A 144,179-nucleotide genomic window follows, 5' to 3' on the forward strand; every position below is an offset into this window, starting at 1 on the left:
GTGTCAATAAGACTTTTGACTAATGGATGTTGTCGCTTTGAGTTCTGGCTTCAAAATTATGTGAAAATAGTCTTGCTTTATCGTTCACATAAAACCATACATTGATTTAAATTGATGTAAAACAGGTTTTGCTTGGAAAGCCAATATGCGAGGGGGCGTGAAGGAGGAGTGGTTTACACCTGAGATTACAATGCCCCCCCATTATGCGTAATGACTCTGCATAATTAGCCATTCATTCAGGTGTGATACTGACTGAGCCACAATGCAAGGACAAAAGATATATTTAGAAGAAGACTTATATTGACCATTTAAGATTTTGCTTACATCGATCATGTAAATATGTTTTGCTATTTTATTAAAAAGGTTACAATTACAACAATTACAATTTCAACAATATTTCAAGTGAACTCTTTCTTTGTAAAAAAAAAAAAAGATTATAGGCCTACATTTTATCTATGTATTCATTAGTTTGAATATAGCCAACATTGGAACAGCTAACATCTTAGTTGATGACTTTATTTTTGACAAAAATGGTATTTTATATATATATAGAAATTGCTAAACAAAAGCTTATTTGATGTGGCAGTATATTCTACATTAAAAACTGTACCCAAATCTAGTCAACAAAATGTTGTCTTTCATATTTCGCCTGACTGTAACGTTGTTTTCATGAAATATTAGGGCATATAAATGTTAATTTGCAGTTTAATACGTTGCTTATACAAATAGCCTACATTTTATTTCAACATATTTCAGTCGATTTTTACTCATCTCAGTATAGCAATACAGTTTGCTAAAACAATTCATTCACACAAGCGATTTAAATTTAAACTGTCTTTTTGCCAGCTGTGGTAAACAGCGCGCATCTCTGCCGTTCATTCATTCACAAACAGAAACCCGATTCACATGAGAAGGAAAAAAAAACATACTACTGTATTCCTCAGCTCGCTCCTCGATATACCCGCACTTCTGAGGTACATTTTCCATTATTATTATTCCTCACAGCGCTGCGAGATGGTGTAAACAAGTAATGATCTGAATAAACGGTAACACTTTATATTACGACCCGCAAACAACTGCGTAAGTAAACCGAAACTACGGTGTACGTTTCTGTAATTATAGTGTACTTCCGTGTAGGTATAAGGGAACAATATGTTAAGTTTTGGGTAATAAAGGGGTACAACCAGATATACAAGCAAATTATTTATAATGTAATTATTTTAAAACTAACAGGTACCTATTCTGTATATATATTCCAGGCAAAAATTGTACGTCTGTTGTATATAAAAGTTTTTATCACATTTCTGGAAAAATATGTTCTTGTGCAATGTAGTTACAGGGTAATTTTGACATCTGTGGGTTGTAAATTAAATATATATATATATATATATATATGGCTGTATGTAAGCACAGTATGATAAACATTTAATCTGAAACAATTTTATAAACAGCTGATTTCGAAAAACATTGGCAATGCTATTTATTGGCTTTTCTTACTAAACTACTTAACGTTTAGCCCCAATTTTTTTTTTTTCTGCTATGACTTTAATTTAGAACGTACCATGTAGTACTTAGTACTTACCTTATCACATTGTATTGCAATGACACTTAAATGTCAGGGCAAATATACTGTGTAATTAAATTCTTTTTTATTTTTTTTATAAGAATAGCCTACCTTTCTCTGTTATTACTGTGCAAATAGTGTTGTTTCGTATTGTTACATAGTAAGTAGTGTTTGTTACCCGTTTCAACTGTGAATTTACAGGGTAAGTGTAACTCCTGCGGGCTGTAAATTAAAGTGGCGCTTGTTACCCCCTTGTTCTGTGTAGTTACAGGGTAAGTGTAACTCCTGCGGGCTGTAAATTAAAGTAGTGCTTGTTACCCCCTTGTTCTGTGTAGTTACAGGGTAAGTGCAGTAAATATACAATAAAGGATCCCATTTAATTTCTGACTTTTATTTTACAAAAACATTTCAAAACACTTTTTCATCTTAATAAAACATTGTCTTTTCTACAGTATACTCAAACAACAAAGTAACACATTATACCCCCCCCCCCCCCCTTTATTTGCTTCTCTTGCTTTTCTTCTTCTTTCTTTTCTTGCTCTTCTTTTTCTTAACTTCCACTGGGGACTCTGAAGTTGAGGAGTTGATGGAGTCCCATTGGTCTTGCTGCACTGCAAAAATATGAATATATATACATGCTCTTAGCAAGCTACACCTTCAATTTTAAGTTGTCGAACAATCCTCCACTCTAAAACATTTTGTGCCACCTGATGTAGTAACTGTAATTTTGAAGAAAACACATTTTGGTGAAGTTTGAGGCAGATCATGGGGGGGTTGTGATATTTTATAGTGATAATGACTGTAGTGCAGCAGAAAATGTTTTTAAAAAAGGCATAGTTGTTCTGACAGCAACAAAAAAAACAAAAAAGCATGAAACACAAACCTGAGGGCTGTGGCACTATAGGAAACAGCATATCTTTGTGTCATTGCAGATGGGACAGCAGACTTCATCTTTTCAGTTTCCTTTTTCCTTTTTCCTTTCAAAAAAAATCACACTCATCTTTGAGCAAGGTGATCTCTGCTTTAAGAGTGATAATCTTATCTTTGAAAGAAAGAAAGAAAGAAAGAAAGAAAGAAAGGTTAGACGTTTAAATTTTACTCCTGCCCTACTCCAGGGCTTATACTTGTGACCACTTTCCTATTTTTTAAAACATCAAATTGAAGAACTAAACATCACTGGTACTGTACATTATAAATGCACTTGTTAAAGGATTAGTTCACCCCAAAATGAAAATTTACAACGGACTTTATTGGTCCACCATCGTTAAGTCCAAATCAATGCAGTTTCAAAAGTCTTTTAAGTGTTTAAACGGGCTGTACGCGATCACAGCTGAAGAATAGGTTGTTATCTAGCGAAACGATAGGTCATTAAAAAAAAAGAATTATATAATTTATAGACTTTTTACCTTCAATAGTTTGGATTGAGCTGATCAACAAACGGACAGGGAACTACGTCATCACGTTGAAAGGTCACGCCTGCGCCGGCAATACTATTTGAACTACTATTCATATTCATCAGAATGTTATTCATATACTATTCATATTCATATTCACTGAATACTATTTCTATTCATATTCACTGAATACTATTTCTATATATATAATCGCAAACAATACTATTTGAATTATCCTCCTACGTACGGTCGCATTGTAAACAGTGGGGCGGTACTTCGGCCGGCGCCGGCGTGACCTTTCAACGTGATGACGTAGTTCCCTGTCCGTTTGTTGATCAGCTCAATCCAAACTATTGAACTATTGCCACAGCCCTCAGGTTTGTGTTTCATGCTTTTTTGTTTTTTTGTTGCTGTCAGAACAACTATGCCTTTTTAAAAAACATTTTCTGCTGCACTACAGTCATTATCACTATAAAATATCACAACCCCCCCATTATCTGCCTCAAACTTCACCAAAATGTGTTTTCTTCAAAATTACAGTTACTACAGTAATATCAGGTGGCACAAAATGTTTAGAGTGGAGGATTGTTCGACAACTTAAAATTGAAGGTGTAGCTTGCTAAGAGCATGTATATACTGTATATTCATATTTTTGCAGTGCAGCAAGACCAATGGGACTCCATCAACTCCTCAACTTCAGAGTCCCCAGTGGAAGTTAAGAAAAAGAAGAGTAAGAAAAGAAAGAAGAAGAAAAGCAAGGGACGCAAATAAGGGGGGGGGGGGGGGGTATAATGTGTTACTTTGTTGTCTGAGTATATTGTAGAAAAGATAATGTTTTATTAAGATGAAAAAGTGTTTTGACATTTTTTTTGTAAAATAAAAGTCAGAAATTAAATGGGATCCTTTATTGTATATTTACTGCACTTACCCTGTAACTACACAGAACAAGGGGGTAACAAGCGCCACTTTAATTTACAGCCCGCAGGAGTTACACTTACCCTGTAACTACACAGAACAAGGGGGTAACAAGCGCCACTTTAATTTACAGCCCGCAGGAGTTACACTTACCCTGTAACTACTCAGAACAAGGGGGTAACAAGCGCCACTTTAATTTACAGCCCGCAAGAGTTACACTTACCCTGTAACTACACAGAACAAGGGGGTAACAAGCGCCACTTTAATTTACAGCCCGCAGGAGTTACACTTACCCTGTAACTACTCAGAACAAGGGGGTAACAAGCACTACTTTAATTTACAGCCCGCAGGAGTTACACTTACCCTGTAACTACACAGAACAAGGGGGTAACAAGCGCCACTTTAATTTACAGCCCGCAGGAGTTACACTTACCCTGTAACTACACAGAACAATGGGGTAACAAGCGCCACTTTATTTTACAGCCCGCAGGAGTTACACTTACCCTGTAAATACACAGTTGAAATGGGTAACAAACACTATGTAACAATACGAAACAACACTATTTGCACAGTAATTACAGAGAAAGGTACTCTTATTAAAAAAACAAAACAAAAAAACTTTTAATTACACAGTATATTTGCCCTGACATTTAAGCGTCATTGCAATACAATGTGATAAGGTAAGTACTAAGTACTACATGGTACGTTTTAAATTAAAATCATAGCAAAAACTATTTTTTTTTGCTTAACGTTAAGTAGTTTAGTAAGAAAAGCCAAAAAATAGCATTGCCAAAAAGTTTAATTTACAACCCACAGATGTCAAAATTACCCTGTAACTACATTGCACAAGAACATATTTTGCAAGAAATGTGATAAAAACTTTTATATACAACAGACGTACAATTTTTGCCTGGAATATATATACAGAATAGGTACCTGTTAGTTTTTAAATAATTACATTATAAATAATTTGCTTGTATATCTGGTTGTACACCTTTATTACCCAAAACTTAACATATTGTTCCCTTATACCTACACGGAGGTACACTATAATTACATAAATGTACACCTTAATTTCGGTTTACTTACGAAGTTCTTTGCAGGTTGTATATCTGCTTGTTACCCCTTTATTACCCAAAACTTAACATATTGTTCCCTTATACCTACACGGAAGTACACTATAATTACAGAAACGTACACCGTAATTTTGGTTTACTTACGCAGTTGTTTGCAGGTCGTAATATAAAGTGTTACCGAATAAACTTGTGTTTTCTCGAGCTGATATGGGGGCGTTCACAGGTTTGCGTGGATTGCCTCAGTCATTTGCGTTTGAATAGCGCACGCTCTCCGTGGGCGTGTCACATTACATTTGAATTAGCTGTAATGAGCTCGACTGGAATCGCTCTCTTTTAATACAGATTTCACAAGATGAGAATATTTGTTTTTTATATAAATTACTTCATTTAAAAGAAGAGAATTCAAGCTTCATGCCTGTGTGTCTGTATGCCTGTTTGACTGAGTATTCGCTGAGTTATTGTTCATTTTCGGACGCGTTTCAGAATGGACTACACTGGCAGAGAGAAGGCAGAACTCGCTTCGTGTTTATTTTTCTTTATTTGGCAAAAAGCACAACACTTTGTTTTTATTGTGAGTATACACAAAAATAATACACATTTAACAGAATCGATTGATGTATGAAACTCCTATGGAAAATCAAAGTCAACAGAGTATTTATGAGTTTCTTTTACACTGATAAAAAAAAAAAGCGAGCTGGTATCGCCGGCGCCGACCTCAGGGGGTTAAAGCCAATTCAAACTCGAAATGTTCAGCTACTTTAAATAATTGTTCTTTTGAAAGACGCTCTAATTTACCCATCGTAGGAGCAACAAAAAAGTCCTGTAACAAATCCATTTTTACCTGACTTTTTTGCTACATTTGAACAACAAAATATTAATACTCACCAAAGCCAACAGTTCACACTTCAACTGCCAGAAAAATTTGTTAAAGCCACCCCGTATCTAAATAATATACATACACAACTAATTATACTCAACCCTGGTCTTCGGCACGCCCACATGCAGCTCAACTGCTAACCAGTCTACCCGCGTCCGACGCAGCAAAAACAACAAACTAAAATAAACTAAAATAAATAAAAAAGCGTTAAGCGCTCTTCAGCCTAACACAGGGTTATTTTTGGCTTATGCAGTCTAAACCGCAACATCTGAGCAATTTAGTGCAACTATTGGACAATCCTAACACTCTCTCTCCAGTCCAAAAACCACTAATCAAAACAAAAATACTTTCATATGGCACTCCCCAAAACTTATTTTACCCAACCAATAATTTTACTGTATGTAATTCTAATTACCCAAATCACAATTCTAATTAAAGAATCATCCGAATCATAATTCTAATTAAAGAATCATCCAAATCATAATTCTAATTAAAGAATCATCCAAATCATAATTCTAATTAAAGAATCATCCAAATTCTTATTCTAATTAAAGAATCATCCAAATCATAATTATAATTAAAGAATCATCCAAATCATAATTATAATTAAAGAATTATCCAAATTATACCAAAACCCTAAGCCAATTTAGTTAATCCGGGACAAGCCCCCATATGTTACAACCCCTTGGCTTAAGGAGTAGCAACATGAATGGAGAGTCCATACAACATAATCAAATTTGAAACATTTAATATTTAATCAAGAAAACAGACATAACTACATTTAAAGTAAAATAAAAAAATCTACAAACACAAAAACAACCACATCAAACTTTGGACTGGAGAGAGTGAAAAGTCAGCATGCCCAAGCCCAATTGTTTCCCCCCCGAGGGTGAGAAAGCCAGCATCTTATAAGCAGCATGGTTAATCAACAAATTCTCCACACCTGCGACACACCAATTAACCTGGAGACACAAAAAGTGTTACCCAGAGACACCTGCTGGACAAAATAAAGTACAACAGCCCCTGGGAACATCACAATTGTACTTAAACTTATTATTATTATTAAGTTGGCTTGAGAGAGCCAACTTACTAATATTGTACTTAAACTTATTATTATTATTAAGTTGGCTTGAGAGAGCCAACTAATGCTTTCTGTACACCTAAAGACTTTGAAAAGATTTAGAAAAGACTTTATAAGATTATCAGCTCACATCTAAAGACTTGGGTTCACAGTTTTTAGTCTCAGACTAAAGATTTTACAAACACTGAATCTTGTAGTGACACTATTTACAAGACTACAACTAGATTATTTTAGCTTTTTATTCCCACCAAATTCCTCCTATCATGCTCAGCAGTGATTTAACAAAAATGGAGGAGAAGCAGCTACAGTTAGATATCAACATGTATCACATTATGTTGCATGATCCAAAATATTTCTGAAGGTAGGTCTACAGTTGTGGTATATAAGATAAGATAAGATAAGATAGACCTTACATTCCCACAATGGGGAAATTCTCAGTGTTGCAGCAGCACAGTGGATAGTTAAAAAAAGAATAAATAATTATAATAATAATAATATAAACAATATATACAATAAATAAACAATATATGAACAATATTAAACTGAGTTCTTGGTGTGTGAGTGGTCTACAAGGAGCAGTGCTAGTGTGAAACAGTCTGACTGCAGCAGGAAGGAAGGACCTGCGATATCTCTCCTTCACACAGTTGGGGTGAAGGAGTCTATCGCTAAAGGAGCTGCTCAGTGCAGTGATGGTGTTCTGCAGGGGGTGGGAGTCACTGTCCAAATTATGTTATTATCATCATTAAATAATAATTAAAATAATAATAATAATAAATTATCATTATTATTAAATTATATAAAGGCAACCATACAGTCATGTGAAAAAAATAGGACACCATGAAAGCCTGTCTATTTTTCAACATATGGACATGCAATAACAATTTGAACAATACTGAAGGACCCAGTGATTTAACTAAACTATTTAAAAATAAGGAAGGCCTTTTTAAGACTCTCTGTGAAATGTAATTTTAAAAGAATGCAATTTTTGAGGAGGAATAAATTAGGACACCCCCATATATTTCCCCCACACTGCTTATGAGTGTGGAAAAGGATTTAAAAAGATATCAAAGGACTTTGACATCAGCCATTCCACCATTTTACCTCACTGAAGTAATTTCAACAAAGGGGGGTATCACTAGTTATTAGGGGTCCTAATTTTTTCCTCCATTAAAATGGGCATTTTTATGCATATTTTTTTGTTTGATGAGTAAAAATATATGTTAATTTATATTGTTTAATTACAATAAATCACTTTCTTTTCCAGGAATGAAAAAAATCAAATTAGACATTGTTATGTGAACATTTCTTAATAAAGAGTTGACTATTTAATGGGATGACCTAACTTTTTCACATGACTGTATATGGGGGTTATTAATCTATATCATTATATGATGAGAACAATAGTTTGAACTAAATGTCTTGAGAGGGTATAATTTTAAATGCTGTGTTGAAATTATGAACAAGTGTTTCACAGTGAATATTCGAGGGTACATAATACAAGAAAAGATACATATCTACTATAGAATACAGAGAACGGACAATACTCACAGCAAGGGTAGTAACTGTTACGGAAGCAGACGGACAACAAGGTAAGTAGTGATGTAATGTTTATTTAAACAGCTGAGTGTCAAGAAGATTCAACGTGCTGAATTTAGGTGAGTATCAGAGTTCAGAAGTGCAGAGTTCTTGAATGTAATTCGTGAATGAATGATCGCTGTATCTTTTGCAGGAACGGCAGGATGAGACTTCAGAGTGGGGATGATCTTCGTATGAAGAGGATGACAGGTGACAGCACACACTCACGCACCACTTGATGGAATAGACAGGCTTACGGCTCGGACACCACTCGAGATGAGATCTGAACAGACTGGAACAGACTGGAATCGTCGTAGAGAACTGGTAAGTAAACACAGGTAAGTTTAGTAGTGAAACTCGCAGAGAGACGCACTATGAGTCCGCTTCGGATAAACGAGCCCGGACAATGAGAGGTGCGTGAGGTGTGCTTATGAAGCGGTGGTGATTGATGGGGTGCAGGTGTGACTTATTAAAACTCAGGTGACTGTGATCGCTGGGTGATTGTGGTGGATGAACCTGGCCAATCCGTGACAGTCTCAGCATTGCGGGGGTCACAAATGGCTTTAGAAAGTCCTGTTTCCGGTTTTCTGAGAACGTATTTATTGGTTGTTGATTGTTTTACGTCACTATGACTACGCTACGACTTGCGATAATATCAAACATGTTTGATATGAAAGACTAGAGAAAGATGGGCATAAATCGGGTCGCCGACTGCAGATTATCACCTCACATTTAACGATCGAGACGACGGGAGCGCGCCGAGACTCCAGTAAGATTCCTAAAAAATCCCGGTCTTTAGTCTGGGACTGTGAAAATCCTTTGGTGTACGCCCGGCATTACTGATATTGTACTTAAACTTAATTAGTGGTTCTTGCCAAAGGCAAAGCATCACTTTTGTTATTGCTCATACTTATTAGTGGTGCTTGCCAAAGGCAAGGCATCATTAGTGTTCTCTTGCATACTTATTATTAATGGTGCTTGCCAAAGGCAAGGCATCTTTAGTGTTCTCTTGCATACTTATTATTAGTGGTGCTTTTCAAAAGCAACACTATTGTTATTGCTCATACTTATTATTATTAAGTTGGCTTGAGAAAGCCAACTTACTGAAATCCTATTTAAACTTATTATTAAGTTGGCTTGAGAAAGCCAACTTACTGAAATCCTATTTAAACTTATTATTAAGCTGGCTTGAGAAAGCCAATTTACTGAAATCCTATTTAAACTTATTATTAAGTTGGCTTGAGAAAGCCAACTTACTGAAATCCTATTTAAATTTATTAGTGGTGCTTGCTGAAAGCAAGGCATCACTATTGTTATTGCTCATACTTATTATTATTATTTTCTTTATTCCGCCGAAAGTTTCCTTCGGATGAGACGTTAAACCGAGGTCATTCATTCAAGTTTGGCGCGTAACTCGTCCCGCAGCTTTTGTCACAGACCCACGAATGAGGCGTCAAATCGTGCGGATTATTCGGGAATGGTGTGCTATGACTTTTATAAGTGATCGGGGGTACGGTGTTCGCCCCAGGGGCGAAAAAGCGGCCAAAAAATCCCATAGACTTAACATTGCGACAAACTTTGACCAACTCGTAGCTCTGAGCGAGTAAATAGAGTACCCTAGCAACCGTTTAGCAAAACGTATATCTCTGCATCAGAACATCGTATAGAGATGGGAGTTGGTTTATATCATTCATACTGACAAGAAGCCTTTGCAGTTTCATCATTAGCAGCTGACAAGCATCTCCATAGCAACCAAACAGAGTACCCTAGCAACCATTTTACAAGACCTACATCTCTACACCTACATCAAACCTACAAGTTTGGCGTGTAACTTGCCCCGCACCGTTTGTCTCAGACCCCTGAGTGAGGTGTCAAATCGACCGTCTCATTGAGGAGAGGTGTGCTATGACTTTTCTAAGCGATCGGGTGAACGATGTTCGCATTGACTTTACATTGGGAGTTCTAAAAACATTTGAATCCCAACCGACATTTTCACACACACAGACTCCAAAGGGCCTGACACCCCTGTGTCTCTCCCTCTCTCTCTCCCTCAGAGGATTTATATTATCAAGCAACCAATAAGTAATGGCCTAAAATCTTCATAGCCACACCCTAGCAACCAGTTACAGCACCCTAGCAACCACTAAGAGCTCCCTAGCAACCACCCTAAACCAATAAAAAAAAAAATATATATTTTTAAAGCAATATCACACTCGTAGCCTTGCCAATCATGTACAACACCGTAGCAACCGAGTGGCGAATTTTGCCACTGCAAGCACCACTTCACATTTTCTTCAGGAAATGTACATTCTAGTTTTATATATTGTATTTAAAGGTTTTTCACACACAATTCAATCCAGTTGTTTCAACTGGTTTTATAGAGTGTTTGAGCAGTGTGTGTGCGTGTCACAGTTCTGTCACCCTTGTCTGGGTTTTCTCTTGGTTTAGTGACAGAGCTGTGACACTTCCGGTTTGTCATGTGTTTGTGTTAGTCTGGTCTGTTGTGAGCACATAGCTGTCATGTTATTTCCTTGTGCCATGTGCTCTCCTGTCAATTGTCAAACCCCGCCCATCTTGTTATCTCGTTATTGTTTAATGTCCCTCACCTGCCTGCCTCGTTACCTTCCTTGTTTGTTCCCTATTTAGTCCCCCTGTGTTTGCAGTCCTGTGCTGGTTCGTTGTCTATGTTCCCTCGTGTTCCTTTTGATGCCTGCCTGAGTTCTCTCCTGTTTTTTCCCCCCCCACGGGGTTATTTTGATTGTAAGTTTGTTTTGTTTAATAAACTCCTTTACGCACATGAATCCTCGCTTCCTGTTTTACCCACTCCGTGACAGAACGAACCAGCCGTAATGAGGATTCAGCGGAAGGATTCACGCCAGCCACCAGCCTCTCCTATTTCCTGCCCGCGTTATGAACGCATTGTTAAGTTCACCGCCTTGAGTTCCCTTCGACAGAAGGGGACGAATGTGAGAGACTTTGCCCTGGAGTTCAGCTCCGCTGCAGAGGGGCTGGGGCTGGGTGAGATGGCCCTTAAGGACCTATTTAACTACGCCCTTGAGGAGCCCGTTGATGTTTGGACAATGACAGGGCTGTTACGTTCTGTCACGACTGGGTTCAAAAACAAAACTGAGGACTCAATTGCAGAAAACCAAAATGGGATTTTAATAAAATAAAAATACAATGATAAACAAAACTCCCACGCGGGGGGGAAAACACTAGAATAATATAAACAAACCAAAACACTGGGAAACAAACACAAGAACATTAGACAACGAACCAGCACAGGACTGCAAACACAGGGGGACTAAATAGGGAACAAACAAGGAAGGTAACGAGGCAGGCAGGTGAGGGACATTAAACAATAACGAGATAACAAGATGGGCGGGGTTTGACAATTGACAGGAGAGCACATGGCACAAGGAAATAACATGACAGCTATGTGCTCACAACAGACCAGACTAACACAAACACATGACAAACCGGAAGTGTCACAGCTCTGTCACTAAACCAAGAGAAAACCCAGACAAGGGTGACAGAACTGTGACAGTGCGATTGTCAACAATCTGGCCTTATCTAAACATGAACTGTTGACTAAACTCGTTCATGCCAACTAAACGAATGGGAGTGAGCAGCAGACACAGAGCGCTTTCATTCGCGATCAACCTCGTTTTGTTGTAGGTCGAATTCAACTTGGCATTCTGTTTCTTTGAAGCAACAAAGACTAAATAATTTGTTACAGTTGTTTTTTTGTGTGATTTGTGTGGATGAAACGCAGCAAAAAATACAGTATTATCAGCTGTATGATATGAGTTTCTATCCTGAAACATTTAATATCAAGAGCGTTGACAACATAGATATCGCCTGAACGCTGTCCAGAGAATGAGCTTAACTAAGCCTTATGCTCATGCAAAGCATCATTGATCTAGCCTAATATTTCTCTATTGCAATGTTTTATGTTGAAGTGTTTTCATTATTTATTAAAGAAAATTATGCTAATCATAACAACCTACTATAAGCCTATTTAACGTCAAACGAATAACAAGAGTTTTTAAATCGTCATGCATTTCCCCGATATTCATTTCCAGGCTTCAGTTAAAAAAGCCACAAGATCAGTTGCTTAAGCAGAATAATTTGAGGATAACAGCCCTACGACTAACACTTCAAATTCAAATTCATTCTATCTTGCTCAATTCAGGCCTGTTGTTTTGTCTCTGAAGGCACAGCCGACTACAAACAACACGTTCTCAGTTTTCGAGTCCTGTCTCTATCCGGTCAGGTCGTGGTGTACAGACTATAGTCAAGGATTGTCACACAATTTATGGCGCACCTATATAACTCTAGACGTCTCTAGAGAGATCTAAATTGGGCAGAAGAGCTCTAGCTCGATTTTGGTCATCTGGACCCTCTGGGTCGCTTCCCCATTATGTTCTGTTGTCCTAGACTACTGTGGATTAACTGAACCCACTCAACTAGTTTTTCCCGTACTAGTCATCACAGAGTTCCATCAACCATCATGAGTAACTCCCTCTCAGGTACCTTTTCATATTTAAAATTTGTGTCTCCTACCAGTGAGTGCCTCTTCAGTTCTTTTTATGATTCCAGTTGTGTCTCTCCTGGACCCTGGCGGTCGGCCCCTCATCTCTCAAGTTTACGAGGTAGGGCTGGAACTACTCAGTACAGGTGGCCAAACACCGTCCGCTCTCGGGTACAAGAGGCACATCCAAGAAATCCTGCCGACTACGCCAAATTGTGGTGGAAAAAATTGTGGCAAACAAAATTATATCACTGAATAGGAGACAAACATTTCCAATTGTCTTTGACGTTTATTGTCTTGCAAGAAAAGGCCAGCAGTCATACAGTCACACAGAGTGGCTGCAGTGTGTGTGTGAAGGGAGGACATCCTTCCTCCATTTTTGTTTTGACTTCCAGAATGTTATCTTTCTAGACCAATGATGGTATTTTCAACCATATGTGGAACATTCTTGGACTTGTTTATCATATTTTACCCTTGAGTGGAGGCCCTGCTGTCACGTTGTGACACTGCCACAGTAAAGCCCTGCACAATGCTCACTTAAGTAAAAAAAATGTATATGTGCCATACCAAAATGTTTATCGTTTATTTTATTTTTATCTGCATGTATGTTGAATTCCTTATTCACATCCTTATCAACCTCCCCCTTGTGTTTCATATAGAGAACCATTAAGTTCCATGATGAGTGATATGTATATTGATAGCCAGGCTGGAAGAAGCGAAGAGGATGAACCCCCACTGTTGAAACCAGGGGAGGAATGTGTGAACAACTTAAAATTCAAATAATCAAACTCTATTCAACCCTTCAGGCTCTGAAGACAGAGATGCAAACACACAAAAGTGTTTCGATCTATATCGATATACCATCTATAACAACTTCAACAATGATAGCATTGTTAACCGGGAGGCCTGTTTCAGGGATGTTATTGATTCAAGGCCCTAAGTATCCAGGATTTTGCCTACGACTATAGAGCTCTGTGCCTGAGATGGAGGGATGACTTTGCCAGAAGAGGAGGTGGTAAGATGAATTCTAAATAGTTGTAACCCTTCCCTGGCGAGCAGTCTCAGAGGTGCAGTGCATACAGTGGAGCAGCTAGTTAAAGTGGGATCTTTGGTGGAGAAAGACTTGAGTAGGACTACTGGGCTCAAGTCAGCCAGCTCAAGGTAAATAATGAAGTAAAAAAGGGTTCCTCATTCCGACGTGACCAACAATCCAAACCACAACAATTCAAACAACTACGCCACCTCTGCTGAAAGTGGCCATAGATGTGAGGAATTATAGAGTGTCTCCCTTGAAGAAAGAGGTAATGGAAAGGGAGATCGATAAGATGATGCAAGAAGGTATCATTGAGCTGTCTCAATCCCCTTGGGCATCTCCGGTAGTATTGGTTTCAAAGACAGACGGCAGTCTAAGGTTCTGCGTGGATTTTTGCCGGCTTGACAACAAAACTCCCCAAGATGCCTACCCGATGCCTCTCATTCACGAAATACTGGAGTCTTTGCAAGGTGCCCATTAGGGATGTCACGGTACCAAAATTCCAGTAGTCGGTACCAATACCATTACAATTTTATGGTTCTCGGAACCAATTTCGGTACCACAGCAAAATCTGTTGGAACTATTTTTCTATTTTATTTAACTATTTGAAAAAATAAAAAATCAAAAAATCAATTCAATGACTTTATTTATGATGGTAATCATAAGTAAATAATACATATATACATTAAAGGCTACATGCTGTTTAAACGTAAATATTGCTTATAAAAAAATCCCATGGAGCCAAATTATTTATGTCAATTTCTTCAAGTTAAACCGAACTTTTATTTTGAGACCTTTGAGTTTCTGTGTGTATGATATGACGATAGTTTTTTCTCAAATTAAACGGTAAAATGCTCATGAAGTGACTCTCAGAGTGGCTCTGGAGATGAATTTCATCATGTCATCATATCGTGAGGCTGTCAGTGTGTGTGTGTGTGTGAGAGAGTGTGTGAGGTAAATGAAACCGCGCATCTGCGCCATTCACACAGAGACAAGCAGAACATGCAGGGTTAATACTTAAATAGTCTTTTTGCAGTTTAATATACACAAACACTATATATATCGTGGTATATATCGGCTACAGACAGTGCTCCAAGTAGAAAAGTTAGTCTGGAGCCCCGCGCTTGGATAAAAACACGGAAGCGACTTAAAGCAGCTGCCTATTAGTGGGTAGTACCGAATATACCCGCTACTACAGAAATGCTGGTATCATCACATTTTCAGTACCGACTTGGTACCGAAGTACCGGTACTTTGACAACACTAGTGCCCATTATTTCAGTACCCTCGACTTAAAATCTAGATACTGGCAGGTCGAAATGGAAGAAAGCAACAGAGAAAAGACAGCCTTTATAACCCATTTTGGATTATTTAATTTCTTGACCTTGCCCTTCGGGCTGAAAAATGCTGGGGCCACATTCCAGAGGTTGATGGAGAGAGTGTTGGGTAAGCTAAGAGGAAATGTGTGCTTCGTTTACATAGATGACATAATTGTCTACTCCCCAAGCCAACAACAACACTTAAAAGATCTCAAAGCTGTCTTTCAGAAACTGAAGGAGGCTAATCTTACCCTAAACCTAAAGAAATGCCACTTCATGAAAGCAGAGCGCAAGTTTTTGGGACATGTTGTGTCCAAAGAGGGAGTAAAAGTAGACTCGGACAAGATCACCGCCATCAGTGGGTACCCAACCCCAAAAAACTTGCTGGAACTTCAGAGATTCTTGGGGTTGTTTGGATGGTACCATAAGTTTATCCCACACTTTGCTGAACTGGCTGCCCCCTTGGACCACCTTAAAAGGAAAGGCATGAAATGGACATGGACCAACGAAACCCAGTTAAACTTTGAGAGTCTCAAACATGCTCTGCAACATGCCCCTGTACTAGCTCAACTTGATGTGTCGCAACCCTTCCAGGTTCAGATGGATGCCTAGGAGTGGTTCTAACCCAGAACATCGGTGGAGAAGAGAAGGTGATTGCGCATCCCTCGGGAGGATTGAGGGGAGCAGAGGTGAATTATTCAACTTCAGAAAAAGAGTGCCTTGTGGTGGTTTGGGCAGTCGAAAAGTGGCACCACTATCTGGAAGGAGTACCATTTGGTGTATACGGACCATGCTGCCTTGACCTGGGCCTTTAATCCTCTGGGGTCTAAGGTGTTTTTGGGGTCCTTGAGATGTTCTGACATGCCCTGACATTTGTGCTTTTTTCAGTTGCTTATAAACATATTAATGGAAAAGGTGTAATTACACTCTATTTAGCACAAACAGGGCTACCATAATATGTGAGCAACATGAATGTACATGTTTGCATTTTTGAGAGAATAATGTTTATGCATGGTTATTGAAAAAAATTAAAAATAAAGTTTCTGAAATAAGGCCACAAAACACATACTAAATACGTGTCAATAAGACTTTTGACTAATGGATGTTGTCGCCTAGAGTTTTTTCTTCAAAATGATGTGAAAATCATCCTGCCTAATCATTCACATAACACAATACATTGATTTAAATTTTGCAAAACACTTTCTGTTTGGAAAGGCAATATGCGGAGTGGGCGTCAACGATCCAACACTATCATGCATATTTAGTGGTTCACACCTGAGGAGACAATGGGGCCCGCATACTTAATGAGCCATTCATTCAGGTGTGCCACAAGAAAGAATGCAAGAGCAACAGTTGGAAGCATCTCAATTTTCTTTTTTCTTTTTTTTCACAAATTGTGCTTGCAAATTGGACTATAATATCCAAGGAAAACATGTCTAGTAATTGTGCAGTTAATTCTCATACTGTATTTTCAGTTTGGGAATATTTATCCTCTTCCCAAATTTGTCACTAATAAAACACAATAAAAAATATTTAAAGAAAAGGCTTATATTTACCTTTTAATAGTTATCTACCTTGTAAATATATATTTTTTATTAAAAAGGTTACAATTACAACAACAATTCAAGTGTAATCTTTCTTTGTAAAAACTAAAGTATACATTTTATCTTACATATTTCAAAGTTAAGGATTCATTACTTGAATATAGCCTAGGCTACATTGGAATAAACACTATAACATATTATTTGATTACTTTATTTTTGACAAAACATACTATATTTAACATATGAACAAAAATTGGCAAACAAAAGTTTATTTGAGGTGGCAGATATTTTACAGTAAAAATTTATAATCTATCCAAAACTAATCAACGAAATGTTGTCTTTCATATGTCTGTAACATAGGTCTTTCGTTTTTATTATAAGAAACATAAATGTTAATTTGCAGTTTAATACGTTGCTTATACAAATACATTTTATTTCAACATATTTCAGTCAATTTTTACTCAGTATAGCAATATAGTTTGCTAAAAGCGAAACATTCATTCACACACAGAAACGCGATTCAAATTTAAACAGTCTTTTTGCCAGTTGTGGTAAACAGCGCTCATCTCTGCCGTTCATTCATTCACACACACACAGAAACGCGATTCACTTGAGAATGAAAAAAAACCTTACTACAGTATTCCTCAGCTCAGGATCCGTTGCTCCTCGAAATACCAGCAATTCTGAGGTAAATTTTCCATTATTATTATTACGATAGTATTATTCCTCACAGCGCTGCGAGACGGTGTAAACAAGTACAATGATCTGAATAAGCTTGATGTGTTTTCTCGAGCTGATATGGGGGCGTTCACAGGTTTGCGTGGATTGCCTCAGTAATTTGCGTTTGAATAGCGCGCGCTCTCCGTGGGCGGAATCACATTAAAACTTAATGAGCTGAGATGAGAACGACTGACATCTCTCTCTTTTCCATAAACTGAGAATATTTGTTTTTTATAAAAATTACTTCATTTAACCCCCTGGGGTCGGAGGTATCGCCGGCGATACCAGCTCGCTTTTTTTCTTATCAGTTCAAAAGAAATTAATTTTGCTCTGTTGACTTTGATATTACAAACAAGTTTCATACATCAATCGATTCTGTTAAATGTGTATTATTTTTGTGTATACTCACAATAAAAACAAAGTGTTGTGCTTTTTGCCAAATAAAGAAAAATAAACGTGATGCGAGTTCTGCCTTCTCTCTGTCAGTGAAGTCCATTCTGAAACGCATCCGAAAATGAACGAATTCTCAGCAAATACTCAGTCAAACAGACATACAGACACACAGGCATGAAGCTTGAATTCTCTTCTTTTAAATTAAGTAATGTATATAAAAAACAAATATTCTCATCTTGTGAAATCTGTGTTAAAAGAGAGCGATTCCAGTCGAGCTCATTAGACCTCATTCAAATGTAATGTGACCCCGCCCCGGAGAGCGCGCGCTATTCAAACGCAAATTCTGAGAACCATTTCACACCTGTGAAACGCCCACATCAGCTGTAAACACAGCGCGCCGCGAGTGAGACATAATAGCCTACCTAATAATCCTGGAGAAAAGTTTCCTCAGAACAGTGCTGATATGAGGAGCAATAGATCCCGCTGAGGAGGAGTGATCTTTTCTCAAGTGTTAATGTGGAATAACGTTATGGAATAACATTAGTGTAGGCCTATGTAAACCGCAAAAAGATGAATCGCGTTTCTATAATATGAATCGCGTTTCCGTGAGATGAATGAAGGGTACATATTTGTAAAGACTGTTTAGCCTAAATATGAATCGCGTGTCTGTGTGTGAAAGAATAAACCGCTTTAATCAACTAAAATGCTTTGCTATACTGAGATGAGTAAAAATAGACTGAAATATGTTGAAATAAAATGTCTTTGTATAAGCAACGTATTAAACTGCAAATTAACATTTATATGCCCTAATATTTCATAAAAACAACGTTACAGTCAGGCGAAATATGAAAGACAACATTTTGTTGACTAGATTTGGGTACAGTTTTTACTGTAGAATATACTGTCACATCAAATAAGCTTTTGTTTAGCAATTTCTGCTCATATGTTCTATATATATATATATATATATATATATATATATATATATATATATATATATATATATATATATTAGGGCTGGGAATCGATTAAAAAAAATTAACTAATTAATTGCACAATTTCTGTAATTAATTGCAATTAATTGCGCTTCCCCCAAGCTTGTAATCATCAATATTTAAACTTAGAATCACCTAATTAAACAACACAGGAAAAAAAGGGAACAGAAAATAGCCCTATATTAAAATATTAAACATCAATATATCAATATATTATTCTTTTTCAATAATCAATCAACATAATCAATTTAACAGATTATTATTATTATTATTATTATTATTTTATTAATTATTAAAACAAAATATAGTCCTACAAAGCTATTATTACCAGAGCATGTGATCAGAGCAGGTCATTTTACCATTGTTGCCCAGCATGGCTATACCAGCTCAGCAAACAGAAGTCAACAGAGAAATTTCACGTTACTTGAGTGGACTTTACTTTTCCAGTGCTTAGTACATGATTGAAGCCTTTGGGCCATTAACGACAGAGCGACACACACACACACACGCACGCGCGCGCGCGGAGCACAGAGCACGCCGACCAACCGACACACACACACTCACGCGCGCGGAGCACAGAGCGCGACACACATACCGAACGGAAAAGACCCGCTCATGAAAGCTGCCCGAGAATGAAACCTGACCGCCGAACATGGAGGGGTGGGACGGCATATTTCGGCCTTTTTAATAGCAGACGCAACAGGAAATCATTAAAATGAGGCAAAAAAAAAAAGTGCTGCGTCAATTGCGTAATTTTTTTTTAACGCGTTAAACATTTCAAATTAATCGCAAAGATTAACGCGTTAATTCCCCCAGCCCTAATATATATATATATATATATACACATGTCGTTGCCGGAAGTCACACAGCTGATGTCACAAATTCTAACTGAATCTGAATTCAACAATTTTGTGTCTGCTGTTACTTCCGAACTGCAACCTGTCAGTAAAGGCGATTTGAGAGAAGGTGTTTTGAAAATCCTAAAGAATATCTTAGGACCCAAAATCGATTGGTCGAGAGTTACTAGCTGTGTACAAGAGAAAGAAGAAACTGTGAGTGAATATACTGAGAGGTTCTGTCAGGTAGCTGCAGTGTACAGTGGAATTGCAGATACTCCAGAAAAGGTGTTAGGTGATAATGGCCCTTTGGTTCGCACATGGTTTCATTGTCTTTTGCCAGAACACAGAAAGGCGTTGCCTTACTTAAATATCACATGGTGTACGAGATCCCTGCAAGACAACTTGGACAGTTTAGTTATTTGGGAAAGAGATTCTGATGTCAAAGAGAGAGTAAGAATTGCAGCAGTTTCTGTTATGGTCAACTCAGAGAAGCCAAAGAAACGCAAAAGTCCTAGAGAAGCCAGTTGTTCTTACTGTGGTACGCACGGACATTTTGGAAAAGAATGTAGGAAAAACAAAAAGAACTTTAAAGAAGTTGACAATCATCTTCTGCTTAGCCTGCTTGATATTCTGAAGCAGCCCCTCCCCTCCTCGTTAAACTCGTGGGGAAACTTGATAAGGTGTTATAGGGATAGTTCACCCAAAAATGAAAATTCTGTCAGTAATTACTCACCCTCATGTTGTTCCAACCGCGTAAGACCTTCGTTCATCTTCGGAACACAAATTAAGATATTTTTGATGAAATCTGAGCCTTGTCTCACTCCTCCATAGACTGCTAGGTGGCCCAAACTTGCTGGCCCAGAAAAGTTATTAAAGAGATCGTTAATATAGTCCAAGTGACTACAGTGGCTCAATCTTAAGTATATCAAGCGACGAGAATACTTTTTGTGCGCAAAAACAAACAAAAATAACGACTTTATTCCACTATTCATTTCCTTCTCTCTGGGCCTCGTAGTGTTTTTGCGCTGCGCGTCTGTGTTGCACGTCATCACGCATCACACACATGACCAGCGTCGGCCAATAGTGAGCCTACGTGGTGACGTGTAACACAGACGCGCTGCGCAAAAACACTACGCGAACCAACTAGAGGTCGAGAGAGAAGGAAATGAATAGTGGAATAAAGTCGTTATTTTTGTTTGTTTTTGCACACAAAAAGTATTCTCGTCGCTTGATATACTTAAGATTGAGCCACTGTAGCCACTTGGACTATATTAACGATCTCTTTAATAACTTTTCTGGGCCAGCAAGTTTGGGCCACCTAGCAGCCTATGGAGGAGTGAGACAAGGCTCAGATTTCATCAAAAATATCTTAATTTGTGTCCCGAAGATGAACCAAGGTCTTACGCGGTTGGAACAACATTAGGGTGAGTAATTACTGACAGAATTTTCATTTTTGGGTGAACTATCCCTTTAACCATTTGGGCTGTGAGTGCTTAATTTCCCCAGTAACTCACAACAAAGATGAAAGACTTATTTTTGTTTAATAGAACAAAGGGAAAGTGACTGTCTCAGCCTTTCTTTGGGAGACATTAAGTAAGACTACAGCCAAATGTTATACTGCAGAACATTACAATCAGACACCATCCTCTGTTAATGATGTTTATTAGGACTGATGTTTCACTGGAGAATGGAAATGTGCCAATTTTCTCACACACTGTACAGTGTGCACACAACACATGGACAGAATAGGACACGGACAAGTGAGGTAATTAATTATAACTATCTCGTGGCCTCAAGATAGTATCTCGTGGCCTCAAGATAGTAACTCGTGGCCTCAAGATAGTATCTCGTGGCCTCAAGATAGTAATTCGTGGCCTCAAGATAGTAACTCGTGGCCTCAAGATAGTATCTCGTGGCCTCAAGATAGTAACTCGTGGCCTCAAGATAGGCCTCAAGATACTAACTCGTGGCCTCAAGATAGTATCTCGTGGCCTCAAGATAGTAACTCGTGGCCTCAAGATACTAACTCGTGGCCTCAAGATACTAACTCGTGGCCTCAAGATAGTATCTCGTGGCCTCAAGATACTAACTCGTGGCCTCAAGATAGTATCTCGTGGCCTCAAGATACTAACTCGTGGCCTCAAGATACTAACTCGTGGCCTCAAGATAGTATCTCGTGGCCTCAAGATACTAACTCGTGGCCTCACGATACTATCTCGTGGCCTCAAGATACTAACTCGTGGCCTCAAGATAGTAAAGTGTCTGACTCATGGACCCTTTGTTATTAAACTGGACCCTGTAGTGCAATACTTCACATTCTGTGCAATATTCTCTGTTTTAATATTCAGTGTGCAATATAGTTTGCTGCAGTTCTGCTTCTATTTATTTACTAGTACTGTAAATCTTGTAGGCTGCATATCCATAGTCCTTTATAATTCTTCTTCATATTTTATAGCCTATATTTATACTTTTTACATGCATATACTTGTTTATTTACCAACTTCTATTATTATTTATATTCCTTTAAATGTCTTGATGTGCACATCAACTGTGACATAAGAATTGTCCCCCGGGTTATCAATAGCATCAATAAAGATCAATAAAGTATTTCTGATTCTGATTTTAAGTTAGCCTATAGTGGAGTGTGCAGACTGGTTCATTAATTATTGAAGTGTTTCACATTATGGTAGTTTTGAATGTAAGAAAAGCATGTGTCCGTGTAGCCTACGAAAAAACGTCAGCAGAGGGCGTTCTAGGCTTAGGTCACGGGACCTCCGTCTGGCTGTATTTCCATATGTGTATTTCCCGGTATTTCCCAGTTGACGGCAAGGAGCTGTAGAAGAACAGCAGATCATACGAATCATTGTGACGGCGTTACAGAGGTAAGAGTGTTTTAATTAGCACGGTGAACATTTAGTTAGATGGCAAATTACTGAGTTAAGATAAATGCAAGACTAGCTAGGTGTTCGAGCTGGAAGCATTGGCATAAGTTAAGCAGGCTAATTCAACGTTAACGGCTATCATTATGCTAACGGTTCTTTAGCCTCGGTAAAGTCCCGTAAAATTTGTAACGTTATGCCTGGTTCAGATTACACGATTTTAGCCTGATTTTGGCACGATCCGTTTGAAGTAAGTTAGGGTGTCATGGGGATTCGTAAACAACAACGGGCGTCGGGACGCAAGATTCGATCGTTTCATCCTGTATAGTGTGTCATAGTGGGCGACAACCTACGTCGCGTCTGCGATGCTTCACATCACGACAAAAAGACCAGCATGTTTAATTTTTAACGGTCCTCTACGACGTGTTCCGTCAAGAGTGAGTGAGTGAGTATGTGAGTGAGAGTGCGAGCAACAGTGAGTGTGTGTGTGTGTGTGTGTGTGTGCACGAGTGAGTGAGCGAGCTACAGTGAGTGTGTGTGTGTGTGTGTGTGTGCACGAGTGAGTAAGTTAGTGAGTGAGCGAGCGACAGTAGCTATGTTTCCATCAACACGTTTTTATCCGAATTATGTGAGATCGAATGAAAAATGCCTTATGGAAACAGTAAAATTCGATTGAATTTCTTGAATATCGACTAAAATGAAATACGGTCGGTCTCATCGGATTTTATCTTGATCGATGTACGGTTTATGCGATAAACGCTGATGGAAACGTTATATATGGAAACGAGATACTTTTTGAATTTAATTTAACAGAAAAATAAAACGGCTATTATAGCAAAAATCTAAGAAATGCCATAATAGTCAAATAATGTCGCTATCAGCTGTCACATAAGCACCTAGAGTCCTGCAATGGGTTGGGTACCCGCATAAAAGTGGCTAAAACGGGTGGATTGTTTGTGACATTCCTAAACTTCACAGGCGAATGAACTCCTTGCGGGCGGGTAGCGGATGAAAAATATGTGCAATATTTGTATACTAAATTGCCATTACACACTCGCAAATATGTGTTTTGGGCATCCTTAAAAATATTCTTGTTTGCCGTTACCCGACCGATCCTGTCAATATATGACCGACACAATGAATTTTTTCCCCCTTTTAGTCCGACCGACTGCCCGGATGTAAACTTGTAAAACGACCGATTTTTTTTTTTTTTACTCTTCAAACAACTAATACAAATGCAATAAAATAATATGAATTAATAATCTTTCTTTTAAATAAAAACCCGTCAATCAAGCAAAATAATATTCAATGATTGTAGGGCAGGCTAATAAGCCTATGTGTTGTAGCCCAGTCATTAAAAAAACGATTTAGTTTCATATTCATTTTTAAATAAAATAATTTATATATATATATATATTTTTTTTTCATGTTGATTATATGAAAAGTGAAAAAAGCATGAATAAGATAAGATGATCCCGAATATCGGGAGACAAATGGAGTGGGCAGTAGGGTTGGGCGGTATTACGGTAATATCGGATACCGCGGGATCTTAAAATAGCACCGGTATCAGTTTCAATACCGTCATTACCGGCACTTATATAGCCTATAATATATATATCATTTATTTATTGCCTAAAAAATGCTTATGTGTGGTTGCAGTTTGGCAATATTTCTGGTTCCAACCAAATGAGAAGGGAGAGGCGGTAAATACTGACGAGGCAATACCGCGAGAGATGTAAACACCTCTAACGTCGCATCTCCGAAACAACCGCCCACTCACTGCTGCCAGGATACATAAGCGCATTAAGTTTCGTATTTGTTAAAATATTATAATGTTATTTTTTCCATCTTTGTTGATTATGAAAAGTGAACAGCACAAATAAGATGGGATGCATCGGGTGTCAGACGATTTGACCACTTCAATAAATTTAGTTTTGTAAAAGGCCTCTTTAAAACGAATTTCGTTTTGTATAAATTGTATCTAAATTTTTATAAAATTTTCATCAACCAAACGCCTGGATTTAATATAATCATGACATGATGAGCATGCCGCTGTCACTTGCATTGAAATCTCATAAAAAAGGCTATGCCTCACAGACATGACAAATAAATAAAGCTTGAAATTTCTTTAAACGAAACAATTAAAAACGAAAGAAATAGGCAACTCACTGATTAGGCTAAGTAATCCATGATGTGCATTTCTCTCGTTCATACAGAGATGCGATCGTCAATTTCATTAAAAGAAACAATTCAAAACGAAAAGAAATATAGTCTGATTAATCAATGGTGTGCATTTCTCTCTAGGCGCGTTCATACGGAGATGGCGATCGTCAATTTCTTTAAACGAAACAATTCAAAACGAAATAAATAGGCTACTCACTGATTAGGCTAAGTAGGCTAATCCACGATGTGCATTTCTCTCTAGGCGCGTTCATACGGAGATGCGATCGTCAATTTCAGTAAACAAAACCATTCAAAACGAAAAGAAATATAGTCTGATTAATCAATGGTGTGCATTTCTCTCTAGGCGCGTTCATACGGAGATGCGATCGTCAATTTCAGTAAACGAAACCATTCAAAACGAAAAGAAATATAGTCTGATTAATCAATGGTGTGCATTTCTCTCTAGGCGCGTTCATACGGAGATGGCGATCGTCAATTTCTTTAAACGAAACAATTCAAAACGAAAGAAATAGGCTACTCACTGATTAGGCTAAGTAATCCACGATGTGCATTTCTCTCTAGGCGCGTTCATACGGAGATGCGATCGTCAATTTCAGTAAACGAAACCATTCAAAACGAAAAGAAATATAGTCTGATTAATCAATGGTGTGCATTTCTCTCTAGGCGCGTTCATACGGAGATGGCGATCGTCAATTTCTTTAAACGAAACAATTCAAAACGAAAGAAATAGGCTACTCACTGATTAGGCTAAGTAATCCACGATGTGCATTTCTCTCTAGGCGCGTTCATACGGAGATGCGATCGTCAATTTCAGTAAACGAAACCATTCAAAACGAAAAGAAATAGACTAGCCTACCTCTCTGTAATCCATGATGTGCATGTCTCTCTATAGCGTTCAGATGCCGATCGTCAATTTCTTTAAACGAAACAATTCAAAACGAAAAGAAAAAGGCCACTCTCTGATTGTGTAATGATGTGCATTTCTCTCTATAGGCGCGTTCACTACAGAGATGGCGATCGTCAACTTCCATCTTTGCAGAAAAGTTTTATTAATAAAAATCAATGGACACGCGTCACCGGATTACAAAGGCACTTCTTGCTTGTTGCACGCACACAGATATTATGTTGAATAATGGTGGGCTCCGGCTCATAATAACAGTTAATGCCGTCGGCCTGACTCAGACACAACGTGCAGGGGTTGGGCTTGATTTTTTTTTTTTTTTTTTTTTTTGCCCGATCTGGCATTCAGTTTCTGAACGGTGTAGGCACAAGCCAACAGTTTGGTGACGCCGTCTGAGCCCATTATGTCATTTTTAATTAGTCACGGAAATAACGTATACCCCGGTAAAATAGGGAGGCGGTTTGACGGTTTCAAAATTCGAATACCGCCCAAGCCTAGTGGGCAGACATGATTTTGACCACTTTATTAGGGCCCAAGCCCTGAAAGGGCGAAGGCCCTATTGTTTTCGGTAGAATTATTAGGGCCCAAGCCCTGAAAGGGCGAAGGCCCTATTGTTTTCGGTAGAATTATTAGGGCCCAAGCCCTGAAAGGGCGAAGGCCCTATTGTTTTCGTTAGGATTATTATTATTAGGGCCCAAGCCCTGAAAGGGCGAAGGCCCTATTGTTTTCGGTAGGATTATTTATTAGGGCCCAAGCCCTGAAAGGGCGAAGGCCCTATTGTTTCCGGTAGGATTATTTATTATTATTATTAGGGCCCGAGCACCGATGGTGTGAGGACCCTCTTGGAATTGCTCTGTTTATTATTATTATTATTATTCTCCGCATTTAATCGCATTTTTGAGGGCCTAAACATGCTCGAAAACTCACGAAACTTTGCACACGCGTCAGAACTGGCGAAAATTTACATCTGATATAGGTTTCAGAATTGGGCGGGGCAAAATGGCTCGATAGCGCCACCTATAAAAGTTCAACGGAGTGCGCCTCCCGCTATGTTCCACGTACGTTTATGAAATTCGGTACATACATGTAAGGACCTAATACCTACAAAAAAGTCTCTTGGAGCGTAGCCCTAAACACAACAGGAAGTCAGCCATTTTCAACTTCCTCTCAGATTTTTGTGCAGTTTTTGCCATTTTCATGCCTCGTACTTTAACGAACTCCTCCTACAGTTTTAATCTGATCATCTTCAAATTTGGTGAGTGTAATCTTAAGGCCTTTGCGACGTTAAATTGCGAAGATCTTGAGTTTTCGTCGAAGGGCGGGTCCTCGGCGGCCTGACAAATTTCGATGTTTCGCCATGAAACAGGAAGATGCTGAAACTCAGGCATGGAATGTCCAATCTGCGCCAAACTTCACTCTTTTGATAAGCGTTCTGTCCTGAACACATGACCATGCTCATATTCAGTTACAGTCATAGCGCCACCTGCTGGCAACAGGAAGTGACATGTTAAACACTGTTGTGGACTCCTAATAACATATAAAAAAGTTCCAGCATGTGCTAAACATGCTAACAACATACTAGAAACATGTTAAAACATGCTAGCAAACACTTAGCTTAGTGCTAAAGCATGCTAATACTGCAATTAATAGGAATTTGCTGTAACACAGGCACGGAATGTCCAGTCTGCCCCAAACGTCATACGTTTGATAAGAGTCATGGCCTGAACACATCTACATGAGAATATTCAGTTATAGTAATAGCGCCACCTACTGGTGACAGGAAGTGTCATGTTTAACACGTTGATGCCGTTCTAGCAACATGTTAAAAATGCCATTGACTTCTAAACATGCTAGAAACATGTTAAAACATGCTAGCAAAACTTAGCTAAGTGCTAAAGCATGTTAATTCAATGAAACAGGATGTTGTTGTTACTCAAGAAGGCAATGTCCAATCTGCGCCAAACTTCACACTTTTGATAAGCGTTCTTTCCTGAACACATGACCATGCTCATATTCAGTTACAGTCATAGCGCCACCTGCTGGCAACAGGAAGTGACATGTTAAACACTGTTGTGGACTCCTGATAACATATAAAAAAGTGCCAGCAAGTGTTAAACATGCTAACAACATTCTAGAAACATGCTAAAACATGCTTTCAAACACTTAGCTAAGTGCTAAAGCATGCTATTGCTGCAATTAAATAGGAATTTGCTGTAACACAGGCATGGAATGTCCAATCTGCCCCAAACTTAATATGTAACATGCAAGAAACATGCTAGCAACACATAGCTAAGTTCTAAAGCATGTTAGAAATGCTAAAGGAAGTTGTTGTAACTTAAGCATACAATGTCCAATCTACCCCAAACTTCACACGTTTGATAAGCGTTCTGTCCTGAACACATGACCATGCTCATATTCAGTTACAGTCATAGCGCCGCCTACTGGCAACAGGAAGTGACATGTTTAACACTGTTGTGAACTCCTGATAACATATAAAAAAGTGCCAGCAAGTGCTAAACATGCTAACAACATACTAGAAACATGCTAAAACATGCTAGCAAACACTTAGCTAAGTGCTAAAGCATGCTATTACTGCAATTAAATAGGAATTTGCTGTAACTCAGGCATGCAATGTCCAATCTACCCCAAAATTAATATGTAATATGCTAGAAACATCATAAAACATAATAGAAATGCTAAAGGAAGTTGTTGTAACTCAAACATACAATATCCAATCTGCCCCAAACTTCACATACTTGATAAAAGTCCTGCACTGAACACATCTACAAAGCAATATTCAGATATATAACCCCACCTACTGCCAACAGAAACTGAACTGGTTAACACAGTAATGCAGTACTAACCACATACCTATTGTGTACTAAGCATGCTAAAAACATACTAAACATGCTAGCAACTACTATATACTGTATACCTCCTTAAATGCACATTGCCCAACCATGCTCTGTCTTCCTAAAGCCAACGAGTGACGATGGCACGGGTGCGAGGGCCCTTTCATCGCTGCTTGCAGCTTTAATTAGGGCCCAAGCCCTGAAAGGGCGAAGGCCCTATTGTTTCCGGTAGGATTATTAGGGCCCAAGCCCTGAAAGGGCGAAGGCCCTATTGTTTTCGGTAGGATTATTTATTATTATTATTCTTCTTATTCTTATTTTTCTGTCAACCTTTCGGGCACTTTTGAGACCCTTAACGTGCTCGAAAACTCTTGAAACTTTGCACACGGGTCAGAACCCGCGGCCATCAGGGCCGGGCTGAAGCTGGTACCCGGGTGTGGCAGGGGGGCTCGACAGCGCCCCCTTGAACGGGGTCCGAAAACTTGGTCCATAATTCAGACACGCTTGCATGTAATAATATGAAACTTGGTACACATATAGATCTCATCGGGCCGAACAACTTTCGTACTTTTACTTTTTACGCCAGCCCAACAGGAAGTCGGCTATTATGGGTTGTTTGGAAACGCATGCTGTGGAATTTAATGTACTCCTCCTAGGGAATTCATCCATTCGCCTCCAAACTCAGTCAGCATGAAGTCAAGACATTGAGGATGCTAAATTGCGGACAGATTTTTTATATCTCGAACGGTTTGGCCGTGGCGAGGACACGAATTGATGGCGAATAATGGAAACAGGAAGTGTGTTATAACTTCTGCATACATTAACTGATCTTGATTAAACTTCAGCAGTGTGTTCGTTGTAAGAGGCCGATCACATGGATGTGACTATTGTGAGTCAAAGTTATAGCGCCACCAACTGGCAGCAGGAAGTGTGTCCCTTTCAAAATGCTTTGAAATCACCCTCTTATTTTTACCCGATTTGCTTCAAAGTTTATGTGTATAATGTAAACACACAGCAGATGTAGACCTGTGAAAGGATTTTTGATATCTTTAATACTGTTGCCATGGCAACGCTTCAAACTTTAATATTCTTTTTTGATGCTTTTGAGACTCTTAACATACTTGAAATTGGATGAAACTCGACAGACACATCACATTTATTAGCCCGTAGACGTGCAAAGTTTCAGAAACGGGCGTGGTGAGGGGCTCAGTAGCGCCACCTTTAGTCATAAGTGGGGGCTTAGTTTTAAGTAGAGTCACAAAAATCGTTATGTATATTGTTCTCATCAAGCCGGACAACTTTCTAATTTATAGTCATAAGCTGTGACCAACAGGAAGTGAGATATTTTGGTTTGAATGTGATTTTTTGGAGAATTCTCTCCCTCTCTCTCTCTGCCTCTGCGTCTCTGTGTGTGTGAGGGGTGGGGGGATTTGTCTTTTGAGTGAGATTTGTTTAAAATTCCTGTTTTTCAAGGTTTCAGGGGCTTTTGGGGCCTTAAACGTGCTCGAAAACTCCTGAAACTTTGCACACAGGTCAGAACGTGCGGCCATCAGGGCCGGGCTGAAGCTGGTACCCGGGCGTGGCAGGGGGGCTCAACAGCGCCCCCTGGAACGGGATCCGAACACTTGTCCATAAATCAAACACACTTGCATGTAATGATATGAAACTCGGTACACATATAGATCTCATCGGGCCGAACAACTTTCGTGCTCTAAGTTTTACGCCAGCCCAACAGGAAGTCGGCTATTATGGGTTGTTTGGAAAACGCTTGCTGTGGAATGCGAAGTACTCCTCCTAGAGAATTCATCCAATCCCCACCAAACTCGGTGTGCATGAAGTCAAGACATTGAGGATTCTAAATTGCGGACGGATTTTTGATATCTCGAACGGTTTGGCCGTGGCGAGGAAACGAATTTATGGCGAGAAAAGAGAAACACGAAGTGGAATAACTTCTGCATACATTAACTGATCTTGATGAAACTTCAGCAGTGTGTTCGTGGTAAGAGGCCGATCAGATGGATGTAACTATTGTGAGTCAAAGTTATAGCGCCACCAACTGGCAGCAGGAAGTGTGTCACTTTCAACATGCTTTTGACAAAAGTGGGCGGGTTAGTTTTAACTACAGTAAAAAAAAAATAGTTTGTATATTGTACTCATCAAGCCGGACAACTTTCTAATTTACATTCATTAGCTCCGGCCATCAGGAAGTCAGATATTTTGGTTTGAATGTGGATTTCTTTGCAAAATCAGCCTTTGAATTTTTACCCAGTCCTGCTAAGTGGTTTATTTTATTCACACCAAACTTTTTCAACGTGATGAAAATACATTAAAGATGCTAAATTGTGAACGGATATTGAATATCTCAAACGGTTTTGATATGGCGAGGGATTAAAGTAATGTCAAAAAAGGAATCAGAAAACATCTCATATCTTCTACAAATGTAATTATACACCGTTTATTTTTATATAAAATTATACAAATATTAGAACTAAACCCATTTTATTCTGTTTTTGCAATTCAAGAAGTATAAAAAAAGTTAAAAACAGGCTATTTAGTGCTATTTGGTTCAACAAAAAAGCAAACATAGGGCTATTCTGCCCTCTTGTGTCCAAAAGGATATACAAATAGTATATTAAACTTTTTACTAGGTAGGCCTATATTGTATTTAAATAAAAATGTATTAGGTATATGACTGTGAGGATATTTTCCCATCGGTTAATCGACGTGTGACACGAGCGGGTGCTTTTAAATCGCTAATATAAAAGTGAAAGTAAAATTCGGACGTCCGCACGGACATTGATAATGGTGCACACACGTTGGAAAGAATGATACTTTTAAACATAACACTAAACCGCCATTAGGTGTCGCCAGGCGACCGTCTTAATGAGCGAGTCATTGATTCATTCATTCAAACGATTCGTTCGAATGACTGAGTCATTCATGATTGAGACAGATGTTTATGGATTGATCATTGAATCTTTGAGTCAACCGATTCGTTCAAAATGCTGAATCATTCAGTAATGAGAAAACAAGTTGCCGTGAGATGCGCGCACATATATATATATATATATATATATATATATATATATATATAGCTGCGAGCAGCGATGGAGGGCCAAAGCCGGCGGCACCGCCACCCCGGTGCCTTTAGGTAACTAAAGGCACCGGGGTTGCGGTGCCACCGGCTTGGGCCCGCAATCGCTGCTCGCAGCTATATTTATTATTATTTTTCTTACGACTATTCAGGCACTTTTGGGGCCCTTAACATGCTCAAAAACTCTTGAAACTTTGCACACGAGTCAGAACCCGCGGCCATCAGGGCCGGGCTGAAGCTGGTACCCGGGCGTGGCAGGGGGGCTCGACAGCGCCCCCTGGAATGGTGTCCGAAAACTTGGTCCATAAATCAAACACACTTGCATATAATAATATGAAACTCAGTACACATATAGAACTCATCGGGCCGAACAACTTTTGTGCTCTAAGTTTTACGCCAGCCCAACAGGAAGTCGGCTATTATGTGTTGTTTGAAAAACGCATCCTCTGGAATTTGAAATACTCCTCCTAGAAAATTCGTCCAATCACAACCAAACTCGGTCAGCATAAAGACAAGACGTTGAGGATGCTAAATTGCGGACGGATTTTTGATATCTCGAACGGTTTGGCCGTGGCGAGGAAACGAATTTATAGCGAGAAAAGATAAACAGGAAGTGTGTTATAACTTCTGCATACATTAACTGATCTTGATTAAACTTCAGCAGTGTGTTCGTTGTAAGAGGCCGATCACATGGATGTGACTATTGTGAGTCAAAGTTATAGCGCCACCAACTGGCAGCAGGAAGTGTGTCCCTTTCAAAATGCTTTGAAATCACCCTCTTATTTTTACCCGATTTGCTTCAAACTTTATGTGTATAATGTAAACACACGGCAGATGTAGACCTATGAAAGGATTTTTGATATCTTTAATACTGTTGCCATGGCAACGCTTCAAACTTTAATATTCTTTTTTGATGCTTTTGAGACTCTTAACATACTTGAAATTGGATGAAACTCGACAGACACATCACATTTATTAGCCAGTAGACATGTGCAAAGTTTCAGAAACGGGCGTGGTGAGGGGCTCAGTAGCGCCACCTTTAGTCATAAGTGGGGGGGTTAGTCTTATCAACAGCAACAAAACTTGGTATGTGTATTGTTCTCATCAAGACGGACAACTTTCTAATTGACATTAACTACCTCCGACCAACAGGAAGAGAGATATTTTGGTTTGAATGTGGATTTTCTGAAGAATTTTCTCTCCCTCTCTCTGTGTCTCTGTGTGTGTGAGGGGAGGGGGGGATTTGACTATTGCTTTTATATTGTTAATCAAGGTTTCAGGGGCTTTTGGGGTCCTTAACGTGCTCAAAAACTCTTGAAACTTTGCACACAAGTCAGAACCCCCTGCCATCAGGGACGGGCTGAAGCTGGTACCCGGGCGTGGCTGGGGGGCTCAACAGCGCCCCCTTGAACGGGGTTCTAAAACTTGGTCCATATATCAAACACGCTTGCATGAATTAATATGAAACTCGGTACACATATAGATCTCATTGTGCCGAACAACTTTCCCCTGGTCAAGTTTTACGCCAGCCCAACAGGAAGTCGGCTATTATGGGTTGTTTGGAAAACGCTTGCTGTGGAATGTGAAATACTCCTCCTAGAAAATTCACCGTGTCCCCTCCAAACTCGGTGTGCATGAAGTCAAGACTTTGAGGATGCTAAATTGCGGACGGATTTTTGATATCTCGAACGGTTTGGCCGTGGCGAGGAATCGAATTTATGGCGAGAAAAGAGAAACACGAAGTGGAATAACTTCTGCATGCATTAACTGATCTTGATGAAACTTCAGCAGTGTGTTCGTGGTAAGAGGCCGATCAGATGGATGTAACTATTGTGAGTAAAAGTTATAGCGCCACCAACTGGCAGCAGGAAGTGTGTCACTTTCAAAATGTTTTTGACAAAAGTGGGGGGGTTAGTTTTACCCACAATTACAAAAATCAGTACGTATATTGGTCTCATCGAGCCGGACAACTTTCTAATTTAAAGTCATTAGCTCTGACCATCAGGAAGTCAGATATTTTGGTCTGAATGTGGATTTTTTTGCTAAATCAGCCTCTGAATTTTTAGCCACCTTTATCTAAGTGGTTTATTTTATTCCCACCAAACTTTTTCAACATGATAAAAATATATTAATGATGCTAAATTGTGAACGGATAATAAATATCTCAAACGGTTTTGCTATGGCGAGGGATTAAAGTATTGTCTAAAAAGGAAACACTCAAAGGCTCATATATTCTAAAAATGTAATTATACACCATTTATTACTATATAAAAGTATACAAATATCAGAACTTAACTCATTTTATTCTTTTTTTTCAATTTAAGAATGTTTAAGTTTAAAAACTGCCAGAATGGTTGTTTAGTCTAAACAATAAATAAATAAAGTCAAACATAGTGCTATACTGCCCTCTTGTGTTCAAAATCAGGTAGGCCTATTATATCTATATAAAAATATACTAGGTATGTGACGGTGAGAATATTTTACCACTGGTTAACTGACGTGTGACACCGCTGGGGGCTTTTTAATCGCTAACTTAAAAACGAAAGTAAAATATGTTCGTCCGCACGGACATTGATAATGGTGCGGAGCAGAGCGAGCGTTTTCAATAAATTTCTATGGAAGGAGGAATGACCTAAAAAACGTTGACTCTGTTCTGCTCGTTCCCCGCTGAGGACGCGCACCATTATGAATGCCTGTGCAGCCGTGAGCATTTTAGTTTCATTTTCGGGGCGGATTGCTTGAATGTATTTTAAAAATGCACAATGTTGTGTTTTATTGCTACTGTACAAAAATATAAGTTAACACTTTGCAGTTTGAATGACGTTCTGAACAAAATGACAGAGTATGTTTTTATGTGTCCACTGTTCAATCGCGCCCCCGTTTTATTGATTCCCAAGTTATTTTTTCATTTAAGTTTTTTTCATTGTTCTAATCAGGTCAGGCAAGTAAAATTATCTGTGTCTTATCCCTTACATTTTTATATAATATATATACACTACTGTTCAAAAATTTGGCGTCAGTAAGATTTTTAAGCGAAGTTTCTTCTGCTCACCAAGGCTGCATTTATTTGATTAAAAATACAAACAAAAACAGTAATATTGTAAAATATTATTCCAATTTAAAACAGCTGCTTTCTATTTTAATATATTTTAAACTGTTATTTATTCCTGTGATCAAAGCTGAGTTTTCAGCATCATTACTCCAGCCGTCACTGTCACATGATCCTTCAGAAATTATTCTAATATGATGATTGATGCTCAAGAAACATTCATTATTATTTTAAATGTCGAAAACAGTTGTGTACAGTCTTTGATGAATAGAAAGTTCAAAAGAACAGCATTTATCTGAAATCTAAAGCTTTTGTAACATTAAACACTACCGTTCAGAAGTTTGGGGTCAGTAATAATTTAAATTTTATTTTTGGGGAAAAGAAATAAAATAAATCAATACTTTTATTCATCGAGAATGAGTTAAACTAATTAAAAGTTACAGTACAGACATTTATAATGTTAAAAAAATTATATTTGAAATAAATGCTGTTCTTTTGAACTTTACATTCATCAACGCATTTTGAAAAAAAATCTGTACACAACTGTTTTCAACATTGAAAATAATAATTAATATTTATTGACCATCAATCATCATATTAGAATGGTTTCTGAAGGATCATGTGACACTGAAGACGGGAGTAATGATGCTGAAAACTCAGCTTTGATCACATAAATTAATTACAGTGTAAAATATTTTAAAATAGAAAACAGCTGTTGTAAATTGGAATAATATTTCACAATATTACTGTTTTTGTTTGTATTTTTAATCAAATAAATGCAGCCTTGGTGAGCAGAAGAGACTTCTCCTAAAAACATTAAAAATCTTCCTGACCCCAAACTTTTGAACGGTGTATATATATATATATACACATATATAAATACATATATATATATATATATATATGTTTGTATAATATATATATATATATATATATATGTTTGTATAATATATATATATATATATATATATATATATATATATATATATATATATATATATATATATATATAGCTGCGAGCAGCGATGGAGGGCCAAAGCCGGCGGTACCGCCACCCCGGTGCCTTTAGGTAACTAAAGGCACCGGGGTTGCGGTGCCACCGGCTTGGGCCCGTAATCGCTGCTCGCAGCTATATTTATATTTATTATTATTTTTCTTACGACTATTCAGGCACTTTTGGGGCCCTTAACATGCTCAAAAACTCTTGAAACTTTGCACACGAGTCAGAATCCGCGGCCATCAGGGCCGGGCTGAAGCTGGTACCCGGGCGTGGCAGGGGGGCTCGACAGCGCCCCCTTGAACAGGGTCCGAAAACTTGGTCCATATATCAAACACGCTTGCATGAATTAGTATGAAACTCGGTACACATATAGATCTTATCGGGCCAAACAATATTCGTGCTTTAAGTTTTACGCCAGCCCAACAGGAAGTCGGCTATTATGCGTTGTTTGAAAAACGTACGCTCTGGAATTTAAAATACTCCTCCTAGGAAATTCATCCATTCGCCTCCAAACTCGGTCAGCATAAAGTCAAGACATTGAGGATGCTAAATTGCGGACGGATTTTTGATATCTCGAACGGTTTGGCCGTAGCGAGGAAACGAATTTATGGCGAGAAAAGAGAAACAGGAAGTGCTTTATAACTTCTGCATACATGAACTGATCTTGATGAAACTTCAGCAGTGTGTTCGTTGTAAGAGGCCGATCACATGGATGTGACTATTGTGAGTCAAAGTTATAGCGCCACCAACTGGCAACAGGAAGTGTGTCACTTTCAAAATGCTTTGAAATCACCCTCTTATTTTTACCCGATTTGCTTAAAACTTTATGTGTATAATGTAGACACACGGCAGATGTAGACCTGTGAAAGGATTATTGATATCTTAGATACTGTTGCCGTGGCAACGCATCAAACTTTAATATTCTTTTCGGATGCTTTTGAGACTCTTCACATGCTTGAAAATGCATGAAACTCGACAGACACATCACATTTATTATCCAGTAGACATGTGCAAAGTTTCAGAAACGGGCGTGGTGGAATGGCTCAGTAGCGCCACCTTTAGTCAAAAATGGGGGCTTAGTTTTTCCTAGAATCACAAAACTTGGTACGTATATTGTTCTCATCAAGCCGGACAACTTTCTAATTTACAGTCATTAGCTCAGACCAGCAGGAAGTCAGATATTTTGGTTTGAATGTGGACTTTCTGGAGAATTTTCTCTCTCTCTCTGTGTGTCTGTGTGTGTGTGGGGGGGGTGGGGTTGTCTATTCCACTTAATCTTTGTTTTTCAAGGTTTCAGGGGCTTTTGGGGCCCTTAACGTGCTCAAACACTCTTGAAACTTTTCACACAGGTCAGAACCCACGGTCATCAGGGCCGGGCTGAACCTGGTACCCGGGCGTGGCAGGGGGGCTCAACAGCGCCCCCTTGAACACGGTCTGAAAACTTGGTCCATATATCAAACACGCTTGCATGAATTAATATGAAACTTGGTACACATATAGATCTCTTCGGGCCGAACAACTTCCGCACTCTAAGTTATTAGCTCCGCCCAACAGGAAGTCGGCTATTATGGGTTGTTTGGAAAACGCATGCCGTGGAATTTGATGTATTCATCCTAGAGAATTCATCCAATCGCCTCCAAACTCGGTCAGCATGAAGTCAAGACATGGAGGATGCTAAATTGCGGACGGATTTTTGATATTTCGAACGGTTTGGCCGTGGCGAGGAAACAAATTTATGGCGAGAAAAGAGAAATACAAAGTGTTATAACTTCTGCACACATTAACTGATCTTGATGAAACTTCAGCAGTGTGTTCGTAGTAAGAGGCCGATCAGATGAATGTAACTATTGTGAGTCAAAGTTATAGCGCCACCAACTGGTAGCAGGAAGTGTGTCACTTTCAAAATGTTTTTGACAAAAGTGGGGGGGTTAGTTTTACCCACAATTACAAAAATAAGTACGTATATTGGTCTCATCGAGCAGGACAACTTTCTAATTTGCAGCCATTAGCTCTGACCAATAGGAAGTCAGATATTTTGGTTTGAATGTGGATTTATTTGCAAATTCAGCCTCTGCATTTTTACCCACTCCTGCTAAGTGGTTTATTTTATTCACACCAAACTTTTTCAACATGATGAAAATACATTAAAGATTCTAAATTGTGAACGGGTATTGAATATCTCAAACGGTTTTGATATGGCGAGGGATTAAAGTAATGTCAAAAAAGGAATCAGAAAACATCTCATATCTTCTACAAATGTAATTATACACCGTTTATTTTTATATAAAATTATACAAATATTAGAACTAAACCCATTTTATTCTGTTTTTGCAATTCAAGAAGTATAAAAAAAGTTAAAAACAGGCTATTTAGTGCTATTTGGTTCAACAAAAAAGCAAATATAGGGCTATACTGCCCTCTTGTGTCCAAAAGGATATAAATATAGTATATAAAACTTTTTACTAGGTAGGCCTATATTGTATTTAAATATAAATGTATTAGGTATATGACTGTGAGGATATTTTCCCAAAGGTTAATCGACGTGTGACACGAGCGGGTGCTTTTAAATCGCTAATATAAAAGTGAAAGTAAAATTCGGACGTCCGCACGGACATTGATAATGGTGCATACACGTTGGAAAGAATGATACTTTTAAACATAACACTAAACCGCCATTAGGTGTCGCCAGGCGACCGTCTTAATGAGCGAGTCATTGATTCATTCGTTCAAACGATTCGTTCGAATGACTGAGTTATTCATGATTGAGACAGATGTTTATGGATTGATCATTGAATCTTTGAGTCAACCGATTCGTTCTAAATGCTGAATCATTCAGTAATGAGAAAACAAGTTGCTGTGAGATGCGCGACGGTTCTGCTGTGATCTTTGTTTAACTATTTTTGCTGCTGAAACAGAACAAAAACAGTCAATATTGCATCTAAAATGTAAGTGACTTAATTATAACTGTTTATTAACCTGTTGTATGAAATCAATGTCACAGTTTCAATCGTGATTGTATTCAGGAAACAGTAGCCTACTCGTCAAGTGAGGTTGCTTAACTCTATCATAGGTTATAAAATATATAAAAACTCCATATTTGTAATTTTTATAGTCAGTATGTTGTTAACTGGGTTTCTTTTTTGTGTGCTGCGCTCATTTGTTTACAATTCTCCTGGAGAAGCTGCACGAGCCTCAGCAGCGCAACCTTGTTACCATTGATCAGTAATACATTTATTATCAACTGTTGATTGCAACTTAAAATGAATGTAATAAAATTAGAATAATCTCTCGTTTTAGTGATTCCCAAGTAATTTTTTGTCATTGACGTTCAAATCAGGCTACTCTGGTCGGGCAAGCCAAATTCTCTTTCAGGTAGGCCTATTGTGTATATATATATAAATAATATTAGGGATGTCGGTTAATCGACGTGTGACACCGCTGGGGGCTTTTAAATCGCTAACTTAAAGTAAAATACAGATGTCTGCACAGACTTTAATAATGGTGCTGAGTAGAGCGAGCATTTTCAATGAATTCCTATGGAAGTAGGAATTAACTAAAAAACGTTCGCTCTGTTCTGCTTGTTCCTCGCCGTGGGCGCTCACAGTTATGAATGCCTGTTTAGCCAAGAGCTTTTAGTTTAATTTTAAAATGAACGCCATTTCGGGGGGTGGATTGCTTGAATTTATTTTACAAAAGCACAAAATTGTGTGCCAATTATGTTTTTATGTGTCTACTGTTAAATCACACACACATTCCAGCATTGCAAACTTGACATCGCAGCCTGTTCATTATAGCCTTAATAAAATATAATAAAATAGTAAACCTAACATATACACACTGCTCTGTTTAAATAGTCAGTAGTACAATTCGTACATTCACAGTAAGCACTGCTCCACTGTGATTTTTCCAAGCACATTTTTGCGCGTGTGAAGAGGATGATTTTTTCCGTCGATATTGGAACACGAGTGAAGTACAAAGCCTATAATAAAGAATAGTTTAGCATCCAAATACATCACAACTGTTGAAACGTTTTGATTCTAATGAAAGGGTTACGTGAGCCCAACACTTACTTTCGATTTTATTTTTACATTAAATTTAAAGGATTTGTTGTGGAATATTTTGAGTGTATCATAAAATCAGAATAAGGTAAGACAAGTAAAATTTCCCATCTTTATTATATATATATATATATATATAAATAAATATAGCTGCGAGCAGCGATGGAGGGCCCAAGCCGGTGACACCGCCACCCCGGTGCCTTTAGTGTAACTAAAGGCACCAGGGTGGCGGTGCCACCGGCTTGGGCCCGCAATCGCTGCTCGCAGCTATATTTATTTATATATATATATTTATTATTATTTTTCTTACGACTATTCAGGCACTTTTGGGGCCCTTAACATGCTCAAAAACTCTTGAAACTTTGCACACGAGTCAGAATCCGCGGCCATCAGGGCCGGGCTGAAGCTGGTACCCGGGCGTGGCAGGGGGGCTCGACAGCGCCCCCTTGAACAGGGTCCGAAAACTTGGTCCATATATCAAACACGCTTGCATGAATTAGTATGAAACTCGGTACACATATAGATCTTATCGGGCCAAACAATATTCGTGCTTTAAGTTTTACGCCAGCCCAACAGGAAGTCGGCTATTATGCGTTGTTTGAAAAACGTACGCTCTGGAATTTAAAATACTCCTCCTAGGAAATTCATCCATTCGCCTCCAAACTCGGTCAGCATAAAGTCAAGACATTGAGGATGCTAAATTGCGGACGGATTTTTGATATCTCGAACGGTTTGGCCGTGGCGAGGAAACGAATTTATGGCGAGAAAAGAGAAACAGGAAGTGCTTTATAACTTCTGCATACATGAACTGATCTTGATGAAACTTCAGCAGTGTGTTCGTTGTAAGAGGCCGATCACATGGATGTGACTATTGTGAGTCAAAGTTATAGCGCCACCAACTGGCAACAGGAAGTGTGTCACTTTCAAAATGCTTTGAAATCACCCTCTTATTTTTACCCGATTTGCTTAAAACTTTATGTGTATAATGTAGACACACGGCAGATGTAGACCTGTGAAAGGATTATTGATATCTTAGATACTGTTGCCGTGGCAACGCATCAAACTTTAATATTCTTTTCGGATGCTTTTGAGACTCTTCACATGCTTGAAAATGCATGAAACTCGACAGACACATCACATTTATTATCCAGTAGACATGTGCAAAGTTTCAGAAACGGGCGTGGTGGAATGGCTCAGTAGCGCCACCTTTAGTCAAAAATGGGGGCTTAGTTTTTCCTAGAATCACAAAACTTGGTACGTATATTGTTCTCATCAAGCCGGACAACTTTCTAATTTACAGTCATTAGCTCAGACCAGCAGGAAGTCAGATATTTTGGTTTGAATGTGGACTTTCTGGAGAATTTTCTCTCTCTCTCTGTGTGTCTGTGTCTGTGTGTGTGTGGGGGGGGGGGGGTTGTCTATTCCACTTAATCTTTGTTTTTCAAGGTTTCAGGGGCTTTTGGGGCCCTTAACGTGCTCAAACACTCTTGAAACTTTTCACACAGGTCAGAACCCACGGTCATCAGGGCCGGGCTGAACCTGGTACCCGGGCGTGGCAGGGGGGCTCAACAGCGCCCCCTTGAACACGGTCTGAAAACTTGGTCCATATATCAAACACGCTTGCATGAATTAATATGAAACTTGGTACACATATAGATCTCTTCGGGCCGAACAACTTCCGCACTCTAAGTTATTAGCTCCGCCCAACAGGAAGTCGGCTATTATGGGTTGTTTGGAAAACGCATGCCGTGGAATTTGATGTATTCATCCTAGAGAATTCATCCAATCGCCTCCAAACTCGGTCAGCATGAAGTCAAGACATGGAGGATGCTAAATTGCGGACGGATTTTTGATATTTCGAACGGTTTGGCCGTGGCGAGGAAACAAATTTATGGCGAGAAAAGAGAAATACAAAGTGTTATAACTTCTGCACACATTAACTGATCTTGATGAAACTTCAGCAGTGTGTTCGTAGTAAGAGGCCGATCAGATGAATGTAACTATTGTGAGTCAAAGTTATAGCGCCACCAACTGGTAGCAGGAAGTGTGTCACTTTCAAAATGTTTTTGACAAAAGTGGGGGGGTTAGTTTTACCCACAATTACAAAAATAAGTACGTATATTGGTCTCATCGAGCAGGACAACTTTCTAATTTGCAGCCATTAGCTCTGACCAATAGGAAGTCAGATATTTTGGTTTGAATGTGGATTTATTTGCAAATTCAGCCTCTGCATTTTTACCCACTCCTGCTAAGTGGTTTATTTTATTCACACCAAACTTTTTCAACATGATGAAAATACATTAAAGATTCTAAATTGTGAACGGGTATTGAATATCTCAAACGGTTTTGATATGGCGAGGGATTAAAGTAATGTCAAAAAAGGAATCAGAAAACATCTCATATCTTCTACAAATGTAATTATACACCGTTTATTTTTATATAAAATTATACAAATATTAGAACTAAACCCATTTTATTCTGTTTTTGCAATTCAAGAAGTATAAAAAAAGTTAAAAACAGGCTATTTAGTGCTATTTGGTTCAACAAAAAAGCAAATATAGGGCTATACTGCCCTCTTGTGTCCAAAAGGATATAAATATAGTATATAAAACTTTTTACTAGGTAGGCCTATATTGTATTTAAATATAAATGTATTAGGTATATGACTGTGAGGATATTTTCCCAAAGGTTAATCGACGTGTGACACGAGCGGGTGCTTTTAAATCGCTAATATAAAAGTGAAAGTAAAATTCGGACGTCCGCACGGACATTGATAATGGTGCATACACGTTGGAAAGAATGATACTTTTAAACATAACACTAAACCGCCATTAGGTGTCGCCAGGCGACCGTCTTAATGAGCGAGTCATTGATTCATTCGTTCAAACGATTCGTTCGAATGACTGAGTTATTCATGATTGAGACAGATGTTTATGGATTGATCATTGAATCTTTGAGTCAACCGATTCGTTCTAAATGCTGAATCATTCAGTAATGAGAAAACAAGTTGCTGTGAGATGCGCGACGGTTCTGCTGTGATCTTTGTTTAACTATTTTTGCTGCTGAAACAGAACAAAAACAGTCAATATTGCATCTAAAATGTAAGTGACTTAATTATAACTGTTTATTAACCTGTTGTATGAAATCAATGTCACAGTTTCAATCGTGATTGTATTCAGGAAACAGTAGCCTACTCGTCAAGTGAGGTTGCTTAACTCTATCATAGGTTATAAAATATATAAAAACTCCATATTTGTAATTTTTATAGTCAGTATGTTGTTAACTGGGTTTCTTTTTTGTGTGCTGCGCTCATTTGTTTACGTTTCTCCTGGAGAAGCTGCACGAGCCTCAGCAGCGCAACCTTGTTACCATTGATCAGTAATACATTTATTATCAACTGTTGATTGCAACTTAAAATGAATGTAATAAAATTAGAATAATCTCTCGTTTTAGTGATTCCCAAGTTATTTTTTGTCATTGACGTTCAAATCAGGCTACTCTGGTCGGGCAAGCCAAATTCTCTTTCAGGTAGGCCTATTGTGTATATATATATAAATAATATTAGGGATGTCGGTTAATCGACGTGTGACAACGCTGGGGGCTTTTAAATCGCTAACTTAAAGTAAAATACAGATGTCTGCACAGACTTTAATAATGGTGCTGAGTAGAGCGAGCATTTTCAATGAATTCCTATGGAAGTAGGAATTAACTAAAAAACGTTCGCTCTGTTCTGCTTGTTCCTCGCCGTGGGCGCTCACAGTTATGAATGCCTGTTTAGCCAAGAGCTTTTAGTTTAATTTTAAAATGGACGCCATTTCGGGGGGTGGATTGCTTGAATTTATTTTACAAAAGCACAAAATTGTGTGCCAATTATGTTTTTATGTGTCTACTGTTAAATCACACACACATTCCAGCATTGCAAACTTGACATCGCAGCCTGTTCATTATAGCCTTAATAAAATATAATAAAATAGTAAACCTAACATATACACACTGCTCTGTTTAAATAGTCAGTAGTACAATTCGTACATTCACAGTAAGCACTGCTCCACTGTGATTTTTCCAAGCACATTTTTGCGCGTGTGAAGAGGATGATTTTTTCCGTCGATATTGGAACACGAGTGAAGTACAAAGCCTATAATAAAGAATAGTTTAGCATCCAAATACATCACAACTGTTGAAACGTTTTGATTCTAATGAAAGGGTTACGTGAGCCCAACACTTACTTTCGATTTTATTTTTACATTAAATTTAAAGGATTTGTTGTGGAATATTTTGAGTGTATCATAAAATCAGAATAAGGTAAGACAAGTAAAATTTCCCATCTTTATTATATATATATATATATATATATATATATATATAAATATAGCTGCGAGCAGCGATGGAGGGCCCAAGCCGGTGACACCGCCACCCCGGTGCCTTTAGTGTAACTAAAGGCACCAGGGTGGCGGTGCCACCGGCTTGGGCCCGCAATCGCTGCTCGCAGCTATATTTATTATTATTATTATTATTTTGTCAACCTTTCGGGCACTTTTGGGGCCCTTAACATGCTCGAAAACTCTTGAAACTTTGCACACGGGTCAGAACCTGCGGCCATCAGGGCTGGGCTGAAGCTGGTACCCGGGCGTGGCAGGGGGGCTCGACAGCGCCCCCTGGAACGGGATCCGAACACTTGTCCATAAATCAAACACACTTGCATGTAATAATATGAAACTCGGTACACATATAGATCTCATCGGGCCGAACAACTTTCGTGCTCTAAGTTTTACGCCAGCCCAACAGGAAGTCGGCTATTATGGGTTGTTTGGAAACGCATGCTGTGGAATTTGATCTACTCCTCCTAGGGAATTGATCCATTCGCCTCCAAACTCGGTGTGCATGAAGTCAAGACATTGAGGATGCTAAATTGCGGACGGATTTTTGATATCTCAAACGGTTTGGCCGTGGCGAGGAAACGAATTTATGGCGAATAAGGGACACAGGAAGTGTGTTATAACTTCTGCATACATTAACTGATCTTGATTAAACTTCAGCAGTGTGTTCGTTGTAAGAGGCCGATCACATGGATGTGACTATTGTGAGTCAAAGTTATAGCGCCACCAACTGGCAGCAGGACGTGTGTCACTTTCAAAATGCTTTGAAATAACCCTCTTATTTTTACCAGATTTGCTTCAAACTTTATGTGTATAATGTAAACACACGGATGATGTAGACCTGTGAAAGGATTATTGATATCTTAGATACTGTTGCCGTGGCAACGCATCAAACTTTAATATTCTTTTTTGATGCTTTTGAGACTCTTAACATACTTGAAATTGCATGAAACTCGACAGACACATCACATTTATTAGCCAGTAGACATGTGCAAAGTTTCAGAAATGGGCGTGGTGAGGGGCTCAGTAGCGCCACCTTTAGTCAAAAATGGGGTATTAGTTTTACCTACATTAACAAAAATCGTTATGTATATTGTTCTCATCAAGCCGGACAACTTTCTAATTTAAAGTCATAATCTCAGACCAACAGGAAGAGAGATATTTTGGTTTGAATGTGGATTTTCTGAAGAATTTTCTCTCCCTCTCTCTGTGTCTCTGTGTGTGTGAGGGGAGGGGGGATTTGACTATTGCTTTTATATTGTTAATCAAGGTTTCAGGGGCTTTTGGGGTCCTTAACGTGCTCAAAAACTCTTGAAACTTTACATACAAGTCGGAACCCCCTGCCATCAGGGACGGGTTGAAGCTGGTACCCGGGCGTGGCAGGGGGGCTCAACAGCGCCCCCTTGAACGGGGTCCCAAAACTTGGTCCATAGATCAAACACGCTTGCATGAATTAATATGAAACTCGGTACACATATAGATATCATCGGGCCGAACAACTTTCCCCTGGTCAAGTTTTACGCCAGCCCAACAGGAAGTCGGCTATTATGGGTTGTTTGGAAAACGCTTGCTGTGGAATGTGAAATACTCCTCCTAGAGAATTCGTCCAATCCCCACAAAACTCGGTCAGCATGAAGTCAAGACATTGAGGATGCTAAATTGCGGACGGATTTTTGATATCTCGAACGGTTTGGCCGTGGCGAGGAAACGAATTTATGGCGAGAAAAGAGAAACACGAAGTGTTATAACTTCTGCACACATGAACTGATCTTGATGAAACTTCAGCAGTGTGTTCGTGGTAAGAGGCCGATCAGATGGATGTAACTATTGTGAGTCAAAGTTATAGCGCCACCAATTGGTAGCAGGAAGTGTGTCACTTTCAACATGCTTTTGACAAAAGTGGGGGGGTTAGTTTTACCCACAGTTATAAAAATCAGTACGTATATTGGTCTCATCAAGCCGGACAACTTTCTAATTTACAGTCATTAGCTCAGACCAACAGGAAGTCAGATATTTTGGTTTGAATGTGGATTTCTTTGCAAAATCAGCCTCTGAATTTTTACCCAGTCCTCTTAAGTGGTTTATTTTATTCCCACAACACTTTTTCAACATGATGAAAATACATTAAAGATGCTAAATTGTAAACGCATAATAAATATCTCAAACGGTTTTGCTATGGCGAGGGATTAAAGTAATGTCAAAAAAGGAAACACTAAAAACCTCCTATCTTCTAAAAATGTAATTATACACCATGTATTTCTATATAAAATTATACAAATATCAGAACTAAACCCAATTTTTTAGGGCCCAAGCCCTGAAAGGGCGAAGGCCCTATTGTTTTCGGTAGAATTATTTATTAGGGCCCAAGCCCTGAAGGGGCGAAGGCCCTATTGTTTTCGGTAGGATTATTTATTATTATTATTCTTCTTATTCTTATTTTTCTGTCAACCTTTCGGGCACTTTTGAGACCCTTAACGTGCTCGAAAACTCTTGAAACTTTGCACACGGGTCAGAACCCGCGGCCATCAGGGCCGGGCTGAAGCTGGTACCCGGGCGTGGCAGGGGGGCTCGACAGCGCCCCCTTGAACGGGGTCCGAAAACTTGGTCCATACATCAGACACGCTTGCATGTAATAATATGAAACTCGGTACACATATAGATCTCATCGGGCCGAACAACTTTCGTACTTTTACTTTTTACGTCAGCCCAACAGGAAGTCGGCTATTATGGGTTGTTTGGAAACGCATGCTGTGGAATTTAATGTACTCCTCCTAGGGAATTCATCCATTCGCCTCCAAACTCAGTCAGCATGAAGTCAAGACATTGAGGATGCTAAATTGCGGACAGATTTTTGATATCTCGAACGGTTTGGCCGTGGCGAGGACACGAATTGATGGCGAATAATGGAAACAGGAAGTGTGTTATAACTTCTGCATACATTAACTGATCTTGATGAAACTTCAGCAGTGTGTTCGTTGTAAGAGGCCGATCACATGGATGTGACTATTGTGAGTCAAAGTTATAGCGCCACCAACTGGCAGCAGGAAGTGTGTCCCTTTCAAAATGCTTTGAAATCACCCTCTTATTTTTACCCGATTTGCTTCAAAGTTTATGTGTATAATGTAAACACACGGCAGATGTAGACCTGTGAAAGGATTTTTGATATCTTTAATACTGTTGCCATGGCAACGCTTCAAACTTTAATATTCTTTTTTGATGCTTTTGAGACTCTTAACATACTTGAAATTGGATGAAACTCGACAGACACATCACATTTATTAGCCCGTAGACATGTGCAAAGTTTCAGAAACGGGCGTGGTGAGGGGCTCAGTAGCGCCACCTTTAGTCATAAGTGGGGGGGTTAGTTTTATCAACAGCAACAAAACTTGGTATGTGTATTGTTCTCATCAAGACGGACAACTTTCTAATTTACATTAACGATCTCCGACCAACAGGAAGAGAGATATTTTGGTTTGAATGTGGATTTTCTGAAGAATTTTCTCTCCCTCTCTCTGTGTCTCTGTGTGTGTGAGGGGGGATTTGACTATTGCTTTTATATTGTTAATCAAGGTTTCAGGGGCTTTTGGGGTCCTTAACGTGCTCAAAAACTCTTGAAACTTTACATACAAGTCGGAACCCCCTGCCATCAGGGACGGGTTGAAGCTGGTACCCGGGCGTGGCAGGGGGGCTCAACAGCGCCCCCTTGAACGGGGTCCCAAAACTTGGTCCATAGATCAAACACGCTTGCATGAATTAATTTGAAACTCGATACACATATAGATATCATCGGGCCGAACAACTTTCCCCCGGTCAAGTTTTACGCCAGCCCAACAGGAAGTCGGCTATCATGGGTTGTTTGGAAAACGCTTGCTGTGGAATGCGAAGTACTCCTCCTAGAAAATTCATCCAATCCCCACCAACTTCGGTGTGCATGAAGTCAAGACATTGAGGATTCTAAATTGCGGACGGATTTTTGATATCTCGAACGGTTTGGCCGTGGCGAGGAAACGAATTTATGGCGAGAAAAGAGAAACACGAAGTGGAATAACTTCTGCATACATTAACTGATCTTGATGAAACTTCAGCAGTGTGTTCGTGGTAAGAGGCCGATCAGATGGATGTAACTATTGTGAGTCAAAGTTATAGCGCCACCAACTGGCAGCAGGAAGTGTGTCACTTTCAACATGCTTTTGACAAAAGTGGGGGGGTTAGTTTTAACTACAGTAAAAAAAAAATAGTTTGTATATTGTACTCATCAAACCGGACAACTTTCTAATTTACATTCATTAGCTCCGGCCATCAGGAAGTCAGATATTTTGGTCTGAATGTGGATTTTTTTGCAAAATCAGCCTCTGAATTTTTTGCCACTCCTCTTAAACTATTTATTTTATTCCCACCAAACTTTTTCAACATGATGAAAATACATTAAATATGCTAAATTGTGAACGGATAATAAATATCTCAAACGGTTTTGCTATGGCGAGGGATTAAAGTAATGTCCAAAAAGGAAACACTAAATGCCTCAAAACTTCTAAAAATTTAATTATATACCATTTATTTCTATATAAAAGTATACAAATATTACAACTAAACCCATTTTTTTCTCTTTTTAAAAAGAATTTTATTCTAATTTTATTCTAAAATTAAAAACAGTAAAGTAAAAAAAAAAAAAAAAAAGTCATACATAGGGCTATTCTGCCCTCGTGTCCAAAAGGACATCAAAATAGTATATAAAACTTTTTACCAGGTAGGCCAATATTGTCTTTAAATATACATTTATTAGGTATGTGTCTGAGGATATTTTCCCACCGGTTAATCGACGTGTGACACGAGTGGGTGCTTTTAAATTGCTAATATAAAAGTGAAAGAAAAATACGGACGTCCGCACGGACATTGATAATGTTGCACACACAAATCACACACACGTTGGAAAGAATGATACTTTTAATTTTAAACATAACACTAAACCGCCATTAAGTGTCGCCAGGCGACCGTCTTAATGAGTAAGTCATTGATTCATTCGTTCAAACGATTCGTTTGAATGACTGAGTCATTCATGATTAAGACATATGTTTATGGATTGATCATTCAATCTTTGAGTCAACCGATTCGTTCAAAATGCTAAATCATTCAGAAATGAGAAAACACATTGCTGAGAGATGCGCTTGATGATTCTGCTGTGATCTTTTTGTTTAACTATTTTCGCTGCTGAAACAGAACAAAAACAGTCAATATTGCATCTAAAATGTAAGTGACTTGATTGTAACTGTTTTTTAATCTGTTGTATGAAATAAATGTCACAGTTTCAATCGTGATTGTATTCAGGAAACAGCCTTCTCGTCAAGTGAGGTTGCTTAACTCTGTTATAAAATATATCAAAACTCCATATTTATAATTTTTATAGTCAGTAAGTTGTTAACTGAGTTTGTTTTTTGTGTGCTGATCTAATTTGTTTACATTTCTCCTGGAGAAGCTGCATGAGCCTCAGCAGCGCAACCTTGTTACCATTGATCAACTGATTACTGGTAATCCATTTAACAACTGTTGATTGCAACTTAAAATGAATGTAATAAAATTAAAATAATCTCTCGTTTTAGTGATTCCTAAGTTATTTTTTTGTCATTGACGTTCTAATCAGGCTACTCTGGTCGGGCAAGTAAAATTCTCTTTCAGGTTGGCCTATTGTATTTATATATAAATATATTAGGGATGTGACTGTGGGAAAATTTTCCCACCGGTTAATCGATGTGTGACACCGCTGGGGGCTTTTGAATCGGTAACTAAGGGCGCTTTCACACTGGCAGTTTAGTGCGGACCGGGGCACGGTTCGCATGAAAAATCGTTAATGTGAACGCTGTCATCGGACCCGGGTGCGCACTAGAGTACCGAACCCGAGACTAGCTGGAGGAGGTGGTCTGAGCTCGGTTGCTCCCGAACCGTGGTGCGGTTCGCGTTAATGTGCAAGCAACACGGACTCGGGTGCGCGCTTGTTCAGGAAGTATAGTATCCCGCGCATGCGTATCACTGTCGATATCATTGTTTGATTGCGTTTGCGATGACGTAAGATCACTGCAAACGCACCTGGGTTCGATACAATTAATTGAGTGTGAAACCAGACCAACGCTGCGGGAGGCGCCGGGAACTAGCGCACTCGGGTTCGGACCGCAGCAAACGAACCCAGTGGAAAAACGCCCTTAAAAACGAAAGTAACATATGTTCGTCCGCACGGACATTGATAATGGTGCAGAGCGAGCGCATTGCAATCTTGATATCGCAGTCTGTTCATTATAGCCTTTATAAAATATAATAATAAAATAGTCAACCTAACATATAAAAATTACACTGCTCTGAATAGTATGAATTGTACTGACTATTTAAACACAGTAATCACCGCTAAACTGTGATGTTTCCAAGCACATATTTGCGCATGTGAAGAGGATAATTTTTCCCTTCAATAGTGGAACGTGAGTGAAGTACAAAGCCTATAATAAACAAATGTTTAGCATCCAAAAAATGTAATATATACAGTGCCTTGCGAAAGTATTCGGCCCCCTTGAACTTTTCGACCTTTTGCCACATTTCAGGCTTCAAACATAAAGATATAAAACTGTAATTTTTTGTGAAGAATCAACAACAAGTGGGACACAATCATGAAGTGGAACGAAATTTATTGGATATTTCAAACTTTTTTAACAAATAAAAAACTGAAAAATTGGGCGTGCAAAATTATTCAGCCTCTTTACTTTCAGTGCAGCAAACTCTCTCCAGAAGTTCAGTGAGGATCTCTGAATGATCCAATGTTGACCTAAATGACTAATGATGATAAATAGAATTCACCTGTGTGTAATCAAGTCTCCGTATAAATGCACCTGCTCTGTGATAGTCTCAGAGGTCCGTTTAAAGCACAGAGAGCATCATGAAGAACAAGGAACACACCAGGCAGGTCCGAGATACTGTTGTGGAGAAGTTTAAAGCCGGATTTGGATACAGAAAGATTTCCCAAGCTTTAAACATCCCAAGGAGCACTGTGCAAGCGATAATATTGAAATGGAAGGAGTATCAGACCACTGCAAATCTACCAAGACCCGGCCGTCCCTCTAAACTTTCAGCTCATACAAGGAGAAGACTGATCAGAGATGCAGCCAAGAGGCCCATGATCACTCTGGATGAACTGCAGAGATCTACAGCTGAGGTGGGAGACTCTGTCCATAGGACAACAATCAGTCGTATACTGCACAAATCTGGCCTTTATGGAAGAGTGGCAAGAAGAAAGCCATTTCTTAAAGATATCCATAAAAAGTGTCGTTTAAAGTTTGCCACAAGCCACCTGGGAGACACACCAAACATGTGGAAGAAGGTGCTCTGGTCAGATGAAACCAAAATCGAACTTTTTGGCAACAATGCAAAACGTTATGTTTGGCGTAAAAGCAACATAGCTCATCACCCTGAACACATCATCCCCACTGTCAAACATGGTGGTGGCAGCATCATGGTTTGGGCCTGCTTTTCTTCAGCAGGGACAGGGAAGATGGTTAAAATTGATGGGAAGATGGATGGAGCCAAATACAGGACCATTCTGGAAGAAAACCTGATGGAGTCTGCAAAAGACCTGAGACTGGGACGGAGATTTGTCTTCCAACAAGACAATGATCCAAAACATAAAGCAAAATCTACAATGGAATGGTTCACAAATAAACATATCCAGGTGTTAGAATGGCCAAGTCAAAGTCCAGACCTGAATCCAATCGAGAATCTGTGGAAAGAACTGAAAACTGCTGTTCACAAACGCTCTCCATCCAACCTCACTGAGCTCGAGCTGTTTTGCAAGGAGGAATGGGCAAAAATTTCAGTCTCTCGATGTGCAAAACTGATAGAGACATACCCCAAGCGGCTTACAGCTGTAATCGCAGCAAAAGGTGGCGCTACAAAGTATTAACTTAAGGGGGCTGAATAATTTTGCACGCCCAATTTTTCTGTTTTTTATTTGTTAAAAAAGTTTGAAATATCCAATCAATTTCGTTCCACTTCATGATTGTGTCCCACTTGTTGTTGATTCTTCACAAAAAATTACAGTTTTATATCTTTATGTTTGAAGCCTGAAATGTGGCAAAAGGTCGAAAAGTTCAAGGGGGCCGAATACTTTCGCAAGGCACTGTATATATATTTTTTTTTAAGTGTGTTTATATATATATATATATTTTTTTTTTTGTTATGTATATATATATATATATATATATATATAACAAAAAAAATATATATATATAAGCACACTTAAAATATATATATATATATATATTTTTTTTTTTTGTTATATATATATATATATATATATATAAATATAGCTGCGAGCAGCGATGGAGGGCCCAAGCCGGTGACACCGCCACCCCGGTGCCTTTAGTGTAACTAAAGGCACCAGGGTGGCGGTGCCACCGGCTTGGGCCCGCAATCGCTGCTCGCAGCTATATTTATATATATATATATATTTAGGGCCCAAGCCCTGAAAGGGCGAAGGCCCTATTGTTTTCGGTAGGATTATTTATTAGGGCCCAAGCCCTGAAAGGGCGAAGGCCCTATTGTTTTCGGTAGGATTATTTATTATTATTCTTATTTTTCTGTCAACCTTTCGGGCACTTTTGAGACCCTTAACGTGCTCTAAAACTCTTGAAACTTTGCACACGGGTCAGAACCCGCGGCCATCAGGGCCGGGCTGAAGCTGGTACCCGGGCGTGGCAGGGGGGCTCGACAGCGCCCCCTTGAACGGGGTCCGAAAACTTGGTCCATAAATCAGACACGGTTGCATGTAATAATATGAAACTCGGTACATATATAGATCTCATCGGGCCGAACAACTTTCGTACTTTTACTTTTTACGCCAGCCCAACAGGAAGTCGGCTATTATGGGTTGTTTGGAAACGCATGCTGTGGAATTTAATGTACTCCTCCTAGGGAATTCATCCATTCGCCTCCAAACTCAGTCAGCATGAAGTCAAGACATTGAGGATGATAAATTGCGGACGGATTTTTTATATCTTGAACGGTTTGGCCGTGGCGAGGACACGAATTGATGGCGAATAAGGGACACAGGAAGTGTATTATAACTTCAGCATACATTAACTGATCTTGATTAAACTTCAGCAGTGTGTTCGTTGTAAGAGGCCGATCACATGGATGTGACTATTGTGAATCAAAGTTATAGCGCCACCAACTGGCAGCAGGAAGTGTGTCCCTTTCAAAATGCTTTGAAATCACCCTCTTATTTTTACCCGATTTGCTTCAAAGTTTATGTGTATAATGTAAACACACGGCAGATGTAGACCTGTGAAAGGATTTTTGATATCTTTAATACTGTTGCCATGGCAACGCTTCAAACTTTAATATTCTTTTTTGATGCTTTTGAGACTCTTAACATACTTGAAATTGGATGAAACTCGACAGACACATCACATTTATTAGCCCGTAGACATGTGCAAAGTTTCAGAAACGGGCGTGGTGAGGGGCTCAGTAGCGCCACCTTTAGTCATAAGTGGGGGGGTTCGTTTTATCAACAGCAACAAAACTTGGTATGTGTATTGATCTCATCAAGACGGACAACTTTCTAATTTACATTAACGATCTCCGACCAACAGGAAGAGAGATATTTTGGTTTGAATGTGGATTTTCTGAAGAATTTTCTCTCCCTCTCTCTGTGTCTCTGTGTGTGTGAGGGGAGGGGGGATTTGACTATTGCTTTTATATTGTTAATCAAGGTTTCAGGGGCTTTTGGGGTCCTTAACGTGCTCAAAAACTCTTGAAACTTTACATACAAGTCGGAACCCCCTGCCATCAGGGACGGGTTGAAGCTGGTACCCGGGCGTGGCAGGGGGGCTCAACAGCGCCCCCTTGAACGGGGTCCGAAAACTTGGTCCATAGATCAAACACGCTTGCATGAATTAATTTGAAACTCGGTACACATATAGATCTCATCGGGCCGAACAACTTTCCCCCGGTCAAGTTTTGCGCCAGCCCAACAGGAAGTCGGCTATTATGGGTTGTTTGGAAAACGCTTGCTGTGGAATGCGAAGTACTCCTCCTAGAGAATTCATCCAATCCCCACCAAACTCGGTGTGCATGAAGTCAAGACATTGAGGATTCTAAATTGCGGACGGATTTTTGATATCTCGAACGGTTTGGCCGTGGCGAGGAAACGAATTTATGGCGAGAAAAAAGAAACACGAAGTGGAATAACTTCTGCATACATTAACTGATCTTGATGAAACTTCAGCAGTGTGTTCGTGGTAAGAGGCCGATCAGATGGATGTAACCATTGTGAGTCAAAGTTATAGCGCCACCAACTGGCAGCAGGAAGTGTGTCACTTTCAACATGCTTTTGACAAAAGTGGGCGGGTTAGTTTTAACTACAGTAAAAAAAAAATAGTTTGTATATTGTACTCATCAAGCCAGACAACTTTCTAATTTACATTCATTAGCTCCGGCCATCAGGAAGTCAGATATTTTGGTCTGAATGTGGATTTCTTTGCAAAATCAGCCTCTGAATTTTTAGCCACTCCTCTTAAACTATTTATTTTATTCCCACCAAAATTTTTCAACATGATGAAAATACATTAAATATGCTAAATTGTGAACGGATAATAAATATCTCAAACGGTTTTGATATGGCGAGGGATTAAAGTAATGTCAAAAAAGGAATCAGAAAACATCTCATATCTTCTACAAATGTAATTATACACCGTTTATTTTTATAGAAAATTATACAAATATTAGAACTAAACCCATTTTATTCTGTTTTTGCAATTCAAGAAGTATAAAAAAAGTTAAAAACAGGCTATTTAGTGCTATTTGGTTCAACAAAAAAGCAAACATAGGGCTATACTGACCTCTTGTGTCCAAAAGGATATAAAAATAGTATATTAAACTTTTTACTAGGTAGGCCTATATTGTATTTAAATATAAATGTATTAGGTATATGACTGTGAGGATATTTTCCCATCGGTTAATCCACGTGTGACACGAGCGGGTGCTTTTAAATCGCTAATATAAAAGTGAAAGTAAAATTCGGACTTCCGCACGGACATTGATAATGGTGCACACACGTTGGAAAGAATGATACTTTTAAACATAACACTAAACCGCCATTAGGTGTCGCCAGGCGACCGTCTTAATGAGCGAGTCATTGATTCATTCGTTCAAACGATTCGTTCGAATGACTGAGTCATTCATGATTGAGACAGATGTTTATGGATTGATCATTGAATCTTTGAGTCAACCGATTCGTTCAAAATGCTGAATCATTCAGTAATGAGAAAACAAGTTGGCGTGAGATGCGCGACGGTTCTGCTGTGATCTTTGTTTAACTATTTTTGCTACTGAAACAGAACAAAAACAGTCAATATTGCATCTAAAATGTAAGTGACTTAATTATAACTGTTTATTAACCTGTTGTATGAAATCAATGTCACAGTTTCAATCGTGATTGTATTCAGGAAACGGTAGCCTACTCGTCAAGTGAGGTTGCTTAACTCTATCATAGGTTATAAAATATATAAAAACTCCATATTTGTAATTTTTATAGTCAGTATGTTGTTAACTGGGTTTCTTTTTTGTGTGCTGCGCTCATTTGTTTACGTTTCTCCTGGAGAAGCTGCACGAGCCTCAGCAGCGCAACCTTGTTACCATTGATCAGTAATACATTTATTATCAACTGTTGATTGCAACTTGAAATGAATGTAATAAAATTAGAATAATCTCTCGTTTTTTTGTGATTCCCAAGTAATTTTTTGTCATTGACGTTCTAATCAGGCTACTCTGGTCGGGCTAAATTCTCTTTCAGGTAGGCCTATTGTATATAAATATATTAGGGATGTCGGTTAATCGACGTGTGACACCGCTGGGGGCTTTTAAATCGCTAACTTAAAGTAAAATACAGATGTCTGCACAGACTTTAATAATGGTGCTGAGTAGAGCGAGCATTTTCAATGAATTCCTATGGAAGTAGGAATTAACTAAAAAACGTTTGCTCTGTTCTGCTCGTTCCTCGCCGTGGGCGCTCACAGTTATGAATGCCTGTTTAGCCAAGAGCTTTTAGTTTAATTTTAAAATGAACGCCATTTCGGGGGGTGGATTGCTTGAATTTATTTTACAAAAGCACAATGTTGTGTTTTATTGCGAGTGTATATAAATATAAGTAAACACTTTGCAGTTTGAATGATGTCCTGTATGAACAAAATTATGTGCCAATTATGTTTTTATGTGTCTACTGTTAAATCACACACACATTCCAGCATTGCAAACTTGACATCGCAGCCTGTTCATTATAGCCTTAATAAAATATAATAAAATAGTAAACCTAACATATACACACTGCTCTGTTTAAATAGTCAGTAGTACAATTCGTACATTAACAGTAAGCACTGCTCCACTGTGATTTTTCCAAGCACATTTTTGCGCTTGTGAAGAGGATGATTTTTTCCGTCGATATTGGAACACGAGTGAAGTACAAAGCCTATAATAAAGAATAGTTTAGCATCCAAATACATCACAACTGTTGAAACGTTTTGATTCTAATGAAAGGGTTACGTGAGCCCAACACTTACTTTCGTTTTTATTTTTACATTAAATTTAAAGGATTTGTTGTGGAATATTTTGAGTGTATCATAAAATCAGAATAAGGTAAGACAAGTAATATTTTCTGTCTTTATTATATATATATATATATATATATATATATATATATATATATATATATATATATATGTAAATATAGCTGCGAGCAGCGATGGAGGGCCCAAGCCGGTGGAACCGCCACCCCGGTGCCTTTAGTGTAACTAAAGGCACCAGGGTGGCGGTGCCACCGGCTTGGGCCCGCAATCGCTGCTCGCAGCTATATTTATTATTATTCTTCTTATTCTTATTTTTCTGTCAACCTTTCGGGCACTTTTGAGACCCTTAACGTGCTCGAAAACTCTTGAAACTTTGCACACGGGTCAGAACCCGCGGCCATCAGGGCCGGGCTGAAGCTGGTACCCGGGCGTGGCAGGGGGGCTCGACAGCGCCCCCTTGAACGGGGTCCGAAAACTTGGTCCATACATCAGACACGCTTGCATGTAATAATATGAAACTCGGTACACATATAGATCTCATCGGGCCGAACAACTTTCGTACTTTTACTTTTTACGCCAGCCCAACAGGAAGTCGGCTATTATGGGTTGTTTGGAAACGCATGCTGTGGAATTTAATGTACTCCTCCTAGGGAATTCATCCATTCGCCTCCAAACTCGGTCAGCATGAAGTCAAGACATTGAGGATGATAAATTGCGGACGGATTTTTGATATCTCAAACGGTTTGGCTGTGGCGAGGAAGCAAATTTATGGCGAATAATGGAAACAGGAAGTGTGTTATAACTTCTGCATACATTAACTGATCTTGATTAAACTTCAGCAGTGTGTTCGTTGTAAGAGGCCGATCACATGGATGTGACTATTGTGAGTCAAAGTTATAGCGCCACCAACTGGCAGTAGGAAGTGTGTCCCTTTCAAAATGCTTTGAAATCACCCTCTTACTTTTACCCGATTTGCTTCAAACTTTATGTGTATAATGTAAACACACGGCAGATGTAGACCTGTGAAAGGATTTTTGATATCTTTAATACTGTTGCCATGGCAACGCTTCAAACTTTAATATTCTTTTTTGATGCTTTTGAGACTCTTAACATACTTGAAATTGGATGAAACTCGACAGACACATCACATTTATTAGCCCGTAGACATGTGCAAAGTTTCAGAAACGGGCGTGGTGAGGGGCTCAGTAGCGCCACCTTTAGTCATAAGTGGGGGCTTAGTTTTAAGTAGAGTCACAAAAATCGTTATGTATATTGTTCTCATCAAGCCGGACAACTTTCTAATTTATAGTCATAAGCTGTGACCAACAGGAAGTGAGATATTTTGGTTTGAATGTGATTTTTTGGAGAATTCTCTCCCTCTCTCTCTCTGCCTCTGCGTCTCTGTGTGTGTGAGGGGTGGGGGGATTTGTCTTTTGAGTGAGATTTGTTTAAAATTCCTGTTTTTCAAGGTTTCAGGGGCTTTTGGGGCCTTAAACGTGCTCGAAAACTCTTGAAACTTTGCACTCAGGTAAGAACGTGCGGCCATCAGGGCCGGGCTGAAGCTGGTACCCGGGCGTGGCAGGGGGGCTCAACAGCGCCCCCTGGAACGGGATCCGAACACTTGTCCATAAATCAAACACACTTGCATGTAATTATATGAAACTCGGTACACATATAGATCTCATCGGGCCGAACAACTTTCGTGCTCTAAGTTTTACGCCAGCCCAACAGGAAGTCGGCTATTATGGGTTGTTTGGAAAACGCTTGCTGTGGAATGCGAAGTACTCCTCCTAGAGAATTCATCCAATCCCCACCAAACTCGGTGTGCATGAAGTCAAGACATTGAGGATTCTAAATTGCGGACGGATTTTTGATATCTCGAACGGTTTGACCGTGGCGAGGAAACGAATTTATGGCGAGAAAAGAGAAACACGAAGTGGAATAACTTCTGCATACATTAACTGATCTTGATGAAACTTCAGCAGTGTGTTCGTGGTAAGAGGCCGATCAGATGGATGTAACTATTGTGAGTCAAAGTTATAGCGCCACCAACTGGCAGCAGGAAGTGTGTCACTTTCAACATGCTTTTGACAAAAGTGGGCGGGTTAGTTTTAACTACAGTAAAAAAAAAATAGTTTGTATATTGTACTCATCAAGCCGGACAACTTTCTAATTTACATTCATTAGCCGCAACCAACAGAAAGTCAGATATTTTGGTCTGAATATGGATTTTTTTGCTAAATCAGCCTCTGAGTTTTTAGTTACTCCTCCTAAAAGGTTTATTTTATTCCTACCAAACTTTTTCAACATGATAAAAATATATTAATGATGCTAAATTGTAAACGGATATTGAATATCTCAAACAGTTTTGCTATGGCGAGGGATTCAATTAATGTCAAAAAGGAAGCAGGAAACATCTCATAACTTCTAAAAATGTAATTATACACCATTTATTTTTATATACAATTATACAAATATTAGAACTAAACCCATTTTATTCTGTTTTTGCAATTCAAGGAGTATGAAAAAGTTAAAAACAGGCTATTTAGTGCTATTTGGTTCAACAAAAAAAGCAAACATAGGGCTATACTGCCCTCTTGTGTCCAAAAGGATATCAAAATAGTATATAAAACCTTTTACTAGGTAGGCCTATTGTATTTAAATATAAATGTATTAGGTATATGACTGTGAGGATATTTTCCCATCGGTTAATCGACGTGTGACACGAGCGGGTGCTTTTAAATCGCTAATATAAAAGTGAAAGTAAAAAACGGACGTCCGCACGGACATTGATAATGGTGCACGTTGGAAAGAATGATACTTTTAAACATAACACTAAACCGCCATTAGGTGTCGCCAGGCGACCATCTTAATGAGCGAGTCATTGATTCATTCGTTCAAACGATTCGTTCGAATGACTGAGTCATTCATGATTGAGACAGATGTTTATGGATTGATCATTGAATCTTTGAGTCAACCGATTCGTTCTAAATGCTGAATCAAATGCTGAAGCAGTAATGAGAAAACAAGTTGCTGTGAGATGCGCGACGGTTCTGCTGTGATCTTTAACTATTTTTGCTGCTGAAACAGAACAAAAACAGTCAATATTGCATCTAAAATGTAAGTGACTTAATTGTAACTGTTTATTAACCTGTTGTATGAAATCAATGTCACAGTTTCAATCGTGATTGTATTCAGGAAATAGTAGCCTACTCGTCAAGTGAGGTTGCTTAACTCTATGTTATAAAATATATAAAAACTCCATATTTGTAATTTTTATAGTCAGTATGTTGTTAACTGGGTTGCTTTTTTGTGTGCTGCGCTCATTTGTTTACAATTCTCCTGGAGAAGCTGCATGAGCCTCAGCAGCGCAACCTTGTTACCATTGATCAGTAATACATTTATTATCAACTGTTGATTGCAACTTAAAATGAATGTAATAAAATTAGAATAATCTCTCGTTTTAGTGATTCCCAAGTTATTTTTTGTTGTTGTTATTGACGTTCTAATCAGGCTATACTCTGGTCGGGCAAGTAAAATTCTCTTTCAGGTAGGCCTATTGTATTTATATATAAATATATTAGGGATGTGACTGATACAATTTTCCCACCGGTTAATCGACGTGTGACACCGCTGAGGGCTTTTAAATCGCTAACTTAAAAGCGAAAGTAAAATACAGACGTCCGCACAGACATTGATAATGGCGCGGAGTAGAGCGAGCATTTTCAATGTATTCCTATGGAAGTAGGAATAAACTAATACATTTTATTTATGTTTTTATGTGTCCACTGTTCAACCGCAACAGCGTCACACACACACACACACACACATTCCAGAATTGCAATCTTGACATCGCAGCCTTTTCATTATAGCCCTAATACAATATAATAATAAAAATAGTCAACATAAGATATACGAATTACACTGCTCTGTTTATATAGTCAGTAGTACAATTTGTACCATTCACAGTAAGCAGAGCTCCACTGTGATTTTTCCAAGCACATTTTTGCGCGTGTGAAGAGGATGATTTTTTCCATCGATATTGGAACACGAGTGAAGTACAAAGCCTATAATAAAGAATAGTTTAGCATCCAAATACATCGCAAATATTGAAACATTTTGATTCTACTGAGAGGGTTACGTGAGACCAACACAGCTTACTTTCGTTTTTATTTTTACATTAAATTTAAAGGATTTGTTGTGGAATATTTTGAGTGTATCATAAAATCAGAGACAAGTAATATTTTCTGTCTTATATATATATATATATATATATATATATATATATATATATATATATATATATGTGTGTGTGTGTGTGTGTGTGTGTGTGTATATATATATATATATATATATGTGTGTGTGATATATATATATATATATATATATATATATATATATATATATATATATATATATATATAGCTGCGAGCAGCGATGGAGGGCCAAAGCCGGCGGCACCGCCACCCCGGTGCCTTTAGGTAACTAAAGGCACCGGGGTTGCGGTGCCACCGGCTTGGGCCCGCAATCGCTGCTCGCAGCTATATTTATATATATATATATATATATATATATATTTATTATTATTATTATTATTATTATTATTATTATTATTTTTCTGTCAACCTTTCGGGCATTTTTGGGGCCTTTAACATGCTCGAAAACTCTTGAAATTTTGCACACAGGTCAGAACCTGCGGCCATCAGGGCCGGGCTGAAGCTGGTACCCGGGCGTGGCAGGGGGGCTCAACAGCGCCCCCTTGAACGGGGTCCGAAAGTTTGGTCCATAAATCAGACACGCTTGCATGTAATAATATGAAACTCAATACACATATAGATCTCATCGGGCCAAACAACTTTCGTACTTTTACTTTTTACGCCAGCCCAACAGGAAGTCGGCTATTATGGGTTGTTTGGAAACGCATGCTGTGGAATTTAATGTACTCCTCCTAGGGAATTCATCCATTCGCCTCCAAACTCAGTCAGCATGAAGTCAAGACATTGAGGATGATAAATTGCGGACAGATTTTTGATATCTCGAACGGTTTGGCCGTGGCGAGGACACGAATTTATGGCGAATAATGGAAACAGGAAGTGTGTTATAACTTCTGCATACATTAACTGATCTTGATTAAACTTCAGCAGTGTGTTCGTTGTAAGAGGCCGATCACATGGATGTGACTATTGTGAGTCAAAGTTATAGCGCCACCAACTGGCAGCAGGAAGTGTGTCCCTTTCAAAATGCTTTGAAATCACCCTCTTATTTTTACCCGATTTGCTTCAAAGTTTATGTGTATAATGTAAACACACGGCAGATGTAGACCTGTGAAAGGATTTTTGATATCTTTAATACTGTTGCCATGGCAACGCTTCAAACTTTAATATTCTTTTTTGATGCTTTTGAGACTCTTAACATACTTGAAATTGGATGAAACTCGACAGACACATCACATTTATTAGCCCGTAGACATGTGCAAAGTTTCAGAAACGGGCGTGGTGAGGGGCTCAGTAGCGCCACCTTTAGTCATAAGTGGGGGGGTTAGTTTTATCAACAGCAACAAAACTTGGTATGTGTATTGTTCTCATCAAGACGGACAACTTTCTAATTTACATCAACGATCTCCGACCAACAGGAAGAGAGATATTTTGGTTTGAATGTGGATTTTCTGAAGAATTTTCTCTCCCTCTCTCTGTGTCTCTGTGTGTGTGAGGGGAGGGGGGATTTGACTATTGCTTTTATATTGTTAATCAAGGTTTCAGGGGCTTTTGGGGTCCTTAACGTGCTCAAAAACTCTTGAAACTTTACATACAAGTCGGAACCCCCTGCCATCAGGGACGGGTTGAAGCTGGTACCCGGGCGTGGCTGGGGGGCTCAACAGCGCCCCCTGGAATGGGGTCCGAAAACTTGGTCCATAGATCAAACTAGCTTGCATGAATTAATATGAAACTCAGCACACATATAGATCTCATCGGGCCGAACAACTTTCGTGCTCTAAGTTTTGCGCCAGCCCAACAGGAAGTCGGCTATTATGGGTTGTTTGGAAAACGCTTGCTGTGGAATGCGAAGTACTCCTCCTAGAGAATTCATCCAATCCCCACCAAACTCGGTGTGCATGAAGTCAAAACATTGAGGATTCTAAATTGCGGTCGGATTTTTGATATTTCGAACGGTTTGGCCGTGGCGAGGAAACGAATTTATGGCGAGAAAAGAGAAACACGAAGTGGAATAACTTCTGCATACATTAACTGATCTTGATGAAACTTCAGCAGTGTGTTCGTGGTAAGAGGCCGATCAGATGGATGTAACTATTGTGAGTCAAAGTTATAGCGCCACCAACTGGCAGCAGGAAGTGTGTCACTTTCAACATGCTTTTGACAAAAGTGGGCGGGTTAGTTTTAACTACAGTAAAAAAAAAATAGTTTGTATATTGTACTCATCAAGCCGGACAACTTTCTAATTTACATTCATTAGCTCCGGCCATCAGGAAGTCAGATATTTTGGTCTGAATGTGGATTTTTTTGCTAAATCAGCCTCTGAATGTTTAGCCACTCCTCTTAAACTATTTATTTTATTCCCACCAAACTTTTTCAACATGATGAAAATACATTAAATATGCTAAATTGTGAACGGATAATAAATATCTCAAACGGTTTTGCTATGGCGAGGGATTAAAGTAATGTCCAAAAAGGAATCAGAAAACATCTCATATCTTCTACAAATGTAATTATACACCGTTTATTTTTATATAAAATTATACAAATATTAGAACTAAACCCATTTTATTCTGTTTTTGCAATTCAAGAAGTATAAAAAAAGTTAAAAACAGGCTATTTAGTGCTATTTGGTTCAACAAAAAAGCAAACATAGGGCTATACTTCCCTCTTGTGTCCAAAAGGATATAAAAATAGTATATTCAACTTTTTACTAGGTAGGCCTATATTGTATTTAAATATAAATGTATTAGGTATATGACTGTGAGGATATTTTCCCATCGGTTAATCGACGTGTGACACGAGCGGGTGCTTTTAAATCGCTAATATAAAAGTGAAAGTAAAATTCGGACGTCCGCACGGACATTAATAATGGTGCACACACGTTGGAAAGAATGATACTTTTAAACATAACACTAAACCGCCATTAGGTGTCGCCAGGCGACCGTCTTAATGAGCGAGTCATTGATTCATTCGTTCAAACGATTCGTTCGAATGACTGAGTCATTCATGATTGAGATAGATGTTTATGGATTGATCATTGAATCTTTGAGTCAACCGATTCGTTAAAAATGCTGAATCATTCAGTAATGAGAAAACAAGTTGCCGTGAGATGCACGACTATTCTGCTGTGATCTTTGTTTAACTATTTTCGGTACTGAAACAGAACAAAAACAGTCAATATTGCATCTAAAATGTAAGTGACTTAATTATAACTGTTTATTAACCTGTTGTATGAAATCAATGTCACAGTTTCAATCGTGATTGTATTCTGGAAACAGTAGCCTACTCGTCAAGTGAGGTTGCTTAACTCTATCATAGGTTATAAAATATATAAAAACTCCATATTTGTAATTTTTATAGTCAGTATGTTGTTAACTGGGTTTCTTTTTTGTGTGCTGCGCTCATTTGTTTATGTTCCTCCTGGAGAAGCTGCACGAGCCTCAGCAGCGCAACCTTGTTACCATTGATCAGTAATACATTTATTATCAACTGTTGATTGCAACTTAAAATGAATGTAATAAAATTAGAATAATCTCTCGTTTTAGTGATTCCCAAGTTATTTTTTGTCATTGACGTTCAAATCAGGCTACTCTGGTCGGGCAAGCCAAATTCTCTTTCAGGTAGGCCTATTGTATATATATATATAAGGGATGTCGGTTAATCGACGTGTGACACCGCTGGGGGCTTTTAAATCGCTAACTTAAAGTAAAATACAGATGTCTGCACAGACTTTAATAATGGTGCTGAGTAGAGCGAGCATTTTCAATGAATTCCTATGGAAGTAGGAATTAACTAAAAAACGTTCGCTCTGTTCTGCTTGTTCCTCGCCGTGGGCGCTCACAGTTATGAATGCCTGTTTAGCCAAGAGCTTTTAGTTTAATTTTAAAATGAACGCCATTTCGGGGGGTGGATTGCTTGAATTTATTTTACAAAAGCACAATGTTGTGTTTTATTGCGAGTGTATATAAATATAAGCAAACACTTTGCAGTTTGAATGATGTCCTGTATGAACAAAATTATGTGCCAATTATGTTTTTATGTGTCTACTGTTAAATCACACACACATTCCAGCATTGCAAACTTGACATCGCAGCCTGTTCATTATAGCCTTAATAAAATATAATAAAATAGTAAACCTAACATATACACACTGCTCTGTTTAAATAGTCAGTAGTACAATTCGTACATTCACAGTAAGCACTGCTCCACTGTGATTTTTCCAAGCACATTTTTGCGCGTGTGAAGAGGATGATTTTTTCCGTCGATATTGGAACACGAGTGAAGTACAAAGCCTATAATAAAGAATAGTTTAGCATCCAAATACATCACAACTGTTGAAACGTTTTGATTCTAATGAAAGGGTTACGTGAGCCCAACACTTACTTTCGTTTTTATTTTTACATTAAATTTAAAGGATTTGTTGTGGAATATTTTGAGTGTATCATAAAATCAGAATAAGGTAAGACAAGTAAAATTAGCCATCTTTATTATATATATATATATATATATATATATATGTATATGTATATGTGTGTGTATATATATATTCAAGAGTTTCAAGAGTTTTCGAGCACGTTAAGGGTCTCAAAAGTGCCCGAAAGGTTGACAGAAAAATAAGAATAAGAAGAAGAAGAAGAAGAAATATAGCTGCGAGCAGCGATGGAGGGCCCAAGCCGGTGACACCGCCACCCCGGTGCCTTTAGTGTAACTAAAGGCACCACGGTGGCGGTGCCACCGGCTTGGGCCCGCAATCGCTGCTCGCAGCTATATTTCTTCTTCTTCTTCTTCTTATTCTTATTTTTCTGTCAACCTTTCGGGCACTTTTGAGACCCTTAACGTGCTCGAAAACTCTTGAAACTCTTGAATATATATATGGAAACGCATGCTGTGGAATTTAATGTACTCCTCCTAGGGAATTCATCCATTCGCCTCCAAACTCGGTCAGCATGAAGTCAAGACATTGAGGATGATAAATTGCGGACGGATTTTTGATATCTCAAACGGTTTGGCTGTGGCGAGGAAGCAAATTTATGGCGAATAATGGAAACAGGAAGTGTGTTATAACTTCTGCATACATTAACTGATCTTGATTAAACTTCAGCAGTGTGTTCGTTGTAAGAGGCCGATCACATGGATGTGACTATTGTGAGTCAAAGTTATAGCGCCACCAACTGGCAGTAGGAAGTGTGTCCCTTTCAAAATGCTTTGAAATCACCCTCTTACTTTTACCCGATTTGCTTCAAACTTTATGTGTATAATGTAAACACACGGCATATATATATGGAATTTCAGGGGCTTCAGGGGCCCCACATTCAGGGGCCCCACATATTGAATATATATATGGAAACGCATGCTGTGGAATTTAATGTACTCCTCCTAGGGAATTCATCCATTCGCCTCCAAACTCGGTCAGCATGAAGTCAAGACATTGAGGATGATAAATTGCGGACGGATTTTTGATATCTCAAACGGTTTGGCTGTGGCGAGGAAGCAAATTTATGGCGAATAATGGAAACAGGAAGTGTGTTATAACTTCTGCATACATTAACTGATCTTGATTAAACTTCAGCAGTGTGTTCGTTGTAAGAGGCCGATCACATGGATGTGACTATTGTGAGTCAAAGTTATAGCGCCACCAACTGGCAGTAGGAAGTGTGTCCCTTTCAAAATGCTTTGAAATCACCCTCTTACTTTTACCCGATTTGCTTCAAACTTTATGTGTATAATGTAAACACACGGCAGATGTAGACCTGTGAAAGGATTTTTGATATCTTTAATACTGTTGCCATGGCAACGCTTCAAACTTTAATATTCTTTTTTGATGCTTTTGAGACTCTTAACATACTTGAAATTGGATGAAACTCGACAGACACATCACATTTATTAGCCCGTAGACATGTGCAAAGTTTCAGAAACGGGCGTGGTGAGGGGCTCAGTAGCGCCACCTTTAGTCATAAGTGGGGGGGTTAGTTTTATCAACAGAAACAAAACTTGGTATGTGTATTGTTCTCATCAAGACGGACAACTTTCTAATTTACAATAATGATCTCCGACCAACAGGAAGAGAGATATTTTGGTTTGAATGTGGATTTTCTGAAGAATTTTCTCTCCCTCTCTCTGTGTTTCTGTGTGTGTGAGGGGAGGGGGGATTTGACTATTGCTTTTATATTGTTAATCAAGGTTTCAGGGGCTTTTGGGGTCCTTAACGTGCTCAAAAACTCTTGAAACTTTACATACAAGTCGGAACCTGCGGCCATCAGGGCCTGGCTGAAGCTGGTACCCGGGCGTGGCAGGGGGGCTCAACAGCGCCCCCTGGAATGGGGTCCGAAAACTTGCTCCATAGATCAAACTAGCTTGCATGAATTAATATGAAACTCGGCACACACATAGATCTCATCGGGCCGAACAACTTTCGTGCTCTAAGTTTTGCGCCAGCCCAACAGGAAGTCGGCTATTATGGGGTGTTTGGAAAACGCTTGCTGTGGAATGCGAAGTACTCCTCCTAGAGAATTCATCCAATCCCCACCAAACTCGGTGTGCATGAAGTCAAGACATTGAGGATTCTAAATTGCGGACGGATTTTTGATATCTCGAACGGTTTGGCCGTGGCGAGGAAACGAATTTATGGCGAGAAAAGAGAAACACGAAGTGTTATAACTTCTGCACACATTAACTGATCTTGATGAAACTTCAGCAGTGTGTTCGTGGTAAGAGGCCGATCAGATGGATGTAACTATTGTGAGTCAAAGTTATAGCGCCACCAACTGGTAGCAGGAAGTGTGTCACTTTCAAAATGCTTTTGACAAAAGTGGGGGGGTTAGTTTTACCCACAGTTATAAAAATCAGTACGTATATTGGTCTCATCAAGCCGGACAACTTTCTAATTTACAGTCATTAGCTCAGACCAACAGGAAGTCAGATATTTTGGTTTGAATGTGGATTTCTTTGCAAAATCAGCCTCTGAATTTTTACCCAGTCCTCTTAAGTGGTTTATTTTATTCCCACAAAACTTTTTCAACATGATGCAGGAAGTCAGATATTTTGGTTTGAATGTGGATTTCTTTGCAAAATCAGCCTCTGAATTTTTACCCAGTCCTCTTAAGTGGTTTATTTTATTCCCACAACACTTTTTCAACATGATGAAAATACATTAAATATGCTAAATTGTAAACGCATAATAAATATCTCAAACGGTTCTGCTATGGCGAGGGATTAAAGTAATGTCAAAAAAGGAAACACTAAAAACATCCTATCTTCTAAAAATGTAATTATACACCATGTATTTCTATATAAAATTATACAAATATCAGAACTAAACCCATTTTATTCTTTTTTTTTTCTATTTAATAATTGTTTAAGTTTAAAAACATCCAGAATGTTTTTTTAGTCCAAATTTTCTTTTTAAAATATGTCATTCATAGTGCTATACTGCCCTCTTGTGTTCAAAGTCAGGTAGGCCTATTGTATCTATATAAAATATACTAGGTACCGGTATGTGACGGTGAGGAATATTTTACCACCGGTTAATCAACGTGTGACACTGCTGGGGGCTTTTGAATTGCTAACTTAAAAATGAAAGTAAAATATGTTTGTCCGCATTTATTTATTTATTTATTTATTGTTACATATATATAATGTATATATTTTTTGTTACATTTATTTTTATATATATATATATATATATATATATATATATATATATATATATAAATATAGCTGCGAGCAGCGATGGAGGGCCCAAGCCGGTGACACCGCCACCCCGGTGGCTTTAGTGTAACTAAAGGCACCAGGGTGGCGGTGCCACCGGCTTGGGCCCGCAATCGCTGCTCGCAGCTATATTTATTATTATTATTATTATTATTCTTCTCCGCATTTAATTGCATTTTTGAGGGCCTAAACATGCTCGAAAACTCACAAAACTTTGCACACGCGTCAGAACTGGCGAAAATTTACATCTGATATAGGTTTCAGAATTGGACGGGGCAAAATGGCTCGATAGCGCCACCTATAAAAGTTCAACGGAGTGCGCCTCCCGCAACGTTCCACGTACGTGCACGAAATTCGGTACATACATGTAATCACCTAATACCTACAAAAAAGTCTCTTGGAGCATAGCCCTAAACACAACAGGAAGTCAGCCATTTTGAACTTCCTCTCAGATTTTTGTGCAGTTTTTGCCATTTTCAGGCCTCGTACTTTAACGAACTCCTCCTACAGTTTTAATCTGATCATCTTCAAATTTGGTGAGTGTAATCTTAAGGCCTTTGCGACGTTAAATTGCGAAGATCTTGAGTTTTCGTCGAAGGGCGGGTCCTCTGCGGCCTGACAAATTTCGATGTTTCGCCATGAAACAGGAAGTTGCTGTAACTCAGGCATGGAATGTCCAATCTGCCCCAAACTTCACACGTTTGATAAGCGTTCTGTCCTGAACACATGACCATGCTCATATTCAGTTATAGTCATAGCGCCACCTGCTGGCAACAGGAAGTGACATGTTTAACACTGTTATGGACTCCTAATAACATATAAAAAAGTGCCAGCAAGTGCTAAACATGCTAACAACATACTAGAAGCATGCTAAAACATGCTAGCAAACTCTTAGCTAAGTGCTAAAGCATGCTAATACTGCAATTAAATAGGAATTTGCTGAAACACAGGCACGGAATGTCCAGTCTGCCCCAAAAGTCACACGTTTGATAAGAGTCATGGCCTGAACACATCTACATGAGAATATTCAGTTATAGTAATAGCGCCACCTACTGGTAACAGGAAGTGTCATGTTTAACACGTTGATGCCGTTCTAGCAACATGTTAAAAATGCCATTGACTTCTAAACATGCTAGAAACATGTTAAAACATGCTAGCAAAACTTAGCTAAGTGCTAAAGCATGTTAATTCAATGAAACAGGATGTTGTTGTTACTCAAGAAGGCAATGTCCAATCTGCGCCAAACTTCACACTTTTGATAAGCGTTCTGTCTTGAACACATGACAATGCTCATATTCAGTTACAATCAAAGCGCCACCTGCTGGCAACAGGAAGTGACATGTTAAACACTGTTGTGGACTCCTGATAACATATAAAAAAGTGCCAGCAAGTGTTAAACATGCTAACAACATTCTAGAAACATGCTAAAACATGCTTGCAAACACTTAGCTAAGTGCTAAAGCATGCTATTGCTGCAATTAAATAGGAATTTGCTGTAACACAGGCATGGAATGTCCAATCTGCCCCAAACTTAATATGTAACATGCAAGAAACATGCTAGCAACACATAGCTAAGTTCTAAAGCATGTTAGAAATGCTAAAGGAAGTTGTTGTAACTTAAGCATACAATGTCCAATCTACCCCAAACTTCACACGTTTGATAAGCGTTCTGTCCTGAACACATGACCATGCTCATATTCAGTTACAGTCATAGCGCCGCCTACTGGCAACAGGAAGTGACATGTTTAACACTGTTGTGAACTCCTGATAACATATAAAAAAGTGCCAGCAAGTGCTAAACATGCTAACAACATACTAGAAACATGCTAAAACATGCTAGCAAACACTTAGCTAAGTGCTAAAGCATGCTATTACTGCAATTAAATAGGAATTTGCTGTAACTCAGGCATGCAATGTCCAATCTACCCCAAAATTAATATGTAATATGCTAGAAACATCATAAAACATAATAGAAATGCTAAAGGAAGTTGTTGTAACTCAAACATACAATATCCAATCTGCCCCAAACTTCACATACTTGATAAAAGTCCTGCACTGAACACATCTACAAAGCAATATTCAGATATATAACCCCACCTACTGCCAACAGAAACTGAACTGGATAACACAGTAATGCAGTACTAACCACATACCTATTGTGTACTAAGCATGCTAAAAACATACTAAACATGCTAGCAACTACTATATACTGTATACCTCCTTAAATGCACATTGCCCAACCATGCTTTGTCTTCCTAAAGCCAACGAGTGACGATGGCACGGGTGCGAGGGCCCTTTCATCGCTGCTTGCAGCTTTAATTATTATTATTATTATTATTATTCTCCGCATTTAATCACATTTTTGAGGGCCTAAACATGCTCGAAAACTCACGAAACTTTGCACACGCGTCAGAACTGGCGAAAATTTACATCTGATATAGGTTTCAGAATTGGGCGGGGCAAAATGGCTCGATAGCGCCACCTATAAAAGTTCAACGGAGTGCGCCTCCCGCTATGTTCCACGTACGTTTACGAAATTCGGTACATACATGTAAGGACCTAATACCTACAAAAAAGTCTCTTGGAGCGTAGCCCTAAACACAACAGGAAGTCAGCCATTTTCAACTTCCTCTCAGATTTTTGTGCAGTTTTTGCCATTTTCATGCCTCGTACTTTAACGAACTCCTCCTACAGTTTTAATCTGATCATCTTCAAATTTGGTGAGTGTAATCTTAAGGCCTTTGCGACGTTAAATTGCGAAGATCTTGAGTTTTCGTCGAAGGGCGGGTCCTCGGCGGCCTGACAAATTTCGATGTTTCGCCATGAAACAGGATGTTGTTGTTACTCAAGAAGGCAATGTCCAATCTGCGCCAAACTTCACTCTTTTGATAAGCGTTCTGTCCTGAACACATGACCATGCTCATATTCAGTTACAGTCATAGCGCCACCTGCTGGCAACAGGAAGTGACATGTTAAACACTGTTGTGGACTCCTAATAACATATAAAAAAGTTCCAGCATGTGCTAAACATGCTAACAACATACTAGAAACATGTTAAAACATGCTAGCAAACACTTAGCTTAGTGTTAAAGCATGCTAATACTGCAATTAAATAGGAATTTGCTGTAACACAGGCACGGAATGTCCAGTCTGCCCCAAACTTCACACGTTTGATAAGAGTCATGGCCTGAACACATCTACATGAGAATATTCAGTTATAGTAATAGCGCCACCTACTGGTAACAGGAAGTGTCATGTTTAACACGTTGATGCCGTTCTAGCAACATGTTAAAAATACCATTGACTTCTAAACATGCTAGAAACATGTTAAAACATGCTAGCAATACTAAGCTAAGTGCTAAAGCATGCTAATATAATGAAACAGGATGTTGTTGTTACTCAAGAAGGCAATGTCCAATCTGCGCCAAACTTCACACTTTTGATAAGCGTTCTGTCTTGAACACATGACAATGCTCATATTCAGTTACAGTCAAAGCGCCACCTGCTGGCAACAGGAAGTGACATGTTAAACACTGTTGTGGACTCCTAATAACATATAAAAAAAATGCCAGTAGGTGCTTAACATCCTACCAACATACTAGAAACATGCTAAAACATACTAGTAAACACTATAAGTACTAAACCATACTATTACTACAATTAAATATGAATTTGCTGTAACTCAAACATACAATATCCAATCTGCCCCAAACTTCACATACTTGATAAAAGTCCTGCACTGAACACATCTACAAAGCAATATTCAGATATATAACCCCACCTACTGCCAACAGAAACTGAACTGGTTAACACAGTAATGCAGTACTAACCACATACCTATTGTGTACTAAGCATGCTAAAAACATACTAAACATGCTAGCAACTACTATATACTGTATACCTCCTTAAATGCACATTGCCCAACCATGCTCTGTCTTCCTAAAGCCAACGAGTGACGATGGCACGGGTGCGAGGGCCCTTTCATCGCTGCTTGCAGCTTTAATTAGGGCCCGAGCACCGATGGTGAGAGGACCCTATTGTTTTTGCTCCGTTTATTATTATTAGGGCCCGAGCACCGATGGTGTGAGGACCCTCTTGGAATTGCTCTGTTTATTATTATTATTATTATTATTATTATTATTCTCCGCATTTAATCGCATTTTTGAGGGCCTAAACATGCTCGAAAACTCACGAAACTTTGCACACGCGTCAGAACTGGCGAAAATTTACATCTGATATAGGTTTCAGAATTGGGCGGGGCAAAATGGCTCGATAGCGCCACCTATAAAAGTTCAACGGAGTGCGCCTCCCGCTATGTTCCACGTACGTTTATGAAATTCGGTACATACATGTAAGGACCTAATACCTACAAAAAAGTCTCTTGGAGCGTAGCCCTAAACACAACAGGAAGTCAGCCATTTTCAACTTCCTCTCAGATTTTTGTGCAGTTTTTGCCATTTTCATGCCTCGTACTTTAACGAACTCCTCCTACAGTTTTAATCTGATCATCTTCAAATTTGGTGAGTGTAATCTTAAGGCCTTTGCGACGTTAAATTGCGAAGATCTTGAGTTTTCGTCAAAGGGCGGGTCCTCGGCGGCCTGACAAATTTCGATGTTTCGCCATGAAACAGGAAGATGCTGAAACTCAGGCATGGAATGTCCAATCTACCCCAAACTTCACACTTTTGATAAGCGTTCTGTCTTGAACACATGACAATGCTCATATTCAGTTACAATCAAAGCGCCACCTGCTGGCAACAGGAAGTGACATGTTAAACACTGTTGTGGACTCCTGATAACATATAAAAAAGTGCTAGCAAGTGTTAAACATGCTAACAACATTCTAGAAACATGCTAAAACATGCTAGCAAACACTTAGCTAAGTGCTAAAGCATGCTATTGCTGCAATTAAATAGGAATTTGCTGTAACACAGGCATGGAATGTCCAATCTGCCCCAAACTTAATATGTAACATGCAAGAAACATGCTAGCAACACATAGCTAAGTTCTAAAGCATGTTAGAAATGCTAAAGGAAGTTGTTGTAACTTAAGCATACAATGTCCAATCTACCCCAAACTTCACACGTTTGATAAGCGTTCTGTCCTGAACACATGACCATGCTCATATTCAGTTACAGTCATAGCGCCGCCTACTGGCAACAGGAAGTGACATGTTTAACACTGTTGTGAACGCCTGATAACATATAAAAAAGTGCCAGCAAGTGCTAAACATGCTAACAACATACTAGAAACATGCTAAAACATGCTAGCAAACACTTAGCTAAGTGCTAAAGCATGCTATTACTGCAATTAAATAGGAATTTGCTGTAACTCAGGCATGCAATGTCCAATCTACCCCAAAATTAATATGTAATATGCTAGAAACATCATAAAACATAATAGAAATGCTAAAGGAAGTTGTTGTAACTCAAACATACAATATCCAATCTGCCCCAAACTTCACATACTTGATAAAAGTCCTGCACTGAACACATCTACAAAGCAATATTCAGATATATAACCCCACCTACTGCCAACAGAAACTGAACTGGTTAACACAGTAATGCAGTACTAACCACATACCTATTGTGTACTAAGCATGCTAAAAACATACTAAACATGCTAGCAACTACTATATACTGTATACCTCCTTAAATGCACATTGCCCAACCATGCTCTGTCTTCCTAAAGCCAACGAGTGACGATGGCACGGGTGCGAGGGCCCTTTCATCGCTGCTTGCAGCTTTAATTAGGGCCCGAGCACCGATGGTGTGAGGACCCTCTTGGAATTGCTCTGTTTATTATTATTATTCTTCTCCGCATTTAATTGCATTTTTGAGGGCCTAAACATGCTCGAAAACTCACGAAACTTTGCACACGCGTCAGAACTGGCGAAAATTTACATCTGATATAGGTTTCAGAATTGGGCGGGGCAAAATGGCTCGATAGCGCCACCTATAAAAGTTCAACAGAGTGCGCCTCCCGCTGTGTTCCACGTACGTGTACGAAATTCGGTACATATGTGTAATGACCTAATACCTACAAAAAAGTCTCTTGGAGCATAGCTCTAAACACAACAGGAAGTCAGCCATTTTCAACTTCCTCTCTGATTTTTGTGCACTTTTTGCCATTTTCAGGCCTCGTACTTTAACGAACTCCTCCTACAGTTTTAATCTGATCATCTTCAAATTTGGTGAGTGTAATCTTAAGGCCTTTGCGACGTTAAATTGCGAAGATCTTGAGTTTTCGTCGAAGGGCGGGCCCTCGGCGGCCTGACAAATTTTGATGTTTCGCCATGAAACAGGAAGTTGCTGTAACTCAGGCATGGAATGTCCAATCTGCCCCAAACTTCACACTTTTGATAAGCGTTCTGTCCTGAACACATGACCATGCTCATATTCAGTTACAGTCATAGCGCCACCTGCTGGCAACAGGAAGTGACATGTTTAACACTCTTGTGGACTCCTGATAACATATAAAAAAGTGCCAGCAAGTGCTAAACATGCTAACAACTTACTAGAAACATGCTAAAACATGCTAGCAAACACTTAGCTAAGTGCTAAAGCATGCTGTTACTGCAATTAAATAGGAATTTGCTGTAACTCAGGCACGGAATGTCCAATCTGCCCCAAACTTCACACGTTTGATAAGAGTCATGGCCTGAACACATCTACATGAGAATATTCAGTTATAGTAATAGCGCCACCTGCTGGTAACAGGAAGTGTCATGTTTAACACGTTGATGCCGTTCTAGCAACATGTTAAAAATGCCATTGACTTCTAAAAATGCTAGAAACATGTTAAAACATGCTAGCAATACTTAGCTAAGTGCTAAAGCATGCTAATTCAATGAAACAGGATGTTGTTGTTACTCAAGAAGGCAATGTCCAATCTGCGCCAAACTTCACACTTTTGATAAGCGTTCTGTCCTGAACACATGACCATGCTCATATTCAGTTACAGTCATAGCGCCACCTGCTGGCAACAGGAAGTGACATGTTAAACACTGTTGTGGACTCCTGATAACATATAAAAAAGTGCCAGCAAGAGCTAAACATGCTAACAACATACTAGAAACATGTTAGCAAACACTTAGCTAAGTGCTAAAGCATGCTATTGCTGCAAATAAATAGGAAGTTGCTGTAACTAAGGCATGGAATGTCCAATCTGCCCCAAACTTCACACTTTTGATAAGCGTTCTGTCCTGAACACATGACCATGCTCATATTCAGTTATAGTCATAGCGCCACCTGCTGGCAACAGGAAGTGACATGTTTAACACTCTTGTGGACTCCTGATAACATATAAAAAAGTGCCAGCAAGTGCTAAACATGCTAACAACATACTAGAAACATGCTAAAACATGCTAGCAAACACCTAGCTAAGTGCTAAAGCATGCTATTACTGCAATTAAATAGAAATTTGTTGTAACTCAGGCACAGAATGTCCAATCTGCCCCAGACTTCACACGTTTGATAAGAGTCATGGCCTGAACACATCTACATGAGAATATTCAGTTATAGTAATAGCGCCACCTACTGGTAACAGGAAGTGTCATGTTTAACACGTTGATGCCGTTCTAGCAACATGTTAAAAATGCCACTGACTTCTAAAAATGCTAGAAACATGTTAAAACATGCTAGCAATACTTAGCTAATTCAATGAAACAGGATGTTGTTGTTACTCAAGAAGGCAATGTCCAATCTGCGCCAAACTTCACACTTTTGATAAGCGTTCTGTCCTGAACACATGACCATGCTCATTCAGTTACAGTCATAGCACCGCCTGCTGGCAACAGGAAGTGACATGTTAAACACTGTTGTGGACTCCTGATAACATATAAAAAAGTGCCAGCAAGTGCTAAACATGCTAACAACATACTAGAAACATATTAGCAAACACTTAGCTAAGTGCTAAAGCATGCTATTGCTGCAATTAAATATGAATTTGCTGTAACACAGGCATGGAATGTCCAATCTGCCCCAAACTTAATATGTAACATGCAATAAACATGCTAGCAACACATAGCTAAGTTCTAAAGCATGCTAGAAATGCTAAAGGAAGTTGTTGTAACTTAGGCATACAATGTCCAATCTACCCCAAACTTCACACGTTTGATAATAGTTATCTCCTGAACACAAGTCCATGCTCATATTCAGATATAGTCATAGCGCCGCCTGCTGGCAACAGGAAGTGACGTTTAACACTATTCTGGACTCCTAATAACATATAAAAAAGTGTCACCAACTGCTAAACATGTTAGCAACATACTAGAAACATGCAATCAAATACTTAGCTAAGTGTTAAAGCATCCTATTACTGCAATTAAATATGAATTTGCTGTAACTCAGGCATTCAATGTCCAATCTACCCCAAAATGAAAGGGTTAGTTCACCCAAAAATGAAAATTCTGTCAGTAATTACTCACCCTCATGTTGTTCCAACCATGTAAGTCTTTCGTTCATCTTCGGAACACAAATTAAGATATTTTTGATGAAATCTGACAGAATTTTGACTCCTCCATAGGCTTCCAGTGTGACCGAAACTCACCGGCCCAGAATAGTTATTAAAACATCGTTAAAATAGTCCAAGTAACTACAGTGGCACTACATTAAGTTTATCATGCGACGAGAATACTTTTTGTGCGCAAAAACAAACAAAAATAACGACTTTATTCCACTTTTCATTTCCTTCTCTCTGGGCCTCGTAGTGTGTTTGCGCTGCGCGTCTGTGTTGCACGTCATCACGCAACACACACATGACCGGCGTCGGCCAATAGTGAGCCTACGTGGTGACGTGTGACACAGACGCGCTGCGCAAAAACACTACGCAAACCAACTAGACATCCAGAGAGAAGGAAATGAATAGTGGAATAAAGTCGTTATTTTTGTTTGTTTTTGCGCACAAAAAGTATTCTCGTCGCTTGATATACTTAAGATTGAGCCACTGGAGTCACTTGGACTATATTAACGATCTCTTTAATAACTTTTCTGGGCCAGCAAGTTTCGGTCACACTGGAAGCCTATGGAGGAGTGAAACATGGCTCAGATTTCATCAAAAATATCTTAATTTGTGTTCCGAAGATGAACGAAGGTCTTACGCGGTTGGAACAACATGAGGGTGAGTAATTACTGACAGAATTTAAATTTTTGGGTGAACTAACCCTTTAATATGTAATATGCTAGAAACATCATAAAACATGCTAGAAATGCTAAAGGAAGTTGTTGTAACTCAAGCATACAATGTCCAATCTGCCCCAAACTCCACATGTTTGATAAAAGTCCTGCACTGAACACATCTACATAGCGATATTCAGATATAGACATAGCCCCACCTACTGGCAACAGAAACTGACATGGTTAACACAGTAATGCAGTACTAACCACATAACTATTGTGTACTAAGCATGCTAAAAACATACTAAACCTGCTAGCAACTACTATATATACCTCCTTAAATGCACATTGTCCAACCATGCTCTGTCTTCCTAAAGCCACCGGGTGGCGGCGGCACGGGTGCGAGGGCCCTTTCATCGCTGCTTGCAGCTTTAATTCTTCTTCTTCTTCTTCTCCAAAGTGAATCGCTTTTTAGAGGGCCTAAACATGCTCGAAAACTCATGAAACTTTGCACACGCTTCAGAAGTGGTGAAAATTTACGTGTGATATGGTTTTCAGAATTGGGGGGGGCAAATTCGGTAAATTATTGCCCCCACATTTTGCCCCGGCTCCTGGTTTCACGTACAGGTATGAAATTTGGTACATACATGTAATGACCCAATACCTACAGAAAAGTCTCTTGGAGCATAGCCCTAAACACAACAGGAAGTGAGCTATTTTTAACTTCCTCCTGGATTTTGGGCATTTTTCGTAATTTCCTGATGTTGTACTTTAACGAACTCCTCCTACAGATTTGATCTGATCCTCTTCAAATTTGGTGAGTGTAATCTTAAGGCCTTTGTGACGTTAAATTGCGAAGATCTAGAGTTTTCGTCGAAGGGTGTGCCCTCGGCGGCCTGACAAACGTTCACCCAATTTCGGCCTTCTGCTGATATATGCATGATCAGATAAGTTCAAAATTAATGTTGCTTGCAGTTCCGATGTTGCTAGGCAACCACAGACAGCCTGCAGTAACTCAGCCATACAATTTCCAATATGCCCCGAACTTCACATGTTTGATAAGAGTCCTGTCCTGAACACATGACCATGCTCATATTTGGTTATAGCAATAGCGCCACCTGCTGGTAGCAGGAAGTGTGGCAAATACAAAACATGCTCGAAAAATCATGAAACTTTGCACACGCTTCAGAAGTGGTGAAAATTTACGTGTGATATGGTTTTCAAAATTGGATGGGGCAAAATGGCTTAATTATTGCCCCCACATTTTGCCCCGGCTCTAGGTTTTACGTACAGGTATGAAATTTGGTACCTACATGTAATGACCCAATACCTACAAAAAAGTATCTTGGAGCGTAGCCCTAAACACAACAGGAAGTCAGCTATTTTGAACTTCCTCTCAGATTTCGTGCAGTTTTTGCCATTTCCTGATGTTGTACTTTAACGAACTCCTCCTACAGTTTTGATCTGATCCTCTTCAAATTTGGTGAGTGTAATCTTAAGGCCTTTCCTAAAGCCACCGGGTGGCGGTGGTAGGGGTGCGAGGGCCCTTTTCATCGCTGCTTGCAGCTTTTATTATTATTATTATTATTATTCTCCGCATTTAATCACATTTTTGAGGGCCTAAACATGCTCGAAAACTCACGAAACTTTGCACACGCGTCAGAACTGGCGAAAATTTACATCTGATATAGGTTTCAGAATTGGGCGGGGCAAAATGGCTCGATAGCGCCACCTATAAAAGTTCAACGGAGTGCGCCTCCCGCTATGTTCCACATACGTTTACGAAATTCGGTACATACATGTAAGGACCTAATACCTACAAAAAAGTCTCTTGGAGCATAGCCCTAAACACAACAGGAAGTCAGCCATTTTCAACTTCCTCTCAGATTTTTGTGCAGTTTTTGCCATTTTCATGCCTCGTACTTTAACGAACTCCTCCTACAGTTTTAATCTGATCATCTTCAAATTTGGTGAGTGTAATCTTAAGGCCTTTGCGACGTTAAATTGCGAAGATCTTGAGTTTTCGTCGAAGGGCGGGTCCTCGGCGGCCTGACAAATTTCGATGTTTCGCCATGAAACAGGAAGTTGCTGAAACTCAGGCATGGAATGTCCAATCTGCGCCAAACTTCACACGTTTGATAAGCGTTCTGTCCTGAACACATGACCATGCTCATATTCAGTTACAGTCATAGCGCCACCTGCTGGCAACAGGAAGTGACATGTTTAACACTGTTGTGAACTCCTGATAACATATAAAAAAGTGCCAGCAAGTGCTAAGCATGCTAACAACATACTAGACACATGCTAAAACATGCTAGCAAACACTTAGCTAATTGCTAAAGCATGCTATTACTGCAATTAAATAGGAATTTGCTGTAACTCAGGCACGGAATGTCCAATCTGCCCCAAAAGTCACACGTTTGATAAGAGTCATGGCCTGAACACATCTACATGAGAATATTCAGTTATAGTAATAGCGCCACCTACTGGTAACAGGAAGTGTCATGTTTAACACGTTGATGCCGTTCTAGCAACATGTTAAAAATGCCATTGACTTCTAAACATGCTAGAAACATGTTAAAACATGCTAGCAAAACTTAGCTAAGTGCTAAAGCATGTTAATTCAATGAAACAGGATGTTGTTGTTACTCAAGAAGGCAATGTCCAATCTGCGCCAAACTTCACTCTTTTGATAAGCGTTCTGTCCTGAACACATGACCATGCTCATATTCAGTTACAGTCATAGCGCCACCTGCTGGCAACAGGAAGTGACATGTTAAACACTGTTGTGGACTCCTAATAACATATAAAAAAGTTCCAGCATGTGCTAAACATGCTAACAACATACTAGAAACATGTTAAAACATGCTAGCAAACACTTAGCTTAGTGCTAAAGCATGCTAATACTGCAATTAAATAGGAATTTGCTGTAACACAGGCACGGAATGTCCAGTCTGCCCCAAACTTCACACGTTTGATAAGAGTCATGGCCTGAACACATCTACATGAGAATATTCAGTTATAGTAATAGCGGCACCTACTGGTAACAGGAAGTGTCATGTTTAACACGTTGATGCCGTTCTAGCAACATGTTAAAAATACCATTGACTTCTAAACATGCTAGAAACATGTTAAAACATGCTAGCAATACTAAGCTAAGTGCTAAAGCATGCTAATATAATGAAACAGGATGTTGTTGTTACTCAAGAAGGCAATGTCCAATCTGCGCCAAACTTCACACTTTTGATAAGCGTTCTGTCTTGAACACATGACAATGCTCATATTCAGTTACAGTCAAAGCGCCACCTGCTGGCAACAGGAAGTGACATGTTAAACACTGTTGTGGACTCCTAATAACATATAAAAAAAATGCCAGTAGGTGCTTAACATCCTACCAACATACTAGAAACATGCTAAAACATACTAGTAAACACTATAAGTACTAAACCATACTATTACTACAATTAAATATGAATTTGCTGTAACTCAAACATACAATATCCAATCTGCCCCAAACTTCACATACTTGATAAAAGTCCTGCACTGAACACATCTACAAAGCAATATTCAGATATATAACCCCACCTACTGCCAACAGAAACTGAACTGGTTAACACAGTATTGCAGTACTAACCACATACCTATTGTGTACTAAGCATGCTAAAAACATACTAAACATGCTAGCAACTACTATATACTGTATACCTCCTTAAATGCACATTGCCCAACCATGCTCTGTCTTCCTAAAGCCAACGAGTGACGATGGCACGGGTGCGAGGGCCCTTTCATCGCTGCTTGCAGCTTTAATTTTTACATTAAATTTAAAGGATTTGTTGTGGAATATTTTGAGTGTATCATAAAATCAGAATAAGGTAAGACAAGTAAAATTTCCCGTCTTTATTATATATATATATATATATATATATATATATATGTGTATATGTGTATATATATATATATATATATAAATATAGCTGCGAGCGATGGAGGGCCCAAGCCGGTGACACCGCCACCCCGGTGCCTTTAGTGTAACTAAAGGCACCAGGGTGGCGGTGCCACCGGCTTGGGCCCGCAATCGCTGCTCGTAGCTATATTGAACACTTGTCCATAAATGCAGCTATATATGAACACTTGTCCATAAATCAAACACACTTGCATGTAATAATATGAAACTCGGTACACATATAGATCTCATCGGGCCGAACAACTTTCGTGCTCTAAGTTTTACGCCAGCCCAACAGGAAGTCGGCTATTATGGGTTGTTTGGAAACGCATGCTGTGGAATTTGATCTACTCCTCCTAGGGAATTGATCCATTCGCCTCCAAACTCGGTGTGCATGAAGTCAAGACATTGAGGATGCTAAATTGCGGACGGATTTTTGATATCTCAAACGGTTTGGCCGTGGCGAGGAAATGAATTTATGGCGAGAAAATGAAACAGGAAGTGTGTTATAACTTCTGCATACATTAAATGATCTTAATGAAACTTCAGCAGTGTGTTCGTTGTAAGAGGCGATCACATGGATGTGACTATTGTGAGTCAAAGTTATAGCGCCACCAACTGGCAGCAGGAAGTGTGGCACTTTCAAAATGCTTTGAAATCACCCTCTTATTTTTACCAGATTTGCTTCAAACTTTATGTGTATAATGTAAACACACGGCAGATGTAGACCTGTGAAAGGATTATTGATATCTTAGATACTGTTGCTGTGGCAACGCATCAAACTTTAATATTCTTTTTTGATGCTTTTGAGACTCTTAACATACTTGAAATTGCATGAAACTCGACAGACACATCACATTTATTAGCCAGTAGACATGTGCAAAGTTTCAGAAACGGGCGTGGTGAGGGACTCAGTAGCGCCACCTTTAGTCAAAAATGGGGTATTAGTTTTACCTACATTAACAAAAATCGTTATGTATATTGTTCTCATCAAGCCGGACAACTTTCTAATTTAAAGTCATAATCTCAGACCAACAGGAAGTCAGATATTTTGGTTTGAAGTGGGTTTTTTGGAGAATTTTCTCTCTCTCTCTATCTCTGTTTCTCTGTGTGTGTGTGGGGTGTGGGGGATTTTTCTATTGTTTTTAATGTTTTTCAAGGTTTCGCGGGCTTTTGGGGTCCTTAACATGGTCAAAAACTCTTGAAACTTTGCACACAGGTCAGAACCCACGGCCATCAGGGCCGGGCTGAAGCTGGTACCTGGGCGTGGCAGGGGGGCTCAACAGCGCCCCCTTGAACGGGATCTGAAAACTTGATCCATATATCAAACACGCTTGCATGAATTAATATGAAACTCGGTACACTTATAGATCTCATGGGGCCGAACAACTTTCCCTCGGTCAAGTTTTACGCCAGCCCAACAGGAAGTCGGCTATTATGGGTTGTTTGGAAAACGCTTGCTGTGGAATTTGAAATACTCCTCCTAGAGAATTAATTCAGTCGCCTCCAAACTCGGGCAGCATGAAGTCAAGACATTGAGGATGTTAAATTGCGGACGGATTTTTTATATCTCGAACGGTTTGGCCGTGGCGAGGAAACGAATTTATGGCGAGAAAAGAGAAAAACGAAGTGTTATAACTTCTGCATACATTAACTGATCTTGATGAAACTTCAGCAGTGTGTTCGTGGTAAGAGGCCGATCAGATGGATGTAACTATTGTGAGTCAAAGTTATAGCGCCACCAACTGGCAGCAGGAAGTGTGTCACTTTCTAAATGCTTTTGACAAAAGTGGGGGGGTTAGTTTTACCCACAGTTACAAAAATCATTACATATATTGGTCTCATCGAGCCGGACAACTTTCTAATGTACAGTCATTATCTTCGACCAACAGGAAGTCAGATATTTTGGTTTGAAGTGGGTTTTTTGGAGAATTTTCTCTCTCTCTCTCACAGTGTTTTTTAAATAAGTTTGATTTTTTATATATATATTTTTATATTATTTTATGCCTAAACATACCCAGTCACAAAAAAAATATTAAAGCTATTCTATGGCTTTATATCACTTTAACACGTTAAAGGGCTCATACTGTAGGCCTACATTTTGGCTAATTATTTCCAATGCTATCACGGATCATAACCTCATCATCTGGAAACTGCCACTCAGAATACATACATAGGACATAAAGACATCATAGGGGATTTTGAACATATTTCACCATATTTCAACTTCATCTTCATTATATATATATATATATATATATATATTTTTTTTTATTTTTTTTTGACAAGACAGAGAATATTACTTGTCTGATATATATATATATATATATATATATATATATATATATTGTTACATTTTTATATATATATATATATATATATATATATATATTTAAATATAGCTGCGAGCAGCGATGGAGGGCCCAAGCCGGTGACACCGCCACCGCGGTGCCTTTAGTGTAACTAAAGGCACCAGGGTGGCGGTGCCACCGGCTTGGGCCCGCAATCGCTGCTCGCAGCTATATTTATTATTATTATTATTATTTTGTCAACCTTTCGGGCACTTTTGGGGCCCTTAACATGCTCGAAAACTCTTGAAACTTTGCACACAGGTCAGAACCCGCGGCCATCAGGGCCGGGCTGAAGCTGGTACCCGGGCGTGGCAGGGGGGCTCGACAGCGCCCCCTGGAACGGGATCCGAACACTTGTCCATAAATCAGACACGCTTGCATGTAATAATATGAAACTCGGTACACATATAGATCTCATCGGGCCGAACAACTTTCGTGCTCTAAGTTTTACGCCAGCCCAACAGGAAGTCGGCTATTATGGGTTGTTTGGAAACGCATGCTGTGGAATTTGATCTACTCCTCCTAGGAAATTCATCCATTCGCCTCCAAACTCGGTCAGCATGAAGTCAAGACATTGAGGATGCTAAAATGCGGACGGATTTTTGATATCTTGAACGGTTTGGCCGTGGCGAGGAAATGAATTATATATAGAAAAGTGTTTTGAGAAAAGTGGGGGGGTTAGTTTTACCCACAATTACAAAAATAAGTACGTATATTGGTCTCATCGAGCAGGACAACTTTCTAATTTGCAGCCATTAGCTCTGACCAATAGGAAGTCAGATATTTTGGTTTGAATGTGGATTTATTTGCAAATTCAGCCTCTGCATTTTTACCCACTCCTGCTAAGTGGTTTATTTTATTCACACCAAACTTTTTCAACATGATGAAAATACATTAAAGATTCTAAATTGTGAACGGATATTGAATATCTCAAACGGTTTTGATATGGCGAGGGATTAAAGTAATGTCAAAAAAGGAATCAGAAAACATCTCATATCTTCTACAAATGTAATTATACACCGTTTATTTTTATATAAAATTATACAAATATTAGAACTAAACCCATTTTATTCTGTTTTTGCAATTCAAGAAGTATAAAAAAAGTTAAAAACAGGCTATTTAGTGCTATTTGGTTCAACAAAAAAGCAAACATAGGGCTATACTGCCCTCTTGTGTCCAAAAGGATATAAATATAGTATATAAAACTTTTTACTAGGTAGGCCTATATTGTATTTAAATATAAATGTATTAGGTATATGACTGTGAGGATATTTTCCCATCGGTTAATCGACGTGTGACACGAGCGGGTGCTTTTAACCTGTTAACCCTCACCAGTGCGTCGGCGCACTGAAGCGTTTTTTTATTTATTTAGTTCAAAGTAACTATCAGATTAAATGTTTTACCTTGACAAACTATACATCATTAAAAAGATATAAGACTCAAGTTTCAGTATTTGACAACTATTGTATTCTGAGAAACTTATAGTGACAGTTATGTCTTATTTTGTGTCAGGAGTTATGAAATGGAAAAATGCGTTGATACCTTTAATATGATTTATGACCGTCAGCTGGTCCATTCATAAAAAAAAACTCCGTGCTGTTGTCATGACAGCGATTCACAAAACAACGTCCCTCAGGGCTTTTAGCTAAAAAATGTGCAGACTTGGAGAAATATTGATATATTCTCATAGATTCACATCATATTTCTATAGACAGGAATAATATTTCTTGAATTTATACCCAAATGCGTCGATGTAATCATTATGAGCGCTTCTTACTGAGATGTGCTGTGTTTTCAATTCATACCAATAGCCTGAGGGCGCTATATGCACAAAAATACTCCATATATGGAACATGAAGAAGAGACATAATCATGTGACCTTCTGTCACAGTGTCTGGTTGTGTTTCCCTGGGTTGTCACTAGAGGTCCTCGTTCTCACGGTGTCTTTCACATTTGACTTCAATTCCCAGCATTCTGTCTGTCACTGAGTGTTCATTGTGTTCAGCTGTTTCTCGTCACCTCGTTTAGCACTTGTGTATATATACCCTGTCAGTTTCAGTGTTTGTCACGGAGTCCTTGTTTTATGTCCACCACTTCTGAAGTTTGTTTCTGCCCTGTTCATGTTTATTTCTTATGTTTTGGATTGCCCTTTTGGATTTGACCTTTGCCTAGACCAAGTTTTGTCAGTACGGATTTTCCCTTAAATAAACACTGCAATTGGATCCCCTGTTCCTTGTGTGTGGTTACGTGACAGAAGGACTCCGTCGCTACAAGGATCCAGCAGTATGTTTTCGGGTTTCTCTTCCCCGGCCGCCGAGCGGGAGAGGAGAGACTTGTTTAGGGGAACCCGCCTGGTAGTTTTCCGTGGGACCCGTGGAGGTCGTGGAGGACTGGTGGGTCGAGGGGGAGTCCAGCACCGCTCTCCACCATGGCCCCCCTTCGACTCTGGGATGGTGGAGGATCAAGTGGTGCCACCGTCTCGCCGTCGCGAGAGCCAGTGTCTGTTCCTGAGCCGGAGCCAGTGTCTGTTCCTGAGCCGGAGCCAGTGTCTGTTCCTGAGCCGGAGCCAGTGTCTGTTCCTGAGCCGGAGCCAGTGTCTGTTCCTGAGCCGGAGCCAGTGTCTGTTCCTGAGCCGGAGCCAGTGTCTGTTTCTGAGCCGGAGCCAGTGTCTGTTTCTGAGCCGGAGCCAGTGTCTGTTTCTGAGCCGGAGCCAGTGTCTGTTCCTGAGCCGGAGCCAGTGTCTGTTCCTGAGCCGGAGCCAGTGTCTGTTCCTGAGCCGGAGCCAGTGTCTGTGTTTGTGTCTGTGTTTGTGTTTGTGTCTGTGTTTGTGTTTGTGTCTGTGTTTGTGTCTGTGTTTGTGTCTGTGTCTGTGTCTGTGTCTGTGTTTGTGTCTGTGTCAGTGTCTGTTCCTGAACCTGAGCCAGTGGTGCCAGTTCCCGAGCCGGTGGTGCCAGTTCCAGTGCCCGAGCCGGTGGTGCCAGTTCCAGTGCCCGAGCAGGTGGTGCCTGTTCCTGAGCCCGAGCCGGTGGCGCCTGTTCCAGTGCCTGTTCCAGTGCCTGTTCCAGTGCCTGTTCCAGTGCCTGAGCCGGTGGTGTCTGTTCCAGTGCCCGAGCCGGTGGTGCCTGAGCCGGTGGTGCCAGTTCCAGTGCCCGAGCCGGTGGTGCCAGTTCCAGTGCCCGAGCCGGTGGTGTCTGTTTCTGAGCCCGAGCCGGTGGTGTCTGTTCCAGTGCCCGAGCCGGTGGTGTCTGTTCCAGTGCCCGAGCCGGTGTCTGTTCCAGTGCCGTGGCCGCCCGAGGGGTCGTCTCCGCCCTGGCCGCCCGATGGACTGTCGTCTCCGCCGTGGCCGCCCGAGGGGTCGTCTCCACCCTGGCCGCCCGATGGACTGTCGTCTCCGCCGTGGCCGCCCGAGGGGGCGTCTCCGCCCTGGCCGCCCGAGGAAAAGTCTCCGCCCTGGCCGCCCGAGGGAAAGTCTCCGCCGTGGCCGCCCGAGGGACTGTCTGCTCCGCCCTGGCCGCCCGAGGGACTGTCTGCTCCGCCCTGGCCGCCCGACGGACTGTCGTCGCCGTCCTGGTCGCCAGACGGACTGTCGTCTCCGCCCTGGCCGCCAGATGAACTGTCGTCTCCGTCCTGGCCACCAGTTAAGCCATCACTCCCTGTCCTTGTTCCTCGCCATGGACCTGGCCCACCATCCCTCCCCCTGATCCTCCACCGTTCCACCTCCCTCCTGAACTCTTGTGTTGTGTTGTAGTTACGTTATGGAGCGTCTGGTAGCCGCTCCGTAGGGAGGGGGTACTGTCACAGTGTCTGGTTGTGTTTCCCTGGGTTGTCACTAGAGGTCCTCGTTCTCACGGTGTCTTTCACATTTGACTTCAATTCCCAGCATTCTGTCTGTCACTGAGTGTTCATTGTGTTCAGCTGTTTCTCGTCACCTCGTTTAGCACTTGTGTATATATACCCTGTCAGTTTCAGTGTTTGTCACGGAGTCCTTGTTTTATGTCCACCACTTCTGAAGTTTGTTTCTGCCCTGTTCATGTTTATTTCTTATGTTTTGGATTGCCCTTTTGGATTTGACCTTTGCCTAGACCAAGTTTTGTCAGTACGGATTTTCCCTTAAATAAACACTGCAATTGGATCCCCTGTTCCTTGTGTGTGGTTACGTGACACCTTCAAGGACGTCACTGATAGCAGCTACACACAAAGCTAACACAGAGATCGCTGTAATATGCAGATACAGACGTTTTGAAGACAATAAACATGATTGCAAATGATATTTGATATTTGAGTGTTCTTCAAGTAATGCCAGGTATTTTTATAATAATAGATTATATTTATAATGTAATGCTAATCGATATAGACTTTATCATCGTGCATACTATAAATAATATATTTTCTTTCAGATTTTTTTTTAATCTGAAGCCAAATTAGATCACAGAAGATTATTTAAAACAATCGACTTGCGTTATTAAATAAGTTTGAAGCACAAACATAGTTTTAATCTCATAAATGGTCGTGTATTGATGGTGTGCTAAGCTAACATGCTAGCTAGCTCAGGTGCACCTGTCACCTAGAAGTTATTCTTTTATGGGTTTTTTTCTAAATAGTAATGCTTTTCTGAAATGTTTTAGTGCATTTGATACAGTTTCAAATGTAAGTGAGAACTTTGATAAAATAAATTAGGGATTGAAACCCTATGAATAGCCTGTGAATAGCCAGTCGTTAGTAACTATAATGCAGACAAAAGATATGCATATTTAGATCCATAACCAGGCTGGAGAGGTGTGTGAATGTGTACTGGGGAGACTGAGACTGAATGGGGCTCGTTTGCACCACAAAACAATAGAGACAATAGACTGAATAGATGACTTAGATGATGACTTAACATCAGTAGCATTTTTAGAGTCTAATCAAAATAAAGTAATTTGACATGATCTTGAAAAACATTTAACCAAATACAGAGTTTTAGACTTATCATTTTCAGATTTTAAATATAACATGGTCACACATATGGCTTTAGCTGCAGTGCATTTCTAGATTGCTCCAGGGCCCACTTCAATTTTATTTTCATGAATATGTTTAATAAAAATAAATTTCTAATAACTTTACAAAACTTTGAAGCTATTTAAAAAATGTTTTTTTCATTATGACAATAATTAATTCTACATTTACAATAAACTACCAGGTGTCAGCTTTCAAATGAGATCATACTTGTGCTTTTAGTGCAAAGGGTTCATGAACTGTATCTGTTTCAGTTTGGGTATGTCATTTCTGGGGATTTTTCAAAAGTGGCGTTGCAGCTTAACAGGTTAAATCGCTAATATAAAAGTGAAAGTAAAATTCGGACGTCCGCACGGACATTGATAATGGTGCACACACGTTGGAAAGAATGATACTTTTAAACATAACACTAAACCGCCATTAGGTGTCGCCAGGCGACCGTCTTAATGAGCGAGTCATTGATTCATTCGTTCAAACGATTCGTTCGAATGACTGAGTTATTCATGATTGAGACAGATGTTTATGGATTGATCATTGAATCTTTGAGTCAACCGATTCGTTCTAAATGCTGAATCATTCAGTAATGAGAAAACAAGTTGCTGTGAGATGCGCGACGGTTCTGCTGTGATCTTTGTTTAACTATTTTTGCTGCTGAAACAGAACAAAAACAGTCAATATTGCATCTAAAATGTAAGTGACTTAATTATAACTGTTTATTAACCTGTTGTATGAAATCAATGTCACAGTTTCAATCGTGATTGTATTCAGGAAACAGTAGCCTACTCGTCAAGTGAGGTTGCTTAACTCTATCATAGGTTATAAAATATATAAAAACTCCATATTTGTAATTTTTATAGTCAGTATGTTGTTAACTGGGTTTCTTTTTTGTGTGCTGCGCTCATTTGTTTACGTTTCTCCTGGAGAAGCTGCACGAGCCTCAGCAGCGCAACCTTGTTACCATTGATCAGTAATACATTTATTATCAACTGTTGATTGCAACTTAAAATGAATGTAATAAAATTAGAATAATCTCTCGTTTAAGTGATTCCCAAGTTATTTTTTGTCATTGACGTTCAAATCAGGCTACTCTGGTCGGGCAAGCCAAATTCTCTTTCAGGTAGGCCTATTGTGTATATATATATAAATAATATTAGGGATGTCGGTTAATCGACGTGTGACACCGCTGGGGGCTTTTAAATCGCTAACTTAAAGTAAAATACAGATGTCTGCACAGACTTTAATAATGGTGCTGAGTAGAGCGAGCATTTTCAATGAATTCCTATGGAAGTAGGAATTAACTAAAAAACGTTCGCTCTGTTCTGCTCGTTCCTCGCCGTGGACGCTCACAGTTATGAATGCCTGTTTAGCCAAGAGCTTTTAGTTTAATTTTAAAATGAACGCCATTTCGGGGGGTGGATTGCTTGAATTTATTTTATAAAAGCACAATGTTGTGTTTTATTGCGAGTGTATATAAATATAAGTAAACACTCTGCAGTTTGAATGATGTCCTGTATGAACAAAATGATGTGCCAATTATGTTTTTATGTGTCTACTGTTAAATCACACACACATTCCAGCATTGCAAACTTGACATCGCAGCCTGTTCATTATAGCCTTAATAAAATATAATAAAATAGTAAACCTAACATATACACACTGCTCTGTTTAAATAGTCAGTAGTACAATTCGTACATTCACAGTAAGCACTGCTCCACTGTGATTTTTCCAAGCACATTTTTGCGCGTGTGAAGAGGATGATTTTTTCCGTCGATATTGGAACACGAGTGAAGTACAAAGCCTATAATAAAGAATAGTTTAGCATCCAAATACATCACAACTGTTGAAATGTTTTGATTCTAATGAAAGGGTTACGTGAGCCCAACACTTACTTTCGTTTTTATTTTTACATTAAATTTAAAGGATTTGTTGTGGAATATTTTGAGTGTATCATAAAATCAGAATAAAATTTCCCGTCTTTATTATATATATATATATATATATATATATATATATATAAATATAGCTGCGAGCAGCGATGGAGGGCCCAAGCTGGTGACACCGCCACCCCGGTGCCTTTAGTGTAACTAAAGGCACCAGGGTGGCGGTGCCACCGGCTTGGGCCCGCAATCGCTGCTCGCAGCTATATTTAAGTTTGTTTTTGTAGAAAGACTTTCTTTAAAGTGAATTTCGTTTTGTATTAATTGTATCTTAATTTTAATCAATGTTTAATTAACCATTTTCCTGGATTTAATAAATAAGAGCTAAATATAGCAGGCAATAATCAGGACACGGAGAGGCGCCCGCGCGTTAACTGGAGGTAGCCTAGGCTACTTGAATGGCCCAAAACAAAGCGCACTTTCGCGCTCATTAGCCCATTCATGAGGCTATTGTGATGTTGAGAGAGGTGCGAGATAAAAAAATAAAGCACTTTAAATGAAATGATTTTAGCTTGTGTGCGATTTATCGCGGGCACGGGTCAGATCTGGTGCTGAACTTTGCGGGTACGGGCGGGGGCGGGTCTCCAAAAATGGACCCGTGTAGGAGTCTGCACTATTACAACTTGTGCAATATTGATCATTTGTTGGTAGATGGCGCGATCCAGGACCATTTTGTCTAGCAAAACTTTGTTCGCAAATGTTTGCTTGAATGTTGTGTGATTCAGTGCGAAAATGAATGGAAACACCTTAAAATGTCTCAAATCAATTCGATATACCAATTTGATCGCAAAACAGCATGTGACGTCATTACGCACAGGTTTTTATTCGCTTTAAAGCCGTTTGATGGAAACACACTTTCACCAGCTTTATTCGCATGATTTTTTTTACCGAACTTCAGATAATTCGATTGACAAGTTGATGACTGGTCGGAAAGCAACGTGTAGTCTGACATGTTTCTTGTCCACAACACGACAAGATTTTAGGAGTCAAAATCGTGTAATCTGACACTGTGACTATCGTAACAGACACAAAAATCTTGTAATCTGAACCAGGCATTAGTAACAGGGACAAAGCCGGCAGTTCATGTGGTGTTGTTCTATTTAGTTAACGTTGACTGATGGTGTCAACACTAGTTTTTGGCCATTGACTATTAGTGGATGCAGTGAAATATCAGTTATGTCTGTGTATCAAGTAATCATATAATACTAATAATAATAATTATATTATATTTAATTTATATAGCGCTTTTCAATAAACTCAAAGACTGTTTATATGAGACCATTATAAGAACACACTAGGGGTGTAACGATACCTTCACGTCACGATTCGATACACAATACAATATTATTGCGATACTCCAAAACATGTTAAAAGGTGAACAAAAATTAACAGTTGATTAAAATGCTAAATTTGATTTACATTGTGTGTGTAAATGAACAGGCTTGGACTTGGTGCTGGAAACACAATGCACAGGACAATAGAGACACCAGAATAACAATATTCATGATTCTGAAGCTGAAAATACAGAATTATTATTTTAGACGAATATGCTTTCAATCTTCACACTCACAGACTAGATGTATTTAAAATAATGTCAGTCAATTTGTACTGGTAACATTAGACATTTGGCATTATCAGGACACACAAATACTCCTCCATTGCATTATTATACACTATATTCAACATTATATATAGTAGTTTAATGTAGTACTGACACTAAAACACTGAAAACTTTCTCACACAGTAATTATTATTTTGGGTGAACTATCCACGATACATACTGTTGCATTTTTGCATTGCGATAAATTGTGACACGATATATTGTTACACCCCTAGAACACACTAACTTAAAGCATATGTCACCATACATTAAACACTAAAACTATATGCTATATAACACAACCGGATGGGATGGAATCTCGGGAGGTGATTGTTGAGGTTGTTAAGATCTGAGGTGGAGCAAAGCAGCGGCATGGTCAGTGTGTTTATTGTCTATGTCTATTGTTTCCAATAGATTTACAGTGACATTAATTGGTATTCTGTCATGTTATTATTAAAGACGTACTGATTGGTTAACAGGTGACAGATTGTATTTATACCAACCATGCTCACAATCATGAGCAGCTGTGTATATTCAGTTAATATTAGAGTAGCCTATTCATTTCATAGTATTTGAATAACGCATTTCCTACCAATATCTCTCCTCATTTACCTACTAAGATGTCTTTCATAATTATGTAAGTGCATATCCATACTATATTCATTCACTAGTGCATTTTTTTTCCTGATGAGTAGTAGAGGCCAGCAACTTCAAATATCCATTCTCCCTTTGGCTCTTTATGAGTTTTCTCAATACTGAGATCAACAAGAGTAATCTTGCTTGGCAAGATACTATACAATCCACAGTTCTCTAATCGCAAAAGTAATGCAAGTTTTGAATTCATACAACGTTTAATCCCCTTTACACAGGAGAGAAAAAGAATGGATGCTGAGCTGAGAGGATTTTTAATTCAGCGGGAAATTGATGAGGAATTTATCCAGAAGCTGGAAAATGAAAAGGTAAGCTAAGCCACTTTACATATGAATCTGCCTCATTTCTGTGTTATTATTCTTAAAGGAGAACTTTGGTATTATTAAACTTAAGCCAGTTACCTCGCTTCGTAGTACAGGCCTTATCCAGGTCATTTCAGGAGTAACTTTGTGACGTCTGGTGTAATTTCCCGATTAACCCGCACTACGAAAGGTGCATTGGTTTTACCCGAGGTATGCTGCTATGGCAATTTACGCTGCATCTCTAAACTGCTCTGCGCAGGTTATCTTTGTGGTTAACTCAAAGTTACCCTACGTATGTGCCCACTGCAGAACCCAGGTGAACATCAACCATGTCCAGGAGATCACCTCAGCCAGTGGCCATACAACTGGCTGCTGTTAAATACTGGCTGCTCCAATTAAATACAACTGGCTGCATGTCTGCAACATAATGCTATTGGGCAACTGCATGCAATCATAAAACATAGACACACATTGTCATATTGAAGACGGTGCACTAGCAAGAGCTAACTTGAAGTGAAACCACATCGGCAGATGCAAGAGGCTAGCCCAGTTCATTGTAGATTTCGTGGCTGTGTGGGAGGAGTTAGGTTTTGCTTTAAAAAAAAATTTAAAACATGTTTTGTCAAGCTTGTATAGAAGGATGCGCGCTGTCCACCTGAGAGTAGCGTCGTCAGACCTGTGTTCAGCAGCCTATGGAGGCTGTCAAGCAATAACCTATTTGAAATGGGACAATTCACAAGAAATGTATTGCAACAATTCATTCATTCTAATATAAAATAGTATTCTAATAGCCTGTTTTAACATCTACTGTTGTAGTAGCCTACATTTATTGAGAATTGTCCCCATAAATAATTGCACATTTGAGTAGTATTTTCATGATACAATTTGTAAAATTTTCTTATTGAATTGTTGAAATTTTATTCACCACCACGATTACACACTTTCTGATGACAAAAAGGTGCTTAAATTGAAAATACAGAATTCAGAAAGATTTTCTGACAGAAATTATAAAAATGTTTTACTATTTATAGGTCAATCTAAACATGCTCCCAATTTTTTGTTTTTCCAGATTGATGCATCTATAATCCCTGTAATGAATGATGGAGACCTGGCAAAGTACATTCCTAAAGCTGGAGATAGAATAGCTACTGTGGCCTTCTGTCGGAAAGCCAATGCATCACTTGACACAAAGAGCAGGAAAGAGTCTATACTGACAAGGTTACGTCAGAGACTGTCTGGAGAAGCACCTGTACCTGTGAAAAAAAAGCCATTGGCAGGAAATGCAAATGCCAAAAAAAAAGATCGACGGGTTGAGCTTGGATGGATGGACTTTAATGAAAAAGACAAACGGTACAAACAAGTAAAGGCTATCAATGGGGGAGGAACGAGACACCTGACAATCGACAAGGATAAAACAGTAGTGGAAATCAAAAAACTAGCTGAAGACCTGTTTTTCCCAAGTGGTTTTTCGAAAAAAAGGAAAAGGCTCTCAGATTATTCTACTGAAATTGAATCGTCTCAGGTACATGTCAACAGTTGGAGCACTGTGGATATCTTGTATGAAGAAAGCAAAGTAAAAATTCTTAGACTGTATCTTTGTACCAAAAGAGTAAATGTGGAGTTGTCCTCTGAAGAAGAGGAAGCAGAGATGCATTTAACTTCAACCCCAACTGTTGATCTCACAGGACATGAGCCACATGCTTCAACTGAGGTACAATATATGGATGACATAGTTCACCAAGAGATCGACTTCGAGATTATAATTGGGGCTGTGGCAACTGAAGATGTGCAGTTGGATGACACTGTGCCATGGAATGACCAGCCACCACAGAGATTGGTTGAACCTCAATCTGTTCCTTGGATTGACCAGCCACTGCAGAGCCCAGGTGAACATCAACCAGGTCCTTGGCCTGACCAGCCACTGCAGAGCCCAGGCGAACCTCAACCAGCTCCTTCAAATGAACAGCCACCGCAGGAATTTGGTGGCCTTGTTGCAGAGCCATGGAATGACCAGACACTGGGTGAACGTGCTCCGGTTACACTGATTATTAGGCGGGGGCATTGTCTCACTGACCTAATCAAAGCCTTCACAAACCCAGATATTTTAAGCGCCGATGTGTTTATTAAGATGCGCCTACCTAATGGAAAACTTGAAGAAGGGGAGGGAAGTGGTGTGACCCGGGACTGCTTCACAGAGTTTTGGACAGACTTTTATGAAAGGTGCACCATGGGCGGGGATGTGAAAGTACCCTTTATTAGGCATGATTATCAGTGTGAAGAGTGGCAGGCTATTGCTAGAATCTTAGTAGTAGGGTGGAAGATTGCCCGCTATTTCCCAGTGAAACTGGCGACACCATTCCTTGAAGAGGTACTGTACTCCACAACCTTCAGCAGCTTAAAGGACACCTTCTTGCAGTACGTGTCTGAACAGGAGAGAGAGGTCCTTCAAAAGGCTTTGGAGGACTTTGACTCTGTTGACAGTGATTCACTATTTGATGCTCTTGAGCCACACGAGTGCCAGCAGGTTCCTACAAAGGACAATCTGATCCCACTGCTCTCACAGATGGGACACAAATCTCTCATACAGGCACCAATGTATGTAATCGAGTGTTGGCGTCCTATTGTGGTGCACTTAGCAAGTGTGTTGCCACCAGATGCTCCAGATGTCATAGAGCAGAAGACCCCAACTGGAAAAGCTGTAAAGGACCTCCTGCAGTTTCCAGATGTGATGACTGCACCCAAAAAAGCAGTTGCCCGCTACCTGAAGAGATATGTAGGTGAAGTTGATCTGAGAACCCTTCAGCTTTTCCTCCGCTTCTGCACTGGTTCAAATTTGATGGAAAAACCAATTAAGATAGAGTTCATTGAAACCTCAGACTTCGAGCGAAGACCACAATCACATACATGTGGCTGCCTTTTAAAGCTACCTGTAGGATACAACAATTATCCAGACCTCCGTAGTGATTTCAATACTATACTCACAAGCTCAGTATGGGTAATGGATATCATCTAGGCCAGAAGGGTGAGTGCCAATAGGTAGCACCCACAATTTCTGGAAAGAACATATAAAAGATAATGTTTAAGTTGCAAAAGGCATGATTTCAGCATTTAACTTTTTGTTCTGATTAATTAACACAAGCTCTCTTTGACATTGGATTATCTTTAAAATGTGCACCCTGATTCAGTTAAAGCTAGCAGCTTTTTTTTTTTTTACATGCAGTGAATTTGCATTCACAGAATGATAATATTTTATTGTGACTGTGTGCATGTTTACAGAAGAATTTAACATGTTCACATCTTTATAGTAGACATAGTGTATATACACAAGTGATTTAATATTGATATGCTGTTTAAAGTACAAAAGGCATTACATAAGCATGTATTGTTTCCTTAGAAATTGTTTGGACAAATTCCTCGCATTGTAATTAGAAACTGCACGAGATATGCAATAGTCCAAACAAAAAAATATAAATTCTGAGTTATGATAGCATAAAGTAGATAGTTTGCAGATACACAGAAAGACAATTCTAATGTTCAATAAGCATAAAACAAACAACTACCAAAAAGTCAATGTTTTAATTCAATATATTTGTAGTATATTTAAGTAGTTTTACTTCAAACAGATGTCATAAAAGTGGTATTGCTTTCCTCTTAAGATAAGGGGTTGTACTTCAACCACATTGTTTTTTATCATTTGTGCAATAGAAGTTCCACATGTTTTAAAAGAAATAAGTATCCTTGATAAGCTCAAGTAACCTACCCTATGGTGCATAGTTCGAGATTTGCATATTATGTTTTACTTTAATTATTTGTCATTTAGTTAAATTGGTCATTAGATTTACTGAAAATACTTGCAATCCATGACCTGACTGATAGTAAAATCTAATGCGCTCTCTTATAATTTGTGAAGGGTTATTTTTTGCCTTTTGTTTATATTGAAAGAAGGTGTTATTTGTTTATTGCTCCTTTTTCAGTAGACTGTTCTGGTCTGTTTAACTGTTCTGTTTGTTCTGGTCTGAGTGTATTGTGAGATATTAATGTAACCCAGGGTTAAGAAATTAACAGGACTTTAGGAGGGAATAGAACCAAATTGGGATTGCAGGTACAGATAAAATGGAGATTGGGGGGGTGGGTTCAATGTGTGCTCTCACGTGCAGGAGGTAATTTTCCGCTCACATTTACCGGCCTGAAGGGGAGTGGATTACTATACTGGGAAATATGTGTAGTTTTTCCCCACATTTCATATATACTGTATGTTAATCTATGTGATTGAAAACTATGAAAAAAATATGTCTGTAATGTGACTTCAGAAGAGGGATTAGCACCCAGCCCTTTATTATATTTGAATTGCAGAAATGTTATAAAGACATCTGTTAACTCCAGTTCTGAGTGCCTGTTGTATAATCGCTGACATTCACGTTAGCCTAAATTAGGCTTACTGTTCAAATAAGATAAATAAATTTCAAAACAAGATTTTATTTTTGCATTTGTGTATTTGCTTTTTCAATGATGTAACATAGTTGCATAGACATATGGCGCTTTTCCACTACACAGTACCAGCTCGCCTCGGCTCGCCTCGACTCGACTCGACTCGGCTCTGTTTGGTTTTCCACTGTGTAAAAGTTGTACCTGTACCCGCTTCCAGGTACTTTTTTTCGTACCACCTCCGGCGAGGTTCCAAGCGAGCTGAGGCGAGCCGAGGCGATACTAAAATGTGACGTGAAAACAAGGCAGACTGCTGATTGGTCAGAGAGAATCGTCACTATTCACTGCGTCATCATTGCACGCGCCAGACGGAGTATCCTGAATAAAAAACAGCAAAAACAAAAACATCCAAAAACAGCATACACTCGATTTCCTCCATTGTCCTGTGTGTGTGGGTAGCGGGTGTATCTCGCGCGTCTCGCGTAAAAGATTAAGTCACGGCAGTTTCCTGCGGCGTCGCTATGACGACCAGGTACTATTGTGGAGGTACTATCTGCAATGGAAAACGGAGCGAAAAGCGAGCCGAGCCGAGACGAGGCGAGTCGAGTCGAGTCGAGTCGAGCTGGTACTGGTAATGGAAAAGCGCCAATAGACAAGACTCCGTTAACTGATTCATTGTAAGTTAAGCAGTGCATATTGTTATACCCCATCCAAACACCCGGAACCCCTCTAATGCTCTCAAAACTCAGGATACACAAAGGGAAAGACCACACACAGTTCTTAAAAAAATAAACATGATGGACTGAGTGACTTCAATGACATATTTATTCAATTTGTTTCACACATTTAATATACAGATTCTAAATTACCGTTTGGCTTACATACCTACACCTCCTTCTCAGCTGCAGGTGGAGATTTGAGCTAAATGAAGTTAAACTGATGACTGTTTAAAATCCCTGTGATGTTATACCCTATACCGGGTGAGTGGGCAAGTAAACACAGAGAACAAACAAACATTTTCTATTTAGATATGATTTTCTTTGAAAGTTGTGAATATTCAAAGTTATTTTGGAAGGTTAACATTAAGCTTGAAGAAAATGAACTGATGGCACATGGCTGCAGTATGATTAGGTTATTAATTTGTTAATTGTAAACTGTCGGAAGTCACTGAGATTACTATGCAGACTAAAACAAGATTTCAGTATTTATAATCTAATAACTGGTAGACTTGAACTGGGTGACAATCAAATGATTGTTGCTTCAGTGGCTCCCCAATAAACTGAGGTTGAGTGCATGTCACTGTCAGTCAGGTAAGTATAGTGAACTATTCTCCATAGGCACAATAACAAAGATTCACACCATGCCATGGGATTTTACTGTTCTAGCAGACAACTCTCAGGCCTGCTCACAAACGATATAGCGACTGCATGTAAGTTTTGAAAATGATCTGCTGTTTTTGTAAATTTAGATTTGATGTATTGGGTTTCAGTGGTTCTGATCTTTTTGACATATGCTGGGCAGAGGTACAGCTCTAGATCCACATGTTACTAAAATGACAGTGAAGCTAGTCTCTCTCCTCTGGCTGATCTGAACACAGCCTTACCCACACAAATCCTGGTTGGGTTTGACACTCTCAGCACACATCTCACTGGACTATGGCCAGGGACCCCCTGCCATGTACAAAACTGTCTGGAATGGGGGAAGAGAGGACTGGGGTATCCAGCACCAGGTGGCTAGTGATGGGGGTGATTTAAGGGAAAGAAGCCCCCCACTGGCAGCCATGTCATTAGGTGGTCCTCCCTTGAAATGCGGTGGAAGAGGTCCTGCAAATCTGCAGTTGGTAGGACATGTGGCGTGCTCTGAGGTTGACCTGAAAATTAGCATTGTAAAGTTCAGAAATCTTTTGAGTTGGAGCCTCAAGTGAAATTATGTTATTTTCTGCTATTATAGATCGTCATGTAGCAAGAGCACAACAGATTAGGGTCAATTAGAAAGACATTAAGGGTTTGATGTTAAAAATATATATGATAGTAATTGAGTTTCTGCTATGATTTAAAAAGTTTCAATTAATTTTACATTAAGTCTAAAAGGCCAGGAAATCTATGGCTAACATTCCATATATTTGATATTCACATCTACCAAAACCATTTCATTGATAAATCTGAGGCCTAACTGAGGAGGAGGAGGAGGATGAAATGGTAGATTCTTTACTGTCATGAAGTCACAACAAAAACCCCAAATTACATTTATAAATTTTTAGCTGACACTTTATTCCAAATTCCAGAATGATATATGTCATATATATAGGGGCGGCTGTGGCTCAGGAGGTAGAGTGGGTTGCCCGTTCATTGGAAGGCCCTGATGGCAATTCCACCAGTAGATTTAGTTTCTGTTTGAGCACTTAGGCTCAGTGTATGAATGTGTGTGAATGGTGAATGCGATGTAGTGTAAAAGCGCTTTGAGTGGTCGCAAAGACTAGAAAGGTGCTATATAAATACAGATCATTTACATATACAGTATGTACTGTATATATTCAAAAAAGAGCGTATTTGTGGAGTTTTGTTCTTGAACAAAAACAGATGTGATAGGACAGGGTGTGTGTCAGGAGGAATTTATGTAGTGTATTTTTTGGCTACCTGCCCACTCTGAAACATGACAGCATCACATGACTGAGAGAAAAAGCTTTACAATCTGTACTACATACAACTGAAACTGTGCTCTGAAGCTTTTTAAGCTTTTCCTGCAAATACATGTATTGAGTGGGGGTGGGTACTGATAACAACAGCTCATGCAAACTACAGTTTCTAATGAGGGGTGTGGATAATATTTTGACAAAATCTGACATTCACCTGTAATGACACAAACCTTGACATTTATGCAGGCAAACTGATACGTAGGTCCAACATGCTGGATTCGGCCCACACAGACCGCGTTGGCCCACAAGTTCCTCTCCTCAGCGCTATGACAATGGTTCCACAATCCATCGCGAACCACCTGCCCACAAACAGGTCACAAAGGAAAGATGATGATGTTTAAAGTCTACTACACAAGACACGATTATAACACCATTAACCACTATTATTTTAGAAGAAAACATTGTACATCTTATAACAATAGACATAGGATTGTCAGTGTCAAATAACATTCATCATTTTGCATGTATTAAAATTATGCAAACGCAGTGCCTACGGAGGGGCTTGTTCACTCTGTAGTGGTTACAAAAAGGAGAATGAGAAAAAATATAAAAAATAAAGTTTACAAAATGATATAATGTTTGTATATGTGCTACTGACAAAACCTAAACGTCTACTAAATACATGTTTTTGAAGATACTGGATCCGTTTCTAGTTTTTGCTTTATAATCTAGACCGTCCACATTTGTACTCACATGTCATACTCTCCTTCTGTCTCTGTGTTAATGACAGTATCCCAGGCAGTCCTCAGTACCTTGAACACCTCTACAGCTCCTAGGTGTTTATTCTTATCTGGATGGTCCTGAAAGAGAAAGGCTAGAAGAAAAGGTTGCATGAGTAAAGGAGACAAGTTCAGCTTCAGATACAATTTATAGCTCATTAATTCTAGCATCCCATAGCTGAAGCTACATACACACACACCTGGATATCCAGTTGTCTGTTAAGGGGTTGAGCTTATCCTCTGGTACCTCAGCCAAGGCCAGCAGTCTCTCCAGGTACTGTCTAAAGTGACTCAGAGCTGCACTGTGGTACATGGCCATTCCTTCTGAACCTGTTTCAGACTCGCTCCATTAGAGACACCGTCTTCATCCAAAAACAAAAAAACTGTCCAATAGCGTTTTGCCGTCTGTACACCAAGGTGGACAAACACAGTCTTTGCCCTCATGGAATGGAGCATAATTAAAGTACAGAAAAGTTTAAAACAAGATAAGGCAGCTGTCTTTACCCATTTCACTGACCTAACAATTGTATTCACCAGGTCTGTTTCTGCATGTGAAAGTGTCTGTCTGTCTGTCTTCATTCCTGCTTTAAATGTGATCTTCACACGGAGCAGCTGGTCAAAGTTGTAATGTTGAATTCCTTGGGTCTCTATACATACTCTGTGACTCCACTATTGTTAGTTTATTATGTTCCCTGTAAATTATTTTTGACTGCATTATAATGATTTTCTTAATTCAGAATATGATCAACATTGCGTAGGTGGATGTGATCGGGGAATTTGGCTGTTAAAAGAAACATTTAAAGCCACTTAAATTACGCCACGAAATTAAGCCACGAAATTACTCAAATAAAGATTCGTTCATTTTGATGAACGAGATCGTAAAAGAGAGTCAGTAAAATGATCTGAACTTCCCATCACTCAGTCATGACTCGTGAGAGCAGGGGGCGGGGCGGGGCAGCGGCAGCTCAGCGAATCATATAGCCTATTTTGTGAATTGTTCATCCCGGTTGGCACACATTTTGCCGCCCTTACAAAAGTGCCGCTCTAGGCAATTGCCTAGTTCGCCTATATGGACGCGCCGGCCCTGCTTACAATCTCTAGTTTTCATATTTGGTGACTGATTTTCAAAATAAATTACAGAGGAGCCATAATTTATCAATTTGCAACAAGAATATTTTCATATTCCTAAGGCGTGTTCAGACCTTTATTTTGAAATAGCAATGAACATGAAAAATCATGAAAGAATGGTAGAAACCTGTTTGTTTTCATGCAAAGAGTTCAAAAGATAGCATCCATTCAATTATTTTAGAAAAAAGGGTCTGAAAATGTTTCAAATATGAAGAAAAAAATAATAGATTCACCATTTGTGATGTGGCAGCGAGCTATAGCGCACAAACATGTTCTTTTTATTGTTGAATTCATATCAAAATCTGCCAAACTTCCCATATCCTACTTCTGAATAGAATGTCTACTTCATAAATTGCATGAAAATTGTGGAAATAATGGTTCAGATCACTCAAACCAGAGCCATAGAGAGAAAGAGTTGCGACACTCTTTGATGTCGCCGCTATGGCTGTCACGTGGTTCATGTAAGCCCCAATAGTTCCAAAACATACTCTGGCTGTCATGTTCTTCTATGGGACAGACAGCAGCGATTGCATTATTGAACGGTAAATATAAAATAAAACACACACCCAAGTACTTTTTCAGCTGTTATTGCATTATTGCATTTTGTTAATGTCAGTTTTGCATTTGGAGACAATTTTTAGGCTATATTTTTGGAGCTTAGTATTCATGTTCGCATGGGTAGTAGCACTGGCTTTAGCGGCTCTAACTTAACTTTTCCATATCATTCATCTGATGATGGACGTCTCATGATATTTATTTTAGCACAACTGGGCTGTATTAGGCTATTGATTCCCATGATTTTGCTTATAAATTCAGATTCAGCCATTAACCTACCTTCGTGATCACGCAAAGAGGTCTGCCGTGGCGGTCCGTTCAGAATTCGCTTAGAAGCTAGCTCACTTCTTCTGATGAAAGTGGCCACCCCCAGGACCACAACGTGAAACATAATCATGTTAAGACTAAGAATATTATTTTAAGATTAAGCCATACACATTATCAAAACTATAACAGATTGAAAACGAATTTAAGCATGGCTGATACAAATGAAGGTTTTCAAATAAAATATTTTTTATTAAACAATGACAGACAACAAAAATGTGTGCTTGTGTGTGTGAACAAGAAAAACAAAAACCAGAGGCAGGTGATCCATGAAACAGACAGGACTGGTGATGGCCATAACAATCCTAAAGGTCCAGCATTGTTCTCACAAGCCGCTTCACTCAAGACAATAATAACATAATGAAAAGTTAGTATATCCCAAAAAATTAAATTAAATAAAAGTTGCTATAAAGGTGGTAGCGATTCATTACCGAACTCTTAGCTGACGAAGTCGCGCTAGCTAACTAGCTAGCAGGCAGTGCTTGAAAATTGGTTGAAACAACCAACATAAAATATAAATAATTACGCTGTGCATGTACAAATGAAGACCAGTATAAGCATCGCAAAGGGCCTCTGATACAATATAGACAGTTGACAATTCAAAAGAGGTCGATATTTCAGCAACTTAACTCTGGAACAACTCGACGCGCAGCAATGTAAGTGAATGGTGTCCAACGCCCACATGACAGTGTTTGGAACTATTCAGATCTTCATTTCCCGGAAGTAGGCGGTTAAAAGCGCCACCATTATTTACAACGGAGGTCTATGGGAGTGTCGCAACTCTTTCTCTCTATGGCTCTGACTCAAACCACATATGGAAATGGAGGCGCCCTTATATGGGCAGTAATGGAGTCTGGTTGTCACCTAGTGAAAAAGTTTGGTACTGCGCCCAAACAAAATCTTACTGAAAGCTCATTTTTTGAGATATCAACCTAAATTTTGAAACACAACTTGTTCAGATTTTTTACTTTTATAAATTACTGTAATACATTTTTTTTACATTGTACATTTCCATAAAGTCAAACTTCTATAACTTTTTTTCTGTTTCACTTTCTTAATTTATTTCACTTCTACAAAAATCTGCCAAATGTCTTCTTTAAAACAAGACCAATAGTACGTCTATACTCCAAAGCATTCTTTAATTACAACCATTTAAGTTTGAAATGTGCATTTTCATGTCTACTCCAAAAAAAGGGGGGTGACAGTTAACAGGTTAAGTGATAAGAATGTCACCTATCACGTGGACTCTTTGAAAGCCAAGACAAGCTGGTTGCCTGTCCACCTGTGGCTTCGATTCTGCTGATGGTGGTTACGTCTGCAGTTCTTTTTGTACCAGCCACCTCTACTTGACATAACAGTAAAATAAGATTTTTTGTCTTAAATAAAGTAGGCAAGTGATTTGTCCCATCTCCTTCTCTGGGTTTGCATGAGTGTTCACTAATTCTGGTGTGGTGTTGAAAAGGGTCTTGCATTATTGGTGAGTGGTCTTTTGCCAGAAACAAAGGGTAACATTCATGCAGTTGGCTACTGAAACACATTTGGGCGGATGATATTCCTCAGTGATACATACAAGTCAAGTGCTTGTGACATACTCATTGGGAAGCCGAAGCCTGATTCTTCCATCATTATTGTGCACATATCGAATATGTCCTCATCACATGGAACTGCACTAAGAAACTTGCAGCTCTCTTTGCAACTGGCTAAGTCATCAGTGAGTGGAAGAAGAAGGTCCTCTGCGCCCCACAGGTGAGGTGCCAGATACATGAGATTAGGTATTCCTGATGGGACATTGATGTTTTTAGAGGGCCGGATGCGATGTGCGTTCCAAATGTCTCTTATTTCATTCAAGTCCTCCTGTAAAATAAAGGTTTTTAATCGTATAAATACTGGGAACTATATTCTCACTAGGCGTAGGAGCACAGCTACTTGGGCGGAGTGATTAGCGCAGCACACGAGACGCCCTGTGGTGAGGAGCAGAGAGTTCGTTGGTTTTGTTTACGGAACCATCAACAGGGCGTCTCGTGTGCTGCGCTAATCACTCCGCCCAAGTAGCCACTCCGCCCAAGTAGCTGTGCTCCTACGCCTAGTGAGAATATAGTTCCCAGTATTTATACGATTAAAAATGGTCTCTGTCTCATATAGCCTTGTTATTTGTACACGCTGTGACTATACAGATCACAACACATAAATAGGAAAATGTTTGCATTATTTTGTCTCTTATTGGGATTAGTATGCTACCTTATCCATTTACATCCAGTCTTTGTGCTAAGCTAGGCTAGCGGTGGGTGCGTCAAATAACACTTACAGAACGCACAGAAATGAAAAAGGTATGTATGGACTTATCTAACTCTGGGGGATACTGTGAATAAGCTAAAGTCCCAAAAAGTCAGAGTGTTCCTTTAAGGTTGATTAGCTTATGTCAGCTACTTACATGTTCCAAACAAATTTCAGATTAAATTGCTACATTGTCAAACACACAGCCCCCATCATCATATATCAATATCACTTACGCCTACATCTTCAGGTGTCGCCGCCATTCCGTCCACTGTGCAGTGTTAACTGAATGACTGAACTCCGTCAGATACTTTGACTCCGTGCTTCCTGTAATGAGAGCTGTCAATCAAGGTACAAGGATGTCCCTGTGGGTGTGATTACGATGATGGTGACCAATCATAAGAGGGTCAGTGCCCTCCTTGGTTTCCGCCCCCAAATTGTCAAAAGTCATGTAGACTCGAGGGAGCAGAAATCAGCTGAGCGAGCAGAAATCCACTGCGCGAGCAAAACAGCACTCCGCGAGCAGGATTCCACTGTACAAGCAGAGTTAACCTATGAGCGTATGCCAGGCGCTCGCTTGCAGCTACCTGTACACCTCTCGGTTGTTGAATTTGTGCGCGAGTACTTTTATCATGCCAGCTGAAGGTTCATTTTTGCGCATGTGAAATAACATAATGTGCTCGTGAGCATGTCTTACACGCTCATAACTTTTGACATAAAAATAACGCCATATGTTTCTCTGCACACATACATAGAGTAAAGCCGCCTCACACACAGCTCGCGGGTAACCAAAGTAATTTTTCGTGGATTATATCGCTTTAACAGTCAAAAACATGCGAAAATTATGTCAATTTTGGTCTTGGTGACTGTGAGTATCCTCTAAACACAGTCGGTTACGTCTTAAGCATAAATCGCACGTGACCGTATAATGAACACAGGATCCGTGCACTAGCTCTTAAAGGGACAGCAGCCATACGTGTCTGTCATTCATTTGGTTGTCAAAACAACAAAACATAGCTTTCATTTTAAGGAATCAGGATTAATAGCCTATGTATTTAATTTAGTCAGGACTAAAATACTACCCAGTGTTATTTTACATTTGATTACTTTATTCAGTCTCTGTATTTCTGAATACTAGTGTTAGACCTAAGTAAAAACTTCTCTCTTTATTTTTCTCTATTGGTATCTTTATTCTATTGTATTTATTTGTGCTACTTTTTTCAATTTAATTCAAAGATTGAAATCAAGCTTCCTTGTGTTGTGTAAATTCTTAAGAACAAAATTACCCCATTGTAAAAATGCGATGAGTGAGCATACATTTAGGCAAGATAAATGTAATAAAAAAAAAAATTCTAAACTCCCCCCTCAAATAAAAAATCCCCCCCCCCCATAAGAATCACCTAAGGGGGGATTTCCCCCCCATTTTCCAAAATGAAATTCAGGCCCTGGTCCACTACTTGCCCCAGATGTCTGCGATATATTTTACACACTGCTGGCCGCCGGTGTTCCGACGATTTGTGCTGCCTTGTCGAAAAATGCTACCGTAGCGCGAATCGATCACAGAGAATGTAATTAATTCTCTATTGTTTCCATAATGGTGTAAATCTCACAATATTATGACATCGTTATTTCATTTAAAACAGGGTAAGTGTATGGGGTGCATATTTTGATATTTTAAATGAACTAGCAATATCACATTTTATATAACAAGAAAAAATTACATTATTGTATATTATGAAATACAATTATAATAAAATTGACTACTGTATAGCCTACTGTACTGTTTTTATTTTTAAAACAATGTGAAAAGTAAAAATTATCATCAAATATTCATCTTTGACTTGTCAAAGCACACCTTTCCTTAGTAACTGAAACTTTCAGCTATTCTTGTTCAGCTGGCTGACCGTACAAATATTAATATGGTAGTTAGCATTTTTTAAAGGGAAATTACATTATAACACATGAAAATGTACCTTATGTTAAAAAAACTGAGTCTGCATATGCGCATAACCAGTAAGTAGCAAATCTCGATGGGTAGCATGAATCGTCAGAACACCTGCTCACAGTTAAGCGTATTATAATATGCAGCGCTGTAATAATTGGAGGATGCATTATAAAGCCAATAATACTGAACAAACAAGCAGCAGTCAATAAAGAGTCTAATACAGTACAATACAATCGAGTTCAGGTTCGCGGATCGCGGCCTCAACCTATTCGGTCTAAACTGTGCGCACCATAGTGGCTGATGCTGGAGAAGTGCAGCCATCCTGTCAGTCATGTGGTGCGCAGTGGAGTTCATTAGGAAAACATGTTCATTTAAGTCTGTTTAACTTTTTAATGTAGGCTAAATAAAATACATTATTTGTGATTCAAAATAATGGTAAATTAATTAGTGACCCCCACAGATGCATGATTTTACTGCTTCCATGGGAGCTCAGACCTCCGTATGGGAGCTGAGCTCCCACTGGCTCACACGTAACTCGAACCCTGGTTACTGTATCATTTACATTGAAATAATCCCTATCACAATCACCCAAAAGCATAAATTCTGTTAGGTTATGGAGCACTCTGTTTAACGTTGTCAGATCATCGTAGTCATTTTATATTACCTGAATGATTGCCATGAAGCAAAACTGGACAAGTGCTTTGTCAAGGAAGTCGCCGGAGAAGAGCCCTTCATCCTTGAGTTGTCCAAGCTGCTGGATCCAGTGTTCAATCCCTTCCTTTCTCATTTGTCCCCACCAGCTCTCTATCCGCTGGTTTGCCGTGCTTGCTCCTGTTATATAGCTCCTCTCTCCTGCTCTGTCATCTTCATCATTTCGACGCAAATACTGTTGGATGTCTCTTACCAAAGCATTCTCTGTACCCATGTCTGTGCGTAAAAGCCTTGGGTAACCGCCAGCCTGCTCTATTGCTTCAACAAAGTAGCTTCCAATAACTTTTGGATTGCTGTTTGTGTAGGCTGCTCTTAGCCATATAATCCTACGGGAATATCCGTCTATGCATCCATTAATGCATATACCATACGGCTTGAGTTTGTCGTAGGAATCTACATGCCATATGAAATTAGGCCCCTGTGAAAAATACTGCCTGCGTCTGAGACGTCGTCTCTAGCGAGCTTGAGAATTGACTGGGTCCAGCTGAGACAGAAGGATCCTTACGTCTTCTTTCCTGACACGGATTCCTCGCTCCAAACACTTCACATACATCCACCGGTACCCATGAAGTTTTCCAGGGCCTTCCAGTTGACTACATATAAAGTCGACAGCTTCCTCTAAATTATCATATTGCCGATGATGTAATCCATAAACTTTCAATGTCTTCATTAACTGCCTTTTACTGACAATAATCCCTTGCAAAGCAAGTGTGTTCAGTATATCCTGGTAATGCATCCCTAAATTAAAATACAACTTGATCAAATTATCTCTATCCATCGCTATTAGGTGGCAGCTTTAGCGTGCAATCTCTGCTTTGGGGAGAAAAGCTGCTCCATTGTGCATTCTTCCTTTTATATACACTTATCTTGAGGCCACGAGTTACTATCTTGAGGCCACGAGATACTATCTTGAGGCCACGAGATACTATATTGAGGCCACGAGTTAGTATCTTGAGGCCACGAGTTAGTATCTTGAGGCCACGAGTTAGTATCCTGAGGCCACGAGTTACTATCTTGAGGCCACGAGTTACTATCTTGAGGCCACGAGTTAGTATCTTGAGGCCACGAGTTACTATCTTGAGGCCACGAGATACTATCTTGAGGCCACGAGTTAGTATCTTGAGGCCACGAGATACTATCTTGAGGCCACGAGTTAGTATCTTGAGGCCACGAGATACTATCTTGAGGCCACGAGTTAGTATCTTAAGGCCACGAGTTACTATCTTGAGGCCACGAGTTAGTATCTTGAGGCCACGAGTTAGTATCTTGAGGCCACGAGTTAGTCTCTTGAGGCCACGAGATAGTCTCTTGAGGCCACGAGTTACTATCTTGAGGCCACGAGATACTATCTTGAGGCCACGAGTTAGTATCTTGAGGCCACGAGTTACTATCTTGAGGCCACGAGTTACTATCTTGAGGCCACGAGATACTATCTTGAGGCCACGAGATACTATATTGAGGCCACGAGATACTATCTTGAGGCCACGAGTTACTATCTTGAGGCCACGAGTTACTATCTTGAGGCCACGAATTACTATCTTGAGGCCACGAGATACTATCTTGAGGCCACGAGTTACTATCTTGAGGCCACGAGATACTATCTTGAGGCCACGAGATACTATCTTGAGGCCACGAGTTACTATCTTGAGGCCACGAGATAGTTATAATAAATTTTTTTGACAAAGTGGGACTAGGGGGGCTCCGTAGTTTTCTGTCTTACAGTGTGCAGATAAAACTTGATGGCTTTTCCGAGATCCATATGCAACGGCCGTCTCATCTGCGTATGAAGCCCCAACCTCAAGAAGACAACCAGACCCACTGCTGAACGAACTATCACCAAAGAAAATGAAAAATACACAACACAGAAAATTCACGGACCCTAAATTGCATGTTTGTTTCTGTGTCAGCATGCAATTACAGATGAACAACACAGAGCAAGTTATATGTGCCTGTAACTTACACCAGTTACAAGAATGAACTTTATGTGTCTAAATTTGTATTTTTGTGAGAGTTTTTAAGAACTCTCAAAGAGGGGACTGAAGGATTCAAATTTAAGAATCTATTTCAAATATGCTTCCTTACATAACATCACAGTAAAGAATATTGTATTTAGTGTTTAAGGGTAAGATAATGATTCTGCTCAGCAAAGTTGCCTTTCCTGTTTTCTCCTTATTGTCTGTAAATGGCTCTTGAAGCCCCAGTTTCACTCAGACTGATGGGATTAGCACACGAATGATTCACTGAGAATCTCACCTTTTGTTCTGCAAATGGCTTTCGGACCCAAATGGCTCTTGGAGCCTCATGCTGATTGAATTAGGACTGGCCAGACCCTCACAGTCTAGGGTGTTTCCTTAACCTGTATACCGTAAAACTTCAAATAATAGCCGAGTCCCAAATAGACGCCTGTTTCTTTTAAACGCCTGGTGTGACGACAGGTTTGGGTAAATAAAGGCCGGTCTCAAATAGAGGCCTGGTCTGTTTTTTAGTATCGGGTTGTATTTGATCTTCTAAAACCCGTCAGATCGTCTGTTCTATGTTTTGATTAGATTTCACGTGACAGACACAACAGTTCATGAACGACTCATCACTATGGCAACATAACAAACAGGTTAACGAACTTTCTTTTAGTCTTCAGTTTTTCTTTATTCTCTCAATACCACCATGGAGACAAAAAGAAAAAAGTATGATTTGACATTTAAGCTGACAGTTGTCAAATTTGCCGAACAAAATTCGGGAGAAGCAGCGGCAAGACATTTCTCGGTTGATCCAAAGAGAGTGCGAGAATGGCGTAAAAATAAAGTTGAACTGCAACGTCTGTCCGAGGAAGACGACAAAAGGGCCAGACTGCGAGGTGGAGGGAGGAAGAAGGCCAGTGAAGAGCTGGAGGTGAGCGTGTGTGAGTGGATCCACAGCATGCGGGCAAAGCATCTCAGAGTCTCACGTAAAATGATCAGGGCCAAGGCAAAAGAAGTGTATGCAACAGTGAGTGACGGCAGGGATGAGGAGAGTTTTACTGCGAGCGCTGGCTGGCTGGACAAATTCCTGAAGCGCAACGACTTTTCAGTCAGAAGACGCACAACTGTGGCCCAGAAAGACGCCAAGCACTTCACTGAGAAACTGGTGAATTTTGTCACATATACAACGCGGATTATTAAGGCAAAGGAAAAGTTGTCCTATGACAACTGGATGGCAGGGGATGTGGACAAAGAGTACACAGCTGGAGGAAATATGAGGGCCCCAGCTCGTCGCTTGTTGGTAACCTGGGTACTTCAAGCGTGGGAAAAGCTGGATACGGAGTGGCTGAAAAATTCCTTTAAGGTATGCTTGCGCGCGCGCGCGCTCGTGTGTGTGTGTGCGAGGGAGAAAGAGGAGATAATATATTTCATTAACTTCGGGATGTTATCCTTAGGTATGTGGCCTGACAGTAGCTTCTGATGGAAGTGAGGATCACCTAATCCATTGTTTCAAAGAGGGAGAGCCGTGCGCATCTGGGCGGGAGCTGTTAGTGCAAGCAAGGCAGGCAGAGTTAGCGGAGGCTGGAGAGGGAGAAGTGGAGGAGAGCGACGTGGAGGAGGAATTCGCTAATGAACTTGTAATTGAGGATCGCGGGGATGATGATAGTGATGAATAATTTTCTATCACATTAATGCAGTTGTTTTACAGGGTAGCCTTCATTCTTTCTTGTTGATGTGTTTCGGGCAACAAGTTCATATGCTCGATGGATTTTAGCGGTAACTTATAATATTGTTCTGCCCATTGCTGTCACATCGTTTCTTTTTTCATGCTGCCAATAATCTAAGACATTTCTTACACTAAATGATTTGTTAAACACATTCGTTTAGCGGAAAGTTATATTGTTCTGCCCATTGCTGTCACATCGTTTCGTTTTTTTTTTTTTTTTTTTTTTTTAATGCTGCTAATAGCCAAAGACATTTCTTACATTAAATGATTTGTTAAACACATTCAAATTAATTATAAATAAAACATAATATAATGTGGTAACCTCCTACTGTCATGCTTGAACATCTCAACACTAAATTAAAGGCCTGTCTCTTATAGACGCCTGTCTCAAATACAAGCCGGTGCAGGTCGGCGATTTGGGTAAATAGAAGCCCGGGCTATTATTTGAAGTTTTACGGTACTCATTTACATGCTTTGTTTGAATTTGTCTCCACCTTCAAAAGTCCCTCCTCCTAAAATGCCTATAAGACACCATGTAAATTAATATACTTTAGATTATGTTGGAAGCACCGCAGCCGCACTCAAATAAAGAAACTCTTCTGTTTGAACGTGATCCCAACGTCTCCTGGTCTGCTTTGAAGAAAGAAAAACTTTACAACACTCCAAATCCGGGACAATCATGATATTCCCTAAAAGAACGTCAACAACAACTCCAATGGGATGCACTAAAGGCAATGAGGAAAGCGCACAGCAAACTCTGTGACACTGCCACAGTAAAGCCCTGCACAATGCTCACTTAAGTAAAAAAAAAAAAAAGAAAACAATTATATGTATATGCAAAATGTTTATCGTTTATTTTTTTATCTGCATGTATGTTGATTTTGAGCATTTGCCTATGCTTTTTTGTTTGAGGGGGAATTAGGGGGACTTTATTTGGACTCTAAGGACTATTATTATGATGAGCCTAGGGATAACGGAAAAGGGGTGGCAATTTTGAAAAGTGTGTGTTTGGTGTGGTGGCATGGTTTTGGCTAACCTAGCTCAGAGTAAATTGTCCAAAATGATCTCTGGGAATAGAGACATAGTGTATTAAACGTTGGAGCCGTTTCATATGTGCACTCTCTGGTCTGGTGTACGTGGATGTTTTTCCAAAAGGATCACTACAAATAAGGAGAGACGAATACCGCTACATTGCAAAATATCTGAGCTTTATTTTACATTCTTCCCGAGCCGAGACTCGACCATCTCAAACCACAGGTATCGACCCGAAGGACAAGAAACTCCCACAAAGTCAAACGTATCCCCAGAGCAACCCTCGCCGAAACAATACAGATGCAACGCACACAAAACAAGGAACGGCCGACAGGGACGTCACACAGGGACTATACTCTGGGGATTTTTTTCAAGCTGGAAGATAGCCTGTTTTTCATGGGGCCTTGAACCAGTGGATTTGTACTTTTTTCTCTTTTTGGGGACATTGTTTGTTTCATCAGGACTTTAAATTTTCTACCTACCCCAAAGCAGAAAAGGACTGAGACAGGACTGTTGAGTATTAGCTTTGTTATTTCTATTTTGCTTGCATGGACTTATTACTCTTGAACTTTTTTTTTTACTATTTTGTTTGAGTTGTGTACAAAGAGTCAAGAGATTTATGTTATGTTTGCGTGTGCCTTACAAGTGTCTAAGTTGCCTTTATATTTTCACTACAATGTTGTTTGAGGTCTTTGAAATCATGCTGTTTTTGTGTAGTACTTTTGACAAAGAGTAAAAGGAAACAATAGTCAACTCCCCTTGTGATAATGATTCAACCCTTTTATGAAGAGTTGAAGTTTTTATGACTTACCAAAACTCTTTACCATTCCAATACAATTCCATATTAGAATAAGGTTTGCGTGTGCTCTTTTACTGTCATACGATGGTCACACACATCTTAAAGATAACATTTCTTACACGAAAGTGTTATGTGCAGAGGTGGGAGTAAGTCACACATGTGCAAGTCACAAGTAAGTCTCAAGTCTTCGAGTCTCAAGCAAGTCCAAGTCAATTTTGTAAAAAGCAAGTCAAGTCACTGCTTTATGTCAAGCAAGTCAAGTCAAGTCATAGCTTGGGTCACAAGTCATTGGCAAGTCATACAAACGTTTGATGATTTCACTGAATTTATATATTAAAATAAGTAAGACTACAGAAGTTGTGGATTATGGTTTTATTTGCAACATTTTTTTTAAATATGCATTTCCACATACAGCTGAGTGGTTACTACAATAAAAATCTAAAAGTAAAAAAAAATGTCAAACTACATAGCCTAAAGCCGCGTTTCCACCGCAGGAACTTTCCCCAGGAACTAGGAACTTTGGGCTGGTACTCGATGTGTTTACACCGCAGGAACCAGGGTCTAAATGAAGTTCCGGGTAAATATTTCCCCCTCCGATAGTCCCTGCTCATGAGGTAGTACTTTTTCAAAGTTCAGGAACTTTAAGGGGTGGGACTTGTGCGCTGCACAAGCTGATTGGTTGTGTTCACGCCGCATTTTGGTTGGATGATTCCACGCAGCATTTATTTATTTTTAACCTTTTTAAAAAAATCTATTGCGGTTCGTGTCGTGGCTTCATGCAGTAAGAGTTTTCTGTCTGCAAATATGGAATTTAATTAAAAAAAACTGGTGGACTGGCGACGAGTTTCAGGCTTTATTAAGGGTATTTGTGGAAGAGGAAACTTTCTGCGCGTTCGTCTCAGCCATCTCACGATCAATGTCCGCAATAGCTGATAAAATACAAATGTTATATCTAACGTTAGCATTACGAGCTTACTGAACACGCTTTATCAGTGCTCGTCTCTTTTCTGCCACAGCTTTTATTATTAAGTCATTATGTTTACACATTGTCATCTATTGCAAGGTTAGGTTAGTAACAAACAACTATTTACAAGACTGTCATTATGATTGATAGACGGGGTTCAGGCTTTTTTTAAGTGTATTTGCGAAAGAGGAAATTTTTTTTGCGCGTTCGTCCCAGGCATCTCATAATAACTGATAACATACGTTGTCTAATTTAATACGCATATGAGCTTTCTGAACACGCTTTAGTATCAGTGCTCGTCTATTTTGTTTTGTTAATTACCTCGTTAGTAAACCAATACATAACTGCAGCACAGCTTGAAACTCCTCCATACTTATACATGTGGCGCAACTGATTATGTCCGTCGCAGACTGGGAGGAGCAGTTGCGCGCAGTTTACCTTCCCGGTACTTTAGACCGCGGTGTAAACGCAGAAAGCAACCGGTCTGGGGCAAAAAAAGTTCCTGGGAAAAAAGTTCCTGGTACAAATTGTTCCGGGTAATTTCGGTGGAAACGCGGCTTAAAATGTAAATGTAACTGAAATTAGGCCAACATTAAAGCATGATAAAATAAATATGCCTCAAACATTGCAGAAGACCATTAAAAGGTATTAAACAATTCACAATTCAAGTATAATGGTTCCTATACCAACTGGCATCCCCTTTATATAAGTTATATATTTTTAATCATGAAGTTAAAACCGCCAATAGGTGGCACCAAATCACCGTCTTAATGTACAGATTCGTTCTGGAACTAAGCAACTAGGTCACTGAATCACAAATAGACATAACTCTTTCTGTGGCTTGTTTTGAACTATTGTCATTGGAGAAATAGAGCAAAAACAGAGAATATTTGGAATATTATGTCTAAAATGTCACATCACAATATTCACTCTTTGTTTACTGAACTGTTTTATAAAATCATTATCACATTTGCAATCGCGCCAATATTCTGGAAATATTTTTTAATAATTAATTGAGTCTGACTCGAGTCAAGTCATGTGACTCGAGTTCCCCATCTCTGGTTATGTGTAATTCATATATGTATGAATATGTATAAGACAATGTTTTTTTTTTTTTTCATATACTAGGTTGCTTAAGAAAAAATTAAGCTTGCAAAACTTCTGATAGCTGTAAGTGTGTAACGGTCACTTTGTTTTTTTAAGTTAATATGAGGTAAAATGAGAACTGCGCATGTGCGTAGAGTGTCAGTTATATATTTGACAGGTGAGGAGAAGAGATAACCGCTCTACCGACCTTTGTACTCTTTCTTTTATTTCCTTTTATATTTGTGACCAGAGTTGGATGTTTGTTTATATACTTTTTCTCACTCGATCCCCCATGTATGCGGACGAGTGTGACGTTTGAGTAATTTCATTAAACACGGGGAAAATACGCCATCTCTCGTCTCTCGTGCATCTTTTCCTCCGACACCTATTGTTGTATTCTCTCTGGGCAACATCTCAACTTTGCGTTACAAGTGCAAAGGTCAAAGAGCATATGGAACAAACTGAGACATGTGTAACTTCTGCTTGTTATATATATTGAAGTGTGAAGGCAAAGGTTGTTGTCATGAGACCTGCAGCAAGAGGAAGTCAGAAAAAGCTCAGAATTGCAAACCCGAGGGGCATAAGCTGACTGCTGCTGTATAACTGTTTTGCCAAACACTATATTTCCTTATGCAAATGCTTTGTGCTTAGGGCAAACCTTAGGGTATAAATTGTGAAATCTTTAACAGTTTGAGGCCGAACCTCGTGGTGAAGACTATCGTATTTTTGTATGTTTTTGTATGTATTTTTATTCTGTACTTTGTTATTTAAACAAAACTAGTGATTGTGGTGATTTGTAAACTTCTCTATAACAAGTTTCAGAGTGATTTTCTTCTAAAAAAAACTATTATCTGAACCTGGACAATCAATCCCATCGAGCCTCAAGAGAACCTGATGGAAATCTTAGTCATTTAGGGGGAATATAAATACAACACCATGCTTATTTTTTGTTAACCATATATATATATAAATTAAACAATTCATATGTCCCCATTGAAATAAAAAATGCCCCTTAAAATATAATATTGGCCTTTTAACAAAGCAGGTTATTTCTGGCAGTGATACAGAGGGCAGGAGCTAACAAGAAAGTTTGGTAATAAGTAACCATAATTTGTTAATGAGTAACAAATGAGTTGTTGGTGTTCAGCTCAGCCTTTAAGTACGTTATGATAACACTGAGTCAATAAAGAAGGGTGTTGCTGGCTCTTTGAAGAAAGACTGCTGAAGTGAATCTCGAGGATGGCGAAGTGTAAAACAGACTGCATTGAAAGGCCACTGTCTCTGGCCTTTGAAAAGCTTGGTCGTGTTGTTGGTAGACATCCATGGGTGTTTTTCATATCAGCTATATGTGTAGCTGCTGCCCTTGGAGCTGGTTTCATCTTTCTTGAGGAGAGGGAGGCAAATGATATTGAAGACCAGTTTACGCCTGTCAATGGACCTGCCAAGTTGGAGAGGGCATTTGTGGTGGAAAATTTCCTACAATCTGAAGAGTTTTCTCAGCTGCGGCTTTCGTCTGAAGGCTCTTATGCCTCTTTGATCTTCACAGGTTTGCAAGGAGAAAATATATTAACTGAAGCAGCTTTTAACGACATTATAGAGTTAGATAGACAAGTGAAAAGTATGACGACAGGAAACACTTTTGAAAACATCTGTGCCAAAACAAAGGGAAGGTGCGTGTCAAATGCAATTTTAGACATTATAAATAACAATGCTACTGAAATTGTTTCTTCAACCATAACATATCCGATGAATAATGGCACATTTTTGGGAACAACCATCGGCGGTGTAGAGCTAAAGCCGGATAGCTCAGAGCTGAAAAGTGCAAAAGCAGTCAGACTTTTTTATTTCCTAGACGAGCAGAAGACAGTGGGAAACTCTGACTGGCTTGATGGCTTTCTAAAACTCCTCTCAAACTCTACGGACCAGAAAACAGTAAGTCAAAGAAATGTTTGTGAGTTATGAGTTATATCTACACGCAAACAGATAGCTGATGACCATTGTGTGTGTGTAAAAGTACCTCAAATGACATTTGGTGCTTGACTTATCGGAGATCATTTTGACAGCAATTCAAATACAGTGAATTGGAAAATAAGTATTTGAACACCCTGCTATTTTGCAAGTTCTCCCACTTAGAAATCATGGAGGGGTCTGAAATTGTCATCGTAGGTGCATGTCCACTGTGAGAGACAGAATCAAAAAAAAAAAAATCCAGAAATCACAATGTATGATTTTTTAACTATTTATTTGTATGATACAGCTGCAAATAAGTATTTGAACACCTGAGAAAATCAATGTTAATATTTGATACAGTAGCCTTTGTTTGCAATTACAGAGGTCAAACGTTTCCTGTAGTTTTTCACCAGGTTTGCACACACTGCAGGAGGGATTTTGGCCCACTCCTCCACACAGATCTTCTCTAGATCAGTCAGGTTTCTGGGCTGTCGCTGAGAAACACGGAGTTTGAGCTCCCTCCAAAGATTCTCTATTGGGTTTAGGTCTGGAGACTGGCTAGGCCACGCCAGAACCTTGATATGCTTCTTACAGAGCCACTCCTTGGTTATCCTGGCTGTGTGCTTCGGGTCATTGTCATGTTGGAAGACCCAGCCTCGACCCATCTTCAATGCTCTAACTGAGGGAAGGAGGTTGTTCCCCAAAATCTCGCAATACATGGCCCCAGTCATCCTCTCCTTAATACAGTGCAGTCGCCCTGTCCCATGTGCAGAAAAACACCCCCAAAGCATGATGCTACCACCCCCATGCTTCACAGTAGGGATGGTGTTCTTGGGATGGTACTCATCATTCTTCTTCCTCCAAACACGTTTAGTGGAATTATGACCAAAAAGTTCTATTTTGGTCTCATCTGACCACATGACTTTCTCCCATGACTCCTCTGGATCATCCAAATGGTCATTGGCAAACTTAAGACGGGCCTTGACATGTGCTGGTTTAAGCAGGGGAACCTTCCGTGCCATGCATGATTTCAAACCATGACGTCTTAGTGTATTACCAACAGTAACCTTGGAAACGGTGGTCCCAGCTCTTTTCAGGTCATTGACCAGCTCCTACCGTGTAGTTCTGGGCTAGTTTCTCACCTTTCTTAGGATCATTGAGACCCCACGAGGTGAGATCTTGCATGGAGCCCCAGTCCGAGGGAGATTGATAGTCATGTTTAGCTTCTTCCATTTTCTAATGATTGCTCCAACAGTGGACCTTTTTTCACCAAGCTGCTTGGCAATTTCCCCGTAGCCCTTTCCAGCCTTGTGGAGGTGTACAATTTTGTCTCTAGTGTCTTTGGACAGCTCTTTGGTCTTGGCCATGTTAGTAGTTGGATTCTTACTGATTGTATGGGGTGGACAGGTGTCTTTATGCAGCTAACGACCTCAAACAGGTGCATCTAATTTAGGATAATAAATGGAGTGGAGGTGGACATTTTAAAGGCAGACTAACAGGTCTTTGAGGGTCAGAATTCTAGCTGATAGACAGGTGTTCAAATACTTATTTGCAGCTGTATCATACAAATAAATAGTTAAAAAATCATATATTGTGATTTCTGGATTTTTTTTTTTTTTAATTATGTCTCTCACAGTGGACATGCACCTACGATGACAATTTCAGACCCCTCCATGATTTCCAAGTGGGAGAACTTGCAAAATAACAGGGTGTTCAAATACTTATTTTCCTCACTGTATACAGAGATAATGAATTGAATACACATGTAGTTGTTTGATTTTTCTGCAGACTATTCATGTCCTGTCATAATTTGCCATAATTATTTCTTCAATGAGCTTCAACACAATGCAACACATTGTATACAGTAACTATGCTGAACAGTGTTTTGTTGAATTTCTACAGGTCCATGTGTCTTACTTTACATCAATATCAAGACAGAATGAGATGGAGACCAGTTCAGACTCTGTCATCCCCCTCTTCGCTGTTACATATTTCCTGGCCATAACCATTTCTATTCTGTCTTGTTTAAGGTATTATAAAGAATTAAAAATCACATTAGCACATTTCTATCACTAGCTATGTTATTTATCTCTTGTCTCCTTCCTCAGGTTAGACCCTGTTAGGACGAAGGTGTGGGTGGCTACGTTCGGAGTCGTCTCCGCTGGGATGGCCGTGTTGGCCAGCTTTGGTCTGCTGCTGTTCTGTGGAATGCCGTTTGCCATGACCGTGGCCACAGCCCCCTTTCTGATTCTGGGTAAATGCTGTTTATTTCATCATCTAGTAGGTGTCTCACAGCTGATGTTCACAGGCTCACCGTCTCGGCTTTCCTCCAGGTGTTGGCGTTGATGACATGTTCATTATGATCTCCTGCTGGCAGAAGACTGAAGTTCATAAAGCCGTTGATCTTCGTTTAGCAGAAACGTACAAAGAGGCCGGTGTGTCCATCACTATCACCACGCTGACAGATGTGCTGGCTTTCTACATCGGCCTCATGACGCCCTTCCGCTCAGTTCAGTCCTTCTGCATGTATACCGGCACAGCTCTTCTGTTCTGCTACATCTTCAACATCACCTTCTTTGGCGCGTGTCTCGCACTGAACGGACGGAGAGAGAAAGGCAACAGACACTGGCTGACCTGCATGAAAGTCCCAGAAGCCACTGGTGATGATGGAGGCTGTTGTGTTGGTGGGGCATATGATAAAAACACAGATAAGGAATTTGAAATGCCAATGGATTCATTCTTCAAAAACTATTATGGCCCTTTCTTAACAAGAGTGTGGGTTAAGGCGCTTGTGTGTCTGATCTATGCCGGGTATTTGGCAGTCAGTATCTATGGATGCTTCCAAATGCAGGAAGGTCTAGATTTAAAAAATTTAGCAGCAGACAGCTCATATGTTGGTAGTTACTATGACGAAGAAGATGAATTCTTCTCTGCCTTTGGTCCCAATGTCATGTTAGTTATAAAGGATGAAGACTTACAGTACTGGAACCCAACTGCTCGCAAAAGTCTTGACTTGTGTTTGGAAAATTTCCAGAATCTGAAAATGGTAGATTCAGGCATTTCACCGATTTCTTGGCTGAGTGCATACATGCAGTTTGGACTGAGTGCAGGTATCAATTTAGACATTGAAACGGAATTCAAAAGTAATTTAACTGCATTTCTTAATCTGTCGGGTTTTAGTCAAGATGTTAATTTCAGTAACAATCAAATCCATGCATCACGTATGTTCATTCAGACTGTGAACATCCGCACAGCAATTGATGAGAAGAACATGCTGGATGCATTTAGAGAAACCGCAGAAAAATGTGGGAAGTTGCAGACACCCGTTGATCTGATAGTGTACCACCCTGCATTCATCTATTTCGACCAATATGCCGTCATCGTCACTAATACAATCCAAAACTTAGCAATTGCTACATGTGCAATGTTAGTCATTTCACTCCTGTTGATCCCAAACCCTCTTTGCTCTCTCTGGGTGACATTTGCCATCGCATCTGTCATTGTGGGAGTGGCTGGTTTCATGGCATTATGGGATGTTAGTTTAGACTCTGTGTCTATGATTAATCTTGTTATCTGTATTGGGTTTTCTGTTGACTTCTCTGCTCACATATCCTATGCTTATGTGTCAAGTGAAAAGTCCTCAGCGAATGAGAAAGCCATGGATGCCGTCACTAAACTGGGCTATCCGATCATTCAAGGTGCCATGTCCACGGTCGCCGGTGTGGTGGTGCTCGCGGCTGCTAAAAGTTACATCTTCAGGACCTTCTTCAAAATCATGTTCTTAGTCATTCTGTTTGGGGCCGTCCATGGCATCATATTCATACCGGTGTTCCTGACCTTCCTCAGCGCTTGTAGTAACAGTCATGAAAGAAACAAAGAAAATCTTCCAGAGCCCAGAGACTCAAACGAACTGCGAGTAAATGCAGTCGTGATTCAGAATGAATGTCCTGATGATCCTGACTGTTACTGAGATTACTTTTCTGAAAAATCTCACCTGTAGAATTTATTAATCAAGCATATTGTGCTCCAGTTTCCCTCACAATCCAAATGCACAGGTTGAATTGGAGACTAAAATGCCTGTGTGTGTGTTTACCCTGTGATGGACTGGCCATATGTCCTGTGTTTTTCCCAGTTTACGGCCAGAGAAACTGTGATAGGCACAGTGACCTTGCATAGGACAACTGGTTTACAAAATGGATGGATGAACTTTTTTCTTTGTTTGAGCTTAGCTCTGAATGGCACTTTTATTTGACTATGCAAGTAATAGCAATCGTTCTGTTCTTTTCTAATGTATACACTGCATCTTACATGTTTTTGTGTATTTATGTTTTAATCAAGTTTACGCTTTTACATTTTTATCCTTGTTATCAATATTATTTTCAATGCAGTTATGTTTCATATGCAGATGTATTCACTTTAACACATCGATGCAAACACAACTTTGCTTTTGTATATGTATACATTCAAGTACATTGATTAGACCACATTACTGAACATTGGAAATTTTATGTTTGCCATTAAAAGATCTTGATCTCAGAATAATTGTCACTGAAGTGAATGAGTGAGTAATTTATGATACAGTATATGCATAAACCCCATCTGCCACTTATGTTCTCTCCTGGATACCATGATAGATAGATATGGAATATTTCCTGGTCAACATTTCCTTGTTCCTGATCCTGGAAGAAATTAAATCAGCTCTAATGTAAATCATCTCTGTTCTGTCTGAAGAATCTGGAGGTGACATCCCCAAGCGTTAGTGTGTAAACAGTAATTTAAATTAAAGTAAACAGTAAGTTAAAGAGTAATCCATCCATTCTGTGTCTTCAGTTAAAGCTCATTTAAAAATTATGAGTGTCCTGGCCAAGATAGGAGGCCCAGTTATATAAATACCCATATAACAATAACAATAAAATAACAATACAACACACAATAAGATATCATTAAAAGTACAATCTTAGAAGCATTTGCAAATCATTAAATCTTTTTCTAGTGCATGCATAAGTGTTTTAAAATTTCTGAAAGACACCAAATAATTTAGCCTCAATTTCATTTGGAGAGATCCATTCTGAAGGTGCAGCAAAATTAAAAGCTGTTTTACCTCGATTAGTTCTAGATGGAGGTACATGGAGATTGTAATAGGACTGTGAACGCAATGAATAGTTACCAACTGCTCTTTGTTGAATCATACAACAGAGATAAAGGGAAACAATTGCTTTGTATATCAATAAGTACCAATGCATTTTCCTTCGAACAGCAAGAGAAGACCAAGCAACTCTATTATATAATGCACACTGATGTTTAGAAAATTAACAATCCATAATAAATCTTAACGCAACACAGCAGGAGGCAGGAGCATGCTGATACTCTACATCCCCATAGTCAAGAATCGGTAAGAAAGTCGCAGACACAAGCTTCTTCCTTGCATTAAATGAAAAGCAAGACTTATTTCTAAAATAAAATCCTAGCTTCTTCTTTAATTTTTGTTTCAAGTAATTAATGTACCATACCATACCATACCATACCATACCATACCATACCATCTTCTTCCGCTTATCCGGGACCGGGTCGCGGGGGCAGCAGTCTAAGCAGAGATGCCCAGACTTCCCTCTCCCTAGACACTTCCTCTAGCTCTTCCGGGGGGACACAGAGGCGTTCCCAGGCCAGCCGGGAGACATAGTCCCTCCAGCGTGTCCTAGGTCTTCCCCGGGGTCTCCTCCCAGTGGGACGCGCCCGGACCACCTTCCCGGGAAGGTGTCCAGGAGGCATCCGGAACAGATGCCCGAGCCACCTCAGCTGACCCCTCTCGGTGTGGAGGAGCAGCGGCTCTACTCTTTCCTCCCGAGTGACCAAGCTTCTCACCCTATCTCTAAGGGATCGCCCAGCCACCCTGCGGAGAAAGCTCATTTCAGCCGCCTGTATCCGGGATCTTGTCCTTTCGGTTATGACCCACAGCTCATGACCATAGTTGAGAGTAGGAACGTAGATTGACCGGTAAATTGACCTCTTTCTTCACCACGACAGACCGGTACATCGACCGCATTACTGCAGAAGCTGCAACGATCCGTCTGTCAATCTCCCGTTCCATCCTTCCCTCACTCGTGAACAAGACCCCGAGATACTTGAACTCCTCCACTTGAGGCAGGAACTCTCCACCAACCTGAAGCGGGCAAGCCACCCTTTTCCGACTGAGGACCATGGCCTCGGATTTGGAGGTGCTGATTCTCATCCCAGCCGCTTCACACTCAGCTGCAAACCGTCCCAGTGCATGCTGAAGGTCCTGGTCTGATGGGGCCAGCATGACAACATCATCCGCAAAGAGCAGAGATGAGATCATGTGGTCCCCAAACCTGACACACTCCGGCCCCTGGCTGCGCCTAGAAATAACATCAAATTTATGAACAGAACCAGTGACAAAGGGCAGCCCTGCCGGAGTCCAACATGCACCGGGAAGAAGTCTGACTTACTGCCGGCATTGCGAACCAAGCTCCTGCTCCGGTCATACAGGGACCGGACAGCCCTTAGCAAAGGACCCCGGACCCCATACTCCCGGAGCACCCTCCACAGGACCCTCCACCCTCCCACGCACCCTCCACAGGACGCCACGAGGGACACAGTCGAATGCCTTCTCCAAATCCACAAAGCACATGTGGATTAGTTGGGCAAACTCCCATGAACCCTCCAGCACCCTGTAGAGGGTATAGAGCTGGTCCAGTGTTCCATGGCCTGGACGAAAACCGCACTGTTCCTCCTGAATCCGAGGTTCTACTATCGGCCGCATTCTCCTCTCCAGTACCCTGGCATAGACTCTCCCGGGGAGGCTGAGAAGTGTGATCCCCCTGTAGTTGGAACACATCCTCCAGTCCCCCTTATTAAAAAGAGGGACCACCACCCCGGTCTGCCAGTCCAAAGGTACTGTCCACGACCGCCACGCGATGCTGCAGAGGCGTGTCAGCCAAGACAGCCCCACAACATCCAGAGACTTGAGGTACTCAGGGCGGATCTCATCCACCCCCGGTGCCTTGCCACCGAGGAGTTTCTTAACTATCTCGGTGACTTCAGCTTGGGTGATGGACGAGTCCACCTCTGAGCCCTCAGCCTCTGCTTCCTCAATGGAAGCCGTGACGGCGGGATTGAGGAGATCCTCAAAGTATTCCTTCCACCGCCCAACGACATCCCCAGTTGAGGTCAACAGCCGGACGGTTTGCCAGAATCTCTTTGAGGCCAGCTGATAGTCCTTCTCCATGGCCTCACCGAACTCCTCCCAGGCCCGAGTTTTTGCCTCCACAACCCGTCAGTTGCCTCAGGAGTCCCACAAGCCAACCAGGCCCGATAGGACTCCTTCTTCAGCTTGACGGCATCCTTTTCTTCCGGTGTCCACCACCGGGTTCAGGGATTGCCGCCTCGACAGGCACCGGAGACCTTACGGCCACAGCTCCGAGCGGCCGCTTCGACAATGGAGGTGGAGAACATGGTCCACTCGGACTCAATATCTCCAGCCTCCCTCGGGATCCGGTCGAAGCTCCGCCGGAGGTGGGAGTTGAAGATCTCTCTGACAGGAGACTCGGCCAAACGTTCCCAGCAGACCCTTACAGTACGCTTGGGTCTGCCGAGTCTGTCCACCTTCCTCCCCCGCCATCGGATCCAACTCACCACCAGGTGGTGATCAGTTGACAGCTCCGCCCCTCTCTTCACCCGAGTGTCCAAGACATACGGCCGGAGGTCAGATGAAACGACCACAAAGTCGATCATCGACCTACGGCCTAGGGCGTCCTGGTGCCACGTGCACTGATGGACACCCTTATCCTTGAACATGGTGTTCGTTATGGACAAGCGGTAACTAGCACAGAAGTCCAATAACTGAACACCACTCGGGTTCAGATCAGGGGGGCCGTTCCTCCCAATTATGCCCCTCCAAGTGTGACTGTCGTTGCCCACGTGGGCGTTGAAGTCGGAGTACTTTCCAGCACCCCTCCCAGAGACTCCAAGAAGGCTGGGTACTCTACACTGCCATTTGGCCCTTAGGCACAAACGACAGTGAGAGACCTATCCCCGACCCGTAGGGGCAGGGAAACGACCCTCTCGTTCACCGGGGTAAACTCCAACACATGGCGGCTGAGCTGGGGTGCTATAAGCAAACCCACACCAGCCCGCCGCCTCTCACCATGGGCAACTCCAGAGTGGTGAAGAGTCCATCCTCTCTCAAGGAGTATGGTTCCAAATCCCAAGCTGTGCGTAGAGGTGATCCCGACTATCTCTAGTTGGAACCTCTCAACCTCACGCACAATCTCAGGCTCCTTCCCCGCCAGTGAGGTGACGTTCCACGTCCCTAGAGCTAGTTTCCGTGTCCAGGGATCGGGTTGTCGAGGCCCCCGATCCTCTAAGCACCGGCCCCTTACGGTCCCTCCTGTAGGTGGTGAGCCCACGGGAAGACAGCCCCACGTCGCTCCTTCGGGCTGAGCCTGGCTGGACCCCGTGGGGGGAGGCCCGGCCACCAGGCGCTCGCATACGAGCCCCAACCCCAGGCCTGGCTCCAGGGTGGGGCTGGCTGCGCCATACCGTGCAACATCACGGTCCTCGATTTAATCTTACTCATAAAGGGTTTTTTGAACCACTCTTAGTCTGACCCGTCACCTAGGACCTGTTTGCCTTGGGAGACCCTACCAGGGGCATATAGCCCCGGACAACATAACTCCTAGAGTCATTCGGGTACTCAAACCCCTCCACCACGTTAAGGTGGCAGTTCAAGGAGGGGAGTAATTAATGTGTTAATTAAAATGTAAGGTGTCATCAATTATGATGCCTACGCATTTTTACTCTGACACTAATGTAATCAGTTTCCCTTGCAAAGTTCGAAGAGCAATAGGACTATCTAAAGATTTTCTAAAATTGGAGAACCAAATACATTTTGTTTTCTCAACATTTAAAAACAGTTTTAAAATAAAAAACCTTGCTCGGATAATATCAAATGCTGATTGTAAATCACCCAGAGTAGGATCAGAGCAATAGATGATAGTGTCGTCTGGATAAAAGTGAAACCTTGCATTTTCAATATTAACATCAAGACAGTTTATATATATAGTAAATAGTAATGGCCCCAGTACAGATCCTTGGGGAACTCCCTTAACCACTTCCTTTGAGTCTGATTTGATACCTTGCACCTGCACAAATTGAGTTCTTCCCTTTAAATACGTTTTAAACCACAAAACTACATTGTCTGACAATCTAACACTTCTAAGGCCCCGTTTACACGATGGGAAACCGCAGATATTTCCCTGCGTTTTGGCCTGTCATTTACACGAAAACGCCGTTTTTATCCAAGAAAACGATTATTTCTAAAAACTCCGGCCAAAGTGGAGATTTCTGAAAACGCCGGTTATGTGTTGCCGTGTCAACTGGGAGAAACTGGGTTTTAGGTTCTCAAACGTCACATTATGCGCCAGAAAATGCTTACGTCATGTGAGCGCCCTATGTTTAGAGTTTGTTTGGCTACTATTTGATCATGGATGCTGTTAAGGTGGTACTCATTTTTACTTTTGTGCAAACGTTTTTGGCCTGTTTGCATTTGCTTCGCTGTGAATCTCGCGCCATGTCTGTTGTTTTGAAAGGAACTGGAAGTCGCTCGTGCTATTCGTTGTTGTCGATTTTGAGGATTCTGATTGGCTTGCATGGCTTTATCCTTCTCCCTACACTGCCGCCCATAGGTTTGGCATAATTATGATGTTGCTCGACGGCGTATTTATGCGGGTTGATGTAAACGACAACTTTTTTGAAAACGATGTTGTGTGCACGATGTTATTTTTGAAAACGGAGGGGGAGAAATATTCGTTTCTCTAAATACCCGGCTATGTGTAAATGTGGCCTAAGTCTATCTAACAAAATATCATGCTACACTGTGTCAAAAGCTTTGGTTAAATCAATAAAAAGACATGCACAGTGGTGTTTTTCATCTAGGGACCCCATAAGGTCATTTAGAACTTTTAGAACAGCCGTAATGGTGCTGTGTTTTATACAAAATCCTGATTGTTTGATAGACAAACGTTTATGAACATGTAAATACTGTGTCAGTTGTTCACTGATAAAACTTTCCAAAAGTTTTGACAAAATACAAAGCTTTGAAACAGGTCTGTAGTTACCTAATAAAGTAGAGTCACCCCCTTTCAACAAAGGAACCACAAATGCAGACTTCCAGATCCGTGGGAATCTGACTGCAGTAGATGTGAAAGATATGTATAAAAATGATGTTATTTAAGCCAGCGCAAATACCTGTGTTTACATCCTGTTTTCGGTTGAAGTCCAAAGTAGTCGATTATCGATAATCGATAACTCGTGATCACTCTGAAGGAATCACTGACATTTTCTGTGCACTTGTAATGACACATCAAGGATGTTAAGAGGCTAAAAGCAGGTTTAAAACTTGCCCCATTGAAGTCAACAGGGTGCAAATTTTAAAAATAGAATAACTCGGTGTAGGCAACACCGATTTTTGTCGTTGTTCTCTGTACTGACAGCACTCCAAATGTACAAAAAAATGAGCTCAATGTTAAAATTGACCGGAGTTCTCCTTTAACCCCCTGAGGTCGAGAAACGCGCCGACGCGTTTTGCTGGATTTTTTTCACATAGCAGCAACATAAACTTAAATTACTCCGTCATTTATGGTTATACAGAAAAAAGAAATATGAAAAAAGAATCTGTGATATTTCTACTTTTGTATGTGTCCACTTACAATCAAATCAAAACATTGTGCTTTTGTAAAATAAAGAAAATAAACAGGGTGTGCGTTCTGCCTCTCCGTCGCGGTGAACTTTTTTTTCTTGAGCACGTCTATAAACTGAAACATAACTCAGCGAATCCTTCTCACACATTTATGAGCCATACACCTTTAGGCTATGTTCACACTTAGCGTCTTTTTTCAAACTGCCAGCGTCTGTTCTACATTATAACCCTATGGAGTAAACCGTTTTTTCAAAAAAGTCCTGAGCGCTTTTTTAGACGCCACCGCCGGCGTCTTTTTCTGCAGCTCAGAGCGTCTTTTTAAGTTGAAAAAAGTTCAACTTTTCTGAAAAGAACGCCCTACGTCAAGCGCCTTTTTGACAGCTGACCAATGACAAGCGAGTAGCGAGACCTGTCGTTTCCATAACAACAAGAACAACTGTCTGTCGTGCACCCACAAACGTCTTTGTGAACCGACATTCTCCTCCCCGGTAACTTCAAAAGCCAACGCAAGAGCCAACTTTCTCTTTCTCGACATTTTTTGCATCACACAGCACTAGGCTACTGTTGCAGCTCTTGTTATAGCAGCCCGGTCTCACCCCAAAACGTCATATACTGACGCGTCTTGACCATGCGTCAACATACGACGAAAAGGGTACCCCTTTAACGTCAATATGAGACGCAGACAGAAGCGCACCAGCAGCGCCTCCTAGCGGTACCCTAACGCATACCTAAACCTACCCATAACCCGAATCGTCACATATGGACGTTATGGGGGTACCCTTTTCGTCGTATGTTGACGCATGGTCAAGACGCGTCAGTATATGCGCCAGCCACAAAAGACGCGCTCGGCTGCTATTTGTAACCGAACGCTGCCAGCGTTTTTTTTTGCTAAAAAAACGCCGTTGTCAACTTTTTCTTGTCAAAAAAGACGCTAAGTGTGAACATAGCCTTATACACATTTAAGTGTGTACTTTTAAATGATCGGATTCAAACTGAAAACAAATATTCTCTGTTTAAGTAATTTGTATAAAACCAACAGGATGTCCAGTATCTCAAACGCTTGCTAATTCTTTTTTAATTCGACACGCCCACTCGCGCAAAAGAGATTCACATGCAAATCTCCACATGGAACGCGAACGCCCTCGTTACCTCAAACACAAAACACCAAAACACTTCACAAGTCTCTGCTTTTCGTCGAGTTTGGAAGACACGTCTGAGCTTACATTGGATTTACATCAGAAGAAGAAGAACGCGATTTGAAGACAAGAAAGATGTAAGGTAAGAAATTCTTACTTATTAGTTTATGGTATTGTTGCATAAACTTCACATTGCAGTTGAACTGTTGCTAGATATATGGTGAATATTATACTATTTAGAACCGTGTTTCCTGTTAAATACTGTTTGTGGATATCTGCTCAAACATAGATATGTATAACCATAATGTTTAATATTTTGGAGCGCGATCGCGTTTGAATGTAGGCTATCATATTTTGGAGCGCGCTGTGGGTTTGAGTATCATATTTTGGAGCGCGCTGTGGGTTTGAATGTATCATATTTTGGAGCGCGCTGTGGGTTTGAATGTATCATATTTTGGAGCGCGCTGTGGGTTTGAATGTATCATATTTTGGAGCGCGCTGTGGGTTTGAATGTATCATATTTTGGAGCGCGATTGCGTTTGAAAGGAAAAATGCACCAAACATTAGGCTTTATGTTTTTACTATTATCTCATTTCATATCATCATAACGAATGGAAACATTTGAAGTAACATATGATAATCAATATATTTTTCTCTAGCGTAGTTGTTCTTGAAATCTTTTGGAAGATTTAATTTATTGTTATTATTATTTTATGCAGCACTGCGTAGCCTATGCCTACAAGGCCTATATTCATGTTCATTATATATTGTTGGAAACGTGTGTGTGTGTATTCTGTGAATTTTAAAAAGAAATTTTAACCAGAAAAAATCTAAAATCTATGCCCAAAATCGTGCAGCCCTATAGTTTCTCTTGATATCAGTATGTTCACAGTTTTTTTCTTTTTTTCTTTCTTTCAGGGACCAGATGCAACTGAGTCCTGCTGACTTCAACATTCACATGAGTCTCTGTATATGAACATGGTAAAGTGAAAATCAAACACCTTGGAAATGAAAGGTATGTTTTTAGGAATGGCACAAAGGTCTCTGTCTTAGGATCATTGTTTTCAATGTGCTCTTTTGTCATTTGTATTTTTGGATTGTGTTGTGTTGTAAATAAATCCAAACAATCTAAAAGCCATTCTTTTTTAAATCTCCTCATTCTTTGTGCAAGGTTGCTCTGAATGACAGGGCCTGATCGCTCCTAATAGGGCAGTTAGGGGAGTGTCTTTGTCTTTCTCAGGTGTAAAAGCTTACATATTCATGAGATGATCATGCCTCTTCGCATATGGCTTTGTCACACAAAACACGTCTTAGAAATTTTAAATCAATATATTGTCTTCTCTGAATGAGCAGTCAGGGTGATTTTCACATAGTTTTGGAGCAAATATTCTAGGCTATGTCATACAATTTTCAAAAGTCTTGTGAAGAAATAATCAGTATGGGTTTCATGGCCTTATTTCAGTGAGAATTTTTTTTTGTATTTTCACAAACCACGCATAAATGTCATTATCTCAAAACTACAAACTTTTACATACATGCTGCTGATATATTATTGTAGCAGAGTTTGTGCTAAATACAGTGTAATTAGACTTTAGCCATGAAAATGTCACTAGTAACAGAAAAAAACACAAATGTCAGAGCATGTCAGACCACCTCCAGGGCCCAGAAAACAGCTCAGACCTCAGAGGGTTAAGGAAAGATTGAACAGATATGTCAATGGTGGTGAGATAATATCAGCCGCTAATTTTAAAAACAATGGTTCAATAAGATCAGGACCTATTCACATCTAGGTATTTTAATGCAGAGCAAACATCAGAAGAGTTAATATGATTAAAAACAAACTCTGATGTCCATAGATGACGCTCTGCATTAAGGAATGCAGAATTTACGGTAGTATAATTATTAATCTGAGACCCAGATGCAATAAAGTGGCTATTAAAACAGTTGAGCATTTGCGATTTATCTACTATTTTAGTACAATCTTTTGTTATGCAATGGGGAAGTAATACTCTAATCAACATGGGCATGGATAAATATGGATGCTTTATGCAAATGTATGTTTATTATTGAAACCATAGTCAACATAGAGCATGAAGACGAAACATGTTTCAAAGGTCATAGATGTTTTTCAAAGAACTTAGTCTATTAGACACATAGAAAGAACAAAGAAATACCAGGTTCCCATTACTTCTCTTTCTTTGCACTGAGCAATTTAGTATTTCTGTATTATTTACTGTAGTCTTACTATAATGCCCTAATTATGAGCCTTTTATCAGACCCTTGATTTTGATTGGAATTATTTCCCCATACTTCCCCATGCATTGCTACATCTTCCAGCACATCACAGTCTAAACTGTATTATCATCTGACCAATTACTGTATTATTCTCTGTTATCTTTCAATATTTGAGTCTTAATTTCATTTTCATCTGAAAATGTTAGCCTTAAACATTCATCTTTCTATTTGTTTTTTCATTCTATTTATTTTCACATTTCCAATATCCTACACATGTACAGCCTATCCAGTTCATCTCTCCAGCTTTTCTCTCCAGATTTTTAACTTGATTGCTTAGTTCTCTTAATATCTTACTACTACATATGTAATTTCCAATTGTATCTCATTTATCACACTCATTACGATTGTCATCTAGACATTCTTCCCAAAACGTATCTGTTTTAATACTAACTTAATAAAACTTTTTCTTTACTGAATACTTTTCACCTCCTAAAGTTACTTCAGCTTTTTATTGGATTCACTATACCATTTTAAACTAGGAATTGGAAAAGTTTCATATAACGTATACTTTTCTCTTGTTTACTACTCCTTGCAATCTTCATTAAATGTCTTACATTAAAATTTTTTTTAATTGTTTTTCACCTTTCATAATGATTCATTAGGTTCTAAATCAATTGTTCTGAATCAATCAATCTCTTTGTCTATCACAAAGGTTGCATCCATTTTGTAACCAGGCTCTATATGTCTCACCTTTTTTCCACAGTGTCTTGATTTATTGTAGTCAAATTCTTATTAGAACGCAAACACCATCGGACACCTGCAGGTGATAGGTGTGTGGGAACAAAAGACCATGTAGGTAGGTCAAGTCAAATAAAAAACAAAGAACTCCCGCACGCTATCTGTACTTGCAAAAACGTATGAAAAATAATTTATTGGCAACGTTTCGGTCTCATGACCTTCATCAGGCACATACAAACATTATAAGCTCAGCCACATTTAAATAGTCACATGAACAGTCAATGCGCAAGGATCCATCTGTATCCAATTAGGCTAAGTGATTAAATACGTAGTGGTTAGATGCATACATGATGTCTAAATACATGATTAAATACACAGTGATCAAACACATACACGACGATCAAATACATGATTAAACACATGAATCAAACACGTAAACAGGTACAGACAATTAGGCTAAGTGATTAACCATCATAGACAGGTACAGACCACTGTAAATAACATCAACATTTCATAGCATCACATTAAATACTGCTTCATCATTCATCCCCCTAGGTGATAAAGTTTGAAGTTTGAATTTCTTATAAAAAATTTGACTACAACCCAGAACACCACCATGACTACTGCTATGTTTATCAATGTTACCACAACACTTGACTTAAGCCTTTCTCTTGTCATTGTGTTATTCTGGAGCACCTCTGTTAGCCCAACATCTCGATCCAGACTCTATCTCCTAAAAGATATAACAAAGTTGAGCTCTCTGTAAAAGACATCTCTTAGTCATTAATCATTCGGCTCCTTCTTAAACACTCTTCAGGATTTGCTTCTGAAGTTCCAAGTTCTTAAGATTCCAAGTTCTTGTTTTATGTGTTAGAAGATTTTTCTCTTTACATTGGGCTTTATTCCCCTTCTAAAAATCTACTAACACATATTCCCCTTCTGTTAAGGGTTTTCATAATTCGTATACTTACGGTGTTAGATATACAAGCCATTGCCAACAAATTTACATTATTTGTTTACAGCCTCATTTACTTGCTCTGCCATGTCCAGTCTTATTTCATATTTGGCTTTGTATCATATATGACACATGTTATTGAACACTTTTATTCACGTTCAACTTTGCTTATTTTATTCTCTTTAACTTTGCTCCATCCAGAGACACACTATCAGTAGTTTTATTACCCCGTAAATCTGCATTTTTGCTGTCTCTCACACACACACACACACACACACACACACACACACACACACACACACACACACACACACACACACACACACACACACACGCTAAAATAAGTTTGTTCTGTTTTACTCTAGGATCTTTAACGCAGTTATCACAAATATTGGTAAGAAACCTATCTCTTTATATAATTTCACTCTTTTTAAATAAAAGAGCATGTTAGAAGTAATTTATACTCTTACTTTCAATAGTTGTTTTACACTGTTGGTAAGACACAATGTCTTTTTCTTTAAAGGTAATTCTACCTTCCTTCCTTTCTTATTCCACTAAAATCACATTTTATAATAACCATACTGTATGTTTATCAACACTTTTTTTAAATACTTTATCTCTCTTAGTAATTAAATCCTTAAAAGGTTTAGTTGATAATAATATGTTTAATTTACATTGTGCCTTTCCCAAGCTCAAGGACGCAATAACAGTAAAGAACAAACAATCAGTTCATACTTAAAATACATTTGCCCAGTCTAAGAAATGAGCAATTGCAGTTGCATATTATATTACAATTAAAATACAAACAGAAACAATTACAAAACAATAACAGAAACAAAAACAACACTATTTACAGTTATATTAGTAATACTATTAGTAACACTATTTAGTAGTTCATTTCTTATTATCCAATTTTATCTACACAACCTGACGTTTGTCATCATATTGTTTATTTTTCTCTTTATCTTTTCAATTTACATTAGTTAAATTATTATAATTTAATGACTCCTCAATCTTTTAATCCCATTTTATGTCCTTATGATTTGCTCTAAAAAAATTTGTTAAAGTTCCTACTGCACATTTTTCAATTACATTACCTTCTGGTGCATACCCCAAATCTTTGTGCAAAACAGTTTGTTTTCTAGATAACCTCTAACTTTCCTCTAACAAAGTATGTTATATTATCAACCCTAATATTCTCGGGTCTAAAGCATTCTGTCAGCAACTCCTCTATTGCTGTTATAAAGGGATTTACAATAGTGTCTTTCACGGTATTTACCCAAAGACTACAGGTATCTACTGCTACTAATATATATTTATTTTCCTACTTTGACCTAGGATTTAAAGGTATAGCGGAGGATCTTTCCAAATTTTAGATAAGACCCGCCCTCTCCACTTTTTGAAAAGTTTGATTGATTCACCAGAATGATTGACAATTAGGAGGACCAATAGTTTAGACTACCCACCAGGAAGTAAAACATCCTCTGCTATACCTTTAAGGTCCAGCTATTTCCAATCAACACACTTGGTTGACGCTTTCTGGTGTGATTCTAACATAATCATTTCTTTTAATTTTTGTCTTCCCCTATTAATATAATTATCTATATTATCATTTTTAGGTTTGCAGAATATTTTCTTAATACAACTGTCTCATTTTCTTTAATTATAATCCTTCTTATTCTTACTAATTTATTTACTTCTTTGTTTCTTAAAAGCTATCTCTGTGTTTCACGTTGAATGTCCATGCTGATAAATCACTGCTAGGTCCAAATTCCTAACTAGATCATTAATCTTTTTCCGTAAGTCACTGTGTTCAACAGGTTTTCATTTAAACTTGTCTCAACCTTTTTGCTATCCGTTATAATAATAACTTGTGTAGCACTTATTTCTTTTAGCCTTTCTAGTGCTTTTAATACAGCTATAACTTCTACATATTGAGTAGTACCCAGGACTAAGCCCTTGTCTCTTATTTCTTCACCCTTTTTATGTTTAATAACATACACCCAGTGAGTATTATACTCTTCATGAGTCTTTTATCTATCCGTACATACTATTTTACCTTTAAATACATTAATATTTCTTCTGTCGCATTTTACGCTCTTTATTTAATATTCTCACATTTGGATCTAAGAGTGTATTATCCTATACTTGCTCAAATAATTTTGGGTTTTTGCATTTTATACTTATCTTTAGTTTAATGCCCCTTCATTGTTTTATCGGTATTAATTAGTCTATTCCTTTATTTATTTATTTTATTTATTTTCTTTTGCAAGACCTGGTAATTCTGCATATATTTTACTCACAGCTGCTAGTTTCTTCTCTGCAGAAAGACATTTCTTTTCTGGTTTTTCCCAGCTTTAACACATTATTCATATTGGTAAATTTCTCTTCTTATTCCTTGCTATTAATTGATAACCAATTAAATCTATATCTGTAGATCAACCTCAAGAGCCTTCTCCTCATCTCTTCCTTCTTAGAGCTTAAAATTGCTTTTTTCACTCTTGAAGTGTTTTCTGCCTATTCATTACACCACAATTTATTGCCTTTTATTGTAGCATGCATTAGTCTATCTTTCTGACTAAATTCAGGAATTATATGTCTCATATAATTCATAAGCCCCTTTACTTTTTGTATCTTTCTAACACTCTCTGGGGTTTTAGATCTGCTATCTGCTCTTTCATGGATTGCTTAATTCATTTTTCCCTACAGATACCTAAGATCCTAAATTAACAATATCTGCCATTACTTCACTTCTATATATTGTATATTCACTCACATATATATACATTTTTAATCCAGCCTCGGCAAGCCAATTAACTTAAAACCTTTTTTTACGGTTTCAATATGCTCTTTTTTTTCTCTCTATTTATAACTAATATATCATCAATATAAACTTCCACAGGTAATTCTTTAATAGAAATACTGCTGACGAATTTACATATCCCTTTGGTTATCTCTGATATACGTAATGTTTGTTATTTACAGTAAAATAATTATTTTCTTGACTAACCTCTGCTAATGGAATTGACCAAAAGCCATTAGCCAAATCCAGTATTAAGAGAAATTAACCTTCCTTCAGTTGTTCAACCGCATTAATACCATAACACCTATCTGACTCTGTTACTCTGTTTAATGCTTTATTTGTTATAAGTTTCATCTAGTTTTGGTATTTATTGTAGAGGACTGTTTGTTATTGCAGAAGTAATCTTCCTTAACTCCTTGCTCAAATAACTCCTGTATTGCCTTATTTAATTCTGCTTAATTATCGTGGTAATTTATGTATCTCACTGAGTTTTTTATGAGCATATTCTTCACTAATCACTAATAGTCTTTACTCCACAATCGTTTTTAGATTTTCCATATAAGGAATTTCTCATAAAGCTCATAGTAATTCCTCTTTTAATTCTATAATTTTACTCCATTTTCATTTTTATTCTTGTTCAATATTTACTTTTAATCTTAAAACTGTCTTTAAGTCTCTCCCTGTATGTAAATTGTCTACACCTTTTATCATTTTAAAGGGATACTCCACTTTAAAATGAAAATTCTGTCATCATATACTCACCCTCATGTTGTTTCAAAACTGTATGAATTTCTTTCTTCTGCTGAACAGAAAGGAAGATATTTAGAAGAATGTCAGTAACCAGACAGTTTCTGGTCTCATTGACTTCCATAGTATATTTTTTTCCTCACTATTCTCACATGCTGAGAGATTAAATCATACTCAGCTATATTTTCCTCTATTTGTTTTTTAGATTTTCCGACCTACTTCTCTTAGTAACCTTACTCTATCTGTTATAGGTATTTCATCTTCTATTGATAACCATACACTTAATAGTGCAATTTGGTCTTTAAATGCATTAACTAACATCTCCTTTTATTGCGAATATTTCTCCTTTGTCCCTGTTAAACTTCTCACATTGTCAATAGCTTTTAGCTTTTGTTATAGCTATACCAACTTAATCAATGTTATAGCTTCTCAACTTAAATTCGCATTTTTAGATGTTTTAATTATACAATCTGTATAAGCGTTGTGGTCTTCTCTTGACCATTTTGATCCTATCTGTTTTCTGGCCGCATCTGTTAACTCCAACTCCAATACATTTTCTTTGGGTTTCTGAACTCCAGCTGTCTGACTGGATTCCTCTCCTAACAGAAGTCAAAGGTCCCCTTCTATCATCCTTTCTCTGCTTTGCTTCTACACTCTAGTTCTCAGATATCTCTGAGTTTAAGAGCTTTATTGCTCGCTGACCTTTTTATTGTTTCCAGCATTCATGTTTAATGTTTTTATTATTTTCTACATTTCTCTCACTATTCTTCTGTTAAATTCATAACCTACTTAAAATATGATTGTTTCATATTATTCGGTTTTCCTGACTTTAACCATCCCTCTTTTCTATAGCTATTTTTGAAGCAGGAGTGATCGGCTGGCTGTTTTCACTTGCCCATAAGCAGAGCCGCCTTAACCTAATGTTAGGCCCCGGGGCTGAGAGGTTTTGTAGGCCCCCCATCCCCTCTATTAATAGAGTCTCATTTAAAAAAAAGTGTAATAGGTAATCTACATCACATAATGCATTAGTTTCTTTCGAGACCTACAACAGTGAGTTTTTTTTTTTATATTGTTTTTAATTTTAATATTGTTATTAACATATCACTGAGCACATAAACACAAGACACTTTATTTAACAACCACACACAGCAACTAAATTTCAACTTTATGCAAATGAGAAGCGATTTTCGCGAGCAACAACCAATAGGAAAGAAGCCTTTCAGTGGAGCTCAGCTCCCGTCACCTCCTCGAGTGCAGTGCAGGCAAGACAGAAGAGTTCGAGGGCGATTTCACTGTTTTATATGATTTGACAGTAACTAACCACAAACATGGATATAATAAAATGATGCACGGAAAAGAAACTATCGACAGTCTCAGTGAGTTTATTCTGGATTTAGTGCGTAAATCATTTTGTTTACAAATTAGACGCTTTGCAGTTGTTATATAGCCTACATGTTAAAGATTTTATTTTGGATGTGTTCATTGTGATTATATTGGCTGGGTTTATAAAAGTTTATCAAATTGAAAGGATCATTGCTTGGTGCATTTGGAAACAAAGCTTGTCTATTTCTAAATGTAATCGCGTGCATCGCTGATGATTATACTGTCCGTGTGTTGAAAAAAACGTCGATTAAACACACTCGCAACAGACACCCCAAAGCGGAGACGTTAGCGGCACTGAGCGGACACGAACCGTAACGCCTCATTCGCGCCGCGGGACCTCTAGACGCGCATAAACGCGTCTTTGCATAGACTTAACATTGAAATCACTCGCGCCAGACGCTCTTTTCGCGTTTGGTGTGAACGCACCATAACAATAACATTAGAGCGACAGCACTACCAACGTCCACAAGCGACTAGCGACATACAGCGACAAAATCTGACAAGTTAAAACAATATGACCTTTTCAGCTCATCATAAACCTGAACATGGGAGGCCCCTGAACTTGGGAGGCCCCTGGGCTTCAGCCCAGGTAAGCCCGTGCATTAAGGCGGCCTTGCCCATAAGTCAAGTCTCTGTCAGGAACTATCTCCCTATCCCAGTTTCTTATCAGCACTCTTTTCACTGCTAGGATTCCTATGTAGTTCCTTTAACTTCTACTTTTGAATTTGTTCAACTTTTTTATTCCATAGTCTTTTTCATATCCCTAACTTTGTTTCACTATTTTCACTTTCTGTATTTATTATTGATAAATATAACTCATCATTTTCCTGCTCTCCGTCTGAGCTGTTTTAAAACTCCCTAGACCTGTGTCTGTCCCTCTATAACGTAGAGACTGCTGTTACGGCAGTCATTGTTGTTACTTTTATTTTATTATATATGTTTGCTTAAACTCATCTCTATTTCTATTATTCAACAGGTTTATTTGAAAAGATTCCTCCTTTTAATTCTCTATTATTCCTGTTATTAATCACCAGAATTATTTTTACTGACCCCAGGGATTTCACTTTTAATCTCCCTTTTTCATTTTCTATCTTTTTTAACGCCTGTGCTCCTAACGCCTGGTTCACACCGGACGCCGAAGCGACGCGGAACGGAGGCCGCTTCCTTTCGGCGCCCATGTTAACCTATGGTGTCGTTCACACCAGACCAGTCGCTCCGCGGCCGGCCCGCGCCGTGAAGTGCCAGTTTCGGCGTCTGGTCTATTTTTTGCGCGAGCCGCGAGTGATCCGCGTCCATTCCGGCAGGAAGTCACACCAAGAAACACGAGACAATCCGGTCAATTGTCAAAATATAAGCAATTTTCTAAAATTAAAAGACCGCGAGTGACAAATGCGATCATATTTGTGTATCTAAACAGACTAGAAAGATGAAAACAAACAAAGAAAAAACACAACAAAATAGATTTAATAAATTTGAAGAGAGGATGTATATTTCAACGGTATATCTACACTACTACTGTCTACCATATTCTCTCTCTGGCTGCGTGTGTGTCTCGACAACGGATTAATAAAAGAAGTGTACAAACTTCTTGGTTACAGAAACATGGTGTATTCATTTTATGAGGTTATTTACTTACCCATGATGTAAAAAATAGCTCTGAATAAACATCAACTGAGCAGAAGCGCTTGTCGACCGCCGCGGAGAATACGCGTCTGGTGTGAACAGGCAGGCGCCGGACCGCGCGTGATTTTCCGTTCCGCGTCGCTTTGGCGTCCGGTGTGAACCAGGTGTTAACAGGTTAAAACTGCACTGCAGTCCCTTCACTTATCATTTGTTTGTTTCTATTAAAGACAACCATTCCCTGTATAGCCTCTATTTTAGACCATAACATTTATATTTCTACTTTTTAAATGTTATGGTCATTACAATTTGTAATCCATTATTTACAAATATGAATGTTATGGTCATTACAATTCGTAATCCATTATTTCTTGTTCTTACTTCAATTAATTTAGTCTCTATTTTGGAAGAGCTCCTCTTAATATTTTCTAAATGAATTATTTCTCCCATATATTTATTAATTTTTTTTTTCCTCTTCTGTCTGTTTTCCTGGTAGTTTGTCTAATTTAGTATCGTATATTGTTATTGTTCCTACTTTTGGTATTTTTGACAATATACCCTCAACTTCTCTGTTTTTACACTGAATATATACAGTGCTATTTTTAAATCTTTTAACTTGTACTTTCTGTGCCCACTATTCTTTCATTAAATTCTTCTATTCTCAATGGTCTCTGGATGGAAGCAAAAGTGCTAATAGATTAAGTTCTCTTTCTCTCGAACTTAAGTATTAACTCATAAATCACTATTCTCCACTACAAGTACACGAGGATCACTCATATTAACTTGAATGAAGAGTCTGGCTCTGTGTTAAGGAGGCGTCCCTCCCCTTCATAGAAGCCCTGTCTCTTCGGCTCTCCTAGCCTCTCTGAGACCCGCCGTATGAGATTTATCTCACATCTTTATCGGCTAAATAAACCTTCACAGCCCTTTTTTGCTTTTACGGTTTATTATTTTTCATGCGCTCACTCAACCCTTTCTGGGGTGTAAATAATTTGTCTTAGAATTATTCTTAGTCGAATCAAGCTTTATCGAGTCCTTTCTCATATTCACAGCCTTCTCTAAGTCTTTTTCTTACTTAGACTTTTATTCTCTGTAAGCCCTTCTTCTTAGACTTCTGAGATTATATCTCTATTGCGCGTTCAACCCTTTCTGGGTTGTTTCCATAATTCTTCCTAGAATTATACTTTTAATCGAGTCTTATAGGATTTCTTTTTCTTTTCTATTTAACTCTACACTCTTGTGTATACTACACGACTATCTTTGTTTTTTGAGCAATTGGTCATTGATCCTGGCCAGAGATCAATGATCAATCTGCCCCTTTCACGTTGGGCGCCATGTTTTATGGTGCGTAATTTTAAACACCTTTTACCTTATTTGAATTATTCTCAGGTTAGGTAAAGTAAGTCAAATCTGTCCTAAAATTTAATAAGCATTTGAATTTCTATACTTACAATATTTAGATCACAGAAGACTTCTCCGTGGTCAGTTCAGCTCAGTCTTTTGTTAAACAGAGACTTATGGCAGGCGAGCTTCTTAATTTCAATTATATAATTTTTTTATTAAATACAGAATAACTAGTTTACATAAAAGGTATTAATATATAAAATAAAAATAAAAGTAAATCAAAACCAAATAATTTACAAGCTTCTAACTTCATGAGGCGCAATGGCAAGGCATCTAACACCGGAGAGACCGCCCTTGGTGAATCAGCGTCTGACTGGACATGTCATCCCAGCTCTTTTTAAAGTCCATCAACTTTTTGATATCTTCAGAAATCTCCTCCTGGAAACTCCCTAAAACTTGTTCATTGGTAATCCCCTCCTGGAAACCCCCTAGGACTTGGTCATATAAAGCCTTTGCCTCTTCGTCCTCCTTCTTCTGGACCTTTTCTTCATCACTGTATCTTCTGTGTCTCGTCCGTAACACATAGACGGTAATAATTGCATTTTTCTTCTTTCTATGGCAAAGCTCTTTCTAATACCTTTTCAATTTCTCTCTACTCTGCCATATGCTTAATAAATGCTTACAACATTCAGTGTGGTATGTTTTTCTTTATAAACCATTTTCTCAATAAATGATTTTACAACAACAATTGCAGTGTTTTTCTTTATGAACCACTTTCTTAATACAGTTACAATTGTGGTTTACTACAACACATAAGTAATTCATATACCAAAAGGCATAATTATAATAGAATAATTGCATATTTCATAACAATATATATAATTAACGGATTATAATTAATTATAAATATTTGTATTATTTTTAGAATTGATTGTAGCAGAATTAATATCCAATGAACAGAAAGCATAATCAATTATTAATTCTAGGAAATAAATGATCTTCCTGGACAAGAAAGAATAACCTTTTCCAACTGAAACAAATAAAGCACTAGCAGGGTAATAGCATAGGTATCGCTAGATCAAGATGTTTAAGTGACTTCGATATGTGGCAAACAAAGAGACAATAAAACATGGATATAATGGTTTAATAAACGAAACTACGGTAGGCTACACACACAATTAAACTAAGCAAAGATTGTAAACAGAATCAAGAAAGTAAAGAAAAGTGAAGAAAGAGAGAGAGAAGAAAAGAGAATGGCAAGATTACAATCAGTTAACCACAATCTACGAGAAACATCAGAGAATCAGGGTCACCTTGAAGAGGCACAATAACTTACAAACGCATCTAAAGGCTGCGAACAGGTACTTGCATTGACTTCGGTTGCTGAACAAGTCCAGATGCAGGAGATTATTGAGATTCTTGATGATTTCGCCAGGAGTGCGCTGAAGCGTTCGTTTGGGTTCTTGGGGCGGTCCACGTTGAATCCAAAGAAGTTGACTTGAAGATGAAGTTGCCGGAAGAAGACAGGAGAATGTTGTCTCAAAGAGATTGAGCAAAGATCTGAACTAATCAGACACTCTTAAAGGTCCTATCAGTTCACACCCATGTGTTGAGGTGACCAATCTAAGATGACCGGGAGAAAGTCTTTGTTCATCTTATCCCCATTTGCATGTTCATGCTGGCATGGAGAATTTGTGCAGTCTTTACACAAAAGTATGGTACAAATATTTATGATGCAATTTATCAAAACATGTTGTACACCATTGATTATAAAATCAAAAGGGGATAATTTTATACCAAGAAAGAGGGGATTTGAAGACATTAAAGCAGTGATACATCATCTTTGGATATCAACATTGGAAGTTACTCTAACATAACTAAAGAATCATAACTAGTCATAATTAATAAAACATAGGGACATGCATAAAACACAGGAGAAATACTACAAACATTTGGGAAAGTTTGTGGGTAAGAATGGAGTAAATGTCCTTTGTGTATTGGAGTTTGTCTCTATAGTCTTTAACCAAATGGCTCGTGTCTCCTGTGCTGTTCTTTGAGGCTTGTAGACACAGTCTCTTGCTGAGATCGTTCAGGAGAGCAGAGGTGATAACGGCCTTTGAAGAGAACTGGTTTGAGGGCCGATGACAACAGGGGAGAGGGGGAAGGTTTTCTGATGTCAAGTTCATTTTGATTAAGGCCATTCATTACAATTATGATTCGGCTATTGTGATTGAATCTGCCACTGGTGGACTGTCAAATTAATACAGAGACCTGCTTATCAGTGGCTCTGTTTACATTCCTGATCGGGACACACTGCTTCAACGGTGTGCAGTAAGTTGGAGCCGTTTGCAAGCTCATAATGACCAAACTATAGGCAAGTTATGTGCTCGAGGCTGACATGAATCTACCAGTCTTAATGTGAGTTTGAAAGTAGATCAGTGTTTAATATGTGGCGCCCCCTAATTGTACAACTGACTACGCCACCCCTTGAGTTTAGCTGGTATCTAGTGTCAGAGCAAGGAGAACTCTGCCCCAATAAAAGGTACAAAC

At 39.4% G+C, this 144,179-nt stretch overlaps 2 protein-coding genes across 3 annotated transcripts; both read left to right on the top strand.

Annotated features, from left to right (window-relative positions):
• The first annotated feature begins 22,095 nt into the window (after positions 1 to 22,095).
• On the top strand, positions 22,096 to 98,190 carry LOC309480377 (uncharacterized protein). 2 transcript variants are annotated; one of them, XM_082144810.1, is made up of 4 exons: positions 22,096 to 22,740; positions 93,580 to 93,669; positions 94,733 to 95,564; positions 95,613 to 98,190. In XM_082144810.1, exons 2-4 carry the CDS (start codon positions 93,592 to 93,594, stop codon positions 96,674 to 96,676), a joined length of 1,974 nt encoding a protein of 657 aa, XP_082000936.1. In that variant the 5' UTR covers positions 22,096 to 22,740; positions 93,580 to 93,591; the 3' UTR covers positions 96,677 to 98,190. The 2 variants fall into 2 exon arrangements, with proteins under 2 accessions (XP_082000936.1, XP_082000935.1); XM_082144809.1 differs by having other exon boundaries at positions 94,733 to 98,190.
• A 19,004-nt stretch (positions 98,191 to 117,194) lies between these two features.
• LOC309480375 (patched domain-containing protein 3-like) lies at positions 117,195 to 121,936 on the top strand. Its single transcript, XM_082144807.1, has 4 exons — positions 117,195 to 117,933; positions 119,854 to 119,981; positions 120,060 to 120,205; positions 120,285 to 121,936. The coding sequence occupies exons 1-4, from the start codon at positions 117,241 to 117,243 to the stop codon at positions 121,919 to 121,921; spliced, it is 2,604 nt and encodes an 867-aa protein (XP_082000933.1). The 5' UTR covers positions 117,195 to 117,240; the 3' UTR covers positions 121,922 to 121,936.
• The last annotated feature ends 22,243 nt before the right edge of the window (positions 121,937 to 144,179 follow it).

Source organism: Leuciscus leuciscus (assembly GCF_965113295.1).
Source record: "Leuciscus leuciscus genome assembly, chromosome: 18".
Taxonomy (NCBI): Eukaryota; Metazoa; Chordata; class Actinopteri; order Cypriniformes; family Leuciscidae; genus Leuciscus; species Leuciscus leuciscus.

Coding starts and splice junctions, on each gene's coding strand:
- LOC309480377 (XM_082144809.1), top strand. CDS start 93,592: ATGGATGCTGAGCTGAGAGGATTTTTAATTCAGCGGGAAATTGATGAG. Junction 93,670..94,732: donor AGAAGCTGGAAAATGAAAAG/GTAAGCTAAGCC, acceptor TTGTTTTTCCAG/ATTGATGCATCTATAATCCC.
- LOC309480375 (XM_082144807.1), top strand. CDS start 117,241: ATGGCGAAGTGTAAAACAGACTGCATTGAAAGGCCACTGTCTCTGGCC. Junction 117,934..119,853: donor ACTCTACGGACCAGAAAACA/GTAAGTCAAAGA, acceptor GAATTTCTACAG/GTCCATGTGTCTTACTTTAC. Junction 120,206..120,284: donor AGCCCCCTTTCTGATTCTGG/GTAAATGCTGTT, acceptor GCTTTCCTCCAG/GTGTTGGCGTTGATGACATG.